The sequence below is a fragment of the Melanerpes formicivorus genome, unplaced genomic scaffold, assembly GCF_026170545.1.
Source record: "Melanerpes formicivorus ecotype bairdi unplaced genomic scaffold, bMelFor1.0.p_v2 SCAF_179, whole genome shotgun sequence".
NCBI lineage: Eukaryota > Metazoa > Chordata > Aves > Piciformes > Picidae > Melanerpes > Melanerpes formicivorus.
The window spans coordinates 232,299-370,921 of record NW_027142531.1 but is presented as its reverse complement, the minus strand read 5'-3'; the positions used below and the strand labels follow the sequence as shown (position 1 = coordinate 370,921).

Below are 138,623 nucleotides of genomic sequence, written 5' to 3'. Positions count from 1 at the left end.
GGCAGAGCTCAGCAGGAGGAGCTGTAACTACAGCTGAGGGTACAGAGCCCTGTTAAAGCATCTGTCAGTTGCTGGATGGATATCCCTTGGTGCAGATAACTCTCTTGTGCCTATTTGGTGACTGTAATTTGAGGGCTAAAGCAAAAAACCACGAGTTTGTTGGCAGGAGTTTGGAGCTTACCTGCCAGGAGGGGCCTGGGGTTTCCTCCTTTTCAAGCTGTGGAGCTGGAGCGTTTTGTGATGTGTGCACACGTGTAGTGACTGTACAGAGCAGCCTGGGTTTGTATGACACTGGAGCTCAGTAATACCTCTGTCTCTTAAATGTCTTTGCTTTCAGGCTTTTGTGACCTTTCTCAGTGCCCTTGTTTTAAGTCTTAGCCCCAGCTATCCTGGCTGGAGGTAGCACTGCTGGTGTGGCTCACAGTGCCTTCTGGAGAGCTCACTTCGTCCTCCCAGTGCCTGGGGCCCAGGCACACAGTGTGCTCTCAGGGCAGCAGGAGGGTTTCAGTTACACAGTCAGGGAGAACATCAGAGGCAGAGAGTGAAAAGCTTCTGTACCACACTGAGGTGTTTGGAAATTTTTGTCATCATCTGTTCTGTAACAATTGAGCATCAAATTAGACTTAGCCTTCCACTCCTGGCTTTCACCTCTGCTGCAGAAGTTCGTTCTCTGGCTCCAGACATACACCAACTTACTTGGAGATACTTCCTGCTCTTTTCCAACGTGTTTTGGACCTCAGGCAGCTAATTGTGGTGTTGCCAGCAAGGCTGATTTCTGTTAGCTTATAAAAGATGCATCTGATCCCAGAAGAAAATAACAGTGGTGGGGAGATAGAGGCAGATGTCACCTGGGCAAAGCCTGAGGTGGCTCAGCAGGACAGGGACAGAGCTGCCTGGAGGCCAAGCGGGTTCCGGGAGAAGCACGTCCTGATGTGATGCTGTGTTTGGGTTTTTGTGCAGACATATCAAGTGGACCTGAAGCCCAACGGGTCAGAAATCATGGTCACCAACGAAAACAAACGGGAGTACATCGAGTACGTACGCGGCGGGGGCTCGGTCCTGCCGGGGCAGCTCCCGCGGCCCGGCCTGCGCTGGAGCGTCCGGCAGCCCTGGGGGAGACAGCTCTGCCGTTCACAGTTTGCAACTGGCTGCTTCAGACCATCACCGACCTTCTGTCACTGCAGGGCACAAAGGAAGGGGTGTTTGAATAGCTGTGGGCCAGAATGCAGAGCCCAGCTGGGTTTACAGGGAGAGAGCTCTTCCATGGCTAGGCAGGGGCTGTATAACCTGAGTCAGCACTTGGCTGTTCTCATTTGCAGATGATTAGCCTGAAGTAGAGCAGGCTGGATGAGGCTCTGTCCAGCCAGATCTAGTGTGGGGTGTCCCTGCCCATGGCAGGGGGGTTGGAACTAGATGATCCTTGTGGTCCCTTCCAACCCTGAATGAAACTATGAAACTATAAGTGTTCCACATCTCTCCCCACAATTCCCTTTGGTACAACTGTTGGAGTTGCTGTACTTCTGAAACACAAACCAAACTGGCCAAGCCTTATCTTAGGCTTAATCTTGGGGCTTCCTCCATTTTTCTGCCTACCAGAATGGAAAAGCAGGAACTCAGCTGCACTTGCTGGTGCTCCTGATACGATGAATGACTCTTGACAGGAAGGAGGGAAGGAGCTGCCTTTCTAGAGCCTGTGGGGTAGCTGTCTCCAGGGGTTAGCACTGGAAGAAAAGCCTTTGCTGTAGCCTTCCTCATCTCTTTCTGTACCTCTGTCAATTGGTTCTTTCCTCACCTTTTGTAGTCTTTGCATGGAAGGGTTAATTGCTCAGAGCTCGGGCAGGATACGGTGTCTGGTCAGTCAGGTACCAATAGCAACTGCCTGCCACTCTTCTGGTGCCCAGGCAAAGCCTGCTGCTGTGCTCACCTGGCAACAGGAGGGTTAATAGCAGAGCAGGTGGCAGGGCTACTTCAGAACCTGCTTGTGATGTACAACAGTCCTGGCTTTAAGTGGGCCCTGAACTCTAAAGGAGGAGCTGAAAGAAGGGAGGTGGCTGACCTCTCTGAGCACTCTGTATCTTCCACTGAGTGGGGTTTTGTTTCTCCTGCAGCCTGGTCATCCAGTGGAGGTTTGTGAACAGAGTTCAGAAGCAGATGAATGCCTTTCTGGAGGTAAGGCTCTTTTCCTGCTTGTTTTCCCCAAAACACAGATTTTAATCATAGAATGGTCCAGGCTGGAAGGGACCTCCAAAGGTCATCTAGTCTGATCTGCCCTTAGTCAGCAGCAGGGACATCCTCAACTAGACCGGGCTGCCCAGGGCCTGCAGATGTCTTACACCTTGGTATCGTTACGGGGGTGAGGAGCTTTGAGTGTTTGTGTTTGAGTTTACAGCTTTCCCTCCTATAAGAATGCACATAAGAGTATTTGCTCTTTCCCTGATTAGATCATTCTCCTTCCACCTGAAATGATTTTGAGCTTGAAAGAATTCAGTGATTAATGCTTTAAATTAGGGACTTGTACTTCAGCAGCTCTCTCCTTTTCAACCCCCCTCAGCTCCTGTTAGATAAAACCTTCATTTTACACGGTAGGAGGTTTTTAACTCTGCTCTGCTCCCTTTCAGGGATTCACAGAACTTCTTCCTATTGATCTGATTAAAATTTTTGATGAAAATGAGCTGGAGGTGAGTTGGACATCCAGAAACAGCACTCGGTAACGCTACCCCAGCAGGCTGCGTTTCAGGCCCACCTTGTGATTTCCAGGCACAGAAGCTTTGCTGGTAGTGGGAAATGAGATCTTTCTCCCCAGTGAATCAATCTGTTACTCACATAAAAGCACAACCCGAGCTAATTCTCTAGTCACACAAAGCACAGCCAAGTGCAAGTCTGTAGCGAGCTGGGCTGGTGGGCCTGCTGAAGCCCTTCCAGCCCTGCTCTGAGCCAAGCACCACACAGCTGAGCACTGCCGTGGGCCATGGCTCAGAGAGCAGCTGTGCTTCGCAGGCATGGGCAGCACGGCCTTGCTCACGCTGTCCCCATGCCCTTCCCTCCCCAGCTGCTGATGTGTGGCCTTGGTGACGTGGATGTCAATGACTGGAGGCAGCACACGATCTACAAGAATGGGTACTGCCCCAATCACCCTGTTATCCAGTGGTTCTGGAAGGTAAGCCTGCTGCTCCTCCAGTGCTCTTGGGGAGCTGTGCTGCGAGTGAGAGGCTAGCCTAGGAACAGATCCCAGCAAGAGCTGAAAAGCCTTTTGCAGAGTGTGTGAGGTACCTTCTGGAAAGCAGCTGTCCCCACAAACCCTGCTGAAATGTTTGCCCAGGGTAGCTGTAGGGCTTGTTCTTAAAAACACGAGCCTCCTCCAGCTTGTGTGCTGGGTCTCTTCTGTCACTTCCCTGCCCATGGCAGGTGTACCTGGAGACTCTGCATGTCTCGGCCCCAAAGGCGCTGCTGCAGTGCCACAGATCTGTTTTCTGTGCACCTTTGCAGCCTCTGGGTTTGAAGGCTTCTGCACTGCCCCTCTCGAGCATCTGTTGTGTGCCACGGCCCAGGCAGGGAGCGGTCACTGACCCTACTGAGCAGTGGCTCCCTGCGGCGTCCCACTGACAGCTGGCAAAGGACGGTCCCTCTTTAAGCAGAGACAAGGCAGTAAGTGACATGTGTGCCTGTCAGAGAATTGTCAGGGTTGGAAGGGACTTTAAGGATCATCTAGTTCCAACTATCAGTCAAAGGTGGGCTGCAGGCCAGTACAAGCAGTGTTTGTGCAGCTTGGTTTGTAGCAGTGGCAGCTCCCTGACAGTGCCCTGTGCCCCCAGGCCGTCTTGCTGATGGACGCTGAGAAGCGCATTCGGTTGCTGCAGTTTGTCACTGGGACCTCACGTGTGCCTATGAACGGATTTGCTGAACTCTATGGTGAGCCCTTTCAGCTGCCCCCAGCTCACACTCGCCCTTGCAACAGCACTGCTGAGCAATCAGAGCTTGCCTCAGAGCCCAGGGAGCACTGGGGCAGGTCCTGTGCCCTGTGGGCGATACAGACACTCCAGGAATGATATCCGTGCCCTATGAGGGAGGAGACTCCTGTGTGCTAAAGCAGGCACTCTGGGTACCAAGCCTCTATGTCTGAGCCTGTTTCCTGTGCACTGGGCATGCCCTGCACAAAGGCAGTTAACGAGCTCTGGAGCTTGCAAAAAGCAGCCCATTCCCATTGCTTTAAAGTACACTTCATGAAGAGTTTGCAGCATCTGGGAATCCAGCCTGCCAGTTGTGCAGCACTTCATCTTAGATTGTTTAGGCAGTCTCTGTAGCATCCTCTGTGATTTTCATTTTCAACCAGGTTCAAACGGTCCTCAGCTGTTTACAATAGAGCAATGGGGAAGTCCTGATAAGCTGCCCAGAGCTCACACATGGTAAGTCAAAAGAGACCCTTGCCTCACTTTCCTGTGCTGTCCCACTGCCAGGAAGATGCTGCTTCTCTAAGGGATTTTAGCTCTGGCTCATACAGCTTTGTATAAATGGGGTACTCTGAATTGTGTGCCTGGATCTGTAGGCACCTACGTGGCAGGCCGAGCACAGCCAGTGGGTACCTGCACAGCTCAGGAGGGAGCAAGGCTGCTCTCCAGTGCCATGCTGCAGCTTCTTACCTCTTGCAGACAGCACTTGTTTGGCCTTCTGATGGACAGCAGAAGGGCTGCAGCAATAGAGCAGGTGTTCTGCCATCAGTGCTGGTGCACTCACCCCAGATAAACTCCTTCTGCTGCAGCCTTTCCAGTACAGAGCTTTCTGTGCAAGCCTTTCAGCGGTAACTGCTGCACATTGCAAGGTGTGAGAGCAGAGCCAGCTCTGCCCCGCTGTCAGCCTGCCTTGCACAGGCAGCTGCCCGTCTGTACCCAGTGCTGCCTGTCCTTCCTGGAGCCAGAGCAGCCTGGCTGCAAGCACTGGCCAGTTAAAGCAGAGGGAGGCGCTTGGGCTCCCTTCCCTGTGCCCAGTGCTGCTGTGACTCCTCCCTCCCTTCCCTGCAGCTTTAATCGCCTCGACTTACCTCTGTATGAGTCCTTCGAAGACCTGCGGGAGAAGCTGCTCATGGCAGTGGAGAACGCCCAGGGCTTCGAAGGTGTGGATTAAGCGGCCACGCTCCCTCCCCTTGGCACCAGTTCTGCTGCCCGTGGGCGCGTGCCCGGGCCTGGGCCGACTCTGGCAGAACGGCTGCACAGCGCTGGTGAACGGAGCAAAGCCCGCGACCGTGCCGTGGCGCAGCCGGCGGGAGCTGTGCCCGGCGGGAGCTGTGCCCTGCGGGAGCTGTGCCCCGTGGGTGCCTTCCCGCCCGTCCCCACGGCCGCCGACTCTCCACGTGGACTCTGATCACATTTCAGCAGGACTTACTCTATTTATGTTGTGCCTCTGCAGGCAAAGCCCTTAATAAATATTTTACATCATTTCTAATGACAATGAATGGAATTAATCATTTTACAGGCATAGCATTACAGCTCATGTTTACTTCGACTGATTGAGACCTTTCCAGATTTTATGTCATGACAATTAAATATCCTACCCCTGGAAAATGAGCTTTTCTCTTAATTTCGTACCGGACTTGATGCCAGGGTCGGTTTTTAAAGCACACTTTGAGCCGTGCATCCCCAGAGCATCGGGCAGCAGGAGAAGGCAGTGCTGGAGAGCAGCTCTTTTCCCTGAGCAGATGGATGTTTCTTGTGCCCGGGAACCCAGGCTGGATGCTGCATTTTTGTACAGACACGGAGCAGCTCAAGTCAAGGCAGAACCACAGCCTGCCCTGCCCCGCCTTCGCCACGGCTGCTGCCTCGGCCTCGGCAGTGCCTGCCTGCGCTACGGAGCGCTCTGGGGCAGGGCTGGCATTTGCCGGCTCAGGAGAGGATGCTTAGCCCTGCCGTGATCTCCGTACAGTGACTCTTTGGTTACCCTGGCACAAGGGGGGCATTCCGACTGAGCCCTGGCACTGTGTGACTCGGCGGCATGGAAACGGCTCCGGTTTGTCTCCCGTCAGTACGCGTTCGGTGACGCCGCCCGGCGCTGGCGGGGCTCTGCTTGTTTCTGACTGCACCAACTCTGAAGGCACTTTATGTAACACATGGAAGTCATATCTGTTTTTACCATGAACATTAATGTGATTCTCTTCCTCTCACTGCACATGTCTTTCTGGTGCAATACCTATCAGTTGTGAATTTGGCTGCTGATGATGTACAAAAGCAAACAAACCACAACAGCTGTAGAGCTGAGCCTGCAGACATGTTCCTCAGCAACTGGTTTTGTGATTGATTTTTTACTTAATCACAAAGATCTATTTAATAGACACTGCTATCTAATCGATTTTGTTACCTATGACATGTTGCATGCTGAAACTATAATGTCTGAGTTGCATCTCTTTTGTGACGGATTAAAAGTGAAAGGTTTGTACTTGATCTACTGCAGTGAAATGGTTGCAGCACCAGAGCAGGTTGGAGGTATGGCCTCAGCAATATAACCCTTGGTGGTGCCAGCTTTGCCCGCACCCTCCCCCTCCCCATTCTCTTAAGCAAGTGTCCAGAGGGCCAGGAGCTGCAAGAGGAACAAGTGGGGCCAGGGGGCCTGGCAAACCCCAGAGCTCTCTGCAGAACCCAGGAACCCCACCTGCCATTGCCGTAAGTGACCAAAAGTGCCAGGAACAGGATAAGGGAAGCATCTGCTACACAGGATCAAAGGAGGATTAGGGAACAATGACAAGGACTAGGGAAACATCTGCAGCCTCCCCAGCTGCTGAAACAAGTTGCTCAAGGGTAGCCAGTCTTGTCATTGGCAAGGTAACAACCCCACCCTGGCTAGAAGCAGGACAGCAGTTGTTGTACAGACTCACCACCCAGCAGGGTAGGAAAGTAAAGCCTCTGCTTAAGGCAGCCTATAAATAGGTACCAAATGTGGGGCTGGGCATGCTTTGGGGAGCCAGGCACCCATCCCTGCACAGAAATGAAATACACAAACATCTCAGCTCTGCGTGTCAGCTCTTTGCACGGCAGCTTTGGGTAACACCATCAGAGACGCTGCTCCCCTTGCCAAGAGGTGCTGATACCTGTTACAGGCCACATCCCAAGGAGCTCACTAGTGCTGTCTGCTGCCGCCTCAAAGACACCAAGCCCCTGCATGACTCAGCCTTGCAAGCTTTGCAACCCAGTTACTGTGCATGATGCTGTGGTCCACCATCTCAGTTTGGAACTGCTGCATGCCTTGCTCCGCTGTGTTCATTCATTCATTCACCACTCTCCTTACTGTTCAGCTACATCAACACCACTGAGCAGCAGTTAATTTGCGCTATTTAAAGTTGATTTGTGCTCCCTTAGGCTTTGGCTGCTAGCAGGGCTGCCTGCACCTCGTGCTGACCTCACGCAGCCAGGTGCTGTTGCAGAGGTGAATTGTCTCAGCTAATGCTGCAGCCACCCTTGTGCTGCTCCGGCACGCCTCCCCGTCAGCAAACAGCTCTGCTCTGGGGGCTGCAGCACAGCACTGACCAGCGCTCCACAGCAAGAGGTTAAAGCCAAAGCAAAACCAAGGTGCCTCTCCTCCATGATACTGGGGTGTCCTGGTATCATTACAGCAGCAGGCTGAAGAGCCCAAACACCACACTAACTACTCCTGTGTTTCTAATTGGAAATGAAAAGCAATTGTGGCAAGGCTGTGCTCCAGGTGTGACTGTGTGCCCTGCGCCACCTGTGTACGTCTGGTAAGGTTTCATTGTCCGTGAGAAACAAGGAAGCACAAATCCTGCCACCCCTGTCAATGTGCTCCAATCCCCAAGCAGGATTCCAACCATGCTCTCTCCCCACCCGCAGGAGACGCTGCAGTAGCTGCAGTAGCCCTGAACACAGCTGCACTTTCAGTCCTGAACCTTGGCTGCTTCCTACCTCTGACAAGGCAAAAATCCCACACTCTACAAATTCATTCCCTCTCTTCCAAGTCCAGCTGGACACACACCTGATGGGCAGATTCTGCCACAGCAGCCTATGAGCAGCAGGGCCAGTGCCTCCTCTGCTTCTGCACTCTGCTGCTTCAAAGCCAGCTGAACAACAATTCTGAGCTGCTCTCACTCAGGGTCCAAGTCCACACCACCCCCCCATCATCACCTGCGTTCCTACAGAACGCTAGCACCAGGTGCCCAGGGTTTGCCATGGCAACCCATCAGGGAACATTCCCCTTTCAAACATTCCCAAGGGATCACAGACACACATCTCTTGATGATTTCCACTGATTGTTTTCCGCAGCTTTGGGCAGAGCCTGGTTCAAATCCCATTTGTTCTTGCTCAGATGCATCTGCTATTTCGGCCCCACTTATTTTCTGCTGTTTGCTGTGGGTGTTTCCTTAGCCTGACAGAGCAGGCTCTCAAGTTTGAAAGGCAGTACAAGACAAACCTTTGATTCCTTACACACACATGCTGCTCTAAATCTGGTACCTTTTAGCCTGTTGCATCTCTACCTTAAGACTTCAAATGTCAGTGCTCCCTTCTCTGAGTCTCCTTCCCCACTCTACCAGCAGAGAGTAACAGCACAAACACTTGGAGGTTTTAGGCCTGTAGCTTACTTTTTCAAATGTAAACATTTTCAGACCTGTAAGTGCTCCCACAATTTACCACAATGCTCTTGCCATAACCCAAGGGCTGGTGGGAACATCTGCCCATCTCCAGCGCAGCGGAAGGCTGCAATGCCCATCTCAGCAAGGAGCAGCAGCCACTGCCTGGCAGCAGCGCAGGTAAGGCGGGCAGCAGTCACAGTAACACAAGGACGGGCACACAGCCCCTGGGCTCTGGTGCCCAGTGCTCACCAGCCTAAGTTAATGCAGAAGCAATCACACAGGCTGTGGCCACAGCTTCCTTCTTGCTGCCTGTGTGCAGAAATGGATGGGACAAGCCTCTGAGGCTGTCTGCCAGCTCAGGTGAATGCCTTGCTGCACTGTGTCGCTCAGGCTGTGTCTGCAGCTCTGCACACATCTCTGAGCCACAGAGCTCCTCTGCAGGCTTCAGAGCTTTCCTCCAAACCACGGGGCGCTCAAGTCTCATTTTACAGACCTCTGTCACCACTGGATTAGCCAAGGGACACGACCTCACTGTGAAATCAGTTTTTAAACAAAAGGCAAACTCTGAACCTTGGACTGCAGTTAAAGGATAACGGAGACGGCCACCAGGTCAGCCCTCGGCAAACACCAGGCGCATGCAGCAGACAGATCTTTCTCTGCTCCGAGCATTTCACCATGTCAGTGCAGAACATCTCTCCAGCTGGAAGGATTTCTTTACACAAAACCAAATCACCCTTTGAAGCAGCTAGAAGCTAATACTCTGTGCAAGTCCAGGAACCTCGTTCTGCAGTCCACCTAGAGCTCAGGGAATTGAGGGCCACCTGTCCCCACAACATTTTCCCTACCATCCCAGTAATTCCCTGTGCCCCAGGTCTTTACTTCTGTGAACAACAGCTTTCAAGAAAAGAGTCACGTTTCAAATGGTTCCAGTTCCTAACCAAGCATGCAGAGCAGACCCTTCGCTGTCTGATTAGGTAATAGTAATGGAGACAGAAATGGTGAGTCAGCATTATCTAAACAGCTGCTTACAACACCATCTTGGACCCAGCATTGCCCAGCTGTGCCCCCAGGTTTCAAAGAGAAAATCAGAGCACACAGTGCAAAGCACTCATGTTTTTCCCCCTTTCATCAAGGACTTTGTGATGTGATAGTGACCCTGTTGCTCTTTTCTGCCTTTCACTTGTAACAGCAGCACCGACCCTAATGTGGGAGCTAGCAGACGGTCCAATACTCAGGGAGAATCAACCCTGAAGACAGAAAAGCAGGCAGGGTTACATTACAAGGAGGCAGCCCAAGACAAATCCAAGTGTTCCTCAAAACCAACCCAGATCTGCCAAATGCTCTCTTGACCTTGTGCCAGGAGAACACCCACTGGAAGAGTTCGAGTGCGGGTGCAAAGGCTCTCTGCTATCTGCCATTAACAGCCACAGCTTGGCAGCGCACTGGCACAGAGGAGAGCTGCTAAGAACTCCAGTCAGACAAAAAAACCATCCCTCTCTAGATTGCTTTGGACTCCAGAGTCTCAGGAAAATGGAGATGCTGATGTGCTGTCTGCTAATACAACCTGTACTGGTGAATGGGCACCAGCACTGCACTTCCTTCAGTGGCTTCTGGAACACAGAGAATCTTGTCAGGACGTAAGTCCAGAGACAAACACTGACAAGAGTCAGTATCAGTTCTTCTAAATCCTGTGTTTGGACCAGAACTTGAATCTCCCTCAGTGTGGAGTCCTGGAAGCAAGATTTTCCTTCAACAAATTAAAAGATACCCCTGCTTCCCAAGGAGACCTCTTCTCATTTGACTGTAGCAGTTATTGTGCAGAGCATCTTTCAGGTCTTGAATGCAGGAGCCAGAAAGCTCAGATCAGATGCAGCTCACAAAGCCCTGGCCTCTGATGCTTTCAGATCCCTGATTTGGTGACACCTACCCAATACCTCCACAGTTTCACCAGAAGCAATTGCAGATTTGTGAAGCATACCTTCAGCACCGCCCTTTCTGCTGGCTCTTACTACAGAGCTGTCATTTGTTACGTGGCAAGCCCAGTCGAGCAGCACTGGTACAAGCGGCACTTGTGTTCTGCCTGGTGATGGAAGCATAACTGCTTGCTTACAGTAGCTGCACAGAGCTCAGACCTGGCTCCGAGCTGCACTGATGGCGACACTCCTCCCAGATTCATTCCAGAGATCCAGGTTGTTAACACTACCTTACACAGCTCTCACTTGGCTCTACAGGAATGGAACAGGATGAGGAACTCACACTACATCCACCCCTAAGCTCCTTTAGCTCCTGTGCACACAGTCTGAACATGCTGCAGCCCTCACTGCTGCTCAGTTCCAGGACAAGTAGCCTGCTGGTGTGAGGAGCAGCCCATACACAGCTGGTGGCAGACAAACTGTGGCCAAGGTTGCTAGGCTGCTGGCCATCCTATTTGAGAAGCCCTGGCAGTCTGGCAAAGCCCCCACAGACTGGAAAAGGGGAAACACAGCCCCCATTTTTCAAATGGGAAGCAAAAAACCCCCAAGGAACTACAGAGCAGACTCAGCCCTGCGCCTGTGAGATCAGGGAGCAGCTCCTCCCGGTAACTGTGCTAATAACATGGCAAAATAACAAGGTGAGGGGTGGCAGCCAACATGGCTTCACACAGGGCAAATGGTGCCTGACCAGTCTGGTGGCCTTCCACAGAGCTGCAGCTCTGGCAGGTATGGGAAAAGCAACTGATGTCGTCTACCTGGACCTGTGCAAGGCACTTGGTACTGTCTCGCTCCACATCCTTGTCTCTGAGACGGAGAGACACGGATGTGACGGATGGACCACCCAAAAGAGAAGGAAAGGGCCAGATGGATGGACAGGGTAGATGCAGCAGATGATCCCTGAGGTCCCTTCCAACCTGAGCCATTCTAGGATTCTATGAAATGGAGAAAACACAACCTCCAGGGGAGTCAGAGGCTGTCCTGCATCTGCTACACACAAGCAAAGGTTTCCCCAAGCAATCCACAGCGTTTCAGGTCTCAGCATCCAACAGCAACAGAACACCAGCACAAGTGGCACTTAGCAGAGGACACTGTCACAGCAGCTTTAGGTCACTCTGCAGAAGGAGCTGCACCAGGCTGTCCTGCTGCACTGTCACTATTGTAAAAATGCCTTTCTATCCTTTCCCCTGCTTTCTGTTTTGCCCCCAGGGCTGGTGTGTGCGTACATCCCTCTATACCACCTCTTATCTGTGCCACTGGCATCTGTTTAAATAGCTTTGTTTGAGCACATCTGTCCACATCCTGAAGGACAGGGGTCCAACGACCACAGTGTCAGTTCATCTGGTCATCTGCTGGGTGCCTTGTTTGCTCTGGGCTATCAGCTTCTCCTGGCAGACCAAAAGGGGGGCAGGAGGCTAACACCACCCAGAGAACCCATGCCAGGGGTTCCAGAAAACCTTTCACATTGTGAAATACATGTGAATTGTATTCTAAAATGCATTGAGAAGCCTGCTCCAAACCCTTGTCCTTCTTCATGAAGAGCAGAAACCCCAACAGCCCCCTGAGGAGCAAAGCAGAGGGGAGCAGACCCACCCCCACCCCCACCCCGCCAGGGCAGGCAGGCTGCTGGTGTGTTTGAGTGCAGACCCTCGCTGCTCCCTTGTGCGGCTGCCAGCTTCCATCCAGCTTTCACTGAGACAGCACAGACCCTCTGGAGGAGCTCACCGCTGTCCCTGCTTGCACTTGGGACGCTCTGGCTTTGTTCAGTCGAACAGAAGGTGGCACTGGCACTGCCCACAGAGCCCACAGCCAAGCACACACCTGCTGGTGACCCAGGCCCTTCTGCCTCTGCCCCTCACTGCGTGCAGGCTCCAGCAGAGAGTCTCTGCAGCTGCCACATTTTGTGTCACTCAGGTGGCTCTCTGACAGTGCAACCCAACCAGAACCCTCTGACCTACCCATACTGAAAGCAGGAGCTGGTGCTGCACATGCAGGTCCAGAAGCAGGCCCCTGCACCACCTGTGTCCCAGGCAGTATTTCAGGGCAAAAAGCACTTGTTCTGTCTAATGCCACTTCCTTTGGAACCTGGTAGTTGCATAGCCGAGCTACAGGAACAGCCCTGCTCAAGCTGGGAACATGCTGCTCAGGGAGTTTGTCCAGTCTCTGTCTGGGGTGGACTTCAAGATCCAAGTGAATAAAGCCCTGCCCAGCTTAGTCTGAGCAGGAGGTTGGGCAAAAGACTTCCTGGCAGCCCTTCCAAGCTGAATTATCCTGAGCTCGTGCCATTCTGGGCACGGCCTGTTTCTCCAGGACACATTACCACGCCAGTTCCACACAGACCATCTCATGTTGTCACTTAAGCCACAACAGAGAGCCACTGCAGCTCGCACACACGCCTTTCAGAAGGGTTTGACACCTCCAGCACCCATCTAGTCCCACTGCCTGGCACCTTCAGAGCTGATCAAAAGTTAAAGCATGTTAAGAGTATTGTTCAAATGCCTCTAGCACTGACAGGCCCAGTCGTCCCTCAGCCTCCTCTCCTCCAAAGGAGAGAAACCCAGAGTCCTCAACTGCTCCTCACAGCACCTGCCTGCCAGCCCTGGCACCAGCGCTGTTGCCCTCCTCTGGACACACTCAAGTAACTTCGCACACTTTTTAATGGTGGGGCCCAGAACTACACAGTGCTCAGGCTGAGGCCTCACCAGCACTGACTTCAGTGGGACAATCCCCTCTCGACTGGCTGGCCACGCTGAGATGGATGCACCCCAGGACGTGGTTTGCCCTCTGGGTGCCAGGGCACGCTGCTTACAGAGGGCTGATAAGAACAATTAATGTGTAACCCTCTCAAGTTTAGCCAGGGGAATAGCTCCAAGCAGCTCCCCACAAAGCTGGCATAGCTTAACTCCCCTGTCACACCGCAAGCATCTCCCTCCCAAGGCATGCTGCCCAACATCAGACACAGTGCCTTCCCACACCAGTACCAGCAGGCACCCTGTATCAGCTGAGCCAGCCTGAGCTTCACAGGTTCAGCCTCACCTCCCCAGGAGGCATCCAAGAACAGCTCTGTGCTTGGGAAGCCTGGCAGCCTCCAAGGGGAGAGCAGGCTCCTGCTGACCCAGCCAGCCTGCACCGCTGAGGCCACAATGAAGTCTCCTGGAGAACAGCTCAGCGCCACCCCGAGGCATGCAGCCCTGGCCCAAGGGGTGCCCAGCAGCCCAGACCAAGTCCTGGAGCAGTAACAAACACAGACATACCCAAGCCAAGGAGCAGACTCGTGCTCGGTGCCTTGCGGCCTGAGTAATCGTTAACAAAGGCAGAGGTGCGGGAAGGGTCCCTTCTGACCCCGAGCTGCACACACAGCCCGTGCCTTTGGCACCTTCCTGCAGCACCATTCCTGCCATACCGTGTTGGAGGCTGCTGCACGGCACAGGCAGGTGGGGAGCACCCTCACATAAGCTGGAAAAAGGCTGGAGGAGGGAACCCACTTGCCACTTGGGATAAAGACTGAGACGCGGTGTGGCGTTCAGAAGAAGAACGAGCGTTCAGGAGCGCTCGAGGAGCAGCAGGTGAGTTCTGCATTTCATTTCATGCACAATCTGTCATTTATTTTTCACTTGGTAAGCAGGCAGAATAATCTCTGAATCCCTGCATCAGCCTGGAAAGTAAATAATGCCCAAGCGACTGCAAAAGGCAAGTGAGTCTGCACCGATGTTTACCTGATCTTTACTGGAACGAGCCAACCAAAGAAGCCACTTCCCTGAGATGGCTGAAGCAAGAGCTGCATGTCCTGCTTTCCACAGCAGAGGAAAGCAGTGCTGTATCTTAGGGCCAGCAGAAGGGTTTAGCTTTTAAAAGCAAAACAAAGACACAAACAAAATTCAAGGCTCTTCAGATGGAGACATCTGCCGAGACCAAACATCCATTTTTAACCCCCCCGTGACACAGAGCCCATTGTAGCTCAGATCTATGCTTTGTGCTCTGAGAAACAGCAGCCAGAGAGGTCCAAAGAAGTTACTGAAGCGTTCCAGCAGTACCCACAAGCACAAGTGCTTTGGGGACGTGGATATTTAGGGCAAGCATTTGCTGCAAAGCAAACAACTGTCCTCCCTCCTCCCCACCTGGGTTCTTGCTCCCCTTAAGAAGTGGCTCGGCCCTTTTGCAAGGGGATATTCACCTCCCTGTGAAAAACAAACCCACCAAACAGCAAGAGCAGGCCAGCTCCTCTTTCAAATGCCAGCACAAGGAGACAAGAAGAAGCCAAGCACAGGACAAGGAAAGCCTCAACACCATTTTCCATTTAAGGATGTTCTGAGCACACCACTGTAAAACCTGGAAAGCTAATGAGGCCACAGCAATGGAAGTGAAGCTCTGGTGATCTGGTAGGGACAGCTAATGCCTGCTATTCCCATCCAGTTCCTAACAGCTTAGAAAAGCCAGATGCTCTCAGAGAGCTCCTGCTTTCCCTCCCCTTCCCACCCACAGCCAGAATCTGCCCTTGCACACTGAGCTCCAGCTGCCTCTGCAAGCCAGGCCACCTTTGCACAGTCACACACTGACAGTGCATTCTAAGAGCAGCCCCGAGGCACAGCCATGGGCATCACACATTTGAGTTGTCCTGGCAAGACAACAGGATACTCTTTCCTGTGAGACAGCAGCAAGAGCTGCAGCCTTGCTGGGAGTACACAGAGGGAACAACACAAAGCCCTTAGCAGTTCCAGAGCACCACAGAAGCATTTTAGCTTGCAGCCTCCCCTTGCCTACTGGAGAGGCTAGCAGCCCACAAGCTCAGCTGGTGCACTGCCCCACTTGACAGCATTCAGCATCCACACCCTTCCATTAATGGAACCCTCAGAGACTGCACAAAGGGGAGAGGCAGGGAGGGGACAAGTTTTCAGGAGATCTACTCCTGATGCAACTAATTTCCCATTGATTCCCATTCCACAAAGACCACCAAGTCTAACACCTGCAGCAGCAGCACTGCCTCCTGCTTTAATTCCCGAGCACTGGAACCACAGAGCCACCTCATTACAGGCAAAGATTAAAAGTCCACTTAGCTGTTCGCTCTGTCCTGCAGCAGTCAGTCCCGGAGAGCTGTCCCCGAGGCAGCCATCCAGCGCCACAGGAAGGCCTCTCCCGCTGAGCCCAGCCTGCTGCGGCAGCCCAGCCGCTGCCGGGATCCTCGCAGAGCCTCCGACGCTTCCACAGAGTGCCACCCTGAGCCACCCTCACACCTCGCCTGAAGCAGGACTCCCTGGCTTCCTGCAGGCCTCCACACCCGTGGAGCTCCTAAGGCTGCTCCTGCAGGCCGTGGTGTTTTTAGTGCAAAGCTGGACGCTGCTCCTGCTCCATTTTGTCCAGAGCCCAAGATCTGCTTTTGTTTCACCTGCTGCTCCTCTGCACAGGTTAATTTGTGCTGATGCCCAGCACCTGTGAGCCAGAGCAGCTGCACCCGAGGTGCCCTGTGGACACCAGCTGCTGGGAGCAGCCATCACCCACAGGACAGGAAAAGGAACAGCACATTCACGATCCCTGAGGTGCTGAAATCAGGCTTTGGTAGAAAGTACTTCAGATGAGCAGAGCTAGAGCGCAGGGGACTGGAAGAGCTGTGAGATTCAGTTTCGTGCTGCATAGAACAGTAAACTATTTGCTTATCTAGAAACAGCATTGTGTACAGTTTATGTTTAGCACAGGAAGCTCTGCAGTGCCACACAAAACAAGCCCTCTGGTCTCTTTCCTCACCACTCTCCCCAAACCATGGATGTTGCAGCTATGTTGTTGTGCTGCCTGGGGGAGCAGGTGCAGAGGAGTACAGAAGGGACACAGACCCGAGCTGTGCTGAAGCAGCCTTATCTTGGCTACTTCTCAGGTTTGCCTTCTGCTCTCTCAGCACAGGCCAGCTGTGGGCAGCTGTTTCTCCAGCCACTGTTTGGCCAGAGCCAGGGCACGGGAGGGGAAGTGCCAGCAGGGGGTTATGAAGACATTCTGTTCACATCACTTCAAGGGCCCAAACCAATTTCAACACCTTCGGTTCCGATACAAAAAGCAAACAGGGTAAGAGCTGTGCGCAAGCGTGCACCGAATCCTTTGTTGTGGTGTGTGACCGTTTGAACAGCCTCACTCGAGGCATGCAGGCAGGCAGGGGGAGATCACACTGTGGCCACTCACAGCTAGAATGAGCTGGACAAACAACTCAAACCCTCAAAAAGCTGGCTACAGCAGGCAAAAGGCACAGGGCACCCTGTCCACCCTGCTTCCAACACTTTCTACCGCAGCCTTTCACTAACTGCTTCCATGTTGGCTGCTGGCACTCCACCCCCAGACAGCCTGGCCTCTCTCTCCAGAAAGGGACATCGTGGGCCTGATGGCCAGGCTGGCAAGGACAGCCCTGGCCCTGCCTGCCACCCTCTGTGCCTCCCCAAGGGAGCAGAGAACGACATCCCCCAGCCCACCCCTTCTGGAAGCCTCTGTGGCCCCCACCAAAAGGGAATACAGTTGCTTCTCCTCACCTGCACAAAACAGCACAGGTGAGTTACAGGCAAGGCAGCCGGGGGCGGCCCTGCCAGGGCACCGGCTGCGGCAGAGCTGCTGTGTGGGGAATCTGCAGGTAAAGCTCTCACACCTCTGCGGACACCTGGCACCAGGGTGCACCCGGGCAGGAGGCAGCAAGACAAGGAATGAACTCCTAGGGCAGGAGAGGCGCCACACACTGGGTGAGGTTTCTGTCTGTGCTGAGGCAAGGTGGCACTGGCCACAGCTGAGCAAAGCTGGGGTCGTTTATGACAGTGCCTACTGGGACGCAGAAGCCAACACGCTTTGGGGTGACAGTGTTGAGCTGAACAGCCTTTGCTTGCTGCACCCCACGTGTGCAGAACCTCAGCACGTAAGAGGGCACGAGAGACTGGAGCCAGGGGCAGTAGGGAGGCTGGTGCTGCACCAGCCTCGGGGCAGGGAATGTCATCTGGAGGGAATGAGTGAATTCCATGCTTTGATGGGCTCCCTACACAGCAGCAAAGGGCCCTGACACCGCCTGGCCCAAAGTCAGCAGGACACTGCCATGAGTAGAATAGAATAGACCAGACCAGACCAGACCAGGTTGGAAGAGACCCTCAAGACCATCACATCCAACCTATCATCCAACACCACCTAATCAGCTAAACCATGGCACCAAGCACCCTATCCAGTCTCCTCCCAAACACCTCCAGGGATGGTGACTCCAGCACCTCCCCGGGCAGCCCATTCCAATGGGCAATCACTCTCTCTGTGTAGAACTTCCTCCTAACCTCTAGCCTAAACCTTCCTTGGTGCAGTCTGAGACTGTGTCCTCTTGTTCTGGTGCTGGCTGCCTGGGAGAAGAGACCAACCTCCACCTGTCTACAACCTCCCTTCAGGTAGTTGTAGAGAGCAATAAGGTCACCCCTGAGTCTCCTCTTCTCCAGGCCCCTCAGCCTGAGGGGCAGGCAGGCTTGTGGCCATGTCACAGGTGCTGACAGCTGCCTGTCCCTGGAGAGGAGGCCTGGGGAGCTGCTGGTGAAGCGCAGGAAGGGAGGGAAGTCACAAACCCCTGCTTGTAAATGTCTGTTACCCTGTGGTTCACTTTGCTGCCATTTGTGATTTATGGAACTACCCTCTGCCTGCAACGTGCAGGCTGCAGCAGGGGTGGACAGGATCGAGGAGGTTCTGTGCCTTTTATGACTGCTGCTGGATTGTTGGTTTCCCAGGTGAATGAAGCAGGAGAGCTGACCTGGGCAAAAAACTGGGAGCTGAGGACCCCAACACCAGTGCCTGTGGAGGAGGCAGGTAGTGGGAAGATCCCCCTAGGAAGGGGTACCCTGCTGCTTAGTGCCAGCCACCTGCACAGCAGCCTCACTCACAGTCCTTCCCCAGCTGCTTCGCTGGGGAAACCGAAACTTCCTGGGGGGCACTCGTTAGACTTGACACAGCTCACCCGAAGGTAATCCTCAGCCTGAACACTGTGTGTTGGATGTGTCAGACACTGAATCGTCCTGGGGAACACCAGGATGATCTAGAACCGATGTGCTGAGCTGGGTGATTGGGAAACTGAGATCAATTCCGTTTGCTGAGCCCCGGCAGAAATCAGAGGAGATCATGGTTTCTGGGTTAAATACCTTTGCTCTACTTTCTGATGCTCTGAGTTAATCTTTCTCTATCTAGTAGCCAGAGTGACCAAAACAGGTAATCTTTAACCACTAGCCATCCACTTACAAGGGTCACAACATCTTCCCTTCAGTGATCTAAGCCCTCCCAGCACTACCTATACCTCCCCTTTGCCTATTCTCTGTGGCATTAGCTGGGAAACACGCTCCCTTGAATCTCTGTGCAGGCCAATGCCCCTTGAATTCTGCAGGAATCTGGGATTAACAGATAAAGAGCAGCCTTCCCACTTGGGGCCCAGCAGGTCTGTAGCAATTTCCTCTCAAAACCTGCATGGTCATCTCCAGCAGTGACCTAAGCCAGCACAGAGTCACTGCAGTGGGCAGCTGAAAGCACAGGCACGCATTCAGCTCCATTGCTGGACTTGTCAGTTTTCTCCATACAAGGATCTGCCCTAAATCGTTGACCCAGATTTATCTGACAGTTTCAGATCAAGGAAGTCGTGCCCAGTGCTGGCAGAGGGCAGGAGGATTTTTCCACAGATGAAGGAGCCAACCACAAATCAGTTCAAGAGTATTGATTATATGCTCATTAAAGATAGAGCTGGAGTAAAGCCATCAAGATACAGCTCAAGTTCTCAGATGTGAGCTGCCTTTAGTGAAACAGTTCTGAGACTGGGATCCAGGGAAGAAAACCCATTAAATGTCAGGATTCCAGGGGACTGCAGAACTGGTGGCTCAGTAGCTCCTTTTTAGAAGTCTGAGCCTTACAGGTTTTTCAGCTCAGAATCTTTGGCTCCAGCTCCCTCCCCAACTGAGAAGTGTAGTTTCTCGTTCAAACTGGCTTTAGCCTGAGGTTTGTGACAACTGAGCTGGGCAAGAGGAGGCTTTAGGACATCCAAATGAGGAAGAGAAAGCTCTTCCCAGTCCACTCACTTCTCCCCACATGCTCTATGTGTGCACCACAATTGCTCTCTGTCACTTTAGTTTCATATAAAATGCAGACTATTCTGATTTGAAGTGTAGAGGAAAGGAAACAACCCAAACCCCAGAGACTCAGGTGAGCCTCTTTCACATCATGTGTGTGAGCCCTGATGGGAAAGGCTGTGGTCTGAGCTGAGTGGTGAAACTGGCTTTGGAAATCCCCTCTGAATAAACAAAGGGATTGTGGGGTTTGACCCTTTCAGGCAGGCTTTCAGAATGAGCTTTGCTGGCCACACAATCTATTTGTGAGCACGGGTAACCAGCAGCAAGGAAGGTTTATTCTTCCAAAGGGATTCAAACCACTCTCAAACCCCTGCAGGCCCCTGTGCTGTTTAAACAGAGTAAACCAGGTCTCCTCACACACAGTTCAGGGCCTCCTTTTCTGCGTGCCTGCTGACACTGTCATTTGTGTGGCTGCTGTACCTGAGGCTGGAGCGACGCCGTGAACAGCAGCTCAGCAAACAGCGCTTTAGGAAGCAGCAGCAGATAGCTCTTGCCATGACAGATCTGCAGTCCCAGTACCTGACAGCCTAGAGGAGGAAACTGGGACAGATGGGGGTGTTCCAGGGCTTTGTAGCTCGAGTTTCTTCCATTGCATGTTTCTGTTCTGTGTTTGAATCTATTACGTGCAGAACTCCTCTCCCCAAGGCAGAGCTCTAACTCAGAGCTCATAAATCCTGCCCCGTTTCATCTCACCCTGGCAGCAGTGAGGGAAGGCACGTTAGGAAGGAGAGAGGCTGCATTTGACTTCTGGCCAAGGTCTACTGGTACTAAAGCTGGAAAGCAAGGGAAGTGCAAGAGACACAACATTTGCAGTGGGTTTCTGCTGCTGGACAGATACATCCAGCCCTAAACAGCAAAGGGACCTGGCTCCTCACTTTTCTGAAGTATTATATTCAAAATGTTGCCTCCTAAACCAAGATAATATTACTTGGGGCTGGCAGCTAGGGTTCTGATGGGATAAAAGCATGGCAATGGCCACAGACGACAAGACACTCCTTCGGTACCTGAGAGGAGGGAGGCTGCAGTGAAGGTGTGACTCTGGTTAGGGAAACCTCAGCTTCAGATCCCTTACTGGCCTTCACACAAGGTGGGAAATTCATCCTGCCCTAAGCTTGGGGATATGCAAAGGTCTAGCTGTTGATTATCTGTATGAGGGCCTGAAATGTGCCATTGCTGCTTTAGCCAGGGGTGCTCAGTGCTCAGCTGAAGTCAGACCTTGCCCCTGTCTCGTACATGTGCTAGAAGTCAAACCCTTCAAAACCAAGACTGGCTCTGAGGAGAAGACAGTAAATCAAGATCAGAACATGAAAACAGGATTGGGAAGACCCAGCAGAGAAGAGCAAGAGGAACACTGTGGTCTGAGGAACTGAGGAGATCAGGCTCCCTGGAAGAAGCAGACAAGCAAGCTGAAGGAAGAGCAAACACTCTTTATCTCGGGGTTAAACAAAGCAGGCAGCCTAAAAGCTCCTAGGTTTTGTCTTTTTCCCTACACTGGAGGGAAAATTGAGCTTTCAGAGCTTGCTTTCCACACTTTAGTCCGACTAAAGGTGACTCTGGCTCTGTGCAGTGAGGGCTAGCTCCCTCCCCCAGATCAATATTTTAATAGGACTTATCAGAAAGAGAATGAATTGTTTACTTTCAAACCACAGGATCCCATAAAGGGCGAGGCAAAGGTGTCTGCTGCAAAGAGGCTCGCACCAGCCCACCACTGCTGCAGCTCCAAGGAGAAGCGAGAGCTCCAAAGATCCTCAGCAGAGCGGCGTGCAGGAGGCTCTAACGGCTCGCCAGAGAGGATCGTCTGGCAGTCCTGTCAGGTGGTAAGTGCCTTCCCGTGCCTGTTCATGCTCAGCTGCAGCACCTAACCCAAAGCAGAGCAGGGCAGTTTTGAATACGAAGCACTTCAGCATGCCAGAATAGCCACAGGGGCCTGTGGCCTGGCTGCCATTTCACAGGATTTCAAGCCTTGGACATCTGCACTTTTCTGGAGATTAGGCTTTTACTGGGGTCAGCAGGCAAGCCACCCTAGATGCTTACAGTTTAAAAGCCAAGAGAGGTGGCAGCAACCTGGCAGGAAGTGTGATTAGACCTCAGCAGGGTTACAGGAATGCTTCTGTGCCCAGCTCTACCACAAGGACAGGTTCTATGATCCATCAAACCCTCTTGCTCTTCACATCCCAATACTATTCTATATACAAATGTCTATCTAAGGATGAGGAAAACGGGCACTGATGATTTCTTTTCCTCTGATGTTTGTACTTTGCCTTCTCCCTGTAGTCACCTGTAACTTTCCCACTGGTTTGGGTCTGGGGTTTTTTCATTGCAGTACTAAAAGCTGTGGCCATTTCTCTTTCTGATTACCTTTCCTCTTGGAAATATTCCTGCTGAATTGCTGGAAGCTTCCACATAGTTGTGGAACTACAAAGCTACCTGTTTGCAGCTGCACTGTTTGCCTGCCATGTACATTCCAGAGTGCAGTCCAGAGGCTTCCAGGGCTTGCTGGTCTTTGCACTCTACCTGCCAGTGACCGCCAGGCTTCTCCGCAGGGAGCTTCCTTAGAGTAGGATCCTGCCTGAGCTCTCCTCTCTGCTGCAGAGAGGAAGCTGAATGAAATGTATGTGAGTAAAGGTAAGGGGAAGTAACACCACTGTGAGGAACTGGCAATGTGCAGCACTTAAGCTCCTTTGCCATTCTCTTCTCATCACTACAAGCCACAGCACAGGCACTTGTGCTACAAAGAGCCTCGTGGACCTCGGGTTTGCTACGCAAGCTGCACCCTCTCCAGAGAGCACCTTTGAAAAGCCACACAGCCTGACCTGGTGACCAGCCAGCAAGGGTTCATTTCTCTGCCTTTTACCAGCCAAGGGCCACTCAGCACTCAGCTCTGCTGCCAGTCCATGCTTTGACTGAGGCTTCATTAGATTTACTTGCAAACCAGCAGTGTAACTGGGGCACAGCCCTGAGAGTCTGCACTGACTGAGGGACACTGTTTGAACTAGATCACATGGAGGACAAAGACACAAAGCTGGATCAAAGGGTGAGGACTGGAGAGGAGACACTGCAGAGTGTGCTGGTGATGAGGCAGGCAGCTAGCTCCTCCCTGTGCATCAGTGTTTCCTCTTTGCTGATGCTTCAGCTTCTGTAGAGCAGTGAGCTAAACCTCCCTGCCTGACGGTCTGCACATCGACACCTGAGCTTGGGAGCCCTGTGCCCTTACCCTTCAGCATTTCCCAGCACAGCTCCTTCCCCTGCCTGAAGCCAGCCTGCATCTCATCTGGAGAGCAGACTGTTTTCTGGAGCATTTCCTTCAGAGAGCCATGTCCTACTCCCCACAGGCTCCAGGGCTCCAGCTCACCTGCAGGGAGCTGCCCAGACACAATCTCTTCCCTCTCACAAATTCAAGACAGAGGCTGCCTCTCCTCCTCTCACCAGCTGGTACGTACAAGGAGGAGCCTTGGTCTCACCAGGTACAGACGTGTGAGTCTCCAGCACAGCTGTGCCCCACTCAGCATCCACCTTCAAACTGTTTGGGTGTACAAGCAGCTGATGGCTGACAGGTTCCTGCCTCTCTCCACTCCCTGAGTGCTCACAGCAGGCTGGGAATTAGGCAGAGGCCTCAAGACTAGTAATGTGGGAGTGACACAGGGCAGGGAATTAGGGAAGATAAAAGATGGGCTGGTGGGGAGGCTAAGCCCACAGGAGGGGTCCTCAGGGAGCCTGGCAGTCTGCCTTTTGAATGGGGTCACTTGCTTAACAATCTTTCACTAAAATGCAGCCAGGCCCAGCAGAGCAAGGAGAGCAGAGGTCTGTCTCACAGAGGCAGCAAATGCTGCTGGTATGTAAAGATGGGAATGCACCTCCTGAGCTGCAGAAACAAGGAAACAGAGAGTTTAGAAGCATCGCAGCAGGCCCCTCCATCCTCCTCTCTTGGCACAGACAGCTCCATCCACTCTCACACTGCTGCCAGCCACTCCAGACAGCATTCTTGCTTCGGTCTCTTTCTTTCAAGAGATAAAAACCCAAACATTTTGGTACTCAGCATACCCAGAACCTACCCAAATCCACAAATGAAACATTAATGCTTAATGCACTTTGGTCTCTTGGAAAGAGTTCTACCAGTCCCAGGGGATACAGAATTCCACTCCGTGCTCCCTTCTTTTCCCCCCTCTCCTGAGGTCAGCAGACTGCACCACAGCTCACAGTGAGCTACCAACACTGCTTTGTTATTCCTGCCAATGAACACTCACTGGCTGGCTTGCCCTCCCACAACCCCACGTTCTGCCCACACAGGTCAGCGTTTCCTCCAGCTGACACCCTGTGACCTTGCAGAGGGGACCACACCAGCTGACACTCCTTAGAGACGCAGCAGAAAGAGACACATGGAAGAGTAAGGCCCTGAGGAGAGTGATTCAACCCTGCCTTCAGAAAGGTGTCTCTTGAGACAGGACCCATTCCTGTCTCAAGGTGCCCATCCACCTCCTTTACATGTCAACGCACACCCCAAAATACTCAGCCTTCAGATCGCTACAGGTAGCCGAGACAAAGCTTCCACCTCAGAGCAATTTGCAGTCCTGCCTCAGCTCCTTGATGAGACCCCTGATGTCCCACCACACACAGAGGCTTCAACATGGGCTTTGTGCTTTGCAGGTCTCTGGCACCCCCACGCTGAAGTCTGCAATGTCTTCCATGGACTAATAACCTACTACCAGCAGGGCTGTGGAGTGTGACAATGGTGTTTGTGTCCAGTCTATCAAACGCCATTATCACACTAAATAGCTACTGGTGGGCAAGACATCGATTCGGGAAGGTCCCTGAGCTGCAGCAATACATCTCCCTCTGTGCTGAGGAATAAAGAGCCTGTGTACCTTGGGGGGGGCTCTGCTCTTTCTTTCAGAAGCACAAGCAGGGAAGCTGTGGGAAGTGAATGCTCTGCCACAGGCATTTCCAGATTCCCACTGTAAAGCAGGTGGCATCTTCAGGACCATCGTTAGCATCATTAGGGATGTGAGTTTCATGAGAGACAGTGGGGCTGTGATCACCTGTGCACTTGCAGCCCGCAAAGCCAATCAGATCCTGGGCTGCATCAGGGGAAGTGTGGCCAGCAGGTCGAGGGAGGTGATCCTCCCCCTCTACTCAGCCCTGGTGAGACCCCACCTGGAGTACTGTGTCCAGTTCTGGAGCACCTATTACAAGAGGGATGTGGAGGTGCTGGAACGTGTCCAGAGAAGGGCCACAAGGATGATCAGAGGGCTGGAGCACCTCTCCTATGAGGACAGACTGAAGGAGTTGGGGCTGTTCAGTCTGGAGCAGAGAAGGCTCCCAGGTGACCTCATTGTGGCCTTCCAGTATCTGAAAGGGGCCTACAGGAAGGCTGGGGAGGGACTGCTCAGGATCTCAGGTAGTGATAGGACTAGGGGGAATGGAATGAAGCTGGAGGTGGGGAGATTCAGGCTGGATGTGAGGAGGAGGTTCTTCCCCATGAGAGTGGTGAAGCCCTGGAATGGGTTGTCCAGGGAGGTGGTCGAGGCCCTGTCCCTGGGGGTGTTTAAGCCCAGGCCGGATGAGGCTCTGTCCAGCCTGATCTAGTGTGGGGTGTCCCTGCCCATGGCAGGGGGGTTGGAACTAGATGATCCTTGTGGTCCCTTCCAACCCTGAATGAAACTATGAAACCTTTGGGAGACAAGGTCAGCTTGGGATGTCCTTCCTGTTGAACTGGCCAGAACAGTGGAGCACTGAAGCCAGCCAGCTGATATGTGGCCCTGTGGCTGTGATACACTGTGCTGCCGTGCACATGGCACAGATCTGGCCACGGCAAAGCAGCAGCTCTGCTCTGATCCTGCTGTGTGTTTGGGGAACACAAACGTGGTTCGTGGGGTGAGCTTTAGCTGCAGGAAAAGAAAAAGGCTGCAGGTTCTTGGTGAAAGGGTGGAAAGGGAAAGGTGAGGGCTGGGCTTCCCCACAGCACAAGGTTGGGTCCTATCCTTTGTCTGAAAGGAGCAAAGACTGATGTAGTGGGTCACATCCAAACATCTGGCACAGGACAAGACCACCAAGCTCTAACACTAACAGGGGACATTGCTCTGTCACCACTGCAAAACAAGCAGCCTCAGTCATCCAGAAACACAGCCAGAATGCAGCAGCAACAGAAAGCTCCAAAGGCACCGCTCCTCCGCCGCCCAAGGCTCAGTAAATCAGAGCACTTTCACACCCACCACCTTTCATGGCAGACTCAGTGAAAGCAGCAGAGCTGCAGGTAATTATGGCTTATTTCTCAGAAGGCCCCCGCTGAGAACAAGCTGCCAGATGGGGGAGTCTGTGCAGGTGAGCTGGGTGTGAGAGTGGGCAAGAGAGCTAAGAGAGCTGGAATTCCTTCTCTCCGCTCTGCCTTCGCAGGAGGAAAGCAGAACCGACCTTGTCTGCAGGGCCCTCTGAGTATCGTTTTTGCAGCAGCTGCTTTCCTTCACAGCCACTGAGAGAGAGACCAGAAGTGAGAGAAATGAAGTCCTTTCCCTCCCTCAGCACAGCCGCAGTGCTTCCCAGGAGCCTCTCCCAGCCTTGCTGCTCAGTGCTGGCTACCGGCACTGCCAGCTTTCTCCCTTGAGGAAAATCTGCTGTTTCTCTCTTCCCACGCAGCGAGCCTCACGTGCTGCTTGCCTCTGCACAGAACCCCCATGGTATCAAAGGAAAGAGCTGGAGATCAGCTCTGTCACTTTGCTCTAGCTCTGTGATTTGCAGTGACATCACAGCTTGTTCCACAGCGGTCGCCCTGTTAGAGATGCCGCTGCTGGTGCCCCGGTGCTGGGGTGGCAGCACAGGCACCCCAGCTTCTACTTCAAATGTTATTAAGGGAAACCCATTTAAAATATTCAGTCAGGCATCCCTGTGGGCAGAGAGTTCCTAACCTTCCCCTGGAGCTCTGTGCCAGGATAGCAGTGTACATTACTTCTCTCTCCCTATTACATTCTTGCTCCTGTGCTCTTAAAACTCAGAGAGGAGTCATCAACTGAGGTCCTCACTGCAGAGCAATGTTCCCTTTGCAACACCCACACCGGTGTTCAATATCCTGATGCTTCCTGAAGGGGAAAAAAGAGCTCAAGGCACAATGGAGCTGCATCTCTGAGATCACTGCTGGGTGATGTGAGGGTAAGCTGTGGGAGTTAGACCAAAGAGCTCCTCTGGTGACAAGAGCAGACAGTTTTCCCTTGCTGTGTGACACAGGGAACGGGTTGGGAAGCACGCTGCCTGCTTGCTAACTCCAGGGCATAAACATTCAAGGCACAGCTCTGGACATACCTCTGCTGCCTTCTGCAGCTGCATCTTCTGGATGCCAGGGCCAGGCACTTTGTGCAGCAGGTGTGTGATGAGCAGGTGCCACAGCTCTGCAAGGATCCAGGCAGGCACAGATTCGCATCCTGAACCTTCCAGTCTGGCTTTTCCATTTGAAAACCTGCCGAGACCGGTAACCCAGTTTCTGGGACACGTCCCTCTTCCCACCAGGGCTGAAAAGTGCTGCAGACATTTTGGTTAGAAGTCTCCCAGTTGCCCAGTTTTACAGACAACTTTTCTGCACCTCAGACATACATCTCACATTTCAGGAGCAGGCTGTTTTCTATACCCATTGACTTTCTCCTTGTGGGTGAGGCCATTACTTAAGATACAAAGCTGGAACCAGAGCCTACAGCTGGTTTCCAGCCACTGCACTGGTTTTCAGAAGGCAAGTTGTTTCTGTAGACCCACACGGGACTGATGTTCCCTGATTCATTCACTGCTACCACTGAGCACTGCTGAACTGTGTCAGGTGCACCCACAGATCCATCACAGAAAGGCCTGGGGAGGGCAGCTTCTGCTGAGATGGGAAGTTCTAAGGAGTGCAGACCCTTTTTGGCAAGCAGATCGGTGCAAGAGCTGTGTGTCGAACGCTGTGTGGCTGTGACTTACACCCTGGGATGCCTAAGGCAGGCAGAGTTGCTAATTGCCAAGCACAGCAATTACTAGCAAAGGATTGCTTGAAAGAAGCTGACATGAAAATGCAGCCATGGGTAGACAAGCAGTCTGCTGCTCATCACTTCCCACCAGTTTCTGTCATGCACACTGCAGCTCTCTCTGTCACTGTCTACCTGAACTGCAAACATTTTATGTCGTGGCTCAGACACGTTGGCAAGGAACTGAGGATGGTTTTGAGAGGGACCTGTATAACCAGCAGACTCCTACCACTGAGTCCTTGCCTGTCAAAGGAGGCAAGCAGGAGGGAGAACAGAGCTCAGCACACCTGAAAGAGGAGGGGGCAACAAGGAAAACAAGACAGGGCCACAACTCGGTTCACTTCCTCCCTTAGGATGCAGCAGAGCACAGGCGCCTGAGCAGCAGCACAGAGCAGGGCTTCGGAACTTGGAAGGATGGCTTTAAGCTGAGGTCACAGGTCAAGCATCTTCTGCTTTGGGTACCTCTCAGTGTGGCATTACCTCAATGTAATTGAATGTAATTGCAGATGTAGCTGAACTTCAGGGCAATGAGCTAACAGGACCGTGCGACACCATCGTAATTGAGGCTTTTGTTCTACGGCAGAACAAGGGCTGCTTGAAACCAGTCCAGTGCCAGGGTTCCCTACTGCTACAGTGCGGGCACAGGCGGTCAGGAGCTGCCTCACGCCCTGCTGTGCTGTGTCCGTTAGCAATCAACACAGGCTCAGCAGACTCCTGAGCAGTGCAGGCACATCCCCTGTAGCTGGGGCACATCTGTTTAACCCAGAGATGAGGCTGGCTATTACGTGATGCTCCGTGTGCACTTTTACTCTGTGGGATCAATGAGAAGATGAAAATTGGCTTTTGAGTACAGATGTCAAGGTTAAGTGAAAGATGAATGGAAACCATCAAACCCATCACAATATGAACAGATCCAGACGGTGGCCTGGGCTCTTAATTAACGTGCCTGGAGAACAGCTCCCCACAGAGGAGAAGATTCCAGAGCTGCACTCGCGCTTGCTGCCAGGGGACAAGGATGCCATTGCCTCCCCTTCAGAAGGCAACACAGAGACTTCTGTTGCACCGTGGGGACCTGTGGAGCACAAATAGCCTCACTCAGATTTATGGCTTCTGCTGGGCTCATTCTGGCCAACAGGTGCCAATAAGATTTTCTCCAAGGAAGCCTGCATGGAAAGCAAGGAATTCCAGGGGGGATCACACAAGCAGCCCATCTTCATGCCGATGACATCACTTTGGAGGGACCCTAAAGATGACAGCAAATTTGGGGTGGCAGAAGACAGATGGGTCCAATTATGTCTTCTGCTAAAAGAGCTGTTAGCAGGAGAAGAGACTGCAAGAACAGGGTTATAGGAGGCTTATACCATGCACAAATCTGGGAAAGGAAACAAATTTTCTCTATCAGCCTGAGCAACAATACTGTGCAAAACTTTTACTCAGTGGCATCTTAAATACATTGGTGTTTACACAGCAGCTGAACCCACAGGGTCACAGGCACAGACGCAGCAGGGAAGGTGTTCCCCAGCAGCCTGTGGTGCACTCAGTGTCCCAGGCTCAGAATGTGCAGGTATCAACACATGGAAGGGTTGTAAGGTTCTCCAGGCAGAAGGCTTAGTCTGCCTTCCAGCCCTTGCCCCGGTGTTAAATCTCAGGTACCAAGGCCACAGAAGTGGCTCCTTTGTTTCTGGCATCAGCACCGGGATGACATCAATGTCCTAAGGGAAGAGCCTGACGTTATCCCTACACCAGGCCACCGGCGCCCAGCACTCCTAGGTGTCCTCCAGCACAAGTCAGTGCTCTGAAGAAATGAAGTCTCTGGGTTCTCTGGCTTTCTTGGGCACTGTTTTCTTTGCTGTCGAGGAATTGGGCAGAGTTTTGCTTTTCATGGCTGTTACTTTCCTCTGTTTTTGATGAGCGGTTGGGAGAGCTTTCAGCCCCAGCATCTCACAGTACTTATTGCACTGGTGGAGGGCTCTGAACTGCTCAATGAAGGAAATGGAGCAGTTGCCTTTAAAACCTTTGTATCTGTAGCAACAAAGAAAAAAGAAAGCCAAACAGGATTAGTTTCCAGCACAGGGAGGCAGAGCATGGCTGTTGGCTCATAAGCAGCTCGAAAGCACGAAGCAAGTCTCTTCCCCCATGCTGCTTTGGAAGCACTGTCACAGCCAATCCCACCAAGCCGGAGAGGTGAGGAAAGCAGGCAATGAGCAGCAGACACGGAGGGCAAAGGGTCAAAGAGGCGTGTTCACTGCCCTTTCTCACTTCATTTAGCTGGGAATGGAACTGGCTGCTGGCTAAGTTTGTCTCAGTAACACATAAACGAGATCCACTCTGCATCACTCTCCAGGAACAGTGCTTGGGGCTGCCATGAAGACAGCAGGCTGCTGGCAGGAGGTGTCGTCAGGCCCGGAAGCTGTTTTCATCCCAACATGGACATCGTGGCTCTGCTGCACTCCTCCCTCCGCCGGCCTGAGCACTGAGTCACAGAGCCTTACTGCCCAAGCCCCAGACCAGCTGCAGCACTGGAATGAACACACCTTGCTCGCTGCACAGCATGCCAGAGAACTTGTGTGCTGTGGAGATTGCACTGTGGTGGAGCTAACACTGCTGCTCTGAGAAGGTCAAACACTTTCTGACAGAGAAGCTCCTGTACTACAACACTTTGCCATATTTTCTCTACAAAGAATGGTGCCAGTGGTGATGACATAACAAACCACCCTGCACCAAAAGGGGGTGGTTCTGCCTCCATTTATAGCCAGCTGCCCCACTCTGCATCTCCAGTGCTCCTCTGGAATTGAAAAGCTGACCCCTCAGGTTGGCTGCATTCCTAGCATCAGTCCTCCCACTCTGGGAGGAAAGAAATCCCAGGGCACAATGCACATCTGCAAGACTCTGGCATTCTGAGGTGAGTTACTGCTTCTTGGGGCACACCCCATATTGGCAGTCCCCCCCCCCCCCAGCCTAAAGATGCCTTGCTGCTGCTTTTAAACAGTCACAACTGCCTACAAAGGAGGATGGAGCCTGAATGATCTCAGCCAAGCTACTACAGCCATGATGGTGAAGGTTTTGTTGATAATGCTGAAGTGAACAGCAGCCCTTAATCTGCAAAGGAATTAAATTGCTGCCAGTGCTTCAGCAAGAAAAACTATCTTGGAGTTCAGCTTTCTTACCTTAAGTATTTAAGAGCCCTTTTTGTCTTCTTATACTGCTGTGTTCAGATTCCCCTTTGAAGTCAGAGGCCCTGAATGTCAAGTTTGTATTTCAGTGAAATAAAGCTCCAAGTGTACTTCTATTTGCCAGCTGAAGCTGTTAATGCCAGACAAGGTTATCCTCTAAGTTGCTAACAGGTAGTAAGCTTGCCCCACTCTAGAGGAACTCATCAGTTAGCAAGCTGTAAACAGCCAGGTGAACCTCAAATGGTCTGAAGGAGTTTGTTTCCTCTCCAAGCAAGTTAGGTCCTTGTCTTCCCACAGGAAGTTTAAAAGGAATGCCCTTGTTACTACAGCAGTACAACCTGGAGCTCAGCAAGATATGAACCTTGCTCTCTGGAGAAGACTTCATACATGAGCAACTTGAGCAGAGCCAGCAGGTGTATGCTCCGGGCAGAGCATGCTCCAGAGGCAAACCTGCCTCTCTGTTGACACTAAGCATTGACCCTGCCTCCGAACCCAGTCCTTGCACTGCCAGCAAGCAGCAGGAGCTTAGACCCAACCAAGTATTGTGATTGTTTCTGATGTACATCCTGTTAACCACTGGGTCTTCCCTGAGATTCCCAGTGGCAACCAGAGCTGTTGCTGCAGCACCCTCCACCCTGGCAGGGTGTCAGGGCCGGATGCTGCAGCAGTGTGTGCAGCACAGAGATAATGAGGCTGGGTGCAGCATCTGCTCACTGGTGTCTGAAGCCTTGATCAAGAGCTCTGCTGCTCCTGTGCTGTAGCTGTGTTCTGGCAGAAATACCAACCACAAGGGCTGGCAGTTACTGGAAGTCTCACTGCTCTGGGTGCTAACTGCCCTGTCTGTGGCTTCCACACAGCCCTGAGCTCTTTCCTCTGCTCTCATTCTATTTCCTAGGTAGCCAATTTATTGAAGCTAAAGAAAATTCCTTCATGTGCTTTTCTCATGCCATAAGATTCTGATAGCACTAATTCCTTCATGGAAATAATGTTGGAATGAAAAGGTTGAGCTAAAAATAAAAAATCCACTCTTCTCAGGAAGTAAATCAGGCTGTGAGATGACCTCCTGTCTGCATGTGGTCTTTGTTCCTTCCTGCATGTCTCTGAAGGAACGTCTGAACAACGAGCAGACACAGCAGCGTTTGCTCAGACCCTCCTGTGAACAACAGCATGCTCTGCTAACCTGCTTGAGCAGCTGACAAATGGCAGGAATATGTGCAGTAAATACCTGCAGGAGATGGAGCATTCGTGTTAATTAAATGCAGGTCGTCAGTTTGTTTTCCCTAGCTTTGCTCCTAAACCAAGACATCCTCATTTCCCTCCTCTTAAAACCACAGGTTTGCATCTGATCTCGTGGCCACAGCTGTCGCGTTGGAAACACCAAATCTCTGCCAGTCACCTGGGCCCGGGTCGCCGCGGCCCGACTCCTCGTCTGTGTGTCTGCCATTCGTGCAGAAAGGCCTTGGGCACAGCCTGGCGGCGGAGGGGCTGGCTGCACGCCGCCGGCAGCCGCTGGTAGCGGGGGCCGCCTGCCCCGCCCGCAGGATCCGCTCCGCTCAGGGCTGCCGGCCCGGCTCTCAGCGCCCCAGCCCCGGGCTCTGCGGTTTCTAGTTCGGCTTCGCCCTCTCCTGACACAGGCTACGGTACTGCAGCGGCCGCCGAGCGCCGAGAGAGCGCCGGCAGCCTGCGCTTGGGCTCCGTCTGCTGCCACCGCACTGGGGAAACGGAGGGTGAAGGAGCACAGCTACGTGCGGCAGGGTTAATTCTTGGAGACATCAATCTCTCCACAGGAAGGAGGGAAAGATGAAGCCGAAGGATACACAAATGCTCAAGCGGAAATGCTGGATCCCCCCCCAACCATTAGCAGCAGGGAGCAGTGCTGAACGGAAGTACAAAACGCCAAGAGAGGCTGGTGGTGGTGCTGGGCTCAGGAGACACACTGGGGCATCAATAATGGCCAGGAATAATTCCTGACAGCTGCTCTTCTGGCTTCTGCAAATTCCTCACTGGCAGTTGCACTTTGGCAACTTTGGTGTAGGGTCTGGAGGGCTGGCAGTCTGCAGCTGTGGAGGACGTCCCCAGAATATTGTAAGGTGGAATCTTAAATAACTTCAGGCATGGTGACTTTTCTTGTGCCATAGGTACACAGACAGGCTCCAGTTTCGTATAAGACTGAATGCATGTGACTGCATCTGCTTTTTCCTCTCAGTTTCTCAGAGAACAGGAATTTAAAGCACTGGTCACAGGCATTTGCTCCCCTGCCCTCTCCCCTTCCAGCAGCCAGCGGATCTGAACGGCTGCCCACACCGTGCTCTTTGTGCCTGTTCCTACCAATGGCTCTCTGGGCCCGTGGTAGGAATAGAAGATTTAGTTAATGGAAGATTAGAACAAAAACTAGGAGAAGTGGGAGGAAGTGAGAACATTAAAGGCCTATGTCTTTGCACACATGCTTAAGTCTCCCAGAAAGACCTGAAGGCATTGCAAAACTGCTAGGAAAGGCCTCTTGAAACGTTATGAACAGAGCTTTTGTTGTTCCTGAGAGAGAAAGGAAAGCGATATCATCAAGTCCTTAACATGTTTCCTTTCTTGTCAGGTAAGTGGCCTACACAAAGCTAAACAGACACCTTCCCTCCACCCACGCAGCTGGCAGGAATACAGGCTCAAGGAAAGCTTAGGTAGGAAGAGAAACTGCCAGAGCTCTGAACTGAGAGAAGCCTCTCGCCAAGCTTGGGTCAGGCTTACGCGCTCCGAAGCTGCGGCGTTGCGCTGGCTGCCGGAGTGGCTTCAGCTGAGCTCCCTCACGCAGCCCCGGCCCCATCCCTGGGAACTGCTCACGGAAAGGGCAAGAAACCTCTGGCCCCTTTCAGAGCATCTCCTTCCCTGACTCCCACAGTACTGTGATAGATACCCTCTTCCTTCAGTGGAAGAGCAGGAGGGGAGGGAGGCCAGCTCAGCTGCTGGCAGCAGGGTGCAGTAGCAGGGCTAGACAGGCACCGGCACTAGCATGTGCTGGGGCAGCTGCTGCTGAGCACAAGCCCGGCGGGAGCTCTGGCTCCAGCACCACCCGGGCCTGGGCCATTTTCTCTATAGTTAGAAGCTCTGGGCAGCACACACAGCAGCTCTTTTCTTGCAGCCCAGGCTCGAGCTGCTGTTGGCCCTGCCTGTTCAGCCCTACCTTCCTCCAATAAAATTGCCTTACTTGCCTGCAAGTCACCAGAGACCTTGCTTTCACTCATGAAGTGCCTGTTTTAAGGGAGGCATGAAGCAAGAAGCAAAGCCCAGCATGCAGTGAAGCTCCACCCTTGTGGAACTAAATGTGTCTCCCTTACAGGTGGGTTCCCATAAATATGAACAAAAAGAACTTAACAGTCAGCTGAGGATTGTTTGCTTCCAAAGTCAAAGCAAGAACAAGCCCCCAGCGCCCCCTCCCCGCTGCACTGACGCTGTGAGAGCCTGGTGTGCAAAGCAAAGCGCTGCTGAGAAATGCATTTTCACTCACCCTTTGGCCAGCGTTGCTATGCCAACGTCCGTTAACTTCATGCCTACACCTACGAGGCATCAAGGAAACAGAGAGCTTATGTCAGAGCAGAATTTCCAGCACTCCAGAGGCAAGAGCACTACATAGAGAGGCATTAAATACTGTTTATTGATCCATGGCTTTCATTCCCATCATCTGTCACTGCTCTCCCCAAACATGCTCAGGTACCCCAGTGAGAGTGTTTGTGCTCTGCCTCATACCAGCTGTTTACAGAGAGCAGGGAGAAAACCAGAGCAAAACCTGCTTCCTGTGCCAGGCTGTAGAGGAGGAGGAGGGTTACAGCTGGGTGACTGCACTTCAAGAAACACCCAGGACCTTTGCTCAACCACCTGCCCCAAGATGTATTTATTGCTGGGAGGGGTGATGCTTTGCAAGCTTGGATCACCACATTTAGCAGCAGGAACTGCACAGTTGCTTTGCCAGTGCAGCAATAGGACTGTCAACCTGCTTTTGACTTTGGGTGGGAGAGCTAAAATCCTCCACTCATTCAGCATTTCCAAAAGTTCAGGGGGTTTAACCTGTCCCTTTGTTGTGCCTTGTTGTTTGTTTGCTTTACAGGAAAAGGATGGTCTCAAAAGCACTTTGCTTGGAATACAGCCTCAGGGATCTCAGCTGATGTGCCTGAAAAATGCAGCCCAGAGGCTCGAGCAAGGAGGTGATCAGAAGAAGGATGCTTCTGTTCAGCAGCACAAGGCCTGCTGTTCATCGTGGCAGGAAGCCTTACAGAAGCCCCAGGACCTTTTCTGCTGCTTGCTTCCCGCAGGCTGGGATACTCTTTTCCTCTCCCTTTAAATTGCTTCAGGGTCCTTGTTTAGATAGCTTGCTGCTGACTGTCCTGCCTGGGATATTTTCTAGGGGCCCAACGTTCCTTGTTTTTCTTTACAAAGGAGCTGTCTTTGTTTCAGATACATCTGTGCACACTGTGTGGGGTACAGGGCCACATCCCAGCAGCCAGGAGGCACAGGAGCAGGAGGGCAGCAGGTAGTAAGTGCAAGGAGGAGTTTGGCTGCAGGAACATGTTCCTTTAAACCTAGCCAGGACCTGTACATGGAGCATTCCACTGTTGGTAAGTACTCAAATACCAGAACGAGTGAAGGACTAGGATGCCCTTAACAGCTAAAGACTTTTTAATTCACAGGACATTTCATGGGTGGTGAGACAGTAAGCCAGGCTTGACACATGCTGAGTGTCCTGATTTACTGAGAGGACACACAGAAGAACAAGTGTCAGATGTGGACTTTCTTTCCCCAAGTGTCCCCTTCCAAGAACACCAACTGGCTTCTGTGCTGCACAGGTGAACACATGCCATCCCCTGCTGCCACAGCAGGCAATCCATCCATGTCTGCCTGTTCCCTAGGGTAGAGACAGTGCTCTCAAAAGAGCCTAGATAACAGAACACCCAACTCTCTCCTCTCTCCTGATCTGCAGGAGATGCTGCACAAAATGGGCAGAGGCCCGGGATACTGCCTGCATCTGGAGGTAACTCTGCCCTCTGGGAGCTTTGGGAAGGAGCACAGGCAGCCATGCCAACAGGACACAGAGAGCCAGGAATATGTCTGGAACATTCTGCAGCTGGGGATTGACTGCAAGTGGTCACCAGCTCCTGTCACAGGAAAGCCATTTACTGCCCCCTTGCAGACAACTCACCTTGCAGGTCAGTGACAAGCAAGCTTCCATTGGTCTTCTCATACACCCAGTGCTGGAAGGTGCAACACTTCTGGCCAGCTTCTGAGTCTCTTCTCAGGAAGTTGACTTCCTTGCCATCCCTCATAGAGTACTTCACAAACTCCCCAACCAGCTCCTCCTCCACTGTTGCATAGGGGATGTTATTAGCAGGGCGATGAACAAGGAAAATAGGAATGATCCTAAAATCAAGGGATACAGAGCTCTGGTCAGGGAAGGAGTAGCTTATCGTGCCATTAATATGAGCCATTTCCTGTCTTAATATGAACAGTTTCTGCTACAGTTATACCAGAATCATGTCTCTTGCCTGCTATGCCTTTACTGCTTACTATCTTTCTCTAATGGGGAGGGAACCTCTCTCACCACCTTGAGTCATTTAGGTCATGACTCCAGCTGCAAAACCATTCTCCGGACTCCCCTTTCTTCTTCTTCAGGAATTCCTCCTAGCGGTCACAGGCCAGTATGCACAGCTGTGGCACAGGACAATATGGCTAGCAAAAAAGAATATATTCATACTCACTCTGGTGCTTCTCCAAAGCCTTCCAGGGGTTCAGCTTCAGCTGCATATATCTTTGCATACTCCCTCGCAGTGTTCTGGACATAGCATTCCTGCACCACAGAGAAGTGCCTATGGAGTACTACTCACCACACTGAGACCAGCTCTGTGAGACAGCTTCTCAAGGACAGCAACTTACCTGCAGTGCCAGCTTGTAGTTCTTCTGAACTAGATCATCCTTGCTCTTGGTCCCATAGGTGATGGCACTGTGCACTTTGAGCACACAGGGGTGGCCAGGGCTGAACACTGGCACCAGGCCTTGCATCACTTTGCTTCGGAAGGCTTTCCGGTGCATGCCTTCACCGAAGTGAAGCTCTTCTGTGGCTATGATTCCATGCAGGTTGCCACCAAAATAGCTGTCCCTGATGAAATCTTCTCTGAACATCAGCTGCATGAATTCAATTTCTTCCACACCTGGAAAACAATGCACTTTGCTCTGCACAACATCCTTCTGCAGGCACAGGGAAAGGCGGAGGTGGAAGAAGGACTGGTCTCTGCTCCACAGAAGGAGCGTGGCCCAACTTGTCTTGAGGTGGGGCTGGGACTGAGCCAGCATGGAGAAAGGTGTCAGGACAGGTTCACAAGGAGAGCATACAGTGTATCACACAAAACAGAGGTAAAGGTCACAAAAGCTGTTTTGAAAATTATCAGGGGACTTGCAAACTGGAACTCGGAGTGACCTGAAGATGCCCTGAGGTGATACAGAGGCCCTGCCAGCTCTGCTTCTTTGGGAAGGCAGAGGCAGCAATAAAGCTAATGTGCAGTCGTGGATGCAGATAAGACTGGTGTGTCCCCAGCATGCTCAGAGCACTTCCTGCTGAAGCTAGCAAGGCTTGTCAGACAAGCCAGAAGTTGCTGGTATGACCAGAGCTTGTTTTAGCTCTCAGCTCAGAATGTTTTCCAGGAAAGACTCGCAGAGGTACTCAGCTGAAAGAGGCCTCAGGCCTTACCCAGTATGGACTGCGATGGAAACCTGCCTTTCCTAGTGCCAGCCACACTCACTGCATCAGCTCCACTGCTTTTCAACCTGGCGAGCATCAGCTTAAAGACAGGTCATTTAGCAAAGGCAGGAGGGAACAGCAAGGGTTTCACTCCACAAGTGACTGGGAGCAAGGAGCACATTGCTACAAATGACTGTGTCAGTTTCGATCATCAGGGGAACACATCAGCTTTAGTGATCTCTGCATTCAGGGAAACTGGTACAGTGATTTTTCTCCCCAGCTGTGGAGTCTGAAGGTATCAGTGGCCCAGGAGTGTGTGCCTAAGTTTGCTAAAGGTGGAGTCAAGCAGGATTATGATTTTTATGCCTATAAAACAAAACTGGAATACAAAAGGGAAAAAATATATGAAGGAAAAAACCAGTGGCTGATGCTAAGCACAGACAGAAACTAAAACACTCTACCTGCACTTCAGGTCTCTCAAATCACAACACTGCAAGGAACACCAGTGAAAAAGACTAAGAGGAGAACAAAAGGAGTATGCTCCACAGCAGCGAATCCCTTCCAGCTGCCCTCTAGCTACCTCTGGTTCTGAGTCTGTGCACTATTGCCTCTCTGAAGCACAGAGCAAGCAGTGTACGTACAAAGCTCCTTAACTCTACCTGAAGTTCTCTGTGCCACTACATGAAAAGTCCTCTCTATTTCAAGAGGGAGCTGAATGTTTAATTTTGTTCCTCTAGAAAAACAAAGCCAAATCAGAGGGCTGGATGCAGCACTCTGTGAGTGCAGTGTGCTCAACACCGCTGAGCCCTGGTGCAGTGCCCTGGCTGTCTTTAGCTGCAGCACAGCCAGACATACACCCAGTGTGGTAAAACACAAGTCAGCACAGGGGGAAAGCTCTGCAGAGCTCCATGGAGTGCAGTTACACCGCAGGTGACTTGCACAGCCCACGTGTGCAGACCACTGGCAAGCTCTCGGTGCTGTGTGCCTGTGTCTCCGTGACACCACGCAGCGCTTCCAGTGCTGCCCCTGAAGGGCCGGGCCCTCGACCTAACCAGGGGCACGCAGCCCAGTTCAAACCAGCACTCCAGGCACTCCCTCCCCCGGCACAGCACAGCCTACAGCCAGGTCTTGCACCTACAAAATCCCACAAGTTCCTGCCAGTTCCATCTTTATGGCACAGCAAAGGTGAGTGTGGAAGGGGAAGGGCAGCTGCACCAAGGCAGCGCTGACTGGCTGCGGTGAATTCCCAGAGGCTCCTGTGGGATAACTGCCAAAGCGTCTCAGTCTGCTTGGACTTTCCTTCCTTTTTCCCATGTGGAAATCAGCAGGAACAAAGATCTGGGCACACGTTGGAGCAGAGGTGTCTGCTTACCTTCACAGTTCTGAAGACTTGCGAGCTGCTCCAGCACTAGAAGGAAGCAGAGGAGGAGGCGGTGTAGTGCAAAAGCTGGGCAGGGAAACTGCCCCTGTCAGGGTCAGCAAACAACAGGAGACGCTGGGACTCACCCTCAGCAGTCAGATTGAACTCGGCAGTCACCTGCCCATAGGTGTTGCTCAAGCAGCAGTAATACATCCCCTGGTCTTTGCTGCTGGCTTTGGCTATTGCCAAAGAGACAGGAGAGTCATCCTGGGCACTGGAAGAGAAAAGGGTCATTTCCCACATGAATACTTTTGAAGATCTGTCCTCATAATTCCTTGTATCTCTCCTCCTGCCCTGCACCTTCTGCCCCTTGCTGCAAAGACTGACTCAGATATGATGTGGATGTGAGCAGACAAAATATCTTCTTTCACCCAACTTAGAAATGTTCAGCTTCACAGCATATGATCCTAGTGCACTGAGAGAGAAGCACCTCAGTCAAATCCAGCAGTCATTAAACCACACAAGGCACCCCAACACTCCTCCCAATCCTGGGGCCACATACAGAAGGCATGAACATGAAACCTCCCAACTCTCTCAGCCTGGCCTCACAGCAGAGGGCTTGCAGCCCTCCCAGCATGGCTGTGGCCTCCTCTGGCCCTGCTCCAATGGGTCCCTGTCTGTGCTGTGCTGAGGACTCCAGAGCTGCCCCAGCACTGCACAGGGGGTCTCAGCAGAGGGGCAGGATTCCCTCCCTGCCCCTGCTGCCCAGGCTCAGGGGACCAGCCCATGGCCAGCTTTCTGGGCTGCAAGTGCATGCTGCTGGCTCACACACAACGTTTTGCCCAGCAGTATCCCTTCTGTGCAGGGCTGACCCCCCAGCCTGGGCTGACAGTGCAGGACACTACATCTCCTGTTGGCTGTTCCAGCAGTTCACTCCCACACAGCACGACGCCAGCCTCCCACAGCAGCCAAGTGTGTTTGTGCCGTTTGGCTGGGTGCTGAGCTTCAAACTTCCTTTTGCCTCTCACAGCACTTGGAAGCTGGATGAGACTGGTTGTGAAGAGGCCGAGAGGAAGCAGCTGCTGACAGAGTGCAAACTATGACTAGCATCAATGCACTGTGTGAAGACAGACTGCTTCATCGCCCTGATTTTCTGCGCCTGTCGTGCTAACCCTCTTAGCAGGTGGCCTATTCTCCCAAAAGCTCCTCAGGCACCACCAGATCTTCAGAAACATGCACTGACCTTCTCTGCAGCTGAGCCAGTAACTTGGAGTCTTTAGTCCATGTGATGGTGGAGTCACCATGAATGTCACCAAACTGACAGCAGAGCTTGATGTTTCCAGAGCGATCAGGGAACAGCTCTGCCTGGATCTTCTTCAGCAGCTTGGGAGCTTGAAACAAAAGAACCCCAGTCTGGGATTAGAAGACACTGACATGCTTTTAAAGGAACCTCAGAACGATCTGCAGATACTAAGGATATGAATTTGACAACACTGTGATTTCTTCTGATGCAGAAACCAAGGCTTTCAAGTACTGTGGCTTTAGAAGCCTCACTCAGTGCCCCACACTGCCAAGGGAGATGTTTTCCATGTAAAGGCATTTTGAGTTGATGGCATAGGTCCCAAGGGGAGCTCCAGGCGACAAAGGCATCGACGCAGAACAATTTCTTCATCAAAACACAATCCCTCTGACTAAAGGACTGGCTGGGTTTATCAGTGAAAAAGACACCACACTATGTGGTGGCACAGTAAGAACTCAGCTGAGAAAGTGCCTGAGCTCAGTCTCCAAGGTGATCCTGGAACACACCTAACACACACTGCCAGGATGAGACCCTTTGCAAGGTGCAGGGAGGATTTCCGTTCAGACGGGAGGAGGGTGGTTAGCTGTCTGCACCTGGGCATGTCGGTGGCCTTCGCTTCACTCTTCAGCGACTGATTTCTCCCCTCTAAAGAAAGTCCCTTGAAGGGTTAAATCTTGGAGAGCTGAGCTCCAAGCACTGCTGGACTGATAAGAGGAGACAGTGTTGGCCTTGATGGCTTGTGAACTATGGGAACACGGTGCCGCAGTGCAGTCGGAGGAGGGCCGATACCTGATTACGAATGGTTGTTATGACCTGAGAGTGTAAGACTTCACACGTATAGCAGACTGATACAACAGAGTCCCTGGTTCCACTCCTGAGCTGCCTCTGCGTTGTATTAGCTTTTATAAAGCAGGACTTTGCATAGTAAAGTGGACACCTGGCCTGCATCAGGCTGAGTCCCATCTCTTAATCGCGGCAGGCCCTACCTTTCCAGCCACAGGGCATGGTTCTTTGCTAAACACTGACCATCACACAAACAGGCCCAGGAACCCCTCAGAGCCCAGCCTGGGGGAGGTCCTGAGGAGCTGCTTCTCCACTGACACGTGCTTGCTGGCTCACAGAGGGCTCCAGTGACTTCGCCCGTGGGCATGGTGTGGGCGGGAGGATAGAGGGCTCTTGGAAAGAATGGGAATCAACAGGTACTGAGGGAAAGGTTTTGAGATCAGGACATCCCTGTGCTGAAGTGAGACATCCCTGCAAGATGCAAGATGTTCTGTTTCCTACCATGTCAGCTCTGAGCCACCAGAGTCTGGATGAGCTGGCAGGATGCCTCTCCCTCAGGGACCCCATTCCTGCAGTCTGACTTTCCCTGCCTAATGCCCAAGGCACGCTGGATCGAGCCCGCAGGATCAGGCACCTGCAAGTGACTGCTATCTTTAACTTGTACTCACTTAAGTCCTTAGGCCTCAGAATCCTGCTGAATCAGGGCTGGAATGACACCGGCAGTACGTGACAGAACTGTAAATAGAACCAACAGCTCCACATTCCCTCTGTGAACCTCCCTTGTCCCTCTGCAGCTGAAAATCACACAGAGGAGAGGGGTGGGCACAGGCCAGAGCAGCCTGCCCGTGGCGCTGGGCAGGGCCCCACACAGCTCTCTAAGGTACAAACACACATTCCTTCCAGTGAGACTGAAGCAGATCAGAAGAGGTTCAGGAAATTCAGTCTTATCTGAGGCAAGCCTGGATGTTTGATTCATTTTCCAAGCACAGCTTCAGGAATTTCTCAGGACTGCAGGGTGCCTGCTCTGCTCTGAAGGAATGTGGCTCTCCTCTCACACCACTCTCTGGCAAAGGACACATCTCCCAGCAGAGAAGGGTGTGTGTTAGATGTGACTGGAAAAGCAGAACCCTTACCAGACCATACTGTAATTAGAATATCTGAAGAGCTTCACAGTTGTGTGGCTTACCTTTAGCCACTGCTCAGTCCTGCTCTGATCTAAGAAATTATTTCATGATGTAAACATGAAATGTCACCTCGAAGGGCAAAAGAACACGGTCCCTGGAAGGTATCCACAGAACCCAGCACTGCCTCATCTGCCCCACTGTTGCTACTGCTGTCTGCAGTCTGTGCCCCCTGTTCAGCAAGCCCCACGAGGCTGCAGCAGGCAAGCTGACTCTCCTTCCCCTTCTCTGCGGTGGCTCCCACTGTAACTGCTAGTTTCACCAGTGCTGAGAGTGGTGCAAAGGATCTGCAGAGCCAGCCAGCAGGCAGCAGACAGCACTGCCCTAGGCACACCCTATGGTAACGATGCCACCCTGCTAGTAATGAATGTGTTTGGCACCCAGGAGAGGGCAGCTGCTGTGGGCGGCCAGAGGGCAGCAGCAGAGCTGGGCGCACAACATGCACGGCTGTGTGCAGTGACATGGGATCCCTGTGCTAGACACCCCCCAGAAAGATACTGGAAACAACAAGTGAAGGAGTGACTGCTGCACACAGGTCAGAAAGCTGATACAAGTATAATGCCAGCTGCAAAGGGCGCTCAGGAGGGCTCAGCATGGGCTGAGAGGAAGTGAGGGTCGGGGGAGCACCTTGGGCTGCAGTGTGCTTAATGAATCCAAACCGCTCCCCATGGCCAGAGCAGTGGGAAAGGACAGGGATGAGGATCAGTTTTCCCTTACCTTTGCCATCCTTTTTCAAAAGGAGTTTCCTTTGCTCTTTTCTGTCTTCTTTCTGAATCGTGCCTGCCTCACTCTTCACAGGCTTTTTGACACAGCTGCTGCCCTTTCCTCCCTCCTCCAGTCGGGGTTTTTTTGACAGCGTTGCTGGTGGCAGCTTCGTCTTGGCTCCAGCAGCGAAATGCCCACTCTTTGCTGGGCCTTGTTTGCATGGGGTGGGCTCAGGCTCAGCAGCAGTTGGTGATGTCTGGCAGGACTTTGACCCTTCTTGATTTTGCAGACCTTCCACACTGACTGGGAATGGCTCATGTGTGTTCAACACCAAAGAGAATGGAGGAGTTCTTTTGCAGGGTGCTTGCTCTTGGAAGAGTCGGCTGTTCACTGCATCAGCTGATGGCAAATTGACTAAGCCACTTACTACAGTCTCTGGTGTCATGAGTTCTTCATCTTTGTCATCCTCAGAAGACTTAACTAAATTCTCAACCTGTTTGCTGGCAGACATCAAGTCAGGAGAGGGCTGTTTAGTGTTGGTATTCCTGAACAGTCCCTGAGCCTTGGAGCTAACTAAGGCATGCAGAGGAACCTTTGTTTCAGCTTTATCTGGGCTACACTCAACAGTTCTTTGCACTTCTTGTTTGCTTTCGCAAAAGAGTGGCTCCTGCTTGTTTAGTTCAAGTACCCCATGGAGCTGTTCCTGCAATGCTCTGCAGGACGTTTCCAGCACACCCAAATGTCCCTCTGCTCTGCCTGCAGTTTGTGTGGATTCAGCTTCTGCCTGACTCCCTGTGCCAGCACACCCCCCTGCCTCTGCCTGGCTCACGGGTGTGCAGAGTGTTTCCTGTGCATTCACCTGTTGGATCCCTAACTGATGGCTGTAATCTCTGCAACCCTCATTTGCCACCCTGTGGTGCTTCCTTTGAGCCTTGCTGGGCAGCAGGACACTCACTGGTGTTCCACTGCCAGATGCAGAGGTGGGGGGGTTTGAAGAGTCTGGGTTTAACTCTTCCTCAGACATGAAGGTACTGCCAACAGAAAGTACATCTTGTTCTGAGCTATTAGGAGGGGAGGCTGTAGCCTGACTCTCTGAGCTGTGACTGACTCCTGAGTCACAGGAAGGGGCAGCCCTCTCTTCACCCCCCATGCAGACCTTGCTCTGTTCTCCTGGTTTGCAGGGCTCACAGCTGGGTGCTTCGACAGAAAAGCCTCTTAGACATGGATGTCCCGAAGTGGGAGGGGGTGCTGCTTCTTGTTTTGCTACCTCTGCCAGTTGCTCTGTATTTTGGGGTAGCATCTCAGGAGCCTCAATTAAATCAGGCACTTGCATTCCATAACTGTGTTTCTGCTCACCAGGAGGAACTTGAAGCTCCTGCCAGTCATCATTTTGTGAAAGATGGCAGCTGTCAGAACTAGTGGCAGTTTGTGCACTCAAGGCTGAGTGATTTCCTTTCTCTGGTAAATGTTCTTCACAACTATTCTGTGTGGTGCTAACAGAAGAGTGCTCTTCACATGCAAGCTGACTGGTATTGTCAGCAGGGAACATGTCTTTCTCTTCAGGCAGACAAGGCAGTCCTGTTCTTGCTGGATGACAACCTCTGAACTGACACTCTGCCCCACTCACAGACTCAGCTGTCAGGGACATGCTGTGCTCAGTGAGAAGGAATTGTCCAGTTGTCCCAGGTGACACAGCTGGCAGGTAAGAGGGGGCTTCTGTGTCACATGCTAGGTTAACAGTGTGAGCACCTTGCAGTCCTCCGGGAGAAGCTCCATCATGTGTTTGGGAAGAGTTATTCATGGCAGGCTTTCCTTCCCCATCCACAGGCACCTGAATGGATTCACCACTGCCAGTTAGCATTGGATTTGGCTCCTGCTCCAAGCTCTCCCCTGTGTCTAAGACAGCACCATTTGCTGAAACACAAATGGATGGTGTTTCCATTTTATTTTCAGTGCTAGAATCTAGACACATGCCATCTGTTCCTACCGCTGGTGCAAGACAAATGTTTCCCGTGGATGCACTGTTGCACACTTCATCTGTTTGAAGTAGGGTACTAGAAACACTGCAGTCTTCTTTCCCGGGCCTCGGGCCGGTAGCCGGCTGTGTGACAGGCGCCTGCTCTTCTGCCAGGTTGGCTGGCAACGGGTGACCAGAAGAGGGCTCCTGTACAAAGCTCAGTTCTGTGGCTTTGACACCTATTGGCCTAATTTCTAAACTTGTGATCCCCTGGTTTTCATATGTGATCTGATAGTCTGAGTCATCTTCATTAAGAATTTTCCACAGCTGGTCATGCACTGCAGATATATCAGCAGCTCCTTGGCCCCCAGGTTCTCCAGATTCCAGGACTGCCTCGGGATTAGCTTCAGATGGAGATTCATCGCATGACAGGCTGCAGAGAGCATCTGTGCCATTGCTGTCGTGTGAATCAAGGCTATACCTGTGCTCCCCCTCCCCTGGATCCTCAGGCAGCCCTGCAGGAGGAAGGGCAGCACAGGAACACGCTCGCTGCTCACAAGCAGAGTCCCAGTCCCACGAGGGAAAAGGTGAAGCCTCGCTCCTCGAGCTGCCATCAGTGCTACCAGCGTTAATCCCTTGCTCACAGGTGACTTGCTGAAGACAACTTTCTCCCTTATGCCACGGAGCAAGGGGTTGAGAACAGGTCTGTGCTTGCCCTGTCTTTTCAGCAGCAAGGGTGTCTGAAGCTGGAGGGAGGGCTCCTGCGCTCTTGGAAGCCACGGAGTCGCTCTCCTTTCCTGTTTCGGGCTCCGTGCGTCGTCGCTCGCCAATCTGGATACAGATGTTAAGATTGGCACCCTGATTCTGCAGAGGAAGAAGAGAAACACAATTCAAAATTGGAATTGCTGCTTGGCACAGGCCTGGACTGGAGTCCTGGCATGGAATGTACCTGTTTCTGTAGAAATACTTGTCAGCTGTGGCTATCAACCCAAGGGGCTGAAATCAGCCCTGGTCCTAACAGCCTTCAGTCCTGGTGGGCTTCAGATCTGAATCCAAATGCTGAGAAATGCAATCACAACGAAGACCAGTGACTGATACAGTCCAGCTAGATAAACCCAGAGAAAATAACCCAACCCATACCAAACTACAACAAAGCAGTCATAGCTGTGCCTTTTGCTAATAGCTGGAGTGTCCCACCACAATAACCCACAATGCTGAGTTTCGGTAGCTACGCAGACCAGTTTTCTGGGAGCTCACCTAACTCCTCAGGGGCAGAGTTAACCTGACAGAACATCCTCAAGATCATCTCGAATTCTGTAAGAACAGGCTGCTCTGACATCGGCCACAACAAAATGATGACAGGATGAGCAGGAGATCCAGGAAGAAAACACTCTAGAAACGCACCACCACCACATGCCATTCTTCCTGGGGCACCTGCATGTTGCTTATGCCCTGGAACCCCTTTGAACCTGCCAGTTCTAGCAGGATCTCAGCACCAGCACTGGCATTCAGCAGGCCATAGGTGCAGGCTCAGCAGCTGGGGAGTGACCCCAGTCTGTGTGGTGAGGGTTCTGGCTTTCCAATGACACACTGCAAGTTCTCCATACGGTACACAGCTGGTACAGTTGGCTTTGAAGACCTTTAATTAAGCTGCTTTGAAGTGGGAGATAAAGAATTTCTCCTGGGGCTAGAAACAAGGTCATGAGAGGAGCCAGTAGCCTCCCACCTTGACCACCTAAGGGAAGAAGTCAGCCAGAACAGCAGTTGCTGCACAAGACAGCCTGCAAAGGTTGTTGCAGTAAGAGGCAACTTGGCACTAAAGGAAGTGTAAATCCTTGGGTAAATAGTGGTGTGGTGCTGCAGCTGCTGTGGACCTCTCAGAAGACCTGAGAGTGAAAATACAGCTCTCTTCAACAGCAGTCAGCCATGGGTTATGCTACCAGCCCCTCACCCTGCTCCTGGCAGAGCTGGCTCCAAAGCTGGGCTCCAGCTAATGCCACAGCACGCTTCGTGTGCAGCAACCGCGCTTGTTCAACCTGCCTTAGGTTACAGCAGCAGACTGCCAAGGAGTTTCTGGTTCATTATACAGAAGCTGTGAGAAGCTGTCCACGTTTCCCTTGTGCTATAAAGAGTAGCTTCCAGATGGGATGCTTTTGTCTGGCTCCTTTTCAAGACCACATAATGTTGAACCTAAATCTAAACTTCCTTTTCCTTCATGCATGTTTAAAAGCAGGGGGTTGCTTTGTGATCATCTCTGGCCCTTTTTTGCACACCAGTACTTCTTTCCTACCCCATCTGTATCCACTGCAGAGCCTTAGTGATGAACACCCAAATAAAAGCAACGGCAAGAGCCTGACCAGTCTGTCTGAAACCTGGCCACGGCATACACAGTGAGGTAACAGCTGCTGTCTGCTAAGAACCTGCTGGCATTGAGTTTATTGCACTGTGCTCAGCGAGCACTGGAACAATGCCTCCTGTGCACCATGCAGACACCTGCTGCCAGAAACTCTCCATACCTTAACTTCCAGAGGCCTCCCCATCGCAAGGCACTCTGTGCTGCTGGAATTTTATCTGCTATAGAAACACAGAAATCTTTGGCTGTTTTTCAGGCAGAAGAATTCAGTCATTTAAACTGCTTAAGACACCTCAGTGGTGAGACTGAAGCTAGCCTGCTGCCCAGAGCTGGGAGGCATTTGGGCATAAATAACAGATGAAGAAAAGCCTGTGGAGCTGAAGCAAGCTTGTGTTTATTTGTCAGATTTTTCTTCTGAGCCATTAGCTACAGCCCTTCAAACCAGTCAAGCTGGTGGTAAGATTACTCAGGATTTAATACTCACACCTATGCACTTCTGCAGCTCAGGTTTTTACTGCGTGAAAGGAAAAGCACGACCCAGTGCTCCCACTGCCGAAAACCGGTGGGACGCTCCATCAGCCTGCACAGCGACTCTGGCTGCCTACCAATGCCGTGAAAGACACCAGTACCTGGACAGCACCACCCCGGGGGGGGAGTTAAGTGCCTGTACATTTCAGCTGGAGTATCTGACTCTTGATTATGCTTTAGTTTTTAAAAACAAGGCTTCATTGCCCCCTGCAGCATGAACTCTCTGGACTAAACTGCCCCCCTGCCTATCCCTCCACAGCAAACCCCACTCCTGTGGTTCGGACTCCCAGCACATTAAGTGCCTGACAATTTTTTTCTTTCAGTGTGAAGTGAAAAGAAAGTAAATCAAACCCTGTCTGCTCATAATAGGCATTTGAGAAACCTTCTGGGCTGGCAGAATCGTTTCTTTGGTCAGACCTGTGCGACAGCCCAGAGATCAGATTTCCCCTTCCAGCTGTCCAGAGTCCCATTAGTGCCTCTTACTATCATCAGTCTCGCTCTATAATTAGAACAGCTCATGGCTTGCTTGGGCCTTTTTCAACACCAGATTTCCTTCCCAGCCGTAGCTGTCATTCAGCAGTACATGAATAGCTGCTTTCAAAGTAATTCAAATTTTACATTATTGGTGACAAACAGCAATAAAAGGCATTTAAATCAGTAGAGCAGCTCTTTCCATTAAATGATAAGGGCTTCACTTACCCTGGATGAGACCTTTTTATCTGGCATCTGATCTTGCTCAGACAGGCCCCAAGTTCTTTCCCAGTGACAGTCTTTATCTGCCTCTTCTGTGTGACACGAACCAGCCTGCATTTGCGAGCTCGCTGTCTCCTCGGGAATCTGTGTGGAAACAGCACCTTCCTGACTGGAAGCACTGGATTCTCTAAGCTCTGCTGCCAGCTGGAAAGACTGTCCTATAGTACTGACATATCTGCAAAGCTCTTTAGGGTTGAACAACTTCAAAAGGTTTCTTGTCAGACTTTCTCTTAGGGTACAGACGGCGTGCCTCGCATCTTCCTCTGGCAGGTCTCCTCCCGGCTCCTCTGGCAGCAGAGAGCCCTCGCCTCGCGGGTCCTCATCCGTGCTGCTCTCTGTCATCCTCTCTGCAGCCTGACCTGTCTGAGGAGAACCTATGCCACCAGCAGAGGAGTCTGCCTGGGCACCTGTATCATCCTTGTTCTTTGATTTGCCAGCTGAGGAGCCCGCATCCGAGCGGCCACTGCCATGACTGTCGGCTCCAGCGCCGGGATGGTCACTCCCAATGGCTGCGGATGCCACAGGCACCGGGCACTTCTCTTTGTCTTTCACGCTGGCACTTTTCTCTCGGTGGTGCCCACGAGTCAGAGTCATCTCTGCCTGCAAAGCTGACTGGCTGTACACAGAGGGGTCTCTCCTTACATTTACTCCTTCGAATTTTGAGTGATGCCCACAGAAGCCAATGGTGATATCCATAGGCGTAGTGTTATCTGACACTTGGAGCCGACAAGGCGTTTCGCCGAGGAAGTAAGCACACCCATCACAATCCTTACTCAGTTTTAAATCATCTTCATCATCACTGTCTAATAAAAATTCTAACTTCTGGTTCCAGATTTCATTCTCGTGTGCTGTCAGCACATCTGAGCATTCAAAATACTCGAGGTCATCATCATCATCATCATCATCAAAGGCACCCCTAGCACTTGGGATCTGCTCTGTGTGACTCTCCAGAACGGGGGCAGAACTACCAGCATCATCTTTCACCAAATCACGGTGATTTACTAGGGCCGCATCTGCCTGCTCACTCAGCAGGGCACTCACGGTTAGAGGGCGAACGAGCCCAGTCTCTTTACACACCTGGACATCTGCCAGACACTGGCCAGATCCAGAGCCCTCCCTGCTCAGACAATGGCTGTCTGTCTGACAAGTGCCTCCCTCTGTGGGGTGGGAACGTGCCTGTCCAGCGCAGCGTTCCCCTGCGGCTCCGGCAGCGGCGCTGGCCGTGCTGTTCCAATCCACCGGCTCACCACCCTGCTCCCACACACCCCTTGGGCAGCAAGCACCTTCCTGGGCTTTAAACACATTCTTTACGTCCATGCTGTCTCCTGTGTCAAGCAAGTGTCTGTGAGATCTCTCAAACAGTGCTTCTGCTTCTCTGGTCTTCGGAAGCAGCGAACCATTCATTTGCGACGAGCCAGAACCCGGTGAGATCGGCACCGGCTCACCCCCGCAGGGGTCACTCCTGCCTGGCGCCAGCCGGCTCCGGTGCTGCTCGGCTTGCCCCGAAGCCTCCCGCATTGTCGCTCAGGTCACTGGCCAACTCCGGTGAAGTGCTGTGCTCGGTACCTGACTCCAGCTGAACAGCAGCTGAGCAGCAGCTCATTCTAGCTGCCAGACTGCTTCCAGGTGCTCCTCAGTGAGGTGCTCTGCACGCCTGCAAGTCAAAGAAACTTGAGGGTCAAAAATGATTTCCTCAGTGGGCCTCTGCATTGTGTGACAGGTGGCCAGCTGACAAAGTTGCAAGCCTTTTCAAAACAAAGATACCAGTATTTAAAAATCATGATCAGAGGTTAAAACAGTGCCTACAGCCCAGCTGTCTGTGGTGATTCACAGCTGCACACTGCAACTGTCCAGGCTGATGTGTGCTAGAGAAACTAATTCTCAAGCAGCCTGCACATACCTGCAGCAGCACAAACCAGGCTCTGGCACATGCTGTTTAGACATCCCTAAATGCAAATAGCAGTTTGCAGCCCATTTCCACGGGTGCATGACTTCTACAAGTGCCTGCTCTTTTGGTCGTCACACAGCACACCTGCAGGGTATTGCCTGCACTGGCATCACACACAGGGACACAGGGACACACACATCACACAGGGCATGCACCGCAGAGTCTCTTTGTAGATGTACCTGGAGAAAACGGTCTGGTTAAATTTCAAAGGCTCTTTCTGGCCAAAGAATTCTCTTGCACTTTGGCTTTGATGTCTGTCGTTTCTGTGGGGAGGCTGATTAACTTCTGTGTCGTGTTCACACTGAACCTCACTTTCAAACTGCCCTGCAGAGGCCACGTGGTGTGGCAATGCAGAATTCACATAAACCCCAAGTGAAATGCACCCAAAGGCTGCTGTGAGCTGAACCCAAAGAAATATGCAATCATCTCTCCAATCACAGGATTTTAGATACTTGAGATGTTTTTGCACACTTTCTTGCCACCCTGGTACTCTAATGAAGCCATTTAAAAACACCTCTATTCATTCTCTTTTGCCTTCCCTCACTTCCTCCCACTGTGACCATTTTAGCCAAGCTCTCTCTGCTGGCTGCAAGATCACCAGCCACTAGCACCCGAGCACACCAGCCCCTCCCGATGCCCTTTCAAGCACTCTGTGGCTCCTTATATGCTCCTTGCAGCGCCATGGGCAGAGCAGTCATTGGGCCTGTCAGCACCCAGCTCTGTGTCACAGTCCACTGCAGACTCTAACCAAAGAAACTATGTGGGATCCAGCTTAGAGCTGAATGGCTGAAGGGCAAGGGGCTTGCATGGCCTGCTCAGAATCCACCGCTCACACAAAGCACACAGAGCAGGTAAGGGTCAAACCCTTACCAGACACCTTTTCTGTCCAGTCACCTGGGAGCTGAAAAGCAGGAAGAGAAGTGGTTCAGGGGTGGGATACCAGCAGGGATGCTGCCAGGCCGTGTGACAAGCAGTTTGACTCCAAGCACACAGAGCAGCACAGGGACAACCAGCCCAGCACCCTCTCTCAGCACACACTCCATGCCTGTGCTGCACACATGCATGGATGTGCCCCCTGGGGACATGCCTCAGCCTCAGTGGCTGGGCTTGGTGTGGAGCTGCAGCAGCCTTTCTGTGCCCAGGGTGGTGAGACCCCAGGCAGATGGGAGATGCCCCATCCCTGGAACCATTGCAGGTCAGAATGCCTGGGGCTCTGAGCAACCTGCTTTAGTTGCAGATGTCTCTGCTGGCAGCAGAGGGGTTGGACTGGATGAGCTTCTCACCCAAACCAGTTTGTGTTTCTGTGATTACCTGCACGGGAGATCCAGGGCAGGAAGCTGGCACACAGGCTTCCTCAGACCTTGGAGCCTGAGAAGCAGCCTAGGTCAAAACCCATCCTAATATGAGCTTCTCTGCTGAAGAGGACAAGAGGAGGACAATGAGAGTATACTCTCATGGGCACAGATAATGTGGGCACCTGTCAGCTGGCCCCAGGCCAAGGCTCTGCTCCTGCTTCAGGCAGGCCTTTGAACTGCAGTCTAAGCCAGGCATGCAGCTAGGGCCTGGAGAAAAAAAAAGGCATCAGATCCTATTATCTCCAGCCTTTCACATCTCTGATCACATTTTTGCTTTCCATTTCAACTCCAAGCAATATAAATATTTAACAGAGAGAAATGAAAAAAAAACCAAGGAGTGGTAGAGATTCATCTTTTCCTCATCCATTTCATTAGTGCCATGGAATTACCCCCTCAGCATTCACCCATCTCCTCTTCAGCATGCATTTGCCTAATGCTCCCTATTGCCTTGGTTCAGACCTGCTTTCATCTCTGCCTTTCAGAAGAGCAGATGCCTCTTCCCTGGGTTGGAAGGTATAAGTTAGTTTAAAAGCATGGTAATTCTCCCAGCTGAAAAGAGCCCTGGCAGCAGTTTGTTAATGCAGATTGGCTCATGAATACTCTTTGCTGAAGCAATTGCACCATTCTGTTATCATTCTCTCAGTTCAGCTGTGGTTTGACATGGAGGGAAAAGAGCTGCCAGATTTCTTTGCCATGAGGATCAGATCAGATCTCTGCACATTCTGGCAGATCCAGCCACGGAAACTGAAGCAAAATAACAGTCCCCCAGGAAACCTGCGCCAAGTGCTGCTTTCCCACCCAAGAGAAAGGGCATTAGTTTTTCTAAATCTGGGGGGAAACTGGAAGATATTAACTAAACTGACTAAAAGAAATTACTGACTGACTTGAGATAGAAACTGGAAAGAGAACTGCAGCTATAATTCCCCCACACCTCCTCCAGGAGACTTGTGGCAGAAATGATGAAAGGAAAGGCAAATGAGGGCTCCTGATCACCTACCATCAGGAACCACTAGGAACCTGAAAATAAACTCACTTCCTGATGAACTGTGTTTTGAACACGTGCTGACAGGACAAGAGAAGGTGTGAATGTTCAAAGGTGTTAAGGTCTGAGGCCTTGCTCTGGACACCAGTGATGCTACTTGCTGACCCGGCTTCTAGCTAGTGACAGCAGCCTGCGCAGAGGAACCCGCTCCTTACACAGGCACCAGTCCCTGGGCAGTGGCACAGGGTCCTGGGTCCAGCTCCAACCCTGCCCTGCTGCCCAAGGCTGGCCCCTGGGCCTTACCTTGCAGGATGACTGCAAGGCAAGCTGTGGCTGTTTCTTACTCACCACCAAAGGAAACCTCACTTCCTTACAAGGAGTAGCTCTGTCTCCAGCATTCCTGCTCCCAGACAGCTTAACCCCTCCTGCAGCTGGCCCTTCTTGCCCTCCATGACAGACTGTTCCTCAGTCACAAATGGCCAGCTGACACACGGCCTCCCCTTCCCCCTTCCTCCGCCTCTCTTGGGTACAGCTCCACAGCCAGGAAGAAAACACACGCCGGGCACCAGGCTCCGGTGCTGCCTGAGCTCGGTGCTCCAGGAACTACCGACAAAGGGGAACAAAGCTGGCAGCAGCCTGGGAACAGAAACCTCACAGCTGTGGCTGGGTAGGATCTAGCAGAAACACAGAACTGATGAAAGCCTGCAGCAGCTGGGTTAACCAGCCAGCCAGGGGAAAGACATCCCCAAAACCTGTCCGTGGCAGGGCACAGCCGAAGCGCTCATGGAAAACAGCCAGTTCCAAATACTGCGCAGAAGAACAGCTGGGGAAACACCCAGGGGGCTAAACCCACTTGACATTTCTTTAAGGGAAACAGAACATAAAATAAATGCAAGTAAATTTGTAGGGAAAAAAAGCTATTTGATTTACAGTGTGCACTTCATCTGGACTGGGGTTTAAAACCTGTAGTGACAAAGCAGTCTGAAATTCCAGTTCAAAACTCTGATTGCTCCAGCGGTCCCCACCGGAATGCCAACACTTTTAACCAACTGGACATTTATTTTTGCTATTGCACACATCTAATATCTGATCATTTCATCCAACCCAGACCAAAATACTTTGGAAAAATTACCCTCTGGCACGGAAAGAGCAGTGCCAGGGTGAGTCAATTGTGTGGAGGTGGCTTTGGACCCACAGCCACTTCTGCTGATTTCAGAAGGAACTGTAGGCTTAATCCTAAAGTCAGCCAAAGCACTTTTGAACCAACAAAAGTACATCAATTCCATTTCTGAAAGTGGCTATGACTGTTCCTCTCGTGTCATGCTTTATTTAGTTATAACCAAAATGGGAACCTGCATTGCAAGAGATCTCACAGCCACAGGACTTACTGGTGCAGAAAGATCACGTATCTTACAAGCCCAGGAGGCACTCTGTGTCTTTCTGTGGGGTTCATGTCCTCTAGAGTCAGTGGAGAAAACTCTGAGGTTTTTTTCCTCTTCTTCACTACTTACTCATCACAAAGTCACTGTTCTCTCTACAGTCCTGACCTGCTCAGCCTGTGCCCTCATTCAGCAGGACTTATTCCTATCTTTCAGAGGGCCTTGCTCCTCCTCACTTCCACAGGACCCATCAGTCTCTGCCCACAGATTGTCTCTCCCTTATCATCACCCCACAAGCCTCTGGGGTCCAGGGACTGTTCTGTGTCCACGCGCTGCCTGGCACAATGGGCACCTGATCTATGCCCAAACCTCACTCAGGACAACTGCAGTACAATCAATAGATGCAAAGAAGCTTTGACAGCCAAAGCATTGTCTGGGTGCCTTAGACTCTCCCACCGGGGCATTAACACCACTGTGTGCTATCAGCATCCCTGGGTGGCTGCCTGGCTCTGCAAAGAACCCACTGTAAAACACCCACCTCAGTACAAAGGGTGGGAGAGAAGAACTGCACCGGCCCACGACAGGGCTATCTGAGCCCAACACACCAGAGGAACCACACTGATAACCCCCCCTGGTCTGTGTTAAGAGCTAATCCTCTAGACCAGAAACTTTACACTGAGGTGCCTCTGGGACAGCTGCAGCCACCAGAACAATGGATAGTTACATCAATACTGTGTGAACAGCCTCAGTGGCATATCTGCCACTGCCCACACTGCAGAGCCACAACACATCTGGCAGATCCCTTTGGATAACCGCTCGGGCATTGATTTGCACTGAACTTCCTCACACAAAAAGCACAGCCCTTCTCCTTTGCTCATAGGTGTGCAGGAGGAGGAGGAGGGTGCATGCAGTACAGGCTGCTCACCTCTTCCTTTGACACTTCTCACAGAATCACAAGATTAACCAGGTTGGAAAAGACCTTTGGGATCATAGAGTCCAACCTCTCACCCAACACCATCTGATCAACTAAACCTTGGCACCAAGTGTCTCATCCAGGCTCTTTTTAAACACCTCCAGGGACGGGGACTCCACCACCTCCCTGGGCAGCACATTCCAGTGGCCAATCTCTCTGTCTGGGAAGAACTTCCTAACATCCAGCCTAAACTGTAAGATTCATAGAATTGTTGGGGTTGGAGGGGACCTCAAGGATCATCCAGTTCCAAACCCCTGTGATGGGTAGGGACACCTCACACTAGATCAGGTTTCCCAGAGCCACAGCCAGCCCAGCCTTAAAAACCTTCAGGGATGAGGCTTCCACCACCTGCCTGGGCAAGCTGTTCCCGTGTCTCACCATCCTCATGGTGAAGAATTCCTTCCTATCATCCAATCTGAATCTACCCATTTCTACTTTTTTTTCCTCTCCCCCTAGTCCTATCATTACCTGATACCACAAAAGCCCCTCACCTGCCCCATTTTCCCCCTTTTTGCCCTCAAATCCAGAGCACCTGGGCTCTGTTGTGGTCTCCTCCCACCCCAGGTGCGGCCACTTGGCTCTCCCCACCCATTCCCCTATTTAATTCCCCACAGGAAGGGCAGCAGCCCTAAGCTGAGCCCATCTGGGCTGGAGGATCCTCCTCTCTTCTCTGGTGAGTACCCATGGTGTTCCCCATGGTGCACACTGGGTGATGGTGGTGGTGACTACAAAGGCCGGGGGGCCTGGTGGCCCCCCGGTCGTTAGGGCCTACACTGATGACTCCTCCCATCCCCTCCACGGGTGCTGGCTGGGGCTCCTGCCTGGGGCTGAGCTCCTCTGGGTGGTGTCTCGGCTGGTGAAGGTCTTGCCCCCAGCTCTGGGCTGGGTGCAGGAGTGGTGGTGGTGGAGCAGGAGCTGTTTAGCCAGAGGTCCCTTCCAACCCTGACTGATACTATGATAGTTACACTGCTTTTACCTGGAGGCCCCTGGAGCCTGCTCTCACCATTCCATAAGGCTCTGCTTTTGTGCCTCATTTGCAGACTATTTCTTCCCCCTCACTGCTTCTTTTCAGAAAGAAGGAAAGAAAGGAGGGGAAAAGCAATAAAGCAGATTTGGCAAATGCATTCACTTCTCAATCAGCTCTGAACAGAAAACCTTCAGGAAGAGAGGCAGGGTGGGAAGGGAGAATCACTACTGATGAATCACAAGACAAATGTCACGGTATCTCCAAGGTTGGAAGAGACCTCGAGGACCATCGAGTCCAACCCGTCACCACAGACCTCATGACCAGACCATGGCACCAAGTGCCACATCCAATCCCCTCTTGAGCATCTCCAGGGATGGTGACTCCACCACCTCCCTTGGGCAGCACATTCCAATGGGCAACGACTCTCTCAGTGAAGAACCTTCTCCTCACCTCCAGCCTAAACTTCCCCTGGTTGAGACCGTGTCCTCTTGTTCTGGTGCTGGTTGCTAGAGAGAAGAGACCAACCCCCACCTGGCTACAACCACCCTTCAGGTAGTTGTAGAGAGCAATGAGGTCACCCCTGAGCCTCCTCTTCTCCAGGCCAAGTAACCCCAGCTCCCTCAGCCTCTCCTCACAGGGCTTGTGCTGGATTCGCTCTTTGGCAAAACAATTACTAGTCTGTAGACCATCCTGTTAAATATCAACAGCTCCTTCTCCCCTTGCCTGGGCATATGACACACGTTGCAAACCCCTAGGACAAAGATGTTACACAGACAAGCAGCTTCACCATAAAGCAAGCTGGTGAATACAATTCAAGGTGAGCATGAAAGATCCAGTGACCCTGGTAACCACAAACCCTTTCTTTGGGAACAGGAACGGCTGCTACTATGCAGGTCCCACCAAAAAGCCAGCTGGTGTGGATGTTATACCTATTCTATTGATCACAGGAGGGAAAGCAGCAAAAGCAGAAGAGGAGCCTGCAGGACCAAGAGCTGAGGCAGCACCGTGGAACACAAAGGGGAGCTCGTGCAGAGGGGGAAGCGCTGCCCACCAGAGGACTGGGCTCTGCAGAGCTCCGGGCAGTGGGCTCCAGTACGCATTGCTGTCAGTCAGCAAGCCTGCACTGGGTGAGACTGGGCACGGGAAGTCCTGCAGCACAGTCACAGCCAGGCGGAGCCTGTGCGCACCAGCACCCAAGGAGCAACACTTACCGCAAGAGTCTGTGCAGCAAGTGACCTGCAGTGGCAAGTGGAGCTTCAAAGGAGATCTCGCTGCCAATACAGCTTGTGCTTTATGGCCCTGCCCCTTGGTTTGCAGAGCTGCAAAGATATCACAGACCTAATCACTCAGCCTCCCAGGCCCTTTGCAGAGCGACCAGCTGTGGCGCTGTGTGTGTAACACACATCCTGCTTCACGTACCTCGGTATCCTGCTCAGATGCAGTTCTGCTCAAGGCTAATGCTAATTCCCCTTCATTCCCCTGGGAATGTATCTCAAAAATGCCTTAACTTCCTCACAAGGACTCTGCACGTAGTTTGTACAGCTGAGATGTTCCTCCCCCTTCCCAGCCTGCCAGCTCTGCTGTGTTTGGGAACACACCGCACATTCCCACGCCTCCTCCTGCGGGGCACCCCTCAGCAGAGGTCTGTTGTTTTGTAGCAAATCCCTTCCCTTTAGCATTTGTCTCCTTCCCAAACACAGACCTTTCCTGCTCGTCAGTTACACAGACACTAGGTACCAGTTTACATTTCTCACACGCAGACACACACAATATAGTTACACTTACCACCAGAAACAGCTTTGCTTCCCCCCACGCCTAGTCCATGCTGGCTTTCCAGAGTCATTGTACCAGGCAGCCATGGAAATGTCTTCCTAAAGCATTGTGACTGTGCTTATGCTCTTAAACTCTGTTGCCTTGTACAAGAGCTCCAGAACTTAGTTTCTGTCATCCTGGGGACAATTATTACCCTGTGAGCTCTGTTAACAGTAAGCATTTAAAGAGCTGTGTGCTTGCTGAGGAGTCTAACATTGGATGGGGTGAGAGCAGCGAGAGGTCCTGCATGCAAGGCTTTACAGGAACTGTGTTTTTGTTCCTGTGTCCCACAGTAGTGCTGTCTGCAATCCCTAAGGCTGGAGCACAACACCTACAGCCATATTATTCTTCTAGCAACCCTTCAAGGTACTGCAATCAAACCACCCATCCAGAGCAGCACAGTTGGGTGGCATGAGCTGGGACTAGAACGCTGCGTTACCTAACCCTGTGATCACGTATCCACCCTGCTAACTCACAGCCGTCGCTCAGCGGCTACGGACCAGAGGAGTAAATGATTGCCTCTGTACGTGTATTGCAAAGACCTTAATATAGAGTAATTGCAATAAGCACTCATGGCACAACTCTTAACACTGATCTGCCTTCATCTATTTTTAACGTTTCTCCAGCACTGACGCTGTCAGGCCAGGCGCTCCGTGCAGCCTGATCATCGTTCACAGGCTGCCCAGCCAGCAGAGCCCCTCTCTGGAAGGGAGGAAATGTTTACCTGTTGACTGTGAGGCCAGGCAAGATGCATGTAGAAGGAGTGAAGTGCCTATTTCAGGAGAGCTTCTCCCCCTCACAGGCTCTTTAGGGAGGGGTGCAGGTGCTCACGGCGGTTTGCTGCTTGGTTGCCTTGCTGGGGCTCAGGGCCAGGAGCACCACAGCGATTTCAGCAACATTTAGCAGAAAGTTAAACGCAGCATCTTTAAACAAAGTACCCATTAAGATGAGCAGAAATTACTGTGGCTTAGCAGCAGCAAATAACAAACCCCATTTCCTGCTCACTAACAGTACACACCCCTACATTCACCCAGTGCATTAAGAATAAAGCAAGCTGCTCTTCCCCATCCAGGGGTGTTTTACAACCCACATTCTATTTCCACACAGGATAAAAAAGCAGACAAGTGAGTTTAAAGGACAAGCAATCTGAGCTCTCCAACCACAAATGTGCCCTTACCTGTGAGTGCTCTCTCTTGAGGTTCTAGAGGCAGGCCAGGCTTGTGGTCCCACTCTGCCCTAGGAGAGAAAAGACATTCACTTTACGCACGCTGCTGAGAGCCGAGACGCCGGCTGAAAGCTTCAGGGTTGTTTTGCTCCTGTGACCTTAGAGTAGGGAGTCTGATGGCAGAACAGTTTGACTTTTAAGAGGGACTATTTCATTACATGCAGCAGATGGCCCTTCCCAGGAAAACCTCAGCCAGACAGCGAGACAGAGCTGGCAGCCACGTCCTACTTCCATAGAAGTCCAGGGGAATTTCCTCATGGCCTTGAGAAAGAGGAAGCTTGGCCTTAGCTTTTCACAACACAGCACTGGGCTGTTTTTAAGGCACGTGCTGAATTGCTTTGCTAGGCAGCATGGGAATTCCTAACTGGCTTGAAGCTAAACACACCTAACTTCTGCTGAGTGGGAGGGAATCTACAAGGCTGAGGAAAACAAAAGTGGATAGTGCACTCTTAACAATCACTGCATAAAAGTCCACCTAACCAACTCACATTCCTCAGAGGGAGACAGTGAATCCTTAAGTAAGAAAGTGCTCCCGCTCCTGGCACTCAGGAAGCCAAGGAGGAACCCCAATGAACTGCACAAACTGCTCTGGGATCAAGGGGTGCAGGAGAGGCTGAAAAGCAAGTTTTGTGTCAGGTTTTTTCTTGAGCACTTTACTAAAAGCAGAGCTAAAACTGGCCATGAGATACTGTGCTAAGCACTTCTTGTTCTCACTGTTATCTAGGCCCAGATAGGAAAGTGGTTGGTTTGGCAGTAAATATAGCACCTCCAACCACCCCCACTCAGGAGCAGCAGCAGAGAGAGCTATAGTTTAACATAGCAGCCTCATGGCCAAAGCAATCCCCAAAGAAGTGCAACACCAGGATTTCAAAGCATGTGCAACCTGGGGTAACAGCAGAGGGAAAAGCCACTCGGTGCAATGTCTTTAACTAAAGGGCTTGCTCTTCAGAGATTCTGGAGCCCCAGAAGTCAGGAGGGATGCTGTGCTGCCACCTGCTCGGCAGGCAGATGTGCAGAGCTCATTTTAACTAGTGCCATACAACCCAGGAGCCAACAGCCCCTCCTGAACAGCGTCTGGTTTGGCCTCAGTGCCGTGCCACTGCAGCCCTCCGAGCTCCAGCTCGTTCACTGGGGTGCCAAAGCAAGCTTGCAAGTCACCTAAAGAAATACTGCAGAAATACAGGATGCTGGATCACTGAGGAGAGACATTAGGAGAATCGCTTCCTGAGGCACTTCCTTTCCACTCTGAGCAGTCTGTAACTCCAGAGATAAGAATTCCCCTCAGATCATGGCCATACTCACCTGTCTGTTAGCCACAATGGAAACCATGTCCTCAGGACACTATTTCTGAGGACCACCTCCTCATCCTCAGCAGTGCCTCCTCTCACTAAGACACCTAAGGTGCCTAACACTGGACGCCTGTCTGGGAGCTGTCAGCAGACTGGGGGACAAGTAGCAACAGCAGGACAGGTTGTCTCACAGACAGCTGGCCTGCAGAGCTGGCAGGTGGAGGCAGGGAGCAGTAGAGTCCCCCTGTGATCCAGGAGGAAGCAGTGAGAGACCTGCTCAGCCGCTTGGATCCCCACAGGTCCATGGGACCGGATGGGATCCATCCTAGGGTGCTGAGGGAGCTGGCAGAGGAGCTGCCAAGCTGCTCTCCATCATTTTCCAGCAGTCCTGGCTCACTGGGGAGGTCCCAGATGGCTGGAAACTGCCAACGTGGTGCCCATCCACAAGAAGGGCCAGAAGGAGGAGCCAGGGAATGCCAGGCCTGGCAGCCTGACCTCAGTGCCAGGCAAGAGCATGGCACAGTCACCCTGAGTGCAATCACACAGCACTCACAGCATGGCCAAGGGCTCAGGCCCAGCCAGCAGGGATTCAGGCAGGGCAGGTCCTGCCTCACCAACCTGAGCTCCTTCCCTGCCCAGGGGACTGCCTGGTGGCTGTGGGGCAGGCTGGGGATGAGGTCTGCCTGGACCTCAGCAAGGCCTTGGACACCGTCCCCCACAGCAACCTCCTGGCCGAGCTGTCAGCCCCTGGCTGGGACAGCAGCACTGAGCTGGGTGAGGAACTGGCTGGAGGCTGAGCCCAGAGGGTGGTGGTGAATGGTGCCACAGCCAGCTGGCAGCCAGGCACCGGCGCTGTGCCCCAGGGAGCAGCACCAGAACAAGAGGACACAGCCCCAAGCTGTGCCAGGGGAGGTTCAGGCTGGAGGTGAGGAGAAAGTTCTTCGCAGCCAGAGAGATTGGCCCTGGGGCTGTGCTGCCCAGGGAGGAGGTGGAGTCCCCAGCCCTGGAGGGGTCCAGGAAGAGCCTGGCTGAGGCCCTCGGCGCCGTGGCTGAGCTGATCAGGTGGTGCTGGGGAGTCTCTGAGGCCTCTTCCAGCCTGGCTAATTCTGCACTGTGTGGCACAGGGGGTCCGCAGCTCCGCTGGCTGTGGTTAGGGAAAGGATCTGCAGGGGGCTACAGGAAGGCTGGGGAGGCACTGCTCAGGATCTCAGGCAGTGACAGGACTAGGGGGAATGGAATGAAGCTGGAGGTGGGGAGATTCAGGCTGGAGGTGAGAAGGTTCTTCCCCATGAGAGTGGTGAAGCCCTGGAATGGGTTGTGCAGGGAGGTGGTTGGGGCCCTGTCCCTGGAGGTGTTTAAGCCCAGGCTGGATGAGGCTCTGGCCAGGCTGATCTAGTGTGGGGTGTCCCTGCCCATGGCAGGGGGGTTGGAACTGGATGATCCTTGTGGTCCCTTCCAACCCTGAATGAAACTATGAAACTATGAAAGTCTTCTCCTCCAAACAAGGCTCCAGGGCTGCGTTTCGTTTTTCGCCTGGTTCACCTGCCGCCCAGCTCGCCTCTCGCTCAGACCTGGCCCTCGGTGCCAGCTGCGCACACCGCGACAGGCCCGGGCCTCCAACCCAGGCAGCCGGCCTGCCCCTCTCACCGCGGGCCTGCCCCTCTCACCGCGGGCCGGGCCCTCTCGGCGCAGGGCGGGAAGCCGGCGGGGCGCGCGCGCAGGGCGGGAAGCCGGCGGGGCGCGCGCCGGAGCTCGGCCTGTCCTCCCGGGCGCCAGCACCGCCCCGGGCGGGCCGCGCCGCGCCGCCGCCGCGGAAGGAGGAGCGGGGCGATGTCGGAGCCGGCGCGGAGCACGCCGCCGCCGCTGCCCCTCAGCCGCCTGGCCGAGCCGCTGTTCCGGAGGCTCAGCGAGCTGCTGGACCGGGCAGCGCCCGGGAAGGGCTGGCGGGACCTGGCGCAGCGAGCGGGGAGCCGCGGCAGGGTCCGGCTGAGGTGAGGACGGACGGCGGTGGGGGGACGGCGGAGGGGCTCCGCGGGGGCCGCGCCGGGGAAGCGCGGGGCCCGGGTGGCAGAAGGGCCGGGTGAAGGCCGAGGTGCCACCTCGGGGTCGGGGGTCCAGGCCGGGGTCGCTTCCGGCGCCGCCCTGGGGCCGCGCTGTAGCCCACCGGCCGGCCAGAGCCGGCGGGGCGTGGGCGAGCGGCGGGGCCGGTCCTGAGGCGGGCAGCGAGGATGGGGCAGCGCCGGCCTCCCGGCAAAGCTCGCGCTCGTCGCTCTGCGGCGCTTCCACCCGAGCCCGGGGCGAGCCGTCCCGCCGAGCCCGGGGCGAGCCGTCCCGCAGAGCCCGTCCCCGCCGAGCCCGGGGCGAGCCGTCCCGCAGAGCCCGTCCCGCCGAGCCCGGCCCCGCCGAGCCCGTCCCGCCGAGCCCGTCCCCGCCGAGCCCGGGGCGAGCCGTCCTGCCGAGCCCGTCCCGCCGAGCCCGGCCCCGCCGAGCCCGTCCCGCCGAGCCCGTCCCGCAGAGCCCGGGGCGAGCCGTCCCGCAGAGCCCGTCCCCGCAGAGCCCGTCCCGCCGAGCCCGTCCCCGCCGAGCCCGCGGGAGCCACCCTGCGCTGCGGCGGGCGGAGGGGAGGGGAGGGCAGGGCGCCCCTCTCCGGGCGGTGTTTGCCGAGTGCCGTGGGAGGGCTCTCCGCGATGAGGGAGCGGTGCAAGCGGCGGGGGTTGGTGCTCTGCCCCCGGTGCTGCCCGCGGCGGAGTGTGGCAGCAGTGCCCCAGGCAGGGAACAACTTCTCTGGCAGGTCCCTGGAGCCTCTCGTGTTCATTTTCTGCAGCTCTTGCTGCCTAGGTCACGTTCTCTAGACGGCTTCCCGATCGCTTTGCTTCCTGGGGCTCTTCAAGGTTTTGCCGAGGGTGGCATCTCCAGCCTGGGCATTTCAGGTGCGCCCTGAGGGGGCACTGCGGGCATGTGTCCGGTGGCTGGCGGGAGCTAGACCCCGAGGACGGCAGCGTGCCTCCTCGGAGGGGCCTGCGGCTGCCTGCTTCTTGGTGTCACGTAGGCTGTGATGAGTGAGAATACCTGCCCGCTGGGTCTGCGTGGCACTCCTTTAATGAAACACTGCTTAACCTTTCTGGTGGCAGTGCAAAAACTCGCCCTCCCTTGCTATAGCTGCGTGCGTTCCTGACCTGTGCTGGTTTAACCTGCCGGGACTGAAAGTGCACAAAGACTTAAAGCCAAACTGAAAACTGTTTGTGTTTGTACCTGGAGAGGAACTCAGTGGAGGAGTTAAATGCACTGTGGCAGTAGAAGCTGCAGCAGTCACTTTAACAGCTAATCTGAAATCAAAGTCTTCCTGGACTTTCAAGTTCGATGCCGACTCACTCGTGACTGCTTCTGCTTTAGGCACCTGAAAATGCAGTGTGCTGTGCTGCTTTTTCTGCTGAGACCCCTTGAAATGAGCATGAGAAGATTTTGTCATGTGTTGGCTCAGGATTGTTAGGTGCAAGCATACAACTCACTAATGCCACTTTCTGTCTGTGGAGGTGTCACTGTATAGCTTCTGTGGTCCTGGAGCTTGAGGGACACACTGCAGATGTGTCCCAGTCAGCTGGGAATTTCCCTGCTCGTTTTCTTTTTCTTAATGTTTTTGTTTGTCTACAAGCATTCTTTAACTGGCTTCTTTCTGAGGAAAGAGACTTAAGGTCTATGCCCTGTCGTTCTCACATTATTTTACAGCCCTCTGGATTTAGAGCAGTGCTCCCTCAAAGTGCTGGAGCCTCAGGGAAGTCCCAGCTGGAGCCTCCTGAAGCTGCTGGGAGACCGAGGTTGCACCGTGGTGGAGCTTGTGGGGTTCTTGCAGGCCCTGGAGCACACTGAGGCTCTCCGATGCCTTAGCTATCCAGGTCAGTTCTGGTTTGTGTCTCTTTTACACCAGAAAGGCAGAAGTATGTTTTCTACAGTAAGTAAAGACGTTTTTAGTGTTTAAGTTCTGGTAGTTGCTATTCTTTATGATTCCCAGAGTAATTGCCTCATACTGTTCTGAGACGAAGAGTAAGGCAAGTAGATAAGTAGGCTTAATGTGTTGTAAAGTTGGGCTTGCTGCTGTCTCTCCCTCTGCTGCCTCAGGCTCTGTATCCAAATTTGCCTTTGGGAGATGCACACAGAATCAGTGCTGGAGCTGGATAGACAAGCAGTGCTGCCAGCCAGCTGCTTGAGCTCAGCTTGCCTTAGCTGCAGTGAAGACTGGCACCGACCCCAGGTCCGAAAGTGAAAGTAGTGCAGAGGGTTAATTGGGAGCGGCCTGCCGGTGCTCCTGGCACTGCCTGCCAGCCATGCAGCTCCAGTTCATCAACCCTGGGTGCCAAAGCTGGAGCTGCAGGTCTCTGCACTGACACCAACACCCAGCAGAGCTGCAGCAGAAGCTCAGCCAGGTCTCGAGTGGACAATTCTCACCAAGCAGGCGTCCCCGGCTGGGCCGGAGGGAGAGGAGCGGAGCCTGGTGCCCGCCCCTGCCGCTGCCCCTGCTGGCTCCAGAGGCTCAGCCCTGCACAGAGCTGCTCCTCTGCGGGGGCTGCAGCCTAACCCTGGCTGGCTCTGCCCTGCAGAGCCCTTCAGCATGGCTTGGGCAGAGAGCTGAGGAGCACAGGCATGGCTGTTGAGCATGGCCTCCCTATGGCTCAGCAGCATCCCCAGGGGCATCCACTTCCCTCTGAGCATTGCAGTGAAGGAGGCGAAGGTCTCGGCTCGGGCGCTGCAGCCTCCAGAAGCTGTTGGGCAGCGCTGTGGGTTTGTTGTTGTAGCCTTGCTCGGTTAGTGGGAGCCCAGCCAGAGCCCTCTGACCTTCACAAGGTGCCTCCCCCAGCTGCTTGGCAGCCAGCTGCAGAGGTTCATTGCCTGGGTGGTGAGCGCCTTGGCCTCGCTCCTGCGGGCACTACAGCAGCTGGCATTCCTCTCCCACGGGCAGCTGGGCACTCACCCTGCATAGCTGCCCTGTTCTTTGGACAGCGTGAGGAAAGAAGCCACGGCCTGTAAGCCACAGTTAAAATGTTGCACTGGTTAATGAGGATGCAGCTCAGAGCCGCTGCGCAGCAGTGGATCTACTTCAGCACCTTTGTGGTAGAGGTGAATTGTTGCAAGCCAGGACATGGCTGTTTGAGGCAACACACAGATCCCCCTGGGAATCCTGGAGTCCCAGAGCCAGTGTCTCTCAGGCAGGAGCAGCAAAGGATTTCTGAGTGTGTTCAATGGCAGGAACTTCCTGTGCTTAAAGGACAATTTAAATGCAAATCTAAAGGCTGTAATTGTATTTGTGAGTAACTTCCCTATGTGCAAATTCTTTCCTAAAGGTATAGAGGTTACTGTCCAGCCAGACTCCCAAGCAGTGCTCTCTGGTCAGGTTGTCAAGCTGTGTTGCTGGGCAGCAGGACACCCATTTGTGCATTACCAGTGGTTCAAGCAGGACAAAGAGGTAATAGTTGGTGTTGAAAATGCAGCAGGTTTGGGGTTAAGTTGCTGTTAGGGCTGATATTCTAGCTCATTTCTTATACCCTTCTAAAAATGTATCTAGATCATCCCAAACCGTGGCTTAAAATACAGAGTTGCAGTCATTTCCTGCTCATTTCAGTTAAAATGCAGAGGTGGTGAGAAACTGTTTTTCTGTGAAAGAATATTCCAGCTTCCTGGTAATAGCTGAGTGTAGCTTAAGGCTGGAGCGGAACGAAACACACACACGCTGGTCAGGATAGTGCTTAAGAAATTACTCAGAGTTCTTTGAGGAGAAAGGTAAAAATTAGTAGTTTCAGGAAGAGCTTTTCAAGAGGACTGTCTGTAAAAGGGGCACTGCATTGCTCTTGGGAGGAAGCCAGTCCCTGAGCTCTGGCAAAGGCTGCTCCTGCGGGAGTTTGGGGCGAAGGAGCCGAGGCTGGCGTTAGGGGCGTTGAAACGAGTAGCCTGAAGCCTGCTGCCAGTTTGGGTCAACCCCACTGAGCCTCAGCATTTCTCGGTCCACCTGCGGCTCAGGTTCCCCACGGCAATTCTCCGGAGCTGGTTCTGAGTCCAGCGGCCGTCCGTGATTCCGGCTTCTACATCTGCCGGGTCAGCAGGGACTCCTCCTTCGCCTTCAGCCGCTGGGCACGGCTCGACGTGTGTGATCCCCAGGGTGCGCCTCACGGTGAGTGGCAGAGACACGCTCCCCTGAAAGCCTTCTTCCCGCTGGACGGTGTGGAATGGAAAGAGAGTCTCCTGCGCTGAGCAGCCTGGGCTGGCGGCTGGGCTGGCGTCCGGCGGGTAGTGCAGTAGAGATCTCCCTCCCAGTCACTCCTGCAGATCGCGGTAGATTCTCCCAGTCTGAGAGAGGTGCCAGGCAGGAAAGATAAACTGGACAAGGCCCAGCAGAAAGGAAATTCTTTGTCAGAACAAAAAGAATTGGCCTAAAGGTCAGCAAGATAGAAATCAGACTGTGAGCACTTCTCTGGCTTGTGTCAGCAGTCAAAGGTGTTTTCCACTGCATCCTGCACGTGAAAGGAGGGAGAAGCGGAACCAGTCTTCCCATGGAAGAGCAGAAGCTGCTGCACTGTCGTTTCAGGGCTGACCTTTTGGCATCTTGGCCTCAGACGTATTAGTCCCTTATCTTAGCTGTTGCTACTCATTTCTAGCTCACTCTTAAAGGACAGGTAGCTGAATTTCCTTGCTCTTAGAAGAGTCTGTTGTGGCTGCAGGAAGGTGTGGCCGTGTGTTGTCAATTCTTCTTAGTCTGTGTGCAGTGAAGATTGTCTCAGACTTTCCTTTCTTCCTCTCTTTCAAGGGAGCTCAATGGCTTTGCTTGAAAACAAGTTGCAGATTTGTATTCAGCCTCAGCCACAAACCCTGACAGTGGGGGATGCCCTGGTACTAGAATGTGGAGCTGTTGGAAACCCAATTCCTCATTACCAGTGGTTCAGAAATGGATTTGCTTTGGAAAATGGGGGCAAAAATGTCTACATGGTAAGTTGCTGAGAAGTGCCAGCCTGGGGGACTAATAATATCTGACCACCTTTAACTTACTACTTAGAGCTTGCTTGGAGAAAATCAACTTCTCCGTAGGGTTGGAATCTCTTACAGAAGAGCTGGCTGTGAGCTGTTCTCCTGCTCTGTGGCTTCCCACACTTCTGAGGCTTTCTGGTGCACAGTTTTAATCCCAAGCATGTTTCAGGTGGCAGTGATGGGAAGTAAGGCTTTGGGTTGTGACACTGCCATGACCAAGATTGCCAGTAAGAGAGCAAGGTTCTCTTTTTGCCCTGCATTGCAAAGTGCTCTGGTTTGTAGTGTGGGGTGTCCCTGCCCAAGGCAGGGGGGTTGGAACTAGATGATCCTTGTGGTCCTTTCCAGCCCTGACTGATACTATGATAAGCTGGTGCATGCAGCACCTGAGGCATATTAAGCCTGTGAGGTGGACTTGCATTCTTTCCTCAGGTCTGGAAAGCATTTCCAGAGCACACATGCTGTCCAGCTCGCTGAAGCGCTGAGGGTACCAGCACCTTTGGGATTCAGTCTGGCTTTTTGCTTTTTCTGGCATGTGGGCTCCAGTGAAACTGGTACAGGGTCTGGCAGGATGACTGTGGTGCTGCTTGCCTAGGTCCCATCTGCTGATGTGGAGCACCAGGGGACATACTGGTGTCACGTATTCAATGAGCGGGAGGAGCAGCACAGCCAGAAGATAGAAGTCATCATAGGTAAGGAGTTTTTCCTTGCAGCCAATGGAATTTTAGAGCATTATCAGTTGCCCAGTGCTTTGGGTCTTTACGGTAACCAGCACAGAAACACTGCCACCCTTGGGCATTGCTGCCCCTTGCGTGGATGTAATCACGTTGCAAGCTGATTTTTGTGGGCTCCTGACTTCAAAGAATGCCATTTTAAGCCTTGCTGGTGATAAGGACTGCCTGACAGGGAGGCCTTCAGCAGTCAGCATGGGTGAGATTATTCACAGCAAGCAGGAAAGACTGCTGAATGTGCATGCCTGCATTTGCAGCCAAGAGAAGAGTGTCCAGGTACAGCTGGGAGCGCTGTTGTCAAAGCCTTCTGGAGATGCCTTTCCTGTCCCAAGAGACAGTGGAGTTCAGCACTCCTGAGCCTTGGTAACAACTACTGCACAGCGTTGCAGTCGGCGCTGATTTGTACTGCACAGAAATGAGCCAGCATGCAGAGATGCTTGGCAGTGACCTGTGTCTTCCAGTTTCTGTGCCAGCTCTCATAACTCAGAGCCCTTTTCTTCCCATTTCTCCCCTCTTAAAACACAAGGAAGGAAAGCTGCGGCGGTGGAGTGCGCAGAAGGTAAAGTCAACCCTCAGCTGTGAATCAGTTTTTGAACACTAACGACGGGCATGATGGATTGTTGAGCAAGCTGCTGAAAAGCCTGTGTGGGTTCAGAGCTTCAGTCTATTTTAAGCACTGATGGGTGATGCAACCACCTTCCTTCTGCATGTGCCTCTCTCTTCTTTGCCTCTGCACCATGATCTAGAGCACCAGGGAGAAAACACAGGCTGCATTCTCCTTCTAGAGTATTTGGAGTTGTTGGATTCTTGCCCTGCTTTTGTGCCTTGTACTTGGAGAAGTGTAAGGATCTGGAGATTTCTTTGGCTGGGCTCAGGAGGCACCATCCTGACAAGAAAGGCTGAACCAGGTTTAGGAACCTGGGCAGCTTGGAGAGCTGGACAGAGCTAGTTCCACTGTCAGCTCTGTGTCTGCGAGAGACATTCCCAGCAGCCTGATTAGGGTGGTTTCTGTCCCCATTTGTGTTGCTGCAGTGTGGAGGAAGAAGTGTGTTGATACCATCCCTTGCTTCCTGAGCACCTCAAATGTTTACCTCGCAGGGGATTAGGTATAAAGATGGAAGGCTGCTTGCAGCAGCAGCATCCCCCAGCTTACCTCCCTGCCAATGAAGGGAAAGCCAAATGCACTGCAAAGTTCAGTGAATGCCTCTCTGCCCCATTTTTTCATGGAATTGGAGGATTTCCTTGGAATGAAATCAGAGATCAGTTCTCCCCACAGACAGTTTCCAGTGTTCTCAGAGTAAATAGGTGAAACCTGCGGTAGCCGAGGGTGCCTGAACATTGCACCTGAAGGCTTTCTGGGTAGATGTGGCTTTACAAAGTGAGATTTCTTGCTCAGGAAGTTGGGGCTTCAGCAACCTTTCAAACCTCTTTTTTTCCCCAATGGGGTCTGGTTCATTCCAGCTGCTTTTGCATGCCTGTGGGGCTGAGGTTGTGTTTCTCCTCTGCTGTCAGCTCTGCTCTAGCATAACACGCAGCTCAGCATAGGGGTGTGGGATTCTCTCTTCTCTGCATGTCAGCATGAAAGGGCAGAGTTCCAGAAGCACAAAGCAAAAAGTGCTTTAGAAGGAGAGTGCTGTCTGTTGATGGCATGATAGTGAATTATTTTTTACTTGATTAAACTGATTTTGCTGGTATCATCTCTTCACAGGTGACCTAAGCGATCTTCAAAACCCAGGTGAGTGTTAAGTTTGGAAGGTGTTAACCCCACATCCTCCCTTGCTGTCACAGATTACTGACTCCTAGCTGGGTTTCATAGTTTCATAGTTTCATTCAGGGTTGGAAGGGACCACAAGGATCATCTAGTTCCAACCCCCCTGCCATGGGCAGGGACACCCCACACTAGATCAGGCTGGACAGAGCCTCGTCCAGCCTGCTCTTAAACACCTCCAGGGACGGGGCCTCGACCACCTCCCTGGACAACCCATTCCAGGGCTTCACCACTCTCATGGGGAAGAACCTCCTCCTCACATCTAGCCTGAATCTCCCCACCTCCAGCTTCATTCCATTCCCCCTAGTCCTATCACTACCTGATAGCCTGAGAAGTCCTTCCCCAGCCTTCCTGTAGGCCCCCTTCAGATACTGGAAGGCCACAATTAGGTCACCTCGGAGCCTTCTCTTCTCCAGACTGAACAGCCCCAACTCCTTCAGTCTGCCCTCATAGGAGAGGTGCTCCAGCCCTCTGCTCATCCTTGTGGCCCTTCTCTGGACACGCTCCAGCACCTCCACATCCCTCTTGTAATAGGGGCTCCAGAACTGGACACAGTACTCCAGGTGGGGTCAGGATCACCTCCCTCGACCTGCTGGCCACACTTCTCCTGATGCAGCCCAGGATCTGATTGGCTTTGCGGATTATAGTATATAATTTGCAATGTTTGGACTCACTTGCACCTTAGGGGCAGATGCCTCGTTAGGAGCAGCCCAGCTTTCCACTTCCAGTGAGTTGAAGCAGATAGTGAATCACAGGGTTGCAGTTATCTTTGTAAACTCACACCGCTGCTCTTCTCTGCTGCTTGTACAAATGCAGAAGGGAGTTAGCTTTTGTTTTCTTGTCCGTGGCTTCTTTGGGCTCTTACGTTTTAGGGTGCTGCAGCTTTCTCGGGTGGTTAAGGATCAAAGGTGTGAGGTGTACTGCTGTATTGCTTAAGTTTCAGCTGGAGCAGCTAGTGTCACCTGAGGCGTGTTTGAGGTTTGTACCTCAGGCATCTGTGTGTTTTACTGCAAGCATTTATTTCTCCAGTCACAGAACTAGCCATTCAGATCCTGTGAGGCTATTTTTGCTGCCACCGCATCACCCCAAAACACCACCCAAACCAGACATAAGAGAGCACTTTTCTGGTCTCAAACTAGTAACATTTGAGGCCAGGCAGTTCCAACAGACTGTACAGGTCACTTTCTGATGTGGGCAGCTGTGGCTGCAGTTACTGACAGCCTGCTCTTTCAATCTCTTCCAAGCAGACCTGCAAGAAGAGTCGAATCACAGACCTGTAGGTAAGTTGATTGGTAGCTGTAATGAGCAGATGTATTTCATATCTAGGAAAGAGGTTTTGCTGCTTCTGAATAGAGCTGCTTCTGCCACAGCTCCGGTGAGTAGCTGCAGGAGGGAGGCTGCTGTGTGCTGTCAGTCAGTTACAGTGCTTGAGTGCCCTTTCAGTAGTAGAGCATGGTGAGGACACCCCTATTTTTAGTGACTCGAAGCATCTACAACTCCTCTCTTTCAGTTTACTGTTTCAGATTCCTCTGGCTGTGACCTTAGCCAGCATGTTACACCAGTACTTCAAGTCCTTGGAGAGCTGGAGACAGTGGAGCTGGGATGATGTGATAGGAAGGGCTGGGGGTCTGTCCCTGCAAGCTCAGCTCCTCCTGCGCAGTGTGTGGGTGCTCTGGTCCTGAGCTGGAGCCCGTACAGACAGACGTGTAGCGTGAGTGTCTCATCCTGGGGATTTTGACTTGCCTTCTGGCGTGGTGCTCAGGCACCTTCTTTACTCAGTGCTGAGCCGGGTGGAAAGGCTGCTGGCCTCTGGCAGCGTTTTGCCGCTCTCTCAGGCTCACCAGTGTGAGAGGGAACGTCAGGTGCTCCCCAGGCCTGGCTCATCTTTTCTACATGAACTAGAAAGCTTGTGCTTTTACAAGTGTGCTTCAGTGACAGTGTGCCACTGTGACTCAGTCTCTGCTGTTTAAAATAGTTTAGGCTGGTCAAGACTTTGGAGGTTTTCCAGCTGCAGAAATGTTGAAAACCTCTTGTTTGAAGGAGATGAAATGTTAGACATTGAAACTACAGAGAGAGATTCTCCTCTGGATCTCCCTGTGCAGGACTGCTGGCTCTGAAGCAGCTTTGGGGCATTCACAGGATTGCCACCAGAGCTGTGGGACAGTAATTGCCCTTGGAGGGGAGGAGGAGCAAACAAGGAAGTGCCTTGCTTTGAACCAGCTCCTTTTTGTAACCTGCTCTGCACTTTTGGATAAAGACAGGCTAGAAGTCTCTGAAGCATTTCTCTTGCTGTGCCTTTTTCTTTGGTTGCTGCTATGTTTGCTTGTGAGAGAATCATTTCAAACCCAAATCAGAGTGAGCATCTGTGACCGTTCTGGGCTGTGCCTTTAAGGAAGGGACAGTTGCTGGAACACTCTGGCTGAATGTTTTGGAAATAACAACGAAAACAAAGATACTCTAAAGGAATTTCATTGGTAGAATGCCACTTTAAGTTTTAGTTCAGTTCTGTCTTTTCAGCCTGTCTGCTTCTGTCTCTCTCTGAGCAGCAGCTGCGGGACGGAGTTAACCTTGAACTGCCAGATAAGAAACAAACTCTTGCACACGCTTTGAGCTAACAGAGTTTCCTTCCTAATAATTACCTTTCCTCTCTCTAACCCTTTTGGGAAAAAAGGGAGGTAGAGGGGGTACAGGGGGGGAGCCCTCCTGGCTGGAGGGGGGAAAGCTTTGTTCTGTGTTACGTTCTTTGCAGTGTATTTCTGTACACATTGTAAATACTGTATAGTGTGTGTATATCCATCTGCATTTCATCCTGCTTGTAAATGCAGCTTTAATTCATCTCTGCTTCTCCAACTGAGTTAGCCATGGTTTCTTTGTGGGGGGGAGAACTGAGCTTTCTCTCCTCACCACACCATCTCAAACTCTGAGAACATCAGGAGCCTCCCCTCTGGATGATGTAACGCGAACGTGATGTGGTTTTGTTTGCCCTTGTGCCTCTGCAGCCACAGACAAGGTAGCTCTGTTAATAGGAAATATGAGCTACTGGAATCACCCCCAGCTGAAGGCTCCGATGGTGGATGTCTACGAGCTGACCAACCTGCTGAGGCAGCTGGATTTCAAAGTTGTCTCTTTGCTGGATCTCACTGAGTCTGAGATGCGAAATGCAGTGAGTGAATTTTTACTTCTGCTGGACAAAGGAGTATATGGTAAGAACGTGTGATGATAGTCCTTCTGAAGTAGGTCTGGTTTGGGGTGTGTCAAGTACCCTGCCAGCTCACTATGGGATAGCGAGCCAAACGCCATGGGAGGGAAGGGGAACAGGCAGCTGAAAACATTCCCCAGCGTATCCTTTGGCTCCAGGTGGTGGCATTTCTGTATTCTTAGGACACAGAAAATGTTTGACATTTTTCCTTTAACCACTTCTAAACCTGCACTGCACCTTTGTTTGCTAACAAAGTAGTAGCAGGGAAGTTGAACTGTAACTGCAGTGTGCAAGACTCCATGTAGCCTTGGGCAGCACTCTTAAACACCTCTTAAGCACCTTCTTCATATTCTGCTCTTCTGTGCTCCTCCCCCCTTCCCCAGGCTGCAAGGTAATGATGTGGGCTGGGGCTGGCTGGTCCCACACTTAGACTGCTGGGTTGTCTTCCTGTTGGGGAATGGCTCAGCATGGAATGTGTTCTGGGCTTGCTGCTGGGATCCTGCCATTTATCTCCTGTCTTTCTGCTGGATGTCTGCAGAATGCTCTTTCCTTCTGGATTTCCATCCTTCTGGCCTCTCTGGGAGGGGTGCTCTGCCTTGGCAGTGAGCTGCACTCCGGTGCCAGGTGGGTTGGGCTGGAGGGGAGTGGGATGTGGCACAAGGAAGGCTGGGGAAGGACTTGTCAGGATCTCAGGCAGTGATAGGACTAGGGGGAATGGAATGAAGCTGGAGGTGGGGAGATTCAGGCTGGAGGTGAGGAGGAAGTTCTTCACCATGAGAGTGGTGAAGCCCTGGAATGGGTTGTCCAGGGAGGGGGTTGAGGCCCTGTCCCTGGAGGTGTTCAAGACCAGGCTGGATGAGGCTCTGGCCAGGCTGATGTAGTGTGGGGTGTCCCTGCCCATGGCAGGGGGGTTGGAACTAGATGATCCTTGTGGTCCCTTCCAACCCTGAATGCAACTATGAAACAAAGTGTCTCTTGTGTAAACTAACAGCCAGTACAGAACTTGGAGGAGAGCATTGTGCCGTAGACTTGGGGCATGACACAGCAGATACACTGCAATATTTTTTGCCCTCTTCCTTTCTGCCAAGTTTTCAGGATAAGTAGAAATCCTTGTTTTGAATTGCTGGTTCCTCTCAGTTGCTGTGACACTGGCCTGGCAATCAGAGCTGTTCGTGATGTCCTTGTCAGGGCGTGAGAGTTGGCAGACCTGGGCTTCCAGCTCAAAAAGGAAACTGAAAAAGGTTCTGTAAAAGGAAGTTGTAATTCTCTAGCATCTGCACAAGGAAAAGCACTGACTGAGAGCTTGGTGAGCTAAGGACTTCAGGCTCTGGCTTTCTGCTGGTGTCACTGGGCTGTGAGATGTTGCACTGAGATGGTCTGGGCAGAAGCCAGGTACGGCTGTTGTCTCACAGCTCTGTGGAAGGGCTGAATAGAGAGCACAAAATTCATTCTTTCAGTGTCTGCACGTTAGGTGCAAAGCTTAGTAGTGCATATGTTGCTGAAGCAGGCAGCAGCCTTCTTTGTTTTCCTTAAATTCTTCAGATGTGGAAATAGCAGCCAAAAAATCCAAGGCTTTGTCTCTCGGTTGCAGCTTCACTTTAATGATGGCACCGCAGTGGCAGGTGGACAAGGCACGCATGCTACAAGAAGCCTTTAATCCATGTCTCTTTTTTCCCTCAGAAGTTTTTGTTCCCTGAGTCACACACCCACTCCTCCCTGTCACAGAGGGTTAATGAGAATGGGAAGCTCTCCTCTCCTAGCCACCCGGGTCTGACGTGCAGCGCTGCCGCTGGAGCGCACAGACTCTCGGATCTTTACTCGTGTGTTGGGAATCCTTGTCTTGCACAGACCTGATTGTAAGGGAGAAAGCACAAGACAGAAGTGGTGGCTGTGCTGCTTGGGGCTGGCCATGGCCACCCTGATGCATGGAGGAAAAGCCTTCATGTCTTGTGTGGGAAAGGCCTGGAGCGTGAGAAGAGTTCTTCCGTGAGCTTGAGTTTGCTGCCGGCTGCAAGCAGCAGACATCTCCGTCGTGTCCCTGGAAGCTAAGAAACCACTCCAGAACTGAGTTAGAGCAGAGACCAAACAGTGCTGCCAGTTCTCAGTTGAAATGGCAGAATTCTGACACTAACTCCCACCTGAGAAAACCTTTTTTTTTCCCTTCTTCTTTCAGGACACAGGGTCAGATTGTTCCTCAGTGACATTTTTAACGGCCTGCTACCTGATGCTCTGGCGGTGCAGCACTGGCCCAGCTGACCTTTGGGCATTTCTGTCAGAGCCAGAGCTTGCATGGCATTTGGGGGCTGGAACTCAGTGATCTTTAGGTCCCTTCCACCCCAAACTATGGCACGATTCTAGGGTTTCAAGGCTAATTATGGCATTGTGGTAGACTTCCCGACAGCAGTTTGCTTTCTTTGTTCCCGGGGAAGCAGATGCGCCTTGCACCTCGGAGTGAGCTCTTAGATTCTTGCACCCTCTCCACTTTTCTCTGCCCCTGTTGACATGAGTTTAGAAGAGCACTGAAAGGCTTTACCGAGCTTCTCACCGTCAGCATACAGCAGCCCTCAGAAGGCATCTTTTTGCCATCGTATTGCTCCAGCAAGCTGGTATTTGAGAGCTATGCAGACCCTTCCTTCAGCAGTGTTTGGCAATAGCTGCCTGGCTGTGTTCTCTCTGGAGGGTGGCTGTTTGTGGCACAGAGCGTACGCAAGAGGCTGTCAGGGTGCAAACAGATAAGGATTTATTGCCTTTTCGGTCAGCGCAGCTCCAAACAGGAGAGGCATAGTGGCTGCTTCTGTTCAGTCCTTGTTTCACATGTTCATGGTGCCCAGTATGAGGTGGCAGAATTCCTCCTCACTGCCAGGAAAGTGACATTTCAGATCCTGTTCCTTAAGAGCAGGAGTAATAAACACAGTGATGTCTCTGCTAATGTCTTGGTCTGTGTTGTTTTAAATGTAGGGTGCAATTCGTGCTCTATTCCACAGATTAAAGGCTTAGACCTGAACATTTAAAGGCTGAAAACAGTTAGGCTGCTCTACTAAAAAGAAGTCAACAGAGAGGGAGAGAAAGCAAGCGAGAAGGGCAGACACCACTTCAGTGCTGATGCCTGTGAGGAACTTGAGCCTACTTAAAATTGTTGTGTCAGAGTGTCTGATGAGGCCCTCCAAACATGTTTACTTTGCTTCCTCTGGGAATGCAGAGATTCTTTTTCTGCTCTTGAGCTCCACATGTTAACTGTTGCAGGTGCTCCTCAAAGCAGCACAGCCCAGTTATCTGCCAAGGATATAAAAAAGGTGGTGGTTGTTCTGAGCTTGTTCACTGAGGGCCTGTGTGCTCAGGGCTGTACATCCAAAGGCTGGTCTTCTTCAGCCAGTCCAGTTACTTCTCTGGCAAGCGTTCGTACACCTAACCTCAAACACAACTCTGGTTTAAGTACAGACCCAAACTCAGTGGAAATCAAATTTCAGAGTTTGCTTTTAGTTAGGGAGCTGGATGGATTCCTGCACTTGGTTCTTAACTTCAGCCAGTCTCAGGTAACCACTGGAGTCTTACCAATAGCCCAGAGGTACCTTTGTTTGTTCAGGGGTTTGGTCACACACTCTAGATTCTGTGCCATGCACGATGAGGCTCTGGCAGATGAATAAGGCCCAGGCACCTTGTCCAAGTGCAGCCTTGCATCCTGCAGTTACCTTGTGTGCCCTTGCTGGCTGCCAGTCTTGGCTCCGCACGGTTCCCCTCGAAAGCAATTGAGTGCTGGTGGTTGAATGAAGCAGTTTGCAGGGTCTTGGCATAGTTGTTAATGATTGAGAGCTTACAAGTGAAAAACCCAAGGGTTTTATGTGAAGGGCTATGGTTGTCTCATGGTATTCCTTTGCAGAAAGGGCAGGGCTTTATGAGAGAGCTACTTCCACTTCTTGTAGCTACCTGCAGTGCAAAGGTAAAACCACCTGGCACTGCCACCTGTACCAGCTGGTTGCAGGGCAGATGGCATCAGCCTGCTGGGCTTGGGCTGCTGTTCCTGAATGCTCAAGTTTTGTAGTAACAGAAATGTCACAGCTATTTCGAGTGAGAACAGAGCTGGAAGTCTCCAGTTGCATAGATTGTCCTACCTCTGCTGGCTTTTATTCAGCTGCAGCACTAGATTCTAAGTGAAGTGTGTGTGTGACCCTTAGGCTGCTTCTGTAGACACATAAACATCCTTAGAAGATGGAACTTCCTGTAGAGCAGTGCTGGGAACAGACTGCAGGAGCATTCCATCCAATCATGCAAGCCTCTGCTAGCTGCAGTCTGTGGCAGGGAAGGTTATTCCTGCTGAGATCATCTTAATGTAACTTGACATGAGATTGTGATTTGCCATCTTTATTCACGGGACTAAACCCTAAGCCCCAGTTGCAGTGCCTGTCTTCAGAGTGAAAGGCTTTTGTTAACTCTGTGCTAGGTTCTCCTTAAACAAAGCTGCTGCCTGTTTTCCTGAAGATTCTAAATGTAAGGTATCATAGTATCAGTCAGGGTTGGAAGGGACCACAAGGATCATCTAGTTCCAACCCCCCTGCCATGGGCAGGGACACCCCACACTACATCAGCCTGGCCAGAGCCTCATCCAGCCTGGTCTTGAACACCTCCAGGGACGGGGCCTCAACCACCTCCCTGGACAACCCATTCCAGGGCTTCACCACTCTCATGGGGAAGAACTTCCTCCTCACCTCCAGCCTGAATCTCCCCACCTCCAGCTTCATTCCATTCCCCCTAGTCCTATCACTGCCTGAGATCCTGAGAAGTCCTTCCCCAGCCTTCTTGTAGGCCCCCAGACTGCTGTGTATTGACACGTGGGGGACGTGTCTGTAGGAGAATCCTTCCTGCCTAGGCAAGCATGCCAAGAATTTGCTTGTGCAGTAGACCCCCAAGAGGCTTGAGTCTAACTGCAAAGATATGTAGGTCCAGTCAGGGAATGTGCTCTGGAGTCCTACCAGAAATGAGCACAGAATAATCTTTTCTTCTTCCCCCCCTGCCTCACTCTAAATGTAAAGATGTTTATTAGCTCTTCCTAGAAACAACCCCCAACAAAACACAGAGAGAAACGGAAACTGTGACTGTACAGGGGAAGCAGAGAACTGGAAACTTTATTTAGAATAAACCTTTATTTTAGAATAAAATAAGAGAAGAAGAAAGAAAAGAGAAGAAGAAGAAGAGAAGAAGGAAACCAACAAAACCAAAACCCCAGCAAAGCAAAGCCAACCAAAACCCAACAAGCTGCAGACAAATCCATCCAAACTTCTCAGCATGAGGTTTTTTTTCCTCCTAACATCGGCACCGACTCCCTGCTGCTCGCAGCGTTGTCATTGCACTTGTGTTTATGGTTGGCACACGTCCCTGTTCGTGTCTCTGAGTTGTATATCATACATAACAGGTTATTTCCAGTAGAGGTCTCAGCCAGAGCAATTTCAGAGTCTTAGCTTTGTGTGTCTGATGCTGATATCTCCTTAATTCCATGGCAGGAATGAGGGGGCTTTGTTCCCTTCATTGGGCTTGTCATGAGTTGTGCCTGTGTGTTGTGATGTTAACCTGGTCCCCGCCCTCCTGCCCTTCCTTGTCTGCCAGCAGGTATATTGATTAGAAGTACTGCTTGGAGTAGCTGGAGTGATCAGCCTCTGCCCCAGGCAGCGTGGCCGTAGTGCCTGAGGCTTGTGACCATGCCAAAGAGTAGAGCTGCTGCAGTGTGCTCTGAGCTTTGTTCTCACTCGTGTGCTTTGCTCTCTCAGGTTTGCTGTACTATGCTGGCCATGGCTATGAGAACTATGGGAACAGTTTCATGGTTCCTGTTGATGCTCCAAATCCCTACCGATCTGCCAACTGCCTGTGTGTGCAGAACATCCTCAGACAGATGCAGGAGAGGGAGACAGGACTGAACGTGTTCCTCCTGGATATGTGTCGGAAAAGGTACTGCCCCTGGGACTGGCAGTGGGTGTTGGAGGAGAGGGGGTCACTGCTGCACCTTTGGGAACCAGCTGGGAAGTTCAGTTTGTTCACTTAAGGAACAGATTAAAACTGAGCTTATTTGAAAAGCCTTGAACAGCCCCTTGGAGAGAACAGCTTGGGGTGCAGAGAGAAAGCTGGGCTGCCTTCCTCCCTCCAGGCTGAGAATGCACTGCACTGAACATTTCACAGCCTGCCTGTGGGTGCCCTTAAAGTCAACAGGATTCATTGAGAGACTTGCTTTGGCTTTAGATAGGAATGTAAAGCTGGTGATCAGACTTTCTGTTTCCTTGGCTGGCTGCTTGCCTCTTGTTCGCAGTGACATTCTTTCCCTGTCATTTAAAAGCTGGAAAGTGTTAGTCTTACTAGAAAAAACGGGAAATTGGGCATCTTAAAGAAGGAAAATGACCCTTTCCATTAACTGTTTTCATCATTACGGGGAGGAAGGAGCAACCATGTGATCAAAGGTATCTTACTTTGACAGCAGTGCTTATTTCAGAACTCTTAAGAGGCAGGGATTCTGTGGACTGCTCTTATGCTGAGGATGTTGCATCTTTACTTAGGGCTTAAAAATTAACTGTTTTACAGACTGGTTGAAGTTGAAAGGACCTCTGGGTTCATCTGCTTTATTGGATTTTCTAAAGAAAGCACTGTTTTCTTTCCATGTTAAGAGACCACTGTGCCTGATTAGACTCTCACCTGACATCAGCTCTTTAGTCAGCACTTCGGCAGGCTGGTCTCTAAGGCGCGTTTTAGAGCAGAAAACTGCTTGCGCTTTAGTGTCTGTGGAGCCTCCAAACCTGGCTGCTGAGGACATGCCAGTGACCCAGCTCAGCTGCAGTCTGCTGTGCAAGCTCCATGAGCTTGATGGTAACTATGCAGACGGCAGGGGTTTGAAAAGCCCCAGATGTGCATGCAGCTTCTGTTCTAACCCAACCCGGCTGATTTCCGGCGGTCGTTCTCCAAGGGATTGGTTAATGCCCTGCCCTCGGCTGGGTGATGCCGATGCCTGGCTGCCTCCGTGCTGTCCTCGCGAGGAGTGTGGAGGATGCTGGTTTGTGTCGTGCAGCACAGCTGTAGGAGAGAGGAAAGAAATGCCTGTTTGGTGCTTTGACCAACTGCAGAGCTTGTCACCACTAGCTTTCAAATGCCTCTTTTCCCTTTCCCCCCTTTTTGTTCCCCTTTGCAGAAATGAATATGATGACACAGTCCTCATCTCGGACGTGCTGAAGGTTACGGCCAACGTTGTTTTCGGATACGCAACGTAAGGAAATCATTCTCCTGCCTTGTCGCAGAGGTTTTGCAGCCAGCAGGGACTGTTGAGTCTGTATAGCTAACCTCTTACAGAAAAGCACTCACTGTGGTGTGACAGTGCCAGTAGTGTACACCCATATCCCTGTCCTTCTTGCATCTTTTTCCCTTCGCTGTCTGACTCACGGCACAGTCCAGGCGACAGTGGAGATGCACATGTGATGGTTCTGGTATCGAACGTTCCTGCTCATGTGCAGGCTCAGACCAGTGAGACCTGCTGGACAGAGTTCCTGACCTTTTCCTCATGGCTACTTGTAGGAGTCCTCTACTCATCTGAGTATTACTTATTAAAGCTTAAAAGACCACAGGGAAGGAAAAAAGGAAATTTTACTGCTGGAGCTGTAATGTTCTATTTGTCTGTGCTGACGGGGAAGGAAGTTTGTCCTGCATGTTCCTCACAGTGCCTGCTGCACTGAGAGCTTGTCCTGAAGGTCAAGCGCTGTGGAGCAGGTGGTGAACACTAACCTGTGTGCTGCACTTTTGTTGGTCATGTGGCTCCTGTTAATGCCAGTTAAATTTCTAGAAAGAATGGTGTTAGGAATACAAGCTTGAATCACTGGAGAGGTAGCCTCTGTGCTTCTTACCCTAGGGGTAAATAATGAAGTTACAACCGCAAGAGACTATTTGAAGAGGTTGCTTAAGCAGAAGGCTAAATAACCTTTATGAGTTTTCAAGTCAAGTGCAAGCTGTTGAAGTAGGCAAAAACTTTGATGCATTCTCCTATGAGAAATTTAAACCTCTCACATCAACAGTTTGACATCAGCTCTGGTCTGGGTCTTGACTGTAACTGAAATTTTCCCAGGGCGAGTTGCTTGCAGATGAGCATGGAGAGAAGGGCAGCCTTGGGTCCCCCCTGGGCTTCAAACTGGAGAATTTCTTCCCCCAGTTCCCACTGTAACTTTGCTCCTTCTGTCCTCATGCTGATCTTAATCATGCAGGTGTTTGTGTGTTTCCCCTGCCCGCTGTTGATGCCGTAGGTGCCAAGGAGCGGAGGCTTTTGAGATTCAGCAGCCAGGGTTGGCCAACGGAATCTTCATGAAGTTCTTGAAGCACCGTCTGTTAGAGGACAAGAAGATTACAGTGCTCCTTGATGAGGTTGCAGAAGGTGAACTGCAGCTTGCTGCACTAACAGGCCGCTCAGCCTGCATTACTTAACCCTTCTCTGCTTTCATCTCCTCCTTCTCATGGTGACTGTTAGTTCTTTCTTGTTGCATTTTGTAGCAGTTTCCTTGGGCCAGGTTCCTGTGTCTGCGGCGTGTACCTGCACTAATTCAGATTCTGTCCTACCTTGTCAACCTGCTCGGAGCAGCAGCAGGAGGGGGACAGACTCCTGTTGGCATTCTGCAGTGGTCACAGACCAATCAGTCTTTCAGCTTGCATAAGAAGTTCTCACCCTTTTTCTCCTCTCATAATTTTTGTCATTGTCTTTGGGTGTTCTGAAGTGGGCTGGTATTCTCTGAGATGTCTCTGCTCTTCCCCTCTCACCTCCCCGTCCCCAGAGGAGTATGTCACAGCTCTGCCAGCACCCCTTTTCCCTGCACTCCTCCATTGTCCTGTACGATACACTTGGCTCTCACTGCTTCATCTGAGCTGCCAGGTTCGTGTCACATGCTGTAGGGGTTCTGACATGTGACCTATTACTTGTTTCATTCCTGACCTCCATGTGGGGAGAGAGATGGATCTGTCAGGCAGCGTGGCAGCCGCTGCTGTCAGTGTGTGCAAGTACTGGGTGCTAGTGAGCACGCTGGTGCACTGATGGCACTTGAAAATGTTCCAGAGGAGCATTCACGTTAAAGGTGTTCCAGGTAGACAGCCTTCCTGATTTCAGTTCTTTATCAACTCATAACTGGAGATGTTCCAGGCATTTTTGAATTCCCTTAGCAGGCCATGGGTGTTGACTTTCTGCACACAGCAAAACTCTCTGAAAAGGCCACCTCTAAATATAAGAATTAAAATAAACAGAGAGAGCCCTTCATAAACTGGAGTGAATTTGAATTGCAGGCTGGTTAAAGTTGGGCAGGAGCTCTGGCACTGCTTAAATGGCTTTTGAGAGGCAGGCCGAGGCGGACGCTGCAGCTGTGCTGCGTGCTGGTTGAGCCTGCAGGGGACGAGGGGCTGAGCAGTGGACGCTCTGGAATGCAAGGTTTTGATGGATGCATCTTCTCTTTAGACATGGGCAAGTGCCACTTCACCGAAGGCAAGCAAGCCTTGGAGATCCGCAGCAGTCTGTCCGAGAAAAGGGCTTTAACTGACCCCATTCAGCAGGCCCTGTCTCCCGCAGGGTCTCTGGCACGGAACCTACAGTGGGGCGAAGCTCACGGTACGGTACAGCCTTCTTCTAGATGGTCCTGCTGGCCGATGGGAAGGGGAGAGGGAAGAGGGCAGGAGGAGCAGCGCTAGAGCTCGGGCAAGTTCAGGATTCAGCTGTACCCATGTGCTGGTTCGGCTAGAATGTGATGAGGTGGTGTTTCTCTGCAGAGCTCCCAGAGAGCAGGTACCTGGAGTTCAGGTGTGGTGTTCAGATTCAGCTGGGCTTTGCAGCCGAGTTCTCCAACGTCATGGTCATCTACATGCGAATAGTGAAGAAGCCACCCGAAGTAGCAGTTTGCAGAGCCTACATCACAGACTTTGCCCTTGTAAGTGCTTCCTGGGGGGCCCCTGGTGATCTCCCTCTGCTGAAGCTAGGAATTGTCTGCTCTGTCCATCTTCTGTCACAGCTGGGTCTCACCTGTCGGTGTCTGTGCAAACACGTGCATGCTCATTTCACAGTGCCTCTTTTTAACAGATACGTAAGCGCGTCGAGGTGAACCTGGGCTGATCTTTTATCAGAGGCTCCTTTCTTTTTCACTGTCTGGTATCAAGTATTGTTCTATTTAATTCCAGGAGTCAGTAGCTCCTCCGTGAGCTAAGGGCATAGCTGCCCTAAGAACCTTGAGGGTTCTGTGCACCTGGGTGGTCCTCTGTGGTTCCGTTGGTCTTACTCGGCTGATCACAGTAAGAGTAAAATAGAAAGCTCTCTGGGGACAGAAACCCTCTCTCTTTTGGTGATGTCTGTGAGAGAGGATATGGGGCAGACATCTCGTGTAGACAGGGTAAACCCGAGATGCTTTACGAAGGAGAGACTTGAGGTAATGTGCACAGTACCTGAATTTTGAGCCCACAGAGTTGGTGTTAATTGTGCTGTACTTCATAGACATGAGGTTAAAAAAAGAGCAGCCCTGAAGAAAGCCCAGCTTGTTTGACAGGAAGGGTGACCTGCTCGGATGTAAGCCCTGCTGCCCGTGGCTAACAGTGTCCAGCAGCTTTTGCAAGTGCTCCGAGGCTGTTTTCCTTCCCTTTGGGAAGGACTTCATGCAAAGACTGAGAATTATTTCATGATCCACGAATTCTGCACCTTTAAGTTGTCATTTCTTTCTTGCTTCAGGACCTGGATGTGGATCCTAAAGAGGCCAATAAGGGAACTCCTGAGGAAACAGGAAGCTATTTGTTATCGAAGGACCTCCCCAAGCACTGCCTCTACACCAGGCTGAGCTCACTGCAAAAGCTGAAGGTTAATACACTTTGCTCCTCACACGCTGCTCCAGATGATTTGGATTAAGCAGGTTGCCTTGCAGCTGTGTACTGTGTGCATAGCAAGTGCCACGTTCTTGGGAGGGCAAAATGGCTAGTGGCAGAGTTTGGTGACTTTAATTTCTTAGTTGAGGAGCAGGAGCCAGGGAATTGCTGCAAGCCTGATGTCATCCTGCAAGGCACTTTGTTTTAATAGGCCCATACAGAACTTTGGCGAGGTGCTTACTGTTGTGAAATTCATCTGTCTGCACACTGTGAGGATGTGCCAGGCCCTGTGGTACAAGAAGAAAATAGCCTGAGGCAGAGCTGCATCTCACAGGGTGATTAGGAGGAGATGTGAAGAGCATCACGGAATGGCAGGGGTTGGAAGGAACCTCTAGTCTTTACATGTCTCCTTCCATTCCAAGCTGTGCTCCTGGGCATGTTTCAGCATGCTGTGGCGCTGTTAAGTTTATCTCTGCATCTTTGTCTCATGACATCACCTGCTGTCTCTTCTGCAGTGCTTTTGACAGCTGGTGTAATCCAAGTGCTTCTAGAAATAACAACTTATCAGGTGAGCAGGTATGAACCAAAAGAGGTCCTCAGTAAGCAAGCCATGCCCAATAGGTGTCTTTAGCTCCTAGAGAAGTGAGTCTCCTTCCTCAGTAGACTGCGCCTCTTGGAGTGTTTCCTCTATTGTTTGTTTGGAGAGGAAGTGTAACTTTCTGGTTTTCCCTCTCCCTGCTGTTTTCCCCCTTGGCAGGAACACTTGATCTTCACTGTTTGCTTGCACTACGAGTATTCAGGAGTGGACGATACGCTGGATGAAAGGAAGGAGGTTGATGTTGGGAAGCCCCTGATTGCTAAATTAGGCCTTCACCACGGATTCAAAACCCGTAACTGTCTCCGGAGCTGCTGCACAGCTGAGGAGCCTTGTCCTAATCAAACAGAAACAAGTTCAGTGAGAAATGAGTACTGCATCCTTAGTCACTGCCAACCTACCTCCTGCCCAGGAGTTTACCATCCACACCCCATTCGCTCAGACAGCATCAGACAACCAGAGGCATGTTCTTGCAACGGGACTTCAAAGACACTAGCTTCCAGACATGAAGTACAGAATTGCTCTCCCCCTGTGGGAGAGAGTAATGTACCAGTAGAGACCACTGACGACACTGCCGAACTGGAGTTCCTTCTCTCTGACCGCCTCAGGTTCTCCAAGCAGCAGCTGTGATGTGTGCTCAGAGCAGACCCCGAGCATGGGACCTTCCACGCCGCTTAGCTGGCCTCTGGAGTTTGGGGCCGCAGGAGAGGGGGACTGGGGAGCCCAGAGGTGGTACTGGGAGGGAGGTGGTGATGAAAATTCTTCGGATCTGAGAGGTCAAACTGCACCAGACTGATACATTTAGGATGGAAAAAGGCATGATTTGTGTTTTGTTCTCCTACCAGTTGACTTTGATACAGGGAAGAGCCTGAGCTCCTGAGGTTCCCTGTTGCGTTCTCTGGCAGCCACGTGGAGGCAGTTGTGCAGTGCTGGGCAGAAGCTGCGTACCTGTTAGGAGATGAGTGTGGTAAAATCCTGTCTGTGATGTTAGGAGCTTCTCTTGAGATAGTAAAGCCCTGGGTCATTTCAGCTGCTTCTCAGTACCCACTGAGTTGTGCTTGCTGTAAATGTGTAGCCTGGAAATCTTCTCTTTTCAGAGGGAAATTGCTCATCCTATACAAAACCATATAAACATGGATCACTGCTGACAGAATTAAGCAGGAAAATTAACTTCCATATCCTCTGTGAGAAAATCCAACAAAAATCCATTGCCCCCCAAATGATAACAGACCTTTCCCTCCCCTTTATCCAAGAGAGCTACAGCTCGTCAGAGGGGGCAGAGGCCCCGCTCCTCAGGGCAGGCTGTCTCTCGAGCAGCACACGCGAGTCTGGCTGGTCCGATCTCCGGGGCGGTGATCTTCGTGTTCTGGAAGGGGGGGAAGTGCCTGTTGATGGCAAGTGAAGTATGGTCTGTTAGTGACACTGTAAGATGTGCTGAAGGCTGCAACCGAGTGGGCAAGAGGAGGGAAAACTGTGGGGGGGGCACTTCTGCTGCTGTTCTGTGGGAACTTTGGAAAACAAACAAACAAAAACCTACCCAGCTGTTTCCCAGGCCAAATGACTTCATGTTGGTAAAGGTGGCTCTTTGTCCATGGGAATTAATGGGGTTGTTTCCAGAACAAAGGCTTTGCTTTAATCCACAGCTGAGCTTGAGCTGCAGATTTTCTCCTGGAGAGTATTCAGCAGTGAAATGTTTATTGATGAATGAGGTGTGCCTGTGCATCGACTGTCTTGTGCAACTGACACCCTGAGACACGGTCTAGTGCTGTAGCATTTATCTAACACTTTTTCACCATTCTCTGAGCTGTACCAAAGCCTGCTCTGTTTCTGACTGTATCCACAAAAGGATACACCCCTGCACCTCCAGGTTAAAGCTCACAGAACTTCATTACAGAAATAAACTAATTGCTTTAATAAAAAAGAAGGACAATCTGAATCCTGAGCTTAGCTTAAGTTCATTATATGTACAGCCAGGGCCTACAGAAGTTTCTCCAGCTGTCCACTGCAATGGGTGGTTGATTGCTTTTATGTAGCTCTGACTTCTGATGTCTGAACTCTGCTGCTGGCTTATCCAGAGTGATCCTTCTCCAGCGCCTCTCAAAGGTTTCCAGAGGAGTTCCAGTGGTACTTGGGAATGGGGACTGAGAAAGGATCCAATTATTACAGCTTGGAAGATGCCCAGGGAAAGGCAGGGGAATGCATTGACTGCTTGTCTGTTTGCAGGTGCCCTCCTTCATGGCACAGGAGCAGCAGGCTGGTGGGTGAGTACCTGCCCCCTGGCAGGGTTTGAACTGACAGTGGAATGTTGGTCAGAGCTAGTGGAGTTTCTGCTGCCAGAGAGCTCTGGTGTGCATTGGTTAGTTCTGGGTTTGGAGCATGGTCTGATGGTGCACAGTCTGTCAGCCTGGACAGGAGCTGGTTCACCTTTGAGGGTCTTTACCCAGGATGCTTGAAATGTAACTGTGTGAACATAGTGAAGAGAGCATCACAGAGCTGTCAAGGTTGGAGAGGTACCCATGCACATCGCTGACAGCTACCTGTGGCAGAAGGGTCTGTGGAGGAAAACTCTCTAAGCCCTCCTCAACAAGGGAATAATCATGTAAAGGCATTTTCATATTGCATCACTGCCTTTAGGAACTGCTTTAGCTGTTTTAATCTCTGGTGTTAAGGGTGAAGTGCAAGAGGCATCAGTTCCCTTTGGCCCATATGCAGATCTGAAACCTGCTCGTGGTCGAGATGCTCAGCTGGTGTTCCTGGATTGCACTGTTCACCACCAGAGGTCAGGGGAACCAGTGACCTTCTTACCTAACAGTGAGACTGGGAACGCACCATGAGTTAAGTTTTATCCTCACTCTAGCTCGGGTGGAGTCTTTCAGGTTCTCAGTGAAAAATCTCAGTGGAGATTTTCAAGTTCTCTTTGCCCAGGAGGAAGCATTATTATGGCTCTCAAAATGAAGCTACTGGAACAGCAGGAGGTATTGCTTCTCTTGCCCAAGCCACCTCCGTGTGTGATGGGAACGCAGACAGGGACGACACGACTCAATGTGAGTGACAGAAATCATCCAACGTTATTGTTCCACACTGCATTATTTATAGTCTTATGCATAGGTAATTCTGTTCTAATTGAACACACACTATTGGCTTCTTTCTAAAAGGTTACATTTGTTTATTTCACAGCTCTGGGGTTTTTTTTCTACTCAGTCTAGTTCCTCTTCTTCCCAGATCTCGCCTACTCCTTACCTTGGTTGTCTCTTCTCAGGGGCAGCTTGACCTGGGCATACCAGGCAGTCAGCACTTTTCCACAACTCCTACTCCACTGCTGTATTTTCAACAGAAAATCCTTCAAGGCCTGAATTGCACAGGTGTTCCTGGGACTCATGTCCTTTTTCCTTGTGCCAATCCTCAACACTTTTGCAGTCTAGTCAAACCACAGTTCCTGCTGGACTGGAGACACATCTTCCAGAGAAGCAGTAGGAGTGGATTTACCTTCTGTAACTCCACAAAGCTCTGTAAGCTACTGCCTCAGTAAAACAGCCTTTCACCTCGAGAGTCCTTAGGCTGTCTCAAGCTGCAGAAGCCCATCTGCACTCTAACTCTTCACTGCTGTATTTCAAGGCTAGCTTTTTATTACCTCTGTAGTTACTGCTCATGCATCAACTACTTCTCTCTACAACTACCTGAAGGGGGGTTGTAAACAGGCAGAGGTTGGTCTCTTCTCCCAGGCAGCCAGCACCAGGACAAGAGGACACAGTCTCAGGCTGCACCAGGGGAAGTTCAGGCTGGAGGTCAGGAGGAAGTTTTACACGGAGAGAGTGATTGCCCATTGGAATGGGCTGCCCGGGGAGGTGGTGGAGTCGCCGTCACTGGAGGTGTTCAGGAGGAGACTTGACAGGGTGCTTGGTGCCAGGGGTTAGTTGATTGGGTGGTGTTGGATGATAGGTTGGACGTGATGATCTTGAAGGTCTCTTCCAACCTGGTTTATTCTATTCTATTCTATTCTATTCTACTTTCCTCATTCTGTCAGCTAATTAACAGTTTTGGCAGCTCTCACAGGCATGAGGCTTCAGGGCTGAGTTCACCTTGACACATATTCCTGACTGTGCTAAGCAGAAAGTTCCAGCAGTGCTCTTTCCTTGCACAGAATTTTAATTCAGGCAGAGTAGGAGCTGCTGCCTTTGTGGGGGGTGGCATTTTGAGATCCAGGCTGCTTGCTGGGAACTGGAGAGGTTTATAGGCTATCAGGTGGGGAGGAGGGCTTGGTAATTTGGAGAGTTTGGGATTTGTTGGTTTGGTTGGTTGCCTTTTGTTTTTAGGTTTGTTTTTTGGAGTTCAGTGATTGCAACAGTCTGGGAATGAGTAACACCTCCGTGGTCTGGAAAACAAGCAGTTAGTTAATCTCTGTGGCAGCACTGCTACAGGGTAGTCATACCAGGCCTATCTTAAGAGCTAATTAACAAAAACCCCAACCAACCAAAGCAAGCTGTCTCCCGTCCTTGTTGCTGCCACACACAGTGAGCAGGAGAGCAGGATCCGTGTGGGTGGGTGTTACCACAGCGACCAGCCTCCGCACCTGCATCTGCAGCAGATGCAGGGGAAGTGCCTAGGACTTCCCCAGCCCTTCCTCAGACAGAGCCAGTCAGTTGCCAGCACCCTGCTTTCATCTGTCAAGGGCAGCTGCAATTCGTATGAAAAGTCTTCAACCTGTTAAAGAATAACTGATCTGGTACTGCCTCTCCCTGGAAGTGCTCTGATCTTGGGCTGAGGTCATGGTAGGTCACAGGTCACAGCCATCTCCTCAGGTTCCCCCCCGGGGCTTTTCCTGAGGTTGCCCTCAGAGGGGCAGGTGCTGAGCACTAACCCCACAGTGAGTACTGTCCGTGGGAGGCACTGAGGTGCCGGTGCCAGTGCCAGGCCCACCTGCTTGCTGGAAAGTGGCTTTTGTGGGGCACAGCAGGAGAGCCCTGCCTGCAGCACTGCATGGTTACCAGAAAGGTGAGTGAAAGAAACACTCCTGTGAGTGCACCAAGTCTGTTTGGAAAGCAGAGCTGGGTGTGCACGTACGTGTGGTCTCCACTGGCTTAAACCTGCAGCATTTCTGTCATCCTGTGAGCTATAGTACGAGATGTTGTGTATCAGAGGTGTTTAAATTGCTCTCCTTTTACAGGATCCACATCTGTGCACCTCACCTTCCTGCTGCCTGAGCATTCGTGGATTTAGCAAGCAGCAGCATGGTTGGTTTGAGCAGCCCTGGGACTCCTTTAGATGCTCTCTTCATCTGCTGAGTTTCCAAGGTCTCTGAGGTTCTTTCTCCAGCCGTAATGCTTCTGCCCAGTGACAAAACGCTGTCATTAACATCTTCCCAAAAGCTAACTTCAGGAAAGGGGGAGAGTGCTTCAGGCTGAACACAAAGTCTGTTTCCAGTTCTCTGGCAAGCCCTCCTGTGTGGCAGGAGGCTCGTGCAGCCCAGGCCCAAGTTGCTGCCGGCCGGTGCTGCACTTGTGCTGGGTTGCCAGGGCTGTGGAGGAGGCATGAATGGGCGCCCTGCTGTGGCAAGGAGTGGCAGCGTGTTCCAGAGCATCCTTCTCTCTGTCTGGAGATATTCCCATCTGAAAAGGACTTTGGAAACTGCAGCAGTTGACAAGGAAAGCTCTTAGGCTCTGGTCTGCAGTGCTCTGCAGCTCTGCTGTCTTCCACAAAAGGCATGTGGTTAGACAGCTCGGGTAGCGTTGGTCGGTGCAGCCACACGCTCGCTAGGGGGACAGCAGCGGCGTGCAGCTGCTGGGCGCAGGCACGCTGCTGTAAGGAGTTGCCCTCCATCAGGTGGGCTGCTCAATCCATGTTTCTTGGGGCACCCTTTGCCCTTAGCAGGCTGCAGTGGAACCTGGCCTGCTGGGAGAGAAGACTAAAAGCCAGGTTTGTTATCTGAAGGTTCCCAAGAGAAGTGACAGCTCTTTCCCAGCTAGTTCTATTTAAAGTTATTTTCCTCTGAGACTCATCAGTGACAATATTTTCTTAGTGCTCTCGTCTTGGTGCTAGTCAGTAGTTGCAATAAAGTTAAAATATAAGAATAGTTGTCTTGAGAATGATATTAGCAATATTTTTACATCTACAAGTGATGCTGAGTCATCAGTGACAGCGGCTTCTCAAATTAGCAGATGGTGGCTCTGTAAGAAAACATGTTTTCCTGCCTTGCTCCTCCATTTCTTCCCAGACTGAGCAAAGATAACTAGGTAGGAGCATCTGCTGGTGTAATATTGCCTGATAAACTCCATCTGCCTGCCAGATCGGAGGATGTTCACACTATGGCATCTATGAGGTGCAGGAGGTGCCGTTGGAATTCTGATGCACTGCAGCTGGTTTTGCTAATGCAAGATGGACATTTCTGGACAGCTCTAAGCAGTGATCTGAAGTGTAGTGAGTAGAGAGATGATGCTCAGCAGCTGCCCTTGCTGCCCCGATGATGATCTGCCTGCCTGCAGTGCAAAATGTCCTCTTTTGCCTCATCTGAAGCCCGGCCGTTCCCTGTGCGTTGGGCTTGTGCTGTACCCTGGCATTTGAACCTGGCCCACTGGCATGGCAACCTGAACGGGGTTTAGGTCAGGCTTTGCTGTTTGCTGTGCTGTAACTTGCTCATGGAATAACTTTTCTCTATCTAATGGACATTTCGATAAAAGATAAGGCTGTGAAGATATGTTATCTCCCAAAATCATAAAGGGCTTTGAAGTGCCCCCTCCTGCCAGCCCCGGGTCAGCTGTGGGTCAGATGAAGGCACTGCTTGTGCTGAGGTCCCACGGGTGCAGTTCAACACAGTGCCTGCTGAGGCTGGGGATGACTCTGTCAAGTCCCGCTAGCAGAAACTCTAGTTCTGGTATTCCTCCAGGTGCAGGAGGAGCCCCAGACACACAGAGTAAAGTTGTGATTCTTTCTCTTTAATTCTTCAGCTCTACTGCTAAATCCTCTTGGACAGGAGGCTGGAGGCCCTCTCCCGGCCTGTGGCCACCTGACAGCGCTTGGCTGGAGCAGCCACCAGATGTCAACGTTCTGCTGCAGCTCCCTGTCCCCAGCTCCATCCCCCAGCATCGCTTCTGCGGCGTCTACTGGGAGGGTCGTGCTGTGTGAGGAGTGCTTTTAAGAACTGCAGTTCCACTAAAACGACTCTGATATTAAAGATCTTCTCCCACCTAAATGCTTCTGTGGCTCTAAAATACCATGAACAGGAGGTCTTTGCACAGACAGACCCTTCCAGAGTGTCCTCAGGGCCACTGCTCCCAGGGCGACAGCATCTCCTGCCCCTAGGTCACACCCAGCAGCCCAGAAGGCGGCAGTATGGGGGCTGGGGTGAAGCCACGGCTGTTGAGCCCACGGTGCAGGCAGCACTGGTGAGGGAGCTGTGGGCATGTGGAGCATCATTTCTGAGAGGCGAGGGGACAGAGGCAAGAGACCCCGGGTCTGGAAATGGTGGATTAGACCCCCCCAGACAATGCATGCAGGTGCTGAGGAGCAGATGCCCTCCCATGTCTGTAATCTCCCTGAGCAGCCAGCCATTAACACAATCTAATCAGGGCCTCCTATTGTCACCAGTACCAGCACTGGACAGTGCTCAGCCGTCAGGTTGCATGGGAGAAGCAGGCCCAGTTTATGGGGAGGTGACCAGCTCGGGGTGTGGGTGCTGCCACCCCATTTCACATCCCACAGGCAGACCCTTGCCACTGAGATAACCACCCCGTGTCTGTATTTTTCATGTGAAACAAACCAAAACAGTCTCAGCACCTTCCTCTGGGTGAGGGCCATGGACACGTCCTCAGAAGCGTCTACAGAAGAAGCAGAGATGGATGCAGGCTCCCCTCCAGGCCAGGGTGCTGGGCAGGGCAGCACAGGGGCCAGCTCGGCTCCTGCTCAGTGCTGCTTGGTGCACAGGCAGCAGCATTTGCAATCTGAAAGGACAGTAATAGCATTTGACTTTGCTAGGGAGGAATGCTTTGCCCCCTGTGCCAAAGGCAGGGAATTAAGCAGAGCTCTCAACAGTCAGGACAGCAGTTTGAGGAGTTGAGGCACCTCCTCATTTCCTGAAAAGATTCAGTAGAGGAAGTGATGTAAGAGCAAACTGGTAAGGGGCTTGACTTCTGGGGGTTTTTATTATTGTTGTTATTATTAACTGTTTAACATAAGCAGGATCTTGCCAATATGTCCAATGCTCTGGATTTACTCTGGGGGTTCCACTCCACATGCTCAGTATTTAACACTCAAATGCAAACTGTGTGTTTCTCCCGAATCTTAGCAGAAGTTTTGGTCAAGGGTATTTCTGGGTTGGATTGGACCCATCACAGGGTTTGGGTGCCTGTTTACTGCTCCTGGAAGGCTTTTCACACAACTCCATACACTTCCCTGCCAAGAAACTTTCCTGACGCTGAGTTTCTGCTGTTTTCCTCCACCCGAGCCCCCTCCTGCCGTCCCTGACCCCCCGCTGCTGTGCCACGCGGCGCTGCAGCTCCCACGCAGCTGAGATCCCCAGACGCCAAAACCCAGCCCCGGACTGGGCAGCAGTTTGCTAATCGCTGCGCTGCTGGGAGGGTGTCCAGTAGAGATTATTCTTTTTCCAATACAAAGGTTATGTTGTTACACAAACTAAATGGAATCCTGACTCATCTTTGGTAGCCTTTGGTGGTGGCAAATCAGATGTCCTTCCTCCAGCAGGAGATACCAAGGTCCAGCACCGAGGTCTGGGATTGCTTGAAAGGCTCCCAGGCTGTGCCAGCTGCGACGCAGCACGCCACCTTTATTTTAGTTTTATTTCTACTTCAGTTGTGGGAAGAACATCAAGCACAGCTTGAAACCAGCAACACAGCCTAAGCTGCTCGGCCCCAAGGACAGCATTGCCAAAAGAAAAGCAGTAGAAAAACCACAGTCCTGCACCTAACAGAGCTTCTTGCAGCTGCGAGTTGATTAACAGGCTGCTAGCATCTTCTGATGACTTGTTCACAGTCCGGCTTGGGATGTTTGGCACTCCCCTTTACCCTCATTTTATCACCTACTTATTCAGTCTCATGGGGTAAGCTATAGAAAGGCAGAAGTAGAAGCACTGCTGCTGCTGCCAGTACTGAGTGTCTGGTCAAACCCCCCTGCAGAGGGGCAGGCACACCTTGCTGCTGGTGACAGTGGGTGGCTGCATGTCTCAAGGCATCTTCTCTGTGCCAGACTGCCTGGCCCTAAGGGCAGCGGCGGGAATCCTGCCAAGCAGGCATGTACAAGCAGGCTGCCTGGCCTGGGTTGAATTTCTGAAGCTTATTGGCACTAGGAGCTATGCAGCATTCCCCAGCTCACCTGATAAAGTCTTCCAACATCTGCCAAAGTCCTTCCCAAAGCAAGGATGCACCTGTGCCAGTTACACCTCTCCTCAGTCCACTGCTTGGCCTACCTAGCACAGCATCCTCTTTCACTTTGTGCTTTCAAACTTGAGCAGGAAAAACAGGAGCACACAGCTGATGTTGGCCTCTGCTTGTGCAGATTTGCTGTGGCTCTGAAATGGCAGCAGAGGCCAAGCCTAGCAGGACACACTGGTGTAGAAAGACAGCATGTCTGTAGTCGCCGTAGCCGTAACTGCCGGCATTTTCCTTTTAGGTACTTCGTTGCTTGGAGTGGCTTGGTAGGATGTACACTCAAATACACAAATATTTTCTGTGCTGAGAAAACTAGAATTTGAGTGGTGCAAAAGTACTTCCTGTCCCTGTAGGAGAAGATACAGACAGCCTCGGGAGGTGCCCTGTGGAAACTTCACTTCTAACTCCTATAGTAGAGCCTCACGATGCCAGCCTGTGGACTCTGACGGCAGGTGAGCCAGGGAGTGTTGTGCATGACATGATAGCAGATATTACAGTAAAAAAAATCACCTCCCAGCCCTGTGCTTAGGTTCGGCTCTAGCCTCTCACTCAGTGCTGTGTAAATGCAGGTGAACACACAGCACTCGAATAGCTGTTGATAGCACCATCTGCAAAAGGCTAATGGCTCATTCATTAAGCAGTAGGAGCCAGCACAGGCACAGTCTAATCGCATCTCAGATGATGAATAATTCAGAAATGATCCTTGTATACTTGAATAAATATCAGGAGGAGGAAGGAAAAAACCCAGTGCATATGGCATGTTACGGGAACAAAGCAGCCATTTTTCAGTGTCCCGGGCTGATGAGCTTTGTTACACTGGATGTTAATCACGCAGGTGGCTGATGCATGGAGAGAAAGCTGACTGAGGCTTCCCAGCCCAGTGCTCGGAAGGTGTTTGCAAGCGGAAAAAGACCGTGGTGCTCGTGGGAGGATCCATTAGCCTCACAATCTGCAGTATGCGTGCGGGGCTGTTGTGTAACTTGCTGGTGGCACAGGGTAAGACTGAGCTTGTGAGGTGATGCCTGGGAAAACCCAGGTCCTGCTCTGGCCGTCTGCAGTGCTCTCCCGTGCTGCTGGGCAAACCGCTTTCATCTGTGCCGCCCCTGGTGCTGCTCCTGCCCACACACCCGCACACCTCCCACCCATGGAACTTTTCCAGTGAGGAATGCATCTCCTTCACTTTCTGCCCTTCCTCCCTGATACCTCACTGCTTCTCAGATACTCCCTTTCTGCCCTTTGGACTTGTGCAGGCAGAAGAGCATTCCTGCCACACGGACACCGCCCAAGAGCCGCGGGTGTAGGGCAGCAGAAAGACCCTCACAGCAGAGCTTGGGGCAGCACAGGTTAGATCCAGGGATCTGGAGTGAGAATTGGGTGAATTTCAACTGCCCCATCTGCCAGCAGGTCAAGTCTTGGCTAGAAGCTGGAGCTCTGGAGCCCACCAGATGGCCAGGTGCCACAATGCTGTAGCACTTCCTTAAGTGTATCACAGTACAGATGTGGGTTTCAGTGTGCTGTCAGGCTAGAAGCTGTCTCAACAGGGCAAATTTATCTTTTGAGAAGTGGTTGCAAATGTCTGTGTGTCTGTTTACTAGAATGGGAGACGTCTTCCATCCAAATTAATCCTAGATGTGAACTTTTGCTTATGTGAGGATGTATTTCGAGGATGGTTATAGCTTTCTCCCTATGAGGGTCTTTCATCATACCTCAGATGAGACCTCTTATCTTTCTAAGAGCAGTCATAAAGCTTTTAGTCTAAAATATAATCAGAGACTCATTTTAATCTAGAAATAACCAGGAAGGGAAACTGGTATTTTTTTTCCCAAGAAAATATCTAGAGAATAGTAGCAGCAGCATCTGAAAAATAAGCTATTTTTAATGTTGAAGGCTCAAACGCAGTGCTTAAAGAACCACGGCGTACCAAACCGAGACAAAGACAAACACAAGCCTTCCAAAGCAAGAAGGACAGGCTTCTGCTCTGCTCCTGTAGGTAAGATGATACAGGAAGCCTAAGAAGGCAACTGAAGTAACACACAGGGTTTTGCCAACGTTGTAAAGCTGTGAATCTGAAACAGCGATTTGTAAGCGGGAATATGGAATCGGCACTTGACTCTTCTTGCTTAAGGTAAGGATATTTACTGGCCAGGAAGGAAATGCTTTGTTACTGAGTCAAACCAACAGAGAGAGGACAATAGGAGCATCATTTACTCCACTTTGTACCGCGCCAGCCCACTTCCACATTCACCCTCGGCCCCAGCACATGTCAGTGTGTAAAAGCTGTGGGTTTAGCTGTTTATGTAAGCTGTACTTGTAGTTATTTATGTTTCATACAGTTAAAACAGATTCCTGCACAGAAAGTGTGGGATGAATATGCCATGGTTTAGAGCTCTGGATTTCAAGACCCTTAAAATCCTTACGAAGTTAACCAGTTAAGAAGTTGTTGCCACACACACATTCAGCATTCCCTGCAGCAACAAAGAGAAAGTGTTTCAAATTGGCGGCAGCCCCTGCTGACTGCTGAGAAGTAACAGTAGGCTCTACTAGAGGTCCTTCTTCAGGAAAGAGAAAGGTGGGGCTAAAGACTCCTGGGTTCCTGGAGGATGAAACATCACCTCCCTGCTCTGTCAGCACAGGTCACCAGGACATCCCATCCTCAGGGCTGTTCTGGAGTCCAAGTGGGTGGAATACAGTGGTGGTTCCACCTGTCCTGACTGAGACTGTCCCCTGTGAGGATAGCAGTGCCAGAGGTTTTGCCCTGGCTGCTGCAGAGCCAATGGAGAAAACAGTAATTTCTTCCACCACTGATTGTGGAAAAGCAAGAGGACCTCTGTTTTGGTCACTCGTCATCTGACAGAGAACAGCACGTCCTAGTCTAACCTGGGTTATCATCTCTGTATGCTGCCATGGAGCTTCTAGCCAGCTGCAACATGGTAAGGAAGTGCTTTCAGATGGAAGCAAGAGCAGAGACTCAGCAGTTGCTGGCAACCAGACCTGTCCTAATCCACTACATCCAATACATCCCGGTACAGCCCCAGCTGCTGAAACAGATGAAGCAAAGGACTCCAGTTCCCATCTCTGGAAATGCTGGAGGAACCTAAACCCACCACTGGCCTCACAAGGAAGCGACACTGTAGGGACACTTGCATGGCAACTGCCCCTTATTTTGTGCATAGGAACCAACAAGCCGGGTGGAGAAGAGCTGCCGGCCTGGCACTGCTCAGAAATGATACTTAAAATGTTCTTCATTTCAGGTTTTGAAAGTCACTTGTGCTGACAGACTTCTGCCATGGAAATGTCAAGAACACCTGGCTAGAAGGAAACCTAAGTAACCCTGCCTGAAAGGCAGCAGGCACCAGGACCTTTATGCCATCTATAAACTGTGAACTCAATTAACATTTCAGATATTAATATCACCGAGGCAGCGGCCGTCTTCCCCATAGCGGTGTGCCAGCTGACCAGGGCAGTGCAGTGCAAGGGACGGGGCTGCAGTTCTCTCTGGTCAAATCAGCTCACTGGTGTGAGTAGGTGCTAGGGATACCGTGGTCTAATTCTACAGGTTGTGTGCAGGTTGTGCGAGCCGAAGCTCACGGCCCTTCTTGAGCGGCAAAGACCGGCGCAGAGCACAGATACATTCCTCTAGCAATGCCCACATCGATGTGCCGTATCCGAATGCTGCGCAGCTGCCCGGTTTGCGGGTGGTTAAGTGGAACAAGTTGGACTTTGTCCCTGCAGAAGTCCACGTGCTGGCATGCAAGCGGTCGGGGCCTGAGCCTGCCGCGTCAGTCCCAGCAGCACAGCTCCCAGCGGGGCGTCCTCCTCCACAGGACAATGCAGTGGCCTTTGTAACGTCCTAACTGCAACCAGGATCTATAGTTAGTGCCCACACAGCCCACAGAAAAGCCAGCTCAGAACATAAACGCGTGTGTTACGTGTTCGCATGACCCAAGGACGTGACTCACGTGTGAAACTTACACTCTAGAAATAATGTTGCACACTTGTGACAGATGCTGCTCCGTGGCAGAAAGGGAAGAAAATTCCTCTTAAAGCCTGTAACAATGGCACCGACACCAGGTTGCTTCCTAGCAAACAAAAGGCTGCTACCCAATCCAGCCTGTCACAAGAGGTGATGGCCAAAACCACCAAGCGGCCTTCAGGAAGGATGTGATCATTTCACGTTCACAGGATCACAGACTGGTGGGGATTGGAAGGGACCTCTGGAGATCATCCCGTCCAGCCCTCCTGCTACAGGAGGGTCACTGAGACCAGGCTGCCCAGGATCACAGTGTGCAGCTGTTCAGAATCTCTCCAGAGGAGGAGAGTCTGCAACCTCTGCGGGCAGCCTGGCCCAGCGCTTTGGCAGCCTCGCACGTTCAGATGGAACCTCTCGGGTTCCAGTTTTTGCCTGGACACCACTGAACGGCGTCCAGCCCCCTTCCCTTGACCCCTGTCGCTGAGCTATCGGTAAGCATCTTTTATTGCACGAGGCACAATAGCATCAAAAGAGGGCAAAGTCCCATGCCGAGATTTGTCACGGGTTGCCAAGTGCTGGGATGGTTCACGTCCCTGAGGTGCTCGGTGGGAATGGTGACCCCCTGCCGAGGCCCGGCAGCCACACCTGCCCCGGCGGCCAGGGCAGCCCCTGGCCCCCCGAGCTCCCAGGGCAGCACCTGGCCCCCCGAGCTCCCAGGGCAGCCTGCTCGCCGGGCCGCGCTGCAGCAGCAGCAGAGCGGCCGAGCCGACGGCGCGCTTGCTGTTCCCCTTTGTTGACTGAGAACCGAAACACGAGCGGCGGCGGCGCCGCTGCTGCACGGAGAGTGCCACCCCTCTCGGCCCCGCAGATCCGCCTGCAGCGCCTGGGGGCTCAGCTCCCGGCACGCGGCGAAACCTCCTGTGCCCAGGGCGCAGGGCTGCCTGCCGCGGCCGGGGCGAGCGCGGGGGCGAGCGCGGGGGCGCGGCCCGGCCCCTGCAGCCTCGCGCCCCGGGGCCGGGGCCTCCCGTGCGGCCAGACCGAGGCTCCCTGCCGCGGGGAAGCCCCGGGGAGGGGTTGGCAGCGGGGCCGCCCTGCCCAGGCGCCGCTCGCCTCCTCTCGCGGCCGGATTGCCCGGGCTGGGCGGCCGAGCGGGGAACCCCCGCACGCTGCCCGGGCCGCGGGAGGCCGCGACCCGGCCGGCCCCAGCGCCTGCCCGCGGAGCGCTCGGAGGCAGCGGCAGCCCTCCCCGCCCCCGGCACACTCCAGGGAGCCGTTTCACACGGAATCACACGGGAGCGTCTCCCCCATCTGTGCAAGCCGAGGCACCCCCACCCCCGCCTTCTCCTCAGTCCCGGCAGAGCCTCCCTGCCATTATGTTCCACCATCTCTTAGCCAGGCCGCTCCGCGGGCGGCCGAGGCGGCGCGGACCCTAGCCATGGCCGCCTGAGGCCGCCGGCCGGAGCAGGCGCGGCCGGGCCGCGGGCCCGCAGCAGGTGTGTTTGCGTGGGGGTGCGGGGCTTTGCATGCGGTGGGGGTCGCCTTCCCGCGGCCCGGCTCGGCCCCGGCCCCCGCCTCGGCCGCGCGCAGGCCCCGCGGCGGGCGGGCTGCGGCGGAGCGGCCTGCCGGGCCTGCTGCTCCCGGGGCGCTGCGAGGGCGGCGGCTGCCGGAGCCCCGCCGGCACCCGGGCACGGCGGCTGCCAGGGCCGGCGGCTTCGAGCCGAGCCGAGCCGAGCCGGCGCGGGGCCGGGGGAGGGGGGGGCCGGGCATCGCTCGGACGCGGCCGCTCTCCCGCAGCCGCAGGGGCCGCGGCCTCCCCTGCCTGGGAGTCCCCCGCACGTAGCGCGGACGGTTCCTCCCGCCCGGGGCTCGGCGGGGCCCGCTCCGGTAGGGCCGACCCCGGGCCGGGCAGCGAGCGGGCCCGGCGGGGGGCGGGGGGCGCGGGCGCCGCGCTGCAGGGAGGGGGCCGCGGTCCGCCAGCGAGGTGCCTGGGGCCACGGCGGCCCGCAGAGGCGGGAGCAGCCCACCCGGGCCGCGGGGCTGAGGGAGGGCCGGCTGCAGCCGCCGGCACGGGGGAGACGGGCTGAGGCAGCGGAAGAGCATGGTCGCTTTCCCCAGAACGGGGTGGGGATGAGGGATGTGGAGAAAGTGCCAGAGCTCAGCTCTCTCCGCAGGGGAAGGGGGGGTGAAGGGTTGTGCCCGAGACCTCTGCTAACAGTTACAGGTGCAGCCCGGAGAGCAGAGGGGCTGCTTGGTATAGCCTGGCGTGGCAGCTGGCTTGCAGGAGAGCCTTGCTGAAGAGCCCTCGCACGGCAGACCCCGGAGAGGATGGGGCTTGGCGCGTAGGCGGAGGTAGTTACTGGTGTGGCCAGTGCAAGGGTGAGTAGCCAACACAGGAGCGGGGTGAGCGATGTCTCGATGCGGGGTGACTGTCAGCCGTGCAGGAGAAAGGCCCTGGGTGGCAGAGGAAGAAGGGGGAGCGGGCCAGGAGCAGAAGCGTCAGGGGCGCAGGTGGGCACGGAGCCCTGCTCTGGAGGGACCCTGGCCCCGCAGGGAGCTGCGGCCCCGGCGAGACACGGCCCCAGGGAAGCGAGTGGGAGCGAGCGCACGGCTGCAGCAGCAGGCTGCAGGCAGCAGGCAGCAGGCAGCAGGCAGCAGCCATCTTTGCAGGCTGGGAGCAGGCAGGCTGCGCAGACCGTGTCCTGGCCTCCCCCGCAGCCCTGGGTGTGGGAAGGCGGCGGGGGGAGGCCAGGCGCGGGTCTGCAGCTTGCTGCTTCCCAGTGCCTCAAGGACAGTTGGATAGCCAAATAAAAAGAAAGAAAATAAAGGATAAAGGCAGCGGCCGGCTCTGCTGCGAGGAGGGGGCGAAGGAAGGGCTTTGCAGGCATCTCGCTGCTGCGGAAATGGTTTCTGGAGGGGAGGGCGGTGCGCCTGCAGGAATCTTTGTGGCAGCGCCGTGCAGCAGGGAAAATGCCGCCTGGGCGGCCCCAGATGCAGTGAGGAATGGGGAGGGCGGCCGACCGGGAGAAGACCCTGCCTGGCCACCCCACGGCCGTGGGCATGAGCGGGCAGATGTGACGCTGCCGAGCAGCCAGCCCTTGTGCTGTGGGGAGCAGGGTGGGGGGGCTGCCCTGGGTTAGCAGCCCTGCTCCCGGTGCTGTGGCCGAGCCTGCCTGGTGCTGCAAGAGATCCTATGAGGATTTTTATTGCGGGCTCTTTGTTAGCTACAGACAGGCACGCACACACACACAGCTTTCAGCCAGGTTGTGGGAGGTAAGTGGGGGAGGAGAGGAAGGGAGCGTGTGGGGTGGCACTGGGGACCAAGGGGGCTGCGTGGGCTGGGGCGAGGGGAGCAGGGGCACGGGGCTGCTGGCAGCCCCACTACCACAGAAAAAAAAGAGCCCTTGCGATTTTCAGGGACTTTTTGGCAACTCAGCGAGGGTTGCCATAGCTTTTTATGTAGGGTGACCAGAACCGGCTGGAACTGGTTTGAGGCAGATCAGCTCTGAACACAATGCAGTCACTGAGCTACTACAGTGGGATAGCTTCCTCCCTTCATGGCAGCCAAAAGCAGAGGAGCTTGCAGAAAGATACCATCCCAAAACAGTATGTGAATGCACACTTTAGACACACAGCACTGGTATGTGGCTAATGTAGTCATAAAGGATTCTGTATATGAATGTACATATTTGCAGTAACTGAGATGACTTTGGCTTTTCATGCCTTTTTATGCTTAAGGAATGGGCAAGAGCTGAGATTTATGACCCTTATTAAAATATTTGTGCTTTGCAAGGGTGGGACACCGGTTGTGCAGTCTATTTTAAAACTAAACTAAATAAAATGAATGATTTGTAATTGTAGCTGTGCTTGTGACTGAAGAATGCTGCTTTGCATGCTGTTTTATTTACAGGGGACTGTCTTGTCTTTTTCTTAGGAGGCGCTGGGGGCGGGGGGGGAGGCTGATGTGCCTTTCTGTAAGGCCAGAAGGAAACAATGTTGTTGCAGAATTGTGCATAAAAGCATTGCAGAGATGCTGTAAGGCATACCCGCTTTCCTTTTTCCCTTCTCTGTTTTTTTTCCTTCTCCTTGTAGGCCTATTGACTGGGGCTGCCTTTAACCCTTTCATGTTTGCAGAAGTAATGCATCTGTGGCAGTAACTGAGCACTGGCTAAAAAAACCTTTCAGAGGTCAAGGTTCACAAGGTGAGATGTGGCGGCTTGGGTGTGAATGTAACAGTAGCATGAGAGTACATGTATGTGAGAAGTGGACCTGGCTGCCGATGCACACTTGGCACAGTAGCAAGGAGACAATTGTTTAAGTGTTGGTAAAGTTTTAATAGGATTAAAGCTGTTATTTGTAAAGACTTACTGACACCTTGGCTAAATACAGTGCTTTCAGTGAAATATCCTTTATCCAGATAAAGCAGTTTTCACCGTGTAGCGATGGGGAATAGGCCTCTGAGTGACAGTCATCAGTTGCGGACCGCATGGCAGCAAAGGGTTCTGTGCTGCTACAGTGTTGCACGGTGAGCGTTTGCTGCCTGATTTTTGGAGGTTGCTGGTTTGGCCACGTCTGAGTAACCCCAGATGCTGACTCCTGTGTGAGGTCTGCAGGGTTAAATGTGTACTTTACAGCCTCCACAGAAAGCAATGGAGAATAAAGAGCGTGGATGGTATTTCTTGATCTGTGTAACCCAGGGAGGATTTTGCCGTGGCCAAGTGGACAGGCATGTTTTAGAGGTCTGATGGAGCTTCAGTGGCTTTATTAGTGGCATGAGCTACAATAATGTGCAGTAATGAAGTAAGAGTAGGAAACCGGATGGGCAGTGCATCAGCTCCTGAGGGTTGACTGCTTTTGACTCAAAGCAGTGGATGAAGGATATATATTTTTCTCATCTGAAAAAACCAAAAGTACTTAGATTTGAGCTGGCATTTGTACCTTTCAGTGGAAGCTGCAGGATTCAGAAAGAGGGGAAGAAAGAAGTAATGACTGTAAGGAAAGGGAAGAACAAAGGCTGTTAGAGCTTACACGTTGGAACACTAAACATTTTGCCTTGGGGATTCTTTTGCCAGAGCTGCTACTTCCTATAACAGGAAATCAGCAGCTCTAGAATCTTGACCATTACGATTTGTGAAAAAATCTGCCCTGCTCTGGCTGCGTTAGCTGGTTTGGCAGTCTGCAGTCAAGATCAATATGGAGGCAAAGCACTGAAACCCTTCTGCTCTAGTGTGAAATGAGGGTGTTTTCCTCCGTGCCCAGCAGAACAAAGTAGACAGTCTAAAAAGCCTTGAGAGGTTGTGGGGTTTGGGTAAGTTGTGTGGTGGCTGATAGGCAGGGTGCCTGCAGCAGGGTGACAGTACAAGGCAGCCTCTTTATTTCTGACTGCAGAGGATTATGTAAGGTGTGTAGATATTAATTGTGGAAAAGTGAAAGCGGAAAGCTAGCGTTCGGCCTGAAATGATGGGGTTTGTGGGTTTTAATGCAGTTACAGTGTGTGGTTTCTCAGATTTGATAGGGCAGTAAATAGCTTGTGTGGTGGAGGAAGATGCCTGATAGATCACTGCTGATTTCTGCTCAGATCCTTCATTGTTTGGATGCCGAGGTTCTATATTTGACTGTAGACATCTGTAGCAAAATTACGCTTGCGAGCATGAATTCTTACTGCACGATAGGAATAGCATCTCTTGCTGCTGCTGATGCATGTTGTTTTCCCAGTGTCAGCTAAAATGCCTGTGTTACATGAGAGCACCTTTTAGGTTTGGGTTTTTTATACCAGAATAGCAAGCAGTTTTAAAAGTGTAAGTTGCTGAATTGTAACACGATTCAGTTTATCTGTTGTGGTTGGATTTTTGAACCTGATGTGTACTGTGAAGTTTTGTCTTTATCAGAGGAGGTTTGGAATTTGCAGGGATTTTTGTAGCCTGTGAATAGATGCTGGAGTCCACAGTGTTGTTGGTGAGTTTAATTCTTCCAGTCTAATGCTGTTTGTAAATGCTCTCCAGCAGGAGATTTGGGGGCTGCACGCAGGCCGGCGTTCCAGCAGAAAATGCTGCTTAGTGCCGGGGAGTCGCTCCTTGGTATCAGCAGTCGTGATCTCACTTCGCTCTTACCTTTCTTCTCAAGGTGGAACAGCTGAGAGAAGCTAATGATTTATCAAGTGCCAAGCCTCTTTTGAATAAGTTCACTAACTTTGGTTTTCTTAGAAGTGTGGCTGTGTGTTAAAACAGAGATGTGTCTAGAGTTTGCTGGGAATGTGTGTTTGGAAAGCCCCACCCTTGACCCTCACGTTTTCAGGCCTGTCTCGCTGGTGTTGCACAGGCAGGCCCTTGCTGGCTGGCAGCTGCTTCATGCAGGGTTTGAGCAAGAATTGCCATCCGCTGAAAGAAAGGAGGACATTGAAGGAGGTAGGCAGGAAACAAGTGCTGTTAGAATGTGATTCCAAGTTGCATTGAGCTGGGAATCTCAACCTTCTGTGCATTGCTGTTGTACATCCTGATTGTTCACCTTACTGCCCCAGCCCCTTTACATAGAGAAGTGCAAAATGAAGCTAGTTTTGTAATTAATTTTTAAGTAGAGCACGAAGAAAGGTATGAGACTTTACTTGCTTGGCATGAATTCATTTAGGAAGAAATTCTACACAGAGAGAGTGATTTCCCATTGGAATGGGCTGCCCGGGGAGGTGGTGGAGTCACCATCACTGGAGGTGTTTAAGAGGAGACTTGATGGGGTGCTTGGTGCCATGGGTTAGTTGATTAGGTGGTGTTGGATGATAGGTTGGACTCGATGATCTTGAAGGACTCTTCCAACCTGGTCTGGTCCATTCCATTCTGTTCCAATTTCTGGTTTAGGAGAAATTTAAGAAGATTCTAGGCCCAAAATCCTAACTGTGTTTCTTGATAAATACAGGTTGTTTTCATTTGGCCAGCTGCAGACAGAGATGGTCTGTCCAGCTCCATATGGTGCAGGAAAGGGGATGCCTTGCTCATGTGCTGGCATATTCCCATGCTTTGTGCCAGCCAAAGGCTGGTTTGTGGTGAACTTGGAACCAGTTGCATGTGCTCCCTTTCATAGCCTCAGCTATTCCAAGGTTGCAAAGTGTCTGCTGAAAACATTTTTGGGCCAGTAAAGAATGAACTTTGAAAATTCTTCTGAAATTGTTGACAGCAAGGTTATGGCATCAAGCAGTAATGAAAAGCTGACATTTTCAGTCCGTGAAATACTGGACTAAGAGTTCTTCTCCAAAGGTTCTTTGACAGACTGGGTGTAGAACGCTGAAATAGCAGGTCTAGATTGTACCTAACCCACCCCACACTTCACAGAGATGTTTCTGTGAGGCCTGCTGTGGCCTTATCGATACTAGCCTTATTCCTAGACATCAAAATGCTGCCTGGTGCGAAGGCTGTATTTCTGGAAGCCGGCATCTGGGTTGTGGGCAGTGCCGAGCCGTGGGGCCGCTGATAAGCGCAGAGGAGCTGGTGTTTTTGTGAATGCATTAGACACTGCCGAGCGTGGGTGAAGTGGCCTCTTGTGTATCTGACTTGCCTGCTGAGTACTGCAAACCACACCAAGCTGTGATTTGAGATGTGGTTTTCACTTCCTCAGGAAGGTCTGGTGGTTGAATTAGCATACTGCTTTTGTCTTTCTGCCACATACTTAGCTGGCAAAGTAAATGCTCAGAAGCATTAGCTGTAATTGCTAATACGTGTTGAATAACTGCTGAGCTGCCCATGATCTCTCTGGTAGGCTGCTGCTTGCCTAGCGTTGGGGCGTACGTCGATGTCATTCTGGTTGCATCATTTCAGTCTGCTCTACCTGACGAAATTCCTTGGCATAACAGTACAGGAACTTAACAAATACCCTTTTATGCTGGTTAGGCTGGTATTGCTCCTAGTGTAGGTATTGTGTTTCAGAATGAGCATGGCGATGTTAAGGCATCATTACATGTGTTTGGAAGCGAAGGAATTACATCAGGTGATAAGGAATAGCATGTCTAACTGGGAATTTCCAGCAGTCTAACCATGACAGAATGGTTGTGACATATGGTTATACCAGAAGTGAGACATTGCTGTATGCTAGGCACTGAAAAGTGGTGTCTCAATGCCCTTGTGTTCACATTTCTGAAAGGAACGCTGATTTTCATTGAAGAACATTGACAAGGAATGTCTCTGCCCTGGAGAGTGAGCAGTGCACAACTGTGCATACTACAAATAGAGGTTAAAAATGTAGGAAGAGTTTAAGGAAGATAAAGAAGTGCAGTTGTGAGAACATGAATTCACAGGTAAATGAAAATTAAGAGTTGGGATTTTCCTATTTCCTGCTGAGGGGGGCTTGTGATGAGCAGCTCATTGGCACAAGTATGGAGTTAGGCATTGCCCAGTGGAATGGGCTGCCAGGGGAGGTGGTGGAGTCACCATCATTGGAGGTGTTCAGGAGGAGACTTGAAGGGGTGCTTGGTGCCATGGGTTAGTTGATTAGGTGGTGTTGGATGATAGGTTGGATGCGATGATCTTGAAGGTCTCTTCCAACCTGGTCTGGTCTATTCTATTCTATTCTATCCTATTTGGAGTATAGACAGTTAAGTGGGATTTGAAGGCAGAGGGTGGGAATTTACATACCATACAGTAGGAAAGAGAGGACTGGTACAGACAATCAAAGCAGTTGCACAGTCACCAGGCTTCTGGTTGAGCAGCAAAGATTTCGGTGAGCAGAAGGGTCTGTGACAAGAAGGAAAAGTTGGTCAGTCTTTTAAAGGTTTATGATGAAAGGAAAGAACAAAAATAGAACATGTAAGACCATGCTTGTAATCCAGAAGAAATAGTTAGAAGCCTTCATGTCTAAGCTCCTTTTCCAAAGGAAGAACGTAGAGAGTCAGGCACACGTGCTTTGAACAAAGTAAGGACCAACTCAAATGATCATGGTTTATCCTCCAGAACATAATTCACACCTCGCGTCCCAGTGAGATGCTGATGCACACATAGGGGTGGGCATTGTCGCCAGAAAGGTTCATGGAAATCATGAAGCCTATTCAGAGTCTGCTACCTTCACACCCAGCCATACCTTCCCATAAGTTCTGTCACCTGCTGTTGAAAAAGCAGACCCCAGAAGTATCATTGCACCTCCCTGACCCATGGCTCTCTTAGCTGTGTAATTCCTATTGGCCGTGTCTGGAGTTTTCTACTTTCAGCATTGAATAATCAATATGCAAAATAACACTTGACTTTTTGAAGACACTGATTTTCTTTAATAACTTGTCTCAAGTAATTCAAGCACCCTAAAGGTTGCAAGTCTAGCAATAAAAGCAAAAGTCTTTTCCAGGCATTCTGGGAAACAGCACCCAGCCAGGTGGAGCAGCAAGAAATGGAGCTAGTCCATGGGATGGAAAGGGAATGTTCCAAAGGGAGTCTGTCACCTGGCAATGAGATAATACTGTAGACAGAGTCAATAAATCTAAGAACTAACTATATGAGCACCCACAGAACTAGGGGGGTGTAATTTCTGTATCACCTTTCCATTGTTCTTCATAATACATACCTCAAGTTAGCCTTCCACTGAATTTTGTTTCTGCCATTTAGAAACTTTTAGCTTCTAAAACAGTTCTGTTCTGGACAAAAACACGGAGGTGAGGGTCTTCCAGGTTGTTTCTTTAGTCTGTTTAGTCTGAGGGCTGGGATTACAGACCTTCACTTCTGAAGGTCATCTTAATGGTAGCCCTCTAATGCTAGTTCTTTACACCTCTGTGTGTCTCTTTGGATGCATAGGGCTTTGCTCGCAGCACTTTAAAAGCTCTCAAAGAAATTGCAGTTCCTGGAAAATCAGGATTTCCTAGGGAACCAGGAAATTGCCTCATTTCCTGTTCTGAAGTATTCACAGGCATCACATTGGCCCAGAGAAGGAACAGACTAACAGCTTGTCTGACAGCCAAGGTGTCGGCTGATTCTGAGGTGGGATAAAAAGCAGAGTTTTGTCCTTCAGGGAAAGAGTTACTGAAAGGTTTTTGGAGGAAGAGAGGAATGTGGCTTCAGAATTTGGCAGTTGTGGTGGAAACCATTTCTGTATTGAATCTTCGAATGGTGTACTAGAGTAGTGAGGAAGCGATGAGTGAAGGTCCAGCTTACATCTTTGCTCACTCGTTTATCACGACTGGCAATATCTTTTGTCCCTTTTTGTTTAACAGATTGCTTTGAAACTTTGAGGAATGGGAGAGATTCTTCCTAAAGGCAGAAGTAATTCTGTTCCCTCATGTAGAAGAAACCATTCCATTCTCATGCTCTGGTAGAGCGGGGGAGCTGCTCCTTCTGCGTACACTTAAAAGGCAGTTGCAGCTTTTTGCAGCACGCTCTCTGTGGCTGCATTTATGGCCACAGCTCTGCAAGCCTCTGAGTTCTTTTGGGATCCTGTCCCCTTTTGGAATCGACCCATGTTTCTTGGGGAAGGACAAACATACCTCCTCTGCCACACCATTTTGCACTCAAACATGCTTGGATGACATACTGCATAAATGGGCCTTTACTTTGTTCATTGCTATTGCTGAATGTTAATTAAACTCCAGTATATGTAATTAGAGGAAGTTTTACAGTAGAAGACTTTCTGGTTCTTTCTGAGTGTACATAGTAATTGCAAAAAGACACCTATGCAGTCAGAATGCAAATAATGTCTCAAATTGCTGATTCGAGGGAATAATTCTCCGTTTAAAACTGTCAGTAAAGGCTTTGTGTAGGATACATGGATTTGAAGTGCTTTGGTCTCTGCATTCCTTTCCAGTTAATTCTTACAGGAACTTTCTTTGCAAGTGTTGATATTACTGTTACATGTGGGGGTTGTATTTATTAGACAGCTGCCTTTGTAATTGCAGCCCTTTCTTGAAATCCTTTAGGCAGAGGTGTCCAACCATAACAAGAGGGTAGACCGAGGACCAGATCTGTGCAGGACTGTGCTTAAGTGTGATGGTCTTGCTTTGGTATAGGAAGGCATCTGCCACCACATGTGCTGAGCACCATGAGTTAGCTTCTGGTAGTACTGCAGGAGAGTTGAGCTGCACTGGTTACATGTCTGGTGTCTATTCTTAAAGCTTTATGCTCATTTTATCCCATTTTCTATTTTCAAATGCACAGGAGCTAGAAACATGCCTTTGAATAAATTAATCTTAAAATTTTATAGCTAAAAAGCCCCTCCCCCCCCCCAATAAGACCAAAAATGTCAGCATTATGAAACAATCTTATGACTAGAATGAAAGGATTAGGTTCCAGGCTGTGAAGCTGATGGGGGACTGCAGCTCTTGGTGCAGTGATGTGGCTGTACACTTGCACGGGAACGCTGTTCTGTGGTTCAGGTTCTGAGAACACTGCTTCAGGAGTGGCGTAACACTCTTTGGCATGGCATGTGTTCACACCTGTGTGTTCTGTGCAAGATGGCTGTTAGAGCTTCAGATGCTGAGATGATGACTTTCTGTTTCTTTCACAGATTTGCTCACAATCAAATACATGACCATGGGGGATATGAAGACCCCAGATTTCGATGACCTTCTGGCAGCCTTCGACATACCAGACATGGTTGATCCAAAAGCAGCTATTGAGTCTGGACATGATGACCACGAGAGCCACATAAAACAAAATGCTCACACAGATGAAGACTCTCATGCCCCATCGTCGTCTGACGTCGGCGTGAGCGTCATTGTGAAAAACGTGCGTACTATCGATTCTTCGGAAGGAGCGGACAAGGATGGCCACCATTCCACGGGCAACGGCTTGCATAATGGCTTTCTAACCTCAGCAGCTCTTGATAGTTACGGTAAAGATGAAGGGAAGTCACTTAAAGATGATGGGTCAGCTCCTGATACTATGAAGGATTCAGCTTTCAACCAGTTTAGCCCAATATCAAGTGCTGAAGAATTTGACGATGATGAAAAAATTGAGGTAGATGACCCTCCGGATAAGGAGGAGATGCGTACAAATTTCAGAGCAAATGTCTTGGCAGGATCTGTGTCTCAGCAGGAATATGACAAACTGAAGGCGCTTGGAGGGGAGAGCTTGATTAAATCCGGAATCCCAGTCTCAAGTAGTATAGATAAAAACAAAGCTGCCAAAAGGGAGATGGAGACAAACTCCATGAATTTAGGCGTCTATGAGCCTTTTAAAGCTCGGAAAACAGAGGACAAGTTGCTAAAAGACAGTTCCGAGAAACTTCTTGAAAACAGGGTGCTCGATGGAAAACTGAATACTGAAAAGAGTGAAACAAATCTGGCCAGCGTTTCACAGTCCAAAGCCAAGTCATCGGCAAAGCTGTCTTCATGTATCGCTGCCATCGCGGCACTGAGCGCCAAAAAAGCAGCTACGGATACCGGTAAAGATCTACAGTCTCATTCGGGAGAAGCCTCTCCCTTACCGAAGGACATGTCTGAAAGTCCCCGAGCTGTTGAAAAGTCACCCGAGTCTCAGAGTCTAATTGATGGTGCTAAGAAGCCATCTCTCAAACCACCTGATAGCCCCAGAAGTGTTTCAAGTGAAAACAGCAGCAAAGGGTCTCCATCTTCTCCTGCGGGGTCAACACCAGCAATTCCAAAAGTTCGCATAAAAACCATCAAGACATCTTCTGGGGAGATCAAGAGAACTGTTACTAGAGTGTTGCCAGAAGTTGATTTGGACTCTGGTAAAAAGCCAGAGCAGACTGCTATGGTAACTTCCATGACATCTCTCTTGTCCTCACCAACTTCTGCTGCTGTTCTTGCCTCTCCTCCTAGAGCTCCTCTCCAGTCCACTGTTGTCACCAATGCAGTTGCGTCAGCAGAGCTTGCGCCAAAACAGGTCACTATCAAACCTGTGGCTACTGCCTTTCTCCCCGTGTCAGCAGTTAAAACAGCAGGGTCCCAAGTTATCAATTTGAAGCTCGCTAACAACACTACAGTGAAGGCCACTGTAATATCTGCTGCCTCAGTGCAGAGTGCCAGTAGCGCCATTATAAAGGCTGCCAATGCTATACAGCAACAGACTGTGGTGGTGCCAGCATCCAGCCTTGCCAGTGCTAAACTTGTGCCAAAGACAGTCCATCTTGCCAACCTTAATCTCCTGCCTCAAGGTGCTCAAACCACCTCTGAACTCCGCCAAGTGCTAACGAAACCTCAGCAACAAATAAAGCAGGCAATAATTTCTGCAGCAGCCTCACAGCCTTCTAAGAAGGTGTCTCGAGTGCAGGTGGTGTCATCTCTACAAAGCTCAGTAGTGGAAGCATTCAATAAGGTGCTGAGCAGCGTGAATCCCGTGCCAGTTTACGTCCCAAACCTCAGTCCCCCTGCCAATGCTGGAATAACGTTACCGACGCGAGGGTACAAGTGTCTGGAGTGCGGCGACTCCTTTGCTCTGGAGAAGAGCCTGACCCAGCATTACGACCGCAGGAGTGTGCGCATCGAGGTGACTTGCAATCACTGCACAAAGAGCTTAGTTTTCTTCAACAAATGCAGTCTCCTTTTGCATGCTCGTGGACACAAGGAAAAAGGGGTTGTAATGCAGTGTTCGCACCTGATCTTAAAGCCGGTCCCAGCAGATCAAATGATAGCATCTCCCTCAAGCAATACTGCGTCCTCTGCGCTCCAGAGCCCCACAGGAGCTGGCATACACACAGTAACAAAGATGCAGCCTGTCATAACTGGGACAGTCATATCGGCCCCAGCCAGCACGCCTGTCATCCCAGCCATGCCTCTGGATGAAGATCCCTCCAAACTCTGTAGGCATGGTCTAAAGTGTCTGGAGTGCAATGAAGTTTTCCAAGATGAGACATCTCTTGCAACTCATTTCCAGCAGACCGCAGACACAAGTGGACAAGTAGAGTATCATATGTTTAAGTTCCAATGTTTCATCTCTAAGCCTAGGGGACTTTGGAAGTGGTTTTACTCTCATTTAGCTGTTAATTATCTGAACCTCCCTGATTAAAAGTATAAATGAAACCCACAAAAAGTCTTACAAGCAGTTACATAGTGAATGTCAACATTTGAAAAATAGTATTTCTTAGAAGTATTGCAGGCCCTGAAGAGTGAAACTGACACTGGGTATTGTTGCTGGCATTTAGCATTGGCTTTCTTGCAGCTGAACATCTTAATACTGAAGTTAGTAATGGCCGTTTGTAACTGTTCTTCCTGTGCTTTGGAATTCAAGTATCCTGTGGAATCCACTTAATTGGCACCCTCATTAGCAGCCCTTCTACCAATCTGATAGTTTTAAGTGATTGGTTCTCCATTTGTCTCCAGTTTTAACTGGGCAGTCCTCTCTAGGGACTCAGGCAGGAGTAAGTGGCACACTGATCCTCTTGGAAGGCCACGCACGCTGTTCTCTTCACAGCAGTGAACAGTGGTGCTCACTAGCATGTCTTTCTTGCTGTGTGACCATTCTGATGTTGGTTTTCCTTTCCTCTTGCCATTGCTGCTACACTAAACTAACAAACCATTTTAAAATTCTCTACTAATGTATGTGGCCTACTCTGAGAAGCACATCTTTCAATAAAAGTTAGCGTTGAGCAGTGTGCAATGTATTTTATAATCCTGTAGGAGTTAAATTGTTCATCCAATGGTATCCTTGGGGCGTGCCAATTAAAAGGGATTCTGGTGTGTTTCAAAGCATTCAGTTGAGCCTGACGTTGTGGCTTCTTGCTATATGGGAAGCTGAAAACCTGCAAACATAATGAGACTGATAAGACAGCCCCAGGAGCATTCCCAGGAATTGCACAGCAATGCACAGGATAAAGGTTAGGAAAGAATCCACTAGAGACAGAGGTGCAGACAGGTTCCTGTCAGCATTCACTCCCTAACTTGAGTCTTGTTCTGTGGCTGCGAAGCCGTTGTGCTGCAGTCACCGCTGCAGATGGTGATGTAAAGAGATTTGAGTGTGGAAATAATCTTGACTGTATGGATTATCAGGCTCTGCCTCAGCTCCTACTTTACTAACTTGTTAGTGGACATGGCTGAAACCGTCCAGTGCAGTGCCATGTGAGTTTCAGTTTGTGCCTGCTGCCTATGGCAAGTTTCTTCCAGCTTTTTCACAGAAGTCAGCAAATGTAGTCCATCCTTAGATCTTGCTGCAGTTTTGAACAGGATGTAATGAGTATGTGCTGTACCAGCCACTGGAGTTACTTAGGAAGCAGTAATTGGTTTCTAGCTAATTGCTTTGCTGATGCTTGTTGGCGTTGGAGTTACCCTCTCTTCCATCCTGTAGTGCTGTAGCTGCAGTGCCCAGCGTAGAAAGTGTTTAACTGAACAGCTGGGAGAGCAATAGATGCTGCTTCCTTGATAAGTTATCTTTGTGCTTTTTTCAGTCCTAAGCATTGCTGCTGAAGAAAGTCTCTGTACAGGCATTTATCAATAAATGTTTGGGTGCTTTTTCATTTTTGGCTCCTTGAAAAGCTTGGACCAGCAGTACTCTTGACTTCTGTTTTCCTTCGTAGTGCTCAGCACTGGCTTTTTGTGGTAAAACTACCGTTGTTTGGGGAGGAAGAATACAGGAGAGTTGGTTGAAATTGATGTTTTAACCTCAGAAGGAAGGTGGAAACAAGAAAAATAAACACTTGGATTCTACAAGCAAATAATAGTATAAAAGTTGGTATTTACAGCTTAGTATTCTTTCCAGTGTCCACCTAATCGCTCTTGAAATGAAAGCTGTCTGCTAGTTTGTGGTTTCCATGAGTCTAAGCACTGAGCTGCTGTTACTTGTCATCTTAAACTCTTGTTCTAAAGGTAGAGTACTTCTTTAAAACTTAGTAAACCAACTCTAGCAATTGAAAGATGTTCCCTGTAAAGTTGTTACTTCCCTGTAGTATTTTATTTCCATCGATATTCCTGTTAAAGGGAGTGGGGCCACTCGCTGACAGGTGTCCTGGCTCAGTCAAACGCTCAGCTACTTAGTGGAGAAAAAAAGAAGTAGCAACCCTGGGCTAATGAATGTTTTTGTGATGTACAGATAGAAGTAGATTGCTCTTATAGAAACTACACAACTCATCTCCCTTCGTACTTGCAGTCCTCATGTACCTCTGTTTTCCACCTCCACCATTTTTAATTCCAGCCCTTTGTTTTCCTGAAAAGATTTGGCTTTAAAAGCAGGCAGGTGATGATTTTCACAAACTTGTGTTTTGATATGAGTTGGAATGAGAGAATTAGAAGTATTGCCACCTTAAGCCCAAAACAAAATGGTGAGCAAATATGCTGGATTTCAGAATTTCACAATAGGTTCTTCTTGTTCCACTGTCATCAGTTACAATGAAACATTTTATTGTACCCTTCAAAACAGCAAGCCAGCGGCCTTAACAAGTGGCATTCGTGGCCTTTTGTGTCAGTCTGAGTCGCCAGCGTTCCAGATCAACCTTGCAGGCTGCTTGCTGCAACATTAAGGAGGGAGGGTCAGCTGGGTTGGAAAGTTGTGTGGCAGCAGAGCATCTCGCTTCCCTTCTGTGATGCTACTGAGGAGAGGCTTTGGGAGCCCTACATCCCCTGTGTTTCTGTTACTGGAGTCAGAGGCTGTTCTGCTGCTTTCTTAAGTAATCAAATAATGCTCCACATTCTGCCTATTAATGCCTAAATGGCAAGAGAGAGATTTTAGGAGTTGTACTGAAGCTGAGTAAAGGCAGCAAGCATTTTTCAAGTAGAGCTGTGGTTAGTCAGGATTTTGCCTTCAAGCCTGAGCTGAGGACCAAAGTTAACATCCCAAACCAGCCCTGTTCAGTTCGAAGGGCAGGAGTCATGCTTCTAGCCCCTGCTCTTTGGTCAGCTGAGGACAAATACTTGTCATTTCAAAGTCAATAGAGTGTATGTGCCTGAAGACTTTGTCTGGGATGGGACTGTAATTGGGGTGATGGTTGAGAACTCCCGCAGAGAGCTGCCCGCCAGCACAGCCCTCTGCAGGGGCAGTGCAGCAGCATCCCTGCAATCCACTCGTCTCTCAGGCTGGCAGCAGTGCTGGTATCAAACCCAAGTTTGAGCAACGCTGAATTTTCTTTGCCTAACTTTCTTTGTGTAAGTGTTGTGCACTTTGCTTGGACGGCAGCTGTGTTCAAACAGATCAGGCCACCACCTTCACAAAGTAAACCTAAGAAGTGAACCATATGAGATGCACTTCTTGCTTCTGTGTTAAGACCATAAGATGCTTCAAGTTAACATTTCCACTTAAAATTACTGGCTTTAAAGAAAAACAAAGTATTTGCATGCACCCTCGAGAGAACATTAGCAGTGTTGGGAAGCACGAGTGGAAATGGAGTGTACAGATTCTAGTGTACGTCTAGCAGAAGTACTGGTCACGTCCTGAGGCAGCCAGGTGTCTTTAGACCTTGATACTAAACAGTGCTCCATTAGAGGGAAAAAAGTACAATTTTTTTGCAGTGACTATAAAGGCTTTTTCCTACCATCTTTGGATTTGCTCTCTGTCTCCCGTTGATTAAGGGGGAACAGGGGCTTTTATTACTGGAGTAGTTGCAGATACTTCTAAGTCAGACTCCTATAAAAGCTCTGTGTAACACTGCACTGTTTCTTCGACAATGGTAGCTTTGATTCTGCTATTCCATGAGCTGGATCTTACTGGTTTTTAAAGGAGTCACTAAATTGTAAGAAGGGGGGCACTTTTTGTGAAGCACCTGGGTTTTAGTAAGAAACTTTTACCGTGAGGAAATAGATAGTTCTTCATTATTTATTTCAGCATTTCTGCATATATAGGCCAGTAAACAACTTATAATGCAGCTCTGGAGATCTTGTTCTGTTCTGTAGTCTTGCAAAATGTACAGATCACTCCACCTGCAAGATTTTGGGATAGCATTTCTAAACCCATGCAAATCTCATCTTAAAAACCCACCAGTGTCGTGAGGGGTCTTGGGTTTGTTCATTAGTGAGATTCCTAAGTCTCAAGTCAGAAGAAATGGGACTGACAATTGGAAAAGCCTTACAAAGGCTTAAGAAATGCAGTTGAGTTGAAGTCCTGTTCTGCAAAATTGGTTTTGTGTAACAAGCTACCAGAAAATCGTGAGTGGAGTGGCTCTTGGGTGCAGGAAACCTTGTAAGTCTCTCACGTCTCTGTGGCTGTCGCCGAGACGCGTGGTGTCTGGGTGGAACGCGGATGGTGTGTCCTGGCCTGAGAAAGATCTTTGTAAGCGCTCCGTGTGCTTCCTGCCCGATGATGTTTGCTGGGGTTGTGGGTATTGCCATGAGGAGTCTCCAGGAGTGACTTCATACCTAAGTGCACTGAACTGAAACCATCAGGTTTGATTCTCAGGTGGCAGCTAGGCCCCTTACACTAGTAAGGTAATCTTGTGAGGCTCCTAAGCAAAATGTATGTAACCCAAGGTGCCTCTCCCCTGGTCAGCAGCACAGGAAAGAGCTTTGTTGTGTCAGAACAACCCAGAATGCCACCGTGCCTGGCGGCCGGTATGTGCCAGTCTGTCCTCCAGGGCTAGTCAGTAGGGCCTGCGTTTAGTACTTGCCTGCTGCTTTTGGTTCAGATCACAGTCACAGCATCTAACGTTTTATGTGATATCTTGCAGTGTTTGCCACAAGACGTTGTGTATGGCCAAACCAAACCTTTTGTTTCATGTGTTTTGGTTTATCGTTTAGAAGACATGCAATATCTGCCAGATGCTGCTTCCTAACCAGTGCAGTTTTGCATCACACCAGAGAATTCATCAGCATAAATCTCCATACACGTGTCCTGAATGTGGAGCAATCTGCAGATCTGTCCACTTCCAGACTCATGTCACTAAGAACTGCCTGCATTATACCCGAAGAGTTGGTTTTCGGTCAGTATAATGATTACTTTTGTTGTCAATTTATGTATAATTTATGGTTTTAATAGTAATGTTCCATTTTCATAAGCATTGTTTGTAGAATACAGCTTCATGGGTTTAAGGTTGTCACGGCAACAGTGCTGTTAGTACTGCAGATTTGGAATAAATGCCACAATAGGATTCTGCTTTGTGTGGGGCATCTGCTTTTGTAGGTTACCAAATCAGAGTATTAGCTAATCTCATCCAGCCATGAAATGTCAGCATCAGGGCTTCGCACTGTAGAAGTTCTAGAGAATTGAGATCTATTTTCTTAATTTCAGGTTCTCAAAAAAAAGCCCTCTTGGTTTTTTTCAGACCATTGTATTTCAGGCTCCTGCCTCTGGCAGAACAGTGATTTTCAGTATTGACTGCAGAATTTACTCTCGAGATGGCAGTGGGCTCACTGCACCTGCCTGGCTGCTCTGTTCTGTGGGGAGTCAAGGTTCCTCAGCTTTCCATCACTTGAAAATTGCCTTCCTCACTCAAACAGCCTGCTCTTTTGGTTCTTCATTTAGTCTTCAGTTTGCCTTTTATTCTTAGGCTTCCTCGCAATGCCAGTTCCTTGAGAAAATGAGCGTGAGAGACATTTCATGGAAACACTAAGTTTTGAAAGGCTTGGAAAATCAGTTTTAGTGTAGCAGGCAGAAGCAAGAGATCAGCTGAGCAGCCTGGACAGCCAGCCTTCGCTCAGCATTCCTGAAAGGTTTCCCACTTCATCCTGTTGGACTGGAGAAGAGTGATTTAAAATTTTACCAGTAGGCAACTTCTTGCCCCTTAAGGTGCTACCAGTTCATTGACTAGGATAGCTGTGAAGTCTTATGCCAAGGGAAGAAAGCTTTCTTATGGCATCAAGCCAGCTGCCCTGCCAGTCTGGTTCCAGGTTGAAACGGTGGCCTGACACAGCTCTCAGCATTTTGCACTTCTTTGGTTCTTCTCTGTTACTCATTTCTCCCAAGTCTGTGCTGCTGATGTATTTCTTACATCTATTCCCCTTCCCTCTAGTCTGTCTCTCTTGTCTTTGTACACAGAATCATCTTCAGGGATTCCTGGCCTGCCTGTTAACACTAGAAGACTCATAAACCCTTCACAGAGAATCAAACAGTGAAGTTACTAAGCATTTCAAGATGTATCATAACTATGTCAACTTACAATTTCTGTATGTGGTGTGACTAAAGCAGTAACTGGGAAAACTAGTGTCTGCCTTCTTAGACTCCTCAGCATCTTCTCATCCCTGTGGCTCACTTGCCTAAGGAGCAGCAGAACCTGTCCTGCCTTTCCCAAGGAGCTCTGAGGCAGTTCAGTTTCTTTTCAGTGTTTTAAGTCCCAGCAGCATCAGCTGAAAGTATCAGTCCTGAGGTTAATTGCGTCCTCCCAAGGTGAAAACAAGAAAGCTGTTGTAGCAGCCCAAGAAAGGAAGGATCAGAACTGTTTTAACAAACAGTGGTGGATGCTGAGAATCTTTTGTGATGTTGCATCCCTAGAGGGGATAGAAGGTGAGACAGGCAACACAGCTCTCTTGAGGGAACGCAGTAGCCGATCTGTTAATGAGCGGATCGTGCTTTGTGCTGAAGGAGTGCTCATCTCTCTCTAAGCAGAGGATGTCTTAACCACCATTCACTTGAGCAAATGCCTTGGTAAGCAGAGGCTGGAGAGCTATAGGCATGATTTAACAGTATGAAGAACATAAGTGAAGTTCAGAAAAGAAAGGATGACGTTCCTTAGAGGTGAGGTTCTAAAGGAAGGAGATTCCTGAATGCAATATGTAACTGTACTTCCCTCTTTGTGTCTCTCATCAGGGCAGTGAAACAGCATTAAAAACCCATTTGACATGTGTATGATAACAATCATACCGCTGTGGGACATGCCACACTTCCATTTTGGAAAGGTGGAGGCCTTCTGTGTTTAGATTGCACAGTAATGGTCAGTAAGAGATTTGTTAACTGGGCAGGTCATTTTGCAGTGTGTTCTTGGGTTTCCTTGGTGGCCTTTGGTGCGGGAGATGCGTGGCACTGAAAGGGACCGCTGTGTATAAGCATTCTTTTGTTCTAACATCGCTCCTTTTTCTTAATCATTTCCTTGTAGAGTAGCAGCAGAAAGGTCACAAATTTTCCACAGAGCAGAAGTGTGTTTCTGAAAAATACTCTCAGAATGCCAGTCTGATGGATGGATCTGATTGCAGTTGTCCTGAGTTTGAAGTACTCAGGTTTTGTTTCTAAATCCACGTGCTGAGCTGATTCCTTGTACAGAAATCACTGCCAGTATGTCCTCGTGAAATCTGAACAAGGGAGATGGTGAACGTGTTTGCCTTGCTGGCTTCTGTTCGGGTGACAGCTTCTGAATTGCTGTGGCATACCTTGTGCAATCCACTGCATGTGAGAAAAACGCCCTTAGTAAAATCTCTACCAATTTGCAGGGGATTTAAGCATTCCTTCCACAATCAGTGAAACGCTCCTCTGTTGCCCCTTCTTCCTGTTGCGTTGTCACGCCATGAAGAAGCGTGCTGACTTACCTCTTAGGTTTTAGAATCAAATTGGGGAAGTTGCTTTTTCTTACTTTCTGAAATGCAAATCTCTGTGGATGTTGATTCTTAACTGGGTTGTTTACATTGACAGCATAATGCAGTTCTGTGCAGTGTGTTTATCTCTCCCACTTGCTGAAAACCCATGTTGATTCCATTGCATTCAGTATTGCTTTGGGCTCGGCTGAACTGACTCTTTTCCACTCTCTTTGCAGCTGCGTGCATTGCAATGTTGTGTACTCTGATGTGGCGGCACTCAAGTCTCACATTCAAGGTTGTCACTGTGAAGTCTTTTACAAGTGTCCTATCTGTCCCATGGCATTTAAATCTGCTCCCAGCACACACTCCCATGCCTATACACAACACCCGGGTATCAAGATAGGCGAACCAAAGTAAGCAAAATTAATCTTCTGTTGCACTTGCCTGCGGTTTAATGACTTGTGAAATTGCATTCTCTCCTCTGCTTGTAACCCTAAAAGTCACCTTTTGTGCAGCCAGAGTTTATCCTCCTGTTGGTAACGTGGAGATCCTGTAATGTTTTCGTGAGGTTTTAGCCGGCAGTTTGTTTGGCAAAGGTCAAATTTCCATGAAGGTGGCAGTAGCAGCTCCTCAAACACCACATGCTACAGGAGGGCAGCACAGTGACTGCAGAAATCAGGCAGGCAGGCAGGTAGGTAGTGTGTTGCTCGCTCCTTTTCTTTTAGTCTGCTCGACTCATCTGCATTTTCTGCTGTGAACTAAGATAATGTGGTTCCAAAAAGAACTGCTGAGGCTCATCAGGGCTGATGCAGTGATTTTCAGATTTTCATGACATCTGGTTGAACATCTAGGAAACAAAAGGGGTATTTTTTCTCTTTCCTGCTCACAGCATTCAGAAGATGGGTCCTTGCAGGGCCGGCAGTTCAGAGAGGGGTCAGGATGGGTGCTTGTGAGAGGTGGTTAAGGAGTGACAGTTGCGGTCTCTGGGCCCACCCTGAGCATTCCTGGCAGGATGCAGCTGTCTGCCAGGACCCTGCTCTTCTGGTCAGGAGCATCTTGCTTAGTGTGTGCTGGTTTTCCTGCAGGTTGTGTTCTCCTCTTTCTGTCTGCTAGGTCCTTTTTCCCCATGAGAGCTGTAGGGTTTGTGAATGGTGAGCTGGGTTTTTGCTTCCTTAAAATGATGGTGTCTCCAGGAGAGCAATTCCTGTGTGTTACTAAGTGAGAGGTGCCAGGCTCTAAACCTCTTCTAGCCTTGCCTCTCCAGATGAAACAGTGGCATTTATAGAGCTCTTTCCAGCATGTAATCTCTTTTATCTGGACTAAAGCAGAGCTGATTCTGCTCTGTAGCTGGGGAGCTGTGCATAAACACCGTGGTTGACAGAAGATAGTAACAGAGGGCCTGGTTAGGACCGCAGAGCCTTTGTTTTAAAGATGTTGAGCATCCAAGGCTTCTGCTGAAACCAATGGGAGCTGTGGCTGAAAATCAGAGGTCAGATCTCAGCAGTGTTAGCATGATGTCTTCTCGTGGCAGGCTTGCTCCTGTCTTCTTTCTCCCCTATTGGTGCAAGTGAAGTGCTGAGAGTGAAAATTCAAGTCTTTTAACTCCAGGTTGTTCCTCTGGAGTACACGGTAACCAGGTGGAGACTCAAAGTAGAAAGCAGATGAGAGAAACAAGGTACCATGTAACACAACCAGATTTCAGAAGAATTTGCTTTGCCAGAGCTGCTTCTGACATCTGAACAGAAGATTTATGCTTTAGGGTCTTACAACCTACATGGCAGCAAAATTGCAGCAAACTTCCTGCGTCCAAATGAAGGTGTTTGTCCCCAGTGGAAATAGTACCCTCTTTTAATTGAGAGTGGCACCTTCAGTGAGGGGCTTTGGAACACCAGCACTGAATCTAACACTTGTTTCAGATTCCCATCATTTTCGGCAGAGAAACCCAAAGACTCCGATCACTGTCTGGGCAGGATACTTTGCATGCGAAAAGCGCTGAAGATTTCTTGTCATGTGCTTGAATCTGCACAACTGCTTGTGATCAGCCTCCTAGGACAAGTATTCTGCATTAGGTGCATTTCCCTATAGATGTGCTTGGAGCTCTATTCATCTTGGTGACAGAGAGAGACACCTTTTGTGTATGAAGGACTGTCGTAACAAATGATAGACTCCGTAGCTGAGCGCTGCTTTGGAGAAGTGTTCTTCAAGTGGGCCACTTTTAGCCCTTCAAGTGCTGCAGTACTGGGATGAGTTTCCCCTGCACCTTCTCCGAGCAGAAGAGACCCAGCTCCTTCCACCTTTGCTCACAGGGTAGGTCCTCCAGCCCCTTTCTCTTCTTTGTGGCCCTCCTTTGGTCTCTCTCCAGTCTGTCCACGTCTGTCTTGAATTGTGGGTAGCGGAAGTGGACACAGGTGTCCAGGTGTGGCCTGAGCGGTGCTGAGCACAGCTGACAAGAGCATTTCTGTTTGCAGGAACAGGGCTCACAGGGTGCGTGGCTGTGTGCGTTACTGGAACCCTGTGACTCAGGACTGCATTGCAAATGGTGGTTTCAGAACAGCTACACCAATCTCTTTGGAGCATGAAAAATGAAGCTCATGTGCAGTGATTGTTAGTGGGATGAGAGTTAACACAGGGAAGTGGATGCCTGTCTTGCCTTTCAGTGTGATGAAGCTCTCCTGTAGCACACCTAAGATCCTACATGGTTCTTAAGGGAAACCAACCTTTAGACATGATTTCTACTTTCAGTCAGCAGTGTAACATCACAGGCATGGCGCTGAGACATTTTTCATGGCTAATACCTTTTGGGTTATTGGAGAAGTTCTTGTTTACTAAGCCAGGTTCGGGAAGAATGCTGTACTGGAGCAAGCCCAGTAAAGGAATGCTAAGCTGAGTGAGAGGCTGGAACGTCTGTTGTGTGAAGAGAGGCTGAGGGAGCCGGGGCTGCTCAGCCTGGAGGGCAGAAGGCTCAGGAGAACCTTGCTAATGTGTAAATACTGTATGTGAAGACATGAAGAAAAGGGAGACAGATTTTTTTTCCATGGTGCCCTGAGACAGGACAAGAGGCAGTGGGCACAAACTGACACCTGAATTTGCACCTGAGCACAAGAAGTCACTTTTTTGTCTGTCAGGGTGGTCAGACGTGGGAGCAGGCTGCCCAGAGGCTGAGGAGTCTCGGTCTGGGGAGACATTCAAAATCTGAGTGGACACACTTACTCCTGGGCAGCCTGCTCTGGCTGACCCTGCTTGAGCAGAGGTTGAGCTACATGACCTCTAGAGCTCCCTTTCTTCCTCAGTGGTTCTGTAGTCTTTTGTTCCCTACTTCATGTTAAAAAGAATCTGAAGCATATAGTAGATCATAATGTACTTGATTAAATTGTGTAACCCTGCAATGATAAATCGTACACTGCAGACCTGAAGTCATTCCAGCTGAGATCACTGTCTGGTTCCACCACAGGTGACAGAGAAGGTTTTCTCATTTTTCATGTCTGATCTGGTTCTCATGGAAATACACATCCCAAAATAAGCAGGGAATTATTTTTGACTCTGACAGTCCTTAATTACATCTTGCTGACCTGTAACAGTGTAGCTTTGCTCTTGTCTCTTTTGCTCCTGGCCATGGGATCGGCTGCTCAGTAACAGGCTCCAGCATGCTGGGATTCTGGATGTTAACAGTGCTCTGTGAGCAGTGAAGCAGAGGCTGGAAAACACTGTCAGGAGCAAGGCTGTAGTGCAGTCTTGAGCCTCGGCTTGTTTGCCTGCTTAGTAATAAGGCTTGGCACTCCCTGACTTCGGTGCAGAGTTGCTGGTGGAGATGTGAGACAGTGCTACAAGAGATAGGATGTCAGGGTCAGAAGAGAAATGCTTGGTGCTCTAGGATCAGGGATTGTGTGTGGTTAGTACCAGCTCTCCAGCTTGTGACACTAGGAGCAGACTCACTGCAGAACTGCAGCAAGGAGTTTCCTGAGGAAACTGTTTTGGTTTGGTTTGTTGGTTTTTTCACGGAGTGAAGTGGGCTGGCTGGAAAATCACTGCTTTAAGGTTTCTCCCTGGGATGAGACCAAGACAGTGGAGTGTGCTTCCGTGCTCTGTAGCTCTACATTGAGGCCAAAGGAAATGATCCCTTCCACAGGGAACCCTTAAACAGTGCATCCAGCAGTGTTCATGGGGAAGGTTCAGCTTCTCTGTGCTCTGTTCTGCTGACCTGCTGGGGCAGAGATCCACTGGCTTTAGTCACAGAAGTTGTCTCTTAGGATCTTGGTTGAAGCTATTAGTGGGATTGGTGGGTTTATATTGGTGTAAGGCACATGAGGCAAAACTGCATTTTAGGAGCCTCGAGTTTCTTTCTTACCAGTCATTATCAAGCAGTACAAGAGTGTGTAGGCTGCCAGAGGATGAATTTGTCTTAGCTCATGTGAGAAACTGGGACCATGTGATGTACCACAAAATAATATTTGCACACTTAATATGCCCAAGTGTATTATGTTTCATTGTTTCCAGTATTTGGACCCCCTGAGTGGCTTGGACACCGAAGTATCGTCCCTGCACTCGTCATCTCGAAACGGAGCAGAGCGATCCTCACAGCCCCTGAACAGTGTGCAACTGATACTTACTTAGAGCGAGGGGGAAAGGACTTGAAACATTGATGCAGATAATGAGAGGACTGAGGGCTCTGACGAGCGGGATTTGTCAGCTTGGGTGTTTTAAGGGGCAGCCATTCTTTAGAGCAGAAAGCACCCTCCAGCTGATGGGATGGGGCAGTCTGTTTTCACAGGAGGTGTGCCCGTCATTGCTCTGCTGGGCTGCTTCAATTCTACTTCAACTTTTTGTGTAGTGCTGCCACTGCTGATGGATTGGATTTCTCCCTCATCTGATGATCTATGGCAAATTTCTTTGCAGCTGTTCTTTCAGTTTCCAAGTTAAAGACTAGTGTAATGTTTCTGAAAGGCTGGAAATACTGTTTATAAATGGGTGTATCAAGAGGTTGCAGTTTGAATGGCTAATCTTGCTGCTACCTTTAGCTGCCAGGGAAATCACTCTTAACACAAGCTGACACACAAACAAACAAAACCAACATGCAACATACACTTTAAACTGCATTCAGGAAAATTGGTTACTTGATACTTTGCTTGAAGCATTGGACCATTTCCATCCTGCAAAGTTTCAGCTTTGGAGCATTTACAGAGTCCAGGCTTAGCAGTCAGGAGGTTCAGAGCCATGTACATTGCCAACTTCAAATTTATCTTGAAGTCAATTGCCAATGACAATGGAATCAGTAAATCCCTTAAAACATACTGTCTTTGCTGCCTGTCCTCTAGGTATAACGGGAGTTCAGGAACTGAAGACGTTTAACTTCCAGAGGATCCCAAGGAGCTGTTGGTGTTCTCTATGTGACTAGCATATGTTGTTTTCTGGCTTGTTTACACATTGCAGTGATTCCCCCCCCCTTTTTTTTCTGTTTTTTTTCTACTGCTGCCATAGTTTGAAATGGGAGGATGTTTTGAAATAGTTTAATTTTAACTTGCAAGCAGTGTGAAATGATTGCTTAAACATGACAGATCTTACCTGTGCTGAGAAAAAAGTTAAGATCGTGATTCTTGCCGACAGCTCCTCGCCATGACTGACACTGTTTATTGTACTTCTGTTTTTAGAATAATATATAAATGCTCTATGTGTGACACTGTGTTTACTCTGCAACCTTTGCTCTATCGCCACTTTGATCAGCACATTGAAAACCAGAAGGTGTCTGTTTTCAAGTGTCCAGACTGTTCTCTTCTATATGCACAGAAACAGCTTATGATGGATCATATCAAGGTGTGTAGGCATCTTCTCTTGTTTCGTTCATAGATACCATTTGTCATGCAATGTATGCTGTGAGAAACACTGTAAAAGGGCAGAGACTAACAGGAAGACCACTGAGAGATGGAGATGTTGTAAATTCCAGGAGAGTAATCTGTGAACAATGTTCTCAAAGGTTGAAATGTTACATTTTGTATGTCCCCAGCTGCCTCTGATGTAACCACTAACTCAGTTTTTTTACATGAGTGTTGATTTGGGTGTACCAGGAACGCCTCTGTGCATTGCATTCAATAGGCCATTCTATCAGAACAGTCAGGTGTGTAGTGAAGTCAGTCAGTCCAGTCCTGATAAGTATTGAGCCTCATTCACGGGATTCTAAGTACTACTCCAAGTATTATTCCAGTTGTTAGGAGCTGAGGATGCTGAGCAGGTTGCAGAATCAACCCTTGGGTGTTCAGGACTCACCGGTGGAGCTGGTGTGTTTCTGTCGTAGCTGGCTATCGGCATGTTTACACATGCATGCTTTGAAGTGGGTTTTCTTCTTAGTAGGCTTAGAACTGAAGAAGACTGACTGTCATCCTTGCTAAACATGTGCTCAAGAACCCTCAGTCCCCTGGCTGTCATTTGTTAGCTGTGTGGAAAACCAAGCATCTTTCTTGTCTGCTGAAACTGTGATTTTGTGCTTTGGGCTCAGCTATGGCACTCAGAAACCTCTGAAGTTTTGTGGAGAGCAAGGTGACAGGCCTTAAAAAGCAGCCAGTCTGAGACCCGGGGAGGAGATAGGGAAGGGCTGGCCCAAGGTGTTCAGCAATACAAGGACTGCATTTCTGCTTTGTTTCTGAACTAGTTCCTATTTACTTACGAATCATCTGTATTTGTGCCCTTCATCTTAAGTGGTCCTGATGCAGCCATGCCAGGTCCTACTGTGTTCTGTTTTCTTGGATCCCTTTGTACTGCTGCCTTGTTTTTTCTTTTTTCACTAAATAAGTAAATTCCATATTTAACAGTTTATGTCTTATCTAATTAGTTTCTCAGCTCGGGTATTACTGTAGAAGTTACAGCTGCATTTAACCGCTCTTTGAGACCTGAAAACTACAGTTTCAGGAGCATGGTCCCACTGTAACTAGGGCCAGAAGTTATTTGTACATAAATGAGGGTTGCTCAGAATTCTCGTTGTGAAATTATTCCCAGTTACTTCCAACTTGGGCACTGTTTAATTCTGTTGGCTTTAGTGTTTCAGGCCAGTATTTGTACTTTCAACCAGTGCTGTTTTAGCATGTCTCACTATAAATGATTTGGACATGCCTGAGAAGAAAATGAGAGGATCAGAACATACACATGCAGTAGCAGCCTTACTGCTTTTATCCAGGACTGCTGGTGCTGTTACCTTTAGGATGTGTGTACAGAAGGAGGGACAGCAGCAGCAAAGTATAAACTGGACTTCAGTCAGAGGGGGATGATAAAAAAAAGGGTAACAATATAGACAGAAACAGAAATGGTCTGAGGGACAGGACAAGAGCCAAGCAAAGGCAGGGCTCAGCTTGACTGTACAGGAAGTAGTTGTTTGGTATGGGTGAACAGAAAGCATCAAGGCAGAGAACACCTGGATGAAACAGAACAGAAAGGGACAGAAAGAAGCTCAGGAAGAGCTAGAATATCCTAGAATAATTCCTGCAGATGTGAACACTTCTTGTTGGCAGAAGGCACGTCTCGTTTGCTTCCAAGGGCTCGCTGCAAGAAAATGCCTGGCACTGGTGAGAGGAGGTGATGAAGGTCTGGGCTGGAGGTGTGACACTCCCAGTTCTGCTGGTGAGACGTGCTGGGATCTCTGTCACTCCATGCTATGCTTTAGTGCTTCCTGTTTATTTTCAAACCAGAAATTCAGTTTCAAGTATTGTATTCAAAAGACACTAAGAAGGTTGAGGGCTAACATTTTACATGCTGACACGTTAATCGGGGAGGGAATCTCCAGGTCGGTCTTCAGTTGTTTGACAGTGCAGGAACCTCCTTCCCACCCCTACCCTGTGCTGCTCTCTTCCTATCCTGGTGCAACGGCAGCCCCCTCCTTTGCTGCACAACTTCAGTTTGTTCTTAGAGCCAGCCAGCTGGTCCTGAGCACTTTGCAGTTCAGGTTTTTTAATTGCTGTCTCTGCTTGTGGAAGTTGTTAAACAGAAGCAGTGTTCTACAGGTCAGTTTGACCTTTGCTTAGAGACAGGAAGTGGTCTTGGGAGCCACAGGACTCACAAAAGGATTTGATGCCAAAGTACTGTCCTGGTGTGTCAAATTGCTATTCTCCTCAGAGTCAAGAACGTATTGAATGTTTTTTGTTTCTGAGGTGACCTGTAGGAAAAATAATTAGGTTTGCAATGGGTGTGCACATCATGCAGGAGAGTTACAATAAAGGCCAGTAGGTGAGATGAAGACCATGTCATTGCAAGGGACAGGTCTTCAGATGTGAAAGAGACCTTGGTAGTGGATCCATGTTTAACAGTGTGCTCGTGTGCATGTAAGAGGCTCGGACACACAGCTGAAGCCCAGGTCTTCCTCACCTAGTCAGCGTTTTGGAAGGCTCAGGTACAGCATCATCATACTGGCTCTAGAAACTGGGGAAGGAGGAGGTGGAAGAGTTCTTCCCTTCTTACTGACACTTTCCTTAAAGTCTAGAAATAAGCCAGTGATGAAGGGCCACTACCTAGGAGCTGCAGGGTGCTTGAGAACAGCTTGTTAGGCACCTCTGAGCTGTCCCCTGCTCTTGGGGACCCTGCATGCTTTTGCAGCTATGGACTGTTAGCAATGTAACCCCAGGGCAGGGTGCTCATAATGTGCCACAGTTTGTTAGTGAAAAAACTTTCCTTCCTGGAACTCTTTAATCACATAGTTTGAAATGAGGATGCTCAACTAATATGTTAGGTAAGTAAAGCAAGAAACTAAACATAAAGTACTTCTGGAACCCTTTTTCCCTTCCTATTAAACATCAGTTTAACCCACAAAGTTGGTTTGTTTGGTTTTGGGTTTGTTTGGGTTTTTTTTGGTGAAAATCTCCAGCCACTGAAGAAGCCTCCTTCAGCTCCTTCAGCAGATGGTGTCTCTTAGCGTTGTGGGCAAGTTTCTCTTTATGCTAGGCCTTGCCTTTACTTAATCCTGTTTCTTTAAGTTAAGAATGTGGTCTGTTAATAGTATGACAAAGAATTAAATCAAGACTTCTGATTCAGAGATCTTTGCAATTTGTCAATGCAACTGTCTATGTCTATGTTAGTTTTTATACCTTTTTTTTTCCTGTGCTCTCTCTTTTGTTGTAGTCCATGCATGGAACTTTGAAAAGTGTTGAGGGGCCACCAAACCTGGGGATAAATCTGCCTCTCAGTACTAAACCCACAACTCAGAACTCAGCCAGTCACAACAAGGAGGATGCAAAATCTGCCAATGGAACAGAGAAGCTGGATAAGAAATCTCCTTCTCCCATAAAGAAAGCAGAGCCTAAAAAAGTCACTAATCTTGGCTGGACATGTTGGGAGTGTGACAGGCTCTTCACCCAGAGAGACCTTTACATCTCTCACATGAGGAAGGAACATGGAAAGGTAAATGAATAATACTTGACTACAAAGAAGTAAATGAAACCTGAAACATGAAGTCACTTTTCTCCAAGTTTAGTTGTGGGTTTGAAATAATTCCTTCAAGTTCCATTGTTGCTCTTCTCTGTTCTTAAGTCTGTTTCATGCATCTGTCTGGCTGTGTAGTTTTTGTCCTTGTCTGCATAGTTCTACTGAGAAAGTCCACATGCTCTTGCTTAACTGTAGGCTTCTCCATCCAGTACCAAAATTTCTTCAAGATGGAAAGAGTGAAGGATGTTCCAGTATTTCATCCAAGTCATCTAATCTAATCCAGGTTCTCATTTCTTCCTTTGTGCCTTCTCAGTTCCTTCTTTCCCTTGAAAATTCATTAACTGTTAAGACTCAGAGAATGGAGTCTGGTTCTATTGGTCCAAGGAGTACAAAGCAGTGTTTGATGTTATAGGTAGATGTGCTCTAAGGTTGAGCCATCACTCTAAACTTGCACTTGTCAATTCAGCCAACAAGCCAGTGAAGTTGAACAATTGGAGTTCTGTCCTTTGAGCTCGTTTACATCAAGTGGATTGACAGTGACCTGAGGCAGTGCTGTATTCCCGCACAGTCAGCAGCACGACAGCTTGATGTCCCTGCTGCCCCGATACCTTTTCCGGTTAAATGATGTTAAAAAGGCTGGCAGAGCAGTGAAACTGGTCCTTGTACAGACCCTTACTAGCTGTGGCTGGGATAGATCTTGCAAGCTCCAGCCTGGTGCTGGCATGCAGCAGCTCTCTGCTTCCCAGTCCTCTCCTTCGCTATGTCCCAGTGAATGTGGTCTGGATCCTTCTGCAACTGGGAAGCAAGGAATGGAACTAGTGCAGTGTGCTGCCCTGAAGGCAGAGAGCTGACCTGAAGGGCGGAGAGGAATCATCCTGAGTGAAAATCTGTACTTTTCAGGATGTTAATGTGCTACCATAAATGATAGCGTGTTTCCAGAGGTTTCTGTGTCTCTCCAAATTACAGTGCTTATTTCTAAAGCTGTTGTGCAAATTTATTCTGTTTCTAAACATCCCATGAACAGCTGAAAATGCTGTACTATAGAGTGCCATCTCTAATTTTCTTGTGACAAATTCAAGCAGACAGCACCCAAGCCTGGCTGGCAGGAGCCTATTTCCATGTTTCTCCTTACCTGAAGTAACTCCCACTCCATTCTTTCAGCCCTTCTGCTGTCAAGAGTCTAGTAGCTATACTGCCAGTTCCCCTTGGAATGAAACACCAAAACCTAAGGATTATGTTTCACAGAACTACCTTTTTCTGTTACCTCCTTCTCCTTTTACAGCTTTAGGGCATGAAAACTAGACGGAGGAGCTAAGATCATGTGGCCTCCATTTGATTTCTCTAGTGGCTTCAGAAGACCATTTTTGCATTTCTGTCTGTTGAAGTCACTGAAGAACTGTTAATGGCTTCAGTTTAACCCTGGTGTGTGATTCCTGACGCTTCTGTGCGGTAGTGGCTGTGAAGACACACCACGAAACACGGTGCAGTCCCGGCAGCATGCCTGCACGCCCAGCGCTCTGGCCTGCTAGTCTAAATTTTAACTCCCCGGTGTTCTCACCAGCAGACCAATAAATTCAAGAGCAGATGCAGCTCACATTGACAAGATTCTTAAAAACAAACCAACCAAACCTCCATGTGAAACTGTCACTTCAGAGTGAGGTAGAGAGTGATGCCCATTCTGACCACCTCTACAGCAGAGTGGCAGGAGGCATGTAAAGGGAGGTTGGCAACACACTGGTAATACCTTCTACATACTATGTTTAAATATGTATCTTCCTGTCTCTGATGTTTAGTAACAGTGCGCAATGTTACCTCAAAACAGCCCTTATTATGGAAACTTAGATAGTTGTTGCACTCAAATACTGGCCTAAGTGAACAGACATACAACTCCAAGTCTGTTGGAAATGGGTGATGAGAAGCAGCTGCTGCATTCCTTCCAGGCCCCCCCCCCAAATTTTGTTAGTGTTCAAAACTGTATCCTTTATGGATACATTAATTGTAGGGAGCCTAGAAAGGAGCATAAGACAACAAAGTATGCAACATGGGTCTAATAATTAATTAATTCATAATCTGTGTCTCTGCAGAAAGGGAGGTGTGAGTTCAGTGCTCTAACACGATCGGTGCCGAAGGCTGGAAGCTTCAGTTGAGCAGGTCATAAGCTACTTGCAGAGTCCCATGTCACACATGGCAGCTCCACTGGCTCATCTGCAGCTGCTCCTGAGCAGTGTAGCCATTAGGCAGAATATGAATATGAAGCTCATCACTTAGAGCATTAATAGAAGACGGATGGTTTTCAGTTCCTTAAGCATTTCTGTATGGCTTGAGCTCCTTACTATTTAGAATTTATTTGGTTTTTAATGCATATATCATTATTAATTGATACTAGGCAGCAGAGAATGACTCATATCACATGAAAATGTCTGTGTGGGTTATGGTGCATCTCCACTGTTTAGGAATTTGTGACTCCCTCAGAGGGTAAGAATAAGGAAACCTTTGCTTTGTAGTGGTTTGGAAAGCAGGAGCAGATCTTAGCTGGATTCCTCAGAGGGTGAAGAAGGCTCCGTGTTCAGTGATCCCAGCGTTCAGCCGGAATGGTAGAATAAAATGACAGGATTTGTTTTCTTCAGTTTCCAGAGTCATACAGGAAAGAACATAGTGACAGTATGAAGGAAAACTAATTTTGCTGCTAGAGCAGGAAAAAACAATCCAAGGAACATGGATTTCCTTCTGGTTACTTGACTGATGGTATGGGGCTGCCCTTTGCTTTACTGTCACCTGACTAGCAGGCAGGAGTCCTCTCTCAGACTGGAACACTTGAAATCTGGGCCCACACCATCCAAATTTCCTTTGGGAAGCTCCATTAAAATCCGTTTCTCCTTCAGACCCAGAACACCTTGATTCTGGCAGGAATCATTGTACTGAATGATAAGCATGGGGTCCTGACTCTGGCCGGATTGTTGAAAAGTAGACTGTACCCATGGAAGGAAGTGGGAAAGCTGACTGGGAATATTTCCATCTCCTTGCTCCGGTTTACAAGATGTGTCTGTTGAACTGAGTTCCAGGGCTGATGTAAATTAAGGGACAGGACTGTGTCACTCATTCCTGTATGGAGTGAGGTCAGCCTTTGGGAGTTGTTGTTTCTTCAGATGCTAGAGCTGTGGCCATGTTCAGCTGGAGTGACACTGGTGGAGACCACTCCAGCCTTTCCATCTTCTTTCCTTTTCTTTCTCCATCCACTTAATAGGCTAAAATATAAACCCCACAGAATTCTCTGAACAGACGTCCCTCAAGTTGTCATCAGACCACACCTCTCATTTCCTCGTGGCTTTCCTGCGCTCTGTTGGTGTATCAGTATCTGTGACACTTTGCTTTGGTTCTTGTTAAGTGCTCATCACCCCTCCTTGTACGTGACTGATGAGCCCTCTCAGTCAGCAGCTGCAGGCATAGTTTGGTGGTGGGAAGGGAAATGTCACCGTAGTGAAAGCAAAACCCTCATCATACTGTCTTGACTGATACAGAAATAACCCATTCATCTTCCACTGAAGAAATTTCACTTCATCCACAGTCTGTGACACCAGTTTACAACTGGTGACAGATGTGTGTGTAACTTGTGCTGATCACACTGCTTTGAAATAGGTCCAGGTCCTCTGGCTTCTGCAGCGTTGCTGCAGCAGCAGCCGGCAAGTGATGTTTCTCTTCCACACGTGCACTGCTTTTATTGAGCTGCTCTAATTAACTCCTATGGTTTTCTCCTCTTTTTCCCAAGCAAATGAAGAAACATCCGTGCCGGCAGTGTGACAAATCCTTCAGCTCCTCCCACAGTCTCTGTCGTCACAATCGCATCAAGCACAAAGGCATTAGGAAGGTTTATACGTGCTCGTAAGTTCTGCTTCTCTTTCTTTGCAGAGTATAGACCAACAAAAAAAACCTGTTGGCTGTGTTTCTTGCCTTGGGGCTGTGAAAAGGAGTGTAACCTTCATTCAGATGAGTCAGCTCGTTAAACAGACAGCCCAGAGAAGGCCATCCTGCATGCCTGAGCCGTGACAGGCTCCTGGGGGTGTGTACATCAGCTCTGCTATCTCTCAGTGCTTTCACAAGCAAATTTGCTGAGCTGAGAGTTCTCCAGTGAGTTCTGCACTTGGTTTTCAGTAGTCTCTCAGGTACACAGTGTGCTCTTCCAATCCACAAAAGCCAGTGTGTATAGTGCTGTTCTTAAACACGAACCAGTGTGTAGTGTCTGAAAATCCTCAGTGATGTTGAAGGGGCTGGAGAGGTGATACCTGACTGGACAGAGAAGTCCATGTTAATCATGTAAGATCTGTAAACCAAACCTTCCAGTGTATCTCTTCATTCCCAGTTTTGTGTGTCTTGAGTGTGCTGTGGAGCCAAGTTTGGGGCTATGAAAAGGAAGCTACCACCAGCAGCCATTGTCTGTGGTAGCAATCTTAGCAGTCCCTTCCCTGTCGCTGTGTGCCTTCTATTTTGCTATGGAGAACACAAGGCTCAGTGATGTGGAAGCCTGAGACTGCTGTGCATGGCACAGCGTTCCAACAAATGCTTTAGAACATCCTGTCCCACGCACCAGATTGTTTCTGATGGACCCTCAACTTGGGCTTCAGCATGTGTGAGCTGGTCAGCCCAGATGGTGTTGCTCTTGATAATGTAACAAGTAGCAAATACCCGGGTTTTGTGTACCCCCTGAGCAGGAAGCTCATTGCAGTTCTGTTTCCATTTCAGAATGATGCCTGCAGTACTCTTGGTTTTATTTTGGGTTAGGTTTGGTTTAAGATAAATGAAACTGCATTAAAAAAGTTAAAACCTTAGGAGGGAGACTGAGAAAGAGGGCACTGCAGTTTAACTTCTGCCCCCACAGTTCTTTCTTGGCCATCCCTCCAGACACCTGTATGCTGTGTTACGTCACTGGAGTTCAGGAGAAACACATCCCTGAAAGCACACGAGATGCTCAGAAGTGATGCAGCTGGCTTGGGGCGGGGGGAGCAGAGTATGGGCTGTGAAAGAGAACTTTGTTCTGCTGCTTAGTTTGAGGCTGGAAGTGGGGCTGAAAATGAATTGCTAGTTCCAAGAAGAAACTGTATGTGGGTTTGAATGCAGCATTAAGTGTCATTTGGAGCTACCATTCATCCTGCATAGGAGGAAATTGCTTTCCCTGCGGAATTTAAATCAAGAAGAACTTTGGGAAGTCTCTAATAGAATGCACAGTTTGGTGGTCTCAGCAGAAATCCAAGAAAGAGACTCAGGTGCTCCCAGGTTTTATTCCATTTTGGATGTTCTCTCCAGATGACTTCTCGTTTGCTCTGAGTGTAAATTCTCAGAGACTCCTAGTTCTATTTTGTAGTTCTGCTCATTTCCTTACAGTAATTACCCAGGTAGTTGACGGTGCTCTGGTCTGGATTTGCGTTCGAGTGCTGGTTATGTTCTTCACAACAGTATGACTTTGTTAAGCCTGGCCTGTTGGCCTGTACACTTCTGCTTTGTGCTCACTCATGCAGGCACTGCCCGGAGTCCAGGCGTACCTTTACCAAGCGGCTGATGCTGGAGAAGCACATTCAGCTGATGCATGGCATTAAAGACCCTGATGTGAAAGAGATGGCTGAATCAGCCAATATGGAAGAAAGGGAAGTCAAAGAAGACACAAAGGTAGTTACTGAGAAGATTAATCCAGATACCAAGAGCAAATTTATTGTGGGCATACGTTCAGGATCTTTAAACATGAAGGTAGTTTGATCTCGGGAAAACCTGATCATCTGCGAAGTAGAGCCCAGACACAGGCTTTAATGTTTGGTCAGCCCTGGAGGGATCAGGCAGTTGGACTAGATGAGCGTTGTAGGTGAAATCTTCCAGCTGAAATGTTCTTTTCTGTTTTGCTATTGGTGAGGAGTGTTAGGAGGAAAGTAAAAATAGATGACAACGCTGTCCAAAGACGCAGATGTTACCAGCAGAAACGTAACTGGGTTTTAGAATGTACTGTTGTCCTTTACGTGACACTTGCAGCCCAACACATCTCCCTATGTAAGTGTTAAAAAGCTAGCAGGCTATGTGCATTATCTTTATAAACATCATGGAGCATATCTGAGCTACCTAGGACACAGAAGATTCTTGAAGAGTATTCATGTTGGAAGAATATCAAGGAGAATGTGAAAAACAATCATCAGTTTAATTAGTTTAATTGTATGTGTCAATCCATCCTTTAGCAGGATGTTAGTTTGGTTATTAACAATCAGGAGATAATCTGTCAAATGAAATTTCATCCATGAAATGATAAGTAAAATGGAGTTCCTGGGCTGCTGTTCTGTACCCAGCTGAGGTCTGGTTCTGTGCATGCTTAGATGTGGTTATGCAAACAAGCATGTATACAGCATGTTCCATGTTGTCGCTCTGTCAGAACAGATGAGACAATTTCTGTGCCATGCCTGGTAAGGAAAGCCCCCAGTTTTCCAACATGTACAACATGTATTGGCTTCAATTATTTGAAATGCCCTGTTTATCAAAGTTGTATTGGAATCTACCAAGAGGAAGCTTGAGAAGTGTGCAAGGCACAGATAGTTACAAAAAGAACCTGTGGTTATTATCTGCCATTTGTGTCTGACTATAGGTTCCTAGTCCAAAGCGCAAGTTGGAAGAACCTGTTCTGGAGTTCAGGCCTCCACGAGGTGCCATCACTCAGCCGCTGAAGAAGCTCAAGATCAATGTTTTTAAAGTGCACAAGTGTGCTGTTTGTGGCTTTACAACAGAAAATCTTCTCCAGTTTCATGAACACATTCCTCAGCATAAATCCGATGGCTCCTCCTACCAGTGCAGGGAATGTGGACTCTGCTACACATCTCACGTGTCCCTCTCCAGGCATCTCTTTATTGTACATAAGCTGAAGGAGCCTCAGCCGGTGTCAAAACAGAACGGGTCTGGGGAGGATAATCAGCAAGAAAATAAACCAAATCATGAGGATGAATCATCTGACAGTTCAGCATCAGACAGAAGATGTAAAGTTTGTGCAAAGACTTTTGAAACTGAAGCGGCCTTAAACACTCACATGAGAACACATGGCATGGCCTTCATCAAGTCCAAAAGAATGAGCTCAGCTGAGAAGTGATTGGATTGTTTGGGACTCAGAGGCCTCTCTCCACATTGGAATACTAAAGACATTTTTGCTACAGGAAGTTCAAGGTATACTTGTGTTAACAGTACTGTTCAGGAGGTTGCAATATATTCTGCATAAAAGTGTCCCCTTCACCTCATCGTCTATCCCCTCAAACCATTGAAGCAGTATTTGAGTTGACAAGAGTTTGTATATATTTAAACTAATAACTTTTATACTCTTTGTTATGTGTTTGTGTCTGTATCCAGTGGAAAATTTGGGGTTTTCTGTTTTGTTTCTGTTCTTTTTCTAGTAAGTTTCTTTAAAACAGAGTTCTGAATACTGGGGCAGTTCCTTGGGTCCTCTTAAACTGTTTCTTAACTGAACGCTTCTGAAAGGAAGTTCAGCTAATGGAGGTGCATCAGAAAGCAGCACTTGGAGAGGCATGGAGGGGGAGTTCAGGGGAGGTTTTAAATGCTAAGAACCTGTGCTTCTAGATATCTAAGGAAGTTTCTAAACTTTCTCTTAAAAGTAGGTATTTAGAAATCAAATAAAAATTCCCACTGCGCGTTCACGCAATGCTGGTCTAGGTGGCACCACCAGCAAGGTGCAGGCTCCTAGAACGATACAGGACTGTAGAAAAGTATAACTGCACAACTCTCTGTATCATGAAGTGTTTTTTTGGTTTTTTCTAGGCTGTCAGGTGCTTGCAGTCAGAGCTCAAACTGTCACAAAAGGGCTGGCCTGCTCCAGACCCAGCAAACCCGATGTGATTAGAGAATAGGTTGATGATGATGATGGTTTTCCTCCTGTAATTTGTTAAACACTATGTAGGGAGGCGCGTACACAGCATCACGTGTTTTCCTCTCTGGCTGTCGACAGAAGATGGTTCACCCTTGCTGCAGGGGTTGGTCCTTCCCGGCTCTGTGCGCTAATGCCAAACATTCTGGTGCTCAGCGTCTCACGCAGCCCCGGCTGCCGAGCGGCGTGCCACCGCGGCGCAGCCGGTGCGGCCCTGGCTGCCGGCGTTCCCACGGGCCGTACGAGGCCAGCCCAGCCGTTTCCCACCGGTACCTGACACCGCCAGTTAACGCCTTCACCAAGGGCACGAAGGTACCGTGCTGTCCCTTTCGTATAGAGGTCTCTGTGAGAGTTATATTTTTGGTTTGGTTTTGCATTTTATACCTTGTATCTATCCCAAAAAATACCAATTTTGTACTTTTTTTTAAAGCAATGGTGTATATATAGGTAGCTGCATGAGACACCGTAGTGATTGTCTAGTTCCTTACAAGTCTTGCTGCTGTCAGATGTTAACTATACACTATGTCCATTACAGCTGTATTAAACACATTTCATATGTAAATAAATGTGGAGCATTTTGCCCCTAAAGATTTCTGAGATTCTGTTATTTATCATTAAATTTTAACAGTTTGAAAAATGAAAGTCTTTGAAAAAATAGGGATCCTTCCTGGCCACCTCTGTGAAAGTTCTTAATCACTCTGGGAGTGGTGCTGTCAGAGACATCTGTTCTGCTTTCCCTCTTCCTCCTCATTCTTCATTTGGCTCGTTACCCCACAGCTATTACTGGCCCATTGAGTGGTCATGAGTTACTTCTCCATCCTGGAACACACAGCTGCCCTCTCAGGATCCTCCACTGTAATGTACCCTGGTCATCACTGCCCTTGCCATTCAGTGTATACCCCTTGGACACTTGTTTGTTGATGTGCACTGTCAACTGTACAACAAATGAGTTCTCACTATGCAGAATGGTGTTTTGTATAGAGTGAACCGATAATAAAGGTTAAATTTTCACAGCCATTATTAATACTTTTGTTCATTTTCCCTTTTCACCGTCTTCCACCTGCAGGGGATGCTGCAAACCAGTAACTTAGGTCGTTGTTGGTAGCAATCGCTTCAACCTCATAAAACATCTCCATGAGGTCAGAACCGGATCGCTTGGGCTCCACTGTTTTACAGTCACTCCTCCGGTTAAACACAGAGATAGCTAACGCTGCACATCAACTGCAGGAGACAGGTTGGCACAGAAATACTGAGGAAGGCTTCAGGGAGCATTTGGGCAGGAGAACAGTGTCACTGTCAGGTCTGGGGTTAACGTGTGGCTGCTTCACTGGGAAACAGCACAGAAATAAGACAGCGAGTGTGTACTGTGGTAATAAAATCACAAGCCACTCGGGGAGGTTTTGACTGTATCTTCATGGGGACACACAGTTAACTTACCAGTGGGAAAATACCAGAAAGCAACAGCACAGGAGTCCAGAGTAGCCCAGCAAAACAGCATGGAGCTGGCCCTCCACATTGTGCACGGGGCCCTGCTGAGACACTCCAAAATGTTCTGTCTGACAGCAAGAAAAATGCCCTTGAGAAAGGCTGTGAGACCAGTGGGAAGGAACAATGAGCACAGGGAAGTGGGACACCAGGTCATCCAGAGCTGCCTTGTTCTGTGCGATCAACCCCATAGGAAGCCAAACACTGCTGTGGGAAAAACCAGGCTGCTGCAGCAGACCATGGGGCTCAGAGGAGGCAAGCATGGCACCCCCCGAGGGCCTTCACACCCGTGAGCTGAGGGGACCTGTACGTGGCCAGCACAGCCAGGTGGCACAGGTCAAGTGCCCAGGCTGCACGGTAGCTAAATTGCACCTTGTGGCACTGTGTGTGAGGGTGAAAAGCAAATTTCCACCTCCACAGGAGTCAGAGGCCCCTGACCTCGGACTAGTTGCCTTAGATTAGCTGCCCCCGCCACAGTAACTGCTGGCAGATCTGATCTATCTCCAGATTGAGCAGTTCCAGGTTCCTGCAGTGTGAACATAGCATGGGCTATGCTATGCATAGGCACAGCAAGGCTATGCACCCTGCTGCGCCTCTGCTGCCTCCTGTGATTCTGTACTGGGCCAGAAGTGCGTGTAAGTACATGGAAGGGTGTGTGCTGCCCGGCACGCGGCCCCGTGACCACTGCCATGCACGTCTGCCTACTTTGCTTTCGGAGGTACCTGTGTACTGCCCA

General features: G+C 50.5%; 4 protein-coding genes across 20 annotated transcripts in view; 3 read left to right on the top strand and 1 right to left on the bottom strand.

Moving 5' to 3' along the window:
- NEDD4L (NEDD4 like E3 ubiquitin protein ligase) overlaps positions 1–6,428 on the top strand; it is an 82,486-nt gene extending 76,058 nt beyond the window's left edge. For all 6 annotated transcript variants that reach the window (XM_068169347.1, XM_068169348.1, XM_068169349.1 and 3 more), the window contains 7 exons: positions 961–1,034; positions 2,109–2,169; positions 2,619–2,678; positions 3,050–3,157; positions 3,813–3,909; positions 4,331–4,403; positions 5,016–6,428. In XM_068169347.1, the coding sequence (XP_068025448.1) occupies positions 961–1,034; positions 2,109–2,169; positions 2,619–2,678; positions 3,050–3,157; positions 3,813–3,909; positions 4,331–4,403; positions 5,016–5,118 (576 nt within the window). In that variant the 3' untranslated portion in view covers positions 5,119–6,428. The remainder of the gene's footprint in view (positions 1–960; positions 1,035–2,108; positions 2,170–2,618; positions 2,679–3,049; positions 3,158–3,812; positions 3,910–4,330; positions 4,404–5,015) is intronic.
- A 21,843-nt stretch (positions 6,429–28,271) lies between these two features.
- Positions 28,272–63,008, bottom strand: ALPK2 (alpha kinase 2). Of its 3 annotated transcripts, XM_068169319.1 has the most exons (13): positions 62,951–63,008; positions 59,551–59,675; positions 59,015–59,073; positions 48,368–50,075; positions 42,843–45,651; positions 40,105–40,252; positions 39,008–39,135; positions 38,874–38,909; positions 36,700–36,974; positions 36,525–36,613; positions 35,969–36,186; positions 34,283–34,331; positions 28,272–29,635 (listed from the first exon to the last, which is right to left on the bottom strand). In XM_068169319.1, the coding sequence occupies exons 4-13, from the start codon at positions 49,937–49,939 to the stop codon at positions 29,401–29,403; spliced, it is 5,559 nt and encodes a 1,852-aa protein (XP_068025420.1). In that variant the 5' UTR covers positions 49,940–50,075; positions 59,015–59,073; positions 59,551–59,675; positions 62,951–63,008; the 3' UTR covers positions 28,272–29,400. The 3 variants fall into 3 exon arrangements, with proteins under 3 accessions (XP_068025420.1, XP_068025421.1, XP_068025422.1); XM_068169320.1 differs by lacking the exons at positions 38,874–38,909; positions 62,951–63,008 and having other exon boundaries at positions 59,551–59,890; XM_068169321.1 differs by lacking the exons at positions 28,272–29,635; positions 34,283–34,331; positions 35,969–36,186; positions 36,525–36,613; positions 62,951–63,008 and having other exon boundaries at positions 36,884–37,880; positions 59,551–59,897.
- Positions 62,146–86,493, top strand: MALT1 (MALT1 paracaspase). Of its 3 annotated transcripts, XM_068169322.1 has the most exons (17): positions 62,146–62,342; positions 64,078–64,244; positions 65,688–65,809; positions 66,361–66,511; positions 67,145–67,323; positions 67,955–68,051; positions 68,617–68,649; positions 69,799–69,825; positions 71,106–71,138; positions 72,858–73,061; positions 78,817–78,994; positions 80,220–80,294; positions 81,319–81,446; positions 82,512–82,661; positions 82,820–82,977; positions 83,766–83,891; positions 84,654–86,493. In XM_068169322.1, the coding sequence occupies exons 1-17, from the start codon at positions 62,182–62,184 to the stop codon at positions 85,119–85,121; spliced, it is 2,457 nt and encodes an 818-aa protein (XP_068025423.1). In that variant the 5' UTR covers positions 62,146–62,181; the 3' UTR covers positions 85,122–86,493. The 3 variants fall into 3 exon arrangements, with proteins under 3 accessions (XP_068025423.1, XP_068025424.1, XP_068025425.1); XM_068169323.1 differs by lacking the exon at positions 68,617–68,649; XM_068169324.1 differs by lacking the exon at positions 72,858–73,061 and having other exon boundaries at positions 62,147–62,342; positions 84,654–86,491.
- Positions 86,494–98,296: 11,803 nt separating this feature from the next.
- ZNF532 (zinc finger protein 532) lies at positions 98,297–136,992 on the top strand. 8 transcript variants are annotated; one of them, XM_068169331.1, is made up of 11 exons: positions 98,917–99,331; positions 100,054–100,214; positions 101,928–102,037; positions 109,296–111,649; positions 116,407–116,588; positions 119,349–119,525; positions 124,758–124,920; positions 128,206–128,484; positions 132,275–132,387; positions 134,019–134,166; positions 135,122–136,992. In XM_068169331.1, exons 4-11 carry the CDS (start codon positions 109,316–109,318, stop codon positions 135,614–135,616), a joined length of 3,891 nt encoding a protein of 1,296 aa, XP_068025432.1. In that variant the 5' UTR covers positions 98,917–99,331; positions 100,054–100,214; positions 101,928–102,037; positions 109,296–109,315; the 3' UTR covers positions 135,617–136,992. The 8 variants fall into 8 exon arrangements, with proteins under 8 accessions (XP_068025435.1, XP_068025432.1, XP_068025434.1 ...); XM_068169332.1 differs by lacking the exon at positions 98,917–99,331 and adding an exon at positions 99,705–99,722; XM_068169337.1 differs by lacking the exon at positions 101,928–102,037 and having other exon boundaries at positions 99,248–99,331.
- Positions 136,993–138,623: the final 1,631 nt, after the last annotated feature.

Excerpts from the sequence above, each read along its gene's own strand:
- ALPK2 (XM_068169319.1), bottom strand. The coding sequence starts at position 49,939 with ATGCGGGAGGCTTCGGGGCAAGCCGAGCAGCACCGGAGCCGGCTGGCG. Across the intron at positions 36,975-38,873 it reads AAGTCTTCAGAACTGTGAAG|GTGTGGAAGAAATTGAATTC; the intron begins GTAAGCAGACAC and ends ATTGTTTTCCAG. Across the intron at positions 36,614-36,699 it reads ACTACAAGCTGGCACTGCAG|GAATGCTATGTCCAGAACAC; the intron begins GTAAGTTGCTGT and ends TCTGTGGTGCAG.
- MALT1 (XM_068169322.1), top strand. The coding sequence starts at position 62,182 with ATGTCGGAGCCGGCGCGGAGCACGCCGCCGCCGCTGCCCCTCAGCCGC. Across the intron at positions 82,662-82,819 it reads ACAGTGGGGCGAAGCTCACG|AGCTCCCAGAGAGCAGGTAC; the intron begins GTACGGTACAGC and ends GTTTCTCTGCAG. Across the intron at positions 83,892-84,653 it reads GCTCACTGCAAAAGCTGAAG|GAACACTTGATCTTCACTGT; the intron begins GTTAATACACTT and ends CCCCCTTGGCAG.
- ZNF532 (XM_068169334.1), top strand. The coding sequence starts at position 109,316 with ATGACCATGGGGGATATGAAGACCCCAGATTTCGATGACCTTCTGGCA. Across the intron at positions 116,589-119,348 it reads ACCCGAAGAGTTGGTTTTCG|CTGCGTGCATTGCAATGTTG; the intron begins GTCAGTATAATG and ends CTCTCTTTGCAG. Across the intron at positions 119,526-124,757 it reads ATCAAGATAGGCGAACCAAA|AATAATATATAAATGCTCTA; the intron begins GTAAGCAAAATT and ends TTCTGTTTTTAG.